Source organism: Oryzias latipes, chromosome 12 (assembly GCF_053564925.1).
Source record: "Oryzias latipes strain Hd-rR chromosome 12, Olatipes_Hd-rR_3.1".
Taxonomy (NCBI): Eukaryota; Metazoa; Chordata; class Actinopteri; order Beloniformes; family Adrianichthyidae; genus Oryzias; species Oryzias latipes.
The window spans coordinates 13,974,078-14,106,668 of NC_136248.1; the positions used below are offsets into that span (position 1 = coordinate 13,974,078).

The 132,591-nt window shown below is 40.0% G+C and overlaps 2 protein-coding genes across 7 annotated transcripts; both read left to right on the forward strand.

The window, feature by feature from the left end:
* Positions 1-24,144: 24,144 nt before the first annotated feature.
* palm2akap2 (PALM2 and AKAP2 fusion) lies at positions 24,145-111,420 on the forward strand. Of its 6 annotated transcripts, none has more exons than XM_011481944.4 (17): positions 24,145-24,407; positions 34,786-34,837; positions 49,933-50,013; positions 56,489-56,610; positions 68,517-68,631; positions 68,917-68,938; positions 71,018-71,143; positions 72,188-73,015; positions 79,685-79,770; positions 101,332-101,523; positions 101,838-102,200; positions 102,838-102,936; positions 103,012-103,113; positions 103,241-104,609; positions 104,715-104,893; positions 106,492-106,530; positions 109,502-111,420. In XM_011481944.4, exons 1-17 carry the CDS (start codon positions 24,364-24,366, stop codon positions 109,619-109,621), a joined length of 3,939 nt encoding a protein of 1,312 aa, XP_011480246.2. In that variant the 5' UTR covers positions 24,145-24,363; the 3' UTR covers positions 109,622-111,420. The 6 variants fall into 6 exon arrangements, with proteins under 6 accessions (XP_011480246.2, XP_011480247.2, XP_004075052.3 ...); XM_011481945.4 differs by having other exon boundaries at positions 106,492-106,518; XM_004075004.5 differs by lacking the exon at positions 106,492-106,530.
* A 5,744-nt stretch (positions 111,421-117,164) lies between these two features.
* On the forward strand, positions 117,165-118,765 carry LOC144996564 (uncharacterized). Its single transcript, XM_078956164.1, has 4 exons — positions 117,165-117,295; positions 117,405-117,470; positions 117,552-117,623; positions 117,745-118,765. The coding sequence occupies exons 1-4, from the start codon at positions 117,241-117,243 to the stop codon at positions 118,740-118,742; spliced, it is 1,191 nt and encodes a 396-aa protein (XP_078812290.1). The 5' UTR covers positions 117,165-117,240; the 3' UTR covers positions 118,743-118,765.
* Positions 118,766-132,591: the final 13,826 nt, after the last annotated feature.

Here is a 132,591-nt window from a genome sequence, read left to right on the forward strand (position 1 = left end):
TTCTGGTTACTTTGTGAACAAACTCTTTTGCTCAACAGGATGCCATCTGCTTTGTTGGCATTTCGAAATGCCAAACATGTTGGAGTGAGCAGAAACCAATGAATGTGTATGTGGCTGATCCAAAGACAGTTTTCAACAGCAAGTGCCAATTCTTCCACATTCTAACCCAGTTCTTTTCATGAACAAAGAAAGTGCATGAAGGTTAAAGTCTACAACAGGATGCATGAAAATGAACTGTAACCATTTAGAGACATTCGTCTGTCTACCATAACTCTTTAACTTTTTTGCAATTAATGTAATTCCAGTAGGTTCTTGCGCTGATATGCAACACTTTACAGTATTCAATCAACATAAATTAGCTGTTATTATTGCGGGAAAAAGTGCAGTTATCCAAGAATTTACGTTATGGTTTTAATATCAGTGTTTGAAAAGCCGCTTTTCTCTGCATCAGTATCAGTTGATGCACGTTGATTGCATAAACAGTGAAAGAGTTGCGGTATGTCAAAGAGCATGTGTTATTCAAGTGCTGACATCTTTTATGTTAACAGGTTAAGGCTTCCCAACACCTAGAAGTCAACTTTTCTCCTAACGGACTTCAGTCAGGACCATAAATATTTGGACAGAGACACTTTTTTTCTCATTTCGTTTCTGTACATTACCACGGTGAATTTTAAATAAATCAACTCAGATGCCATTGAAGTGCAGACTTTCAGCTTTTATCCCATGGGTTGAACAAAAAGATTGCATAAAAATGTGAAAAACTAAATAATTTTTTAACCCTTGTGCTATCTTAGATGACCCCACCCTTACATTGACATGTTCTCCCTACAATGTCAAAGGTGGATAAAAGTGGAAAGATTTCATGTAATCCATGGACACCAGTGAAGATCACAAATCATTGAAGAAAAAAGGTTCAGAGCACTGTCTAGTGGGTCTAGATGACCCAACTCCCAATGTTAAATTGCCAAGGATAGCACAAGGGTTACACACAATCCCTTCATTTCATGGGCTCGTAAGTAATTGAACAATTGACTTCCATTTGGCCCGCGGGCCTTGAGTTTGACACATGGTCTACCCGTTGACTGTATGTGAGAACTGGAGTGAAAGTGATGCCATTCTTAGAAAGTGGCTTACTTCGTGCTCCAACCAAATAAAGTCAATTCAGTCTGCATTTTTTCGCGATACAGACAATACCATGTTGGAGCCAGACGTAGTGATTGAAGTGACTCAGTCTTGATTTGGGCGAATCGGTCTGAATCATTGTTTCTATGGCAACCACTCTCATCAATCAAGAGTGAGCATGTTGGAAGCCCACACCCTTACCACTTGAAAGCCAGCTTGGGAGAATCTGTCAAATGTTTCAGATGTTCAACGTGGAACAACATACTGTTATTGAGGCACCTGGCTGATTTTATAACTGTAATAACTTGCACTATCATGTAAAAATAGGTGTTGTTTAAAAAAGATATCAGAGCTAGAATGGTTATTCTGACTAGTAGAATGACTAATTAACAGCTGTTTAATTTTCAATACCTTTGGGATTTTGGCTTCTTGGAGCCAGTGTACACTTCCTGTTTGGAACGCCAGGGGGAGGGTATTCTCAGTCCAGATCTTGTGTACATGTACAGTCTGCCCTGAAAAAAATATTTAGTTGCATTATTGGTCCTCTTGCAGTTCCACAAGTTTTTATTTTTTTTTTACTCTGTGGTTTAGACATGCACATGGAACTGTGTGTTTCCCATACAGAGCTGTTTAAGGATATGACCTTAGTCTGAAGAAAACAATGTAACAAAATAAAAAATAGAATACATAGAATTGTGTTTGATTTTGCAATTATCTTATCTCCAGAAAATTAAAGTAAAGTTTCCACCTAATTTATATTAGGAAGGATTCCGGTTGAGCTGTCGCTATAAATAACTTGGCCTAGGGTGTCGTCAAGGCAACCAACAAACTGATGCCAGGGTGGGAACACTCAGCCTCTTGAAGGGAAGAGTGCATTCAGCGGTGAAAACAAATAGCTGCACATGGGGATGTCAGTCATCCAGCGGGGAAGAAAGTTTCAAAAGAATGAAAGGTTATGAAAGATGTAAGAGAACAAAGTGGAGCAGAGATTGAGGACGGATGAAACATGAAAAAGATGCAGATGATAAGAGAGTTGGTAGCGTTCAGAGTAAAGATTGAATGCGGGGATCTTCAAGAAGAAAACAAGCGGTGATGAAATGTGAGCAAAATGAATAAAGAGATTAAGAAGCGGCGGCTGAGAGAGAAAGACGACAAGTAGAGAATCAAGGAAGGATGAAAGGATAAAGGAGCCGGAAGTAGAAGCAGCTAAAAATATGAAAGTATATCTTCAAGATGACATTTGTACACTTGACTGAGATCTTTAGAGAAAATATTTAACATAAGAATTTCTTTTGCCTTCGATTTTAACTGTTTGTTGGTTTTAAATGTTGCTTTGGTCATCTGGTTTATGATTTTTTTTTTGAATAGACGTTTAGCAAAGTTTGCTTTAACAAAATAGCAAAGGTTTTCAGTGCAAACTATATTACTTACACCCCATATCAAAGGACCTCCTTAGATGTAAAATATACCCCTTGTTGCCCTCCCCCAGTTTGCTGATTTCATGCCCTGCTTTAGTAATTTACTGCCTCTAGAAAACCCAACATGAAATGTAACACCATAAACAAATTCCTAGTTTGACCTTTACTTCATTTATGCTCATTACCCTGCAGCCTCAAACCAGATTTTTAAAAATGCAAATAGAATTCATCCATTTCTAGTGCTGAACATTTCTTAACTGTGTAAAATTAATTTAGAATAGGGGGGTAAACATATAGTATTAACTATATATCTGAACTGAAAATATAATTCCTAAAAAATGTCACCAATCCTTAGCCACTGTGATTCAAGAAGGACGATTTTAGGTCTAGATGCCATGACTCAACTTTAGAACAACGTCATCTGCATAAATGAGAATTTTCACTGACAACTCTGACAAATAAAATCTGTTTCATGACTTTTCAAACAGTCATCCAACTAAGTATAGTTTTCTTAAAACCAAAAAGTATTAAGAATTAAATATTTATAAAAATTAAATATAATGATTAAAAGGCTAAACCATGACAATAAAACCAATGATGGGCATGTGGGCACCCCTGAGGTTTCTTCGTTTTTTCCGGAATCCGGTTTTTTGGGAGTTTTTCCTTACCGCGAAGGGGGGTCTAAGGGCAGGGATGCCAGTATAGCTTAGTCAGTTTGTTAGTTCATTTTAGTATTTTTCTATTGAACTCTTTGTATTCGTGATCCTTTTGATTTCATGTTTTACTTCGAAGCCCATCGAGACGACTGTTGTTGTGATTTTGGGCTATACAAATAAAATTGAATTGAATTGAATTGAATTGAATGATAACATCATTTATCTTTTGATTTATCTACAGACTTAAATACCCACTCCAATAAGAAAGGTGTTTTTGGTGTTTTTCACATTTTCTGGTGGCATTTTTCTCGTGATGGAGGACACGTATGAAGAAATTTAAGATTAAAATTACATTTCTGAGTAATTCTTTATTCAGACTGTTGTGAATCAGAAGCAGACTCAAAAATGCCACTGGAAAAAGTTTGTAAGTGTGATGTGCAGGTTTCTACGGCAAGCCACAAGTCACTGCTCTGCTACATTCTGATGCATCCACACTGCAACAGATCCATGTAGGCCTATCTCTTTGTTTTCGTTGTCCGCGATGAGGTTTGGCTCAGATTTGTATGTAAAGAGATAGCTGGTGGGAAAGGGGGCGAGCTTACTTCACGCCAGAACCAAAAATCTAATGAACTATTGCAGCCCAACAGAAACTGTTCTAAAAAAAAACACAAGTTTTTTTATTTTGACAAAAAAGTGCATAATCATAGTTAAAATATCCCTTGGAACTCTTTTAAAATAGACAAAAAGATGATCGGAGTGGATCTTTAATGACCAGGCCAACACTCCAATCTCAATACAACAGCATTGTTCTTCACATCTCCCAAACAAATCTGGACTATTGTAAAACAAAGAATAAATGCTATGTGATAATGAAAGATAACTTTTTACTTCATGCAATGTTACAATAATCGGTACTTATATTTCATTGTATTCATTAAATGCATTTCGTTTTTCCACATTAAAGAAGTTGAAGAAACTGGACAAAACACAATTTATTGAGTATTTTCAGTCTTTTAGGGAGCTTGAATGTTTTAAACTCAATTAGAGGGCATCTTCACTGCATGTATATTGGTGAATAAGGCTGCTTCTACTTTGGGTGAGGGGCCTGCTTCACCTTCTTGACCATGGATGACTGATGCTGCTGTTGACTTACAGTCAGTCTGCAGCCCTCAGGCCTTCACTGTGACTGCCTGCTTCAATACGTGCACTGACACACTGATGCTGCCGCCAGGTTTTAACAGGATCTGAAAATGAGAAGCGGGGGTGGGTCACAGCTGGGAGGAGGCCGGTTTACCGAGGGACGGGGATTTATGTGGAAGAGGGAAGACATGGCTGCACGGTGGCGCAGTGGTTAGCGCTCTTGCCTCACAGCAAGAAGGCCCCCGGTTCAAGTCCCGGCTGGGGGACATGAAAAACACAACATCAATGGGGGACCTTTCTGTGTGGAGTTTGCATGTTCTCCCCGTGCATGCGTGGGTTTTCTCCGGGGTCTCCGGCTTCCTCCCACCGTCCAAAAACATGCTACATAGGTTGATTGGCAACTCTAAATTGTCCATAGGTGTGAGTGTGAGAGTGAATGGATGTGTGATTGAGGATATTCCACCCTGCGACAGACTGGCGACCAGTCCAGGGTATCCCTTGCCTACGCCCAAGTGGCCGGGATAGGCTCCGGCAACCCCGTGACCCCGAAAGGGAATAAACGGTTAAGAAGATGAATGAATGAGGGAAGACATGGGAGAATGAGGTGTTAAAACGAGTGGATGGGTCACAGAGGACCAAACCGCGAATAAATGAGCTGGCTGAAGGAGCAGAGGGATGTTGAAAAGAGGGGAATCATGGAAAGTCACAGGGTTAGTGTGGAAAGACAAAGCCCGCTGCAGAAGAAGGAAGAGGGCCGTTGCATTTGCACCGGGAAATGAAGTCAATTTTCATCCATTTTCTGAATTTTTTTACTTCTTCCATCCAAAGGAAAATGAAAAAAATGTACCTCCTCCCCTCTTGTGAACACGTCTTGATGTAAATCACTGCAACTAAATAGAAGCAGGTGTTATCTAGGTTGCAGAAAAAGGGGTTATGATGTCAGAGGAGTGTGAGGTTTAACAGTTCCCGCGGCAACGATTTCAAAACTGGAGATCTTTTTTCTTTTCTTTCTTCTTCTTCTTTGGGATGATGACAGATGCAAATGAGCTCAGAAATGTGAGACCTGAAAATGAATCTCAGTTTCATGCATCTGTACAGAGAAGACCAAAAACCGAAATCTGCATATCTCATTTCTACAACCAACCTCGGGCAAAATTAATTAAAATTCCAAACCCATCTGCAAAAAACAGGAGCAGCCTGACCCAAAATTATCTGCTGGATGCTGTCGGATCCTTTCAGGTTGTCCAACCATCTAAAAATATTTCATGAAGCAGATATTCAGGTGAAAAATAATTAAATTACACTATCACTCTTTAGGGCTGACTCATTCTCCGGCCTCAGGGTGGTCTCTCTTGAACTGTGAACCTTCTGGTCCAACTGAAAGTGTGCCAAAGGATTAGGCACGCTCAGTGCACTCAGATGCTGCTCATGCACACAACTTCACCCGCCTATAAAAGAAAAATAAATGTTGCCTATAACAGAGGCGACATTTAGCTATGAAAGACTGCAGAAAAACTCATGCAGGCAAACAAAGGATGCAGTCCTAGTAAGAAACAGCCCAAATCTGACATTTGGTCCGGAGATTTGATTACTAACGTCGGCACGGAGGCTGTAAAATATCCTTCCCTTGAGGATGAATTATGCAGACGTACATCTGCAGGAGATAAATAATCCAACATCGAGTTCCTTTAACCTGTTCTTCAAATTTTCTCTCATGTTTTTCACCTTTTACGCTCCCAAGAGTGAACGACGTGATGGACTTTTAGCGCTCATTCATCTGGACAGGACTGCATGTCGGACAGCCTCTTCAGCAGGGCGTCCAGTTCACCCAGCAAAGGTCACCATCTTTCCACACATAAACTAGCAAACAAATGGAACATAATATTTGACAGCAGCAGTAAAATATTTGTTTTCATTATGCATGCATGCATTAACCAGGCTGAATGCGAGCTCGCCCGAACTCCACGGTGAGACATCAGTAATCTGTTCATGCTGCTGAGCTGAGTCCATCTGCTGCAGGAAAAACAACACCATGCTGCTGGGAGATGGTTATCTCTGAAAAGGATGAAATTAGATCTTAACGAGGGCTTAAAATTATGAAGACGGTAGAAACAAAATCCAGATTATCTTTTAGGAACAGCCTGATCAGAACCTCTGTTTTCTATTTGATTCATTCCATAAACCAGAACCATGTTAGCAGAGATGACTCTGCAGAGTTTTGTTCTGACTTTAGTGGAAGTAATTCTTATTGTCACAACACTGCAAAGTTTTTTAGTCAGTCATTCCTTTTCATCAAATCCATTTTTAAACATCTGACTCTACAAATGAGCTGAATTACATCACCAGCTAATTTGAAAGAAAATAGTTGTGTTTGAAGTACCGCTGTCAAGTAATGAACATCTTTAATTAGAAATAATTGCATGACCTCAAAAGTTAACTTACAAATAATAACAAATACATGAATATTTTAGTGAAGGTAGAAGCATATTTGCATTTCTTCATTTTTATTTTTATTTATTTTTGCAGTACAGTTGAATAATCTGAATAAAAATGTGCTGAAATGTTGTGACAAACCTCCAAAGTGAAAGATGAAAAACACTCAAAACAGCAGACCTTTAACTAGTAATAATCATTTAAAGTCTTTTTACTCACACAATGTTTGAACTTACACTGGAGGCTAAAGATAGTGCTTAATTTACATTTCAAAATAAAAAAATAAAAAACAAAACAAAATGTTAACTTTTATAAAAAAGTGAAAGCTGTCTTAGAAGGCCCTCTGATATAGTAATAAAAAAGCCATCAAGATCCATTTTTGCTGCATTTCTGGGCGATTCATGGTAGACATTCACAATTGCACAGTCTTTTGTTTAAAATATCGATTTATTAAAGTGAAGGGCTCATTGGCTCTTCTGGCTCTTTCCTCTTGGTGAGATGGACCTGGTTCAAATCCTGGCTGAGATCTTTCTATGTGAAGTTTTCTCCCCGTGCAGGCGTGGTGGTCAAAAACATGCCTCAAAGGTTCATTGTGTCCCTAGGTGTTAGTGTATGTGTCATAGTCTGTGACCCTGCAACAGGATGGCAACCTGTTCTGCAAGCACCCCACCCTTGCTCAATTATAGCCAGTGTTCATGTTCCTTGTAGGCTTTAATTGTCATTTTAAATTCACAATAAAAGATATTTGCTGTTCTAGCTGTTTTATTTGGCAAAAAACTAATGTACAACAAAAACATGGTCTCCTTTATGAACTGTAAATGTAATAACCTGATAAAGTTGTCAGCATTAGTTTATTTGCTTCGAAGTTTAATAGCAGTAGTACAATTGACTTGCTGTTATTAAGCAGTTTTCATCTTTCCCCCTTTGATTGGAGTCTTACTCTGCATCTGGGTTCTTGAGCTCCAAACAGCTCCATCCTGTTATCCGGTGGCTTACCTGACTCGTGTCTCACGAGACTTGAGTCGCAACTAAGTCGTGAGCTGTGACTCACGACCTACGAGACTTGAGTCTGCGTTCTTTTACAGACATTTTCAAGCCACGTTTTTATTTTGAGTTAAAGTTCTGTTTAGATCTTTGGATTTCTGCTTGTGATTCTCCTTGTATGAGTTTCGGCTCCAGCAGCAGTTATTGTTTCACTCCAACCGCTCTGTCTATAGAAGTCTATGCTTTTTATTGACAGACTCTTAGTCTTTTCATGTTTCAGCTTTGGCTTTATGTTAAGTGATGATGTTTTGTTTTGTTTCTCTGTTCTCTGTTCTCTCTGGTCTCTTTTACAACCATTTCTTCCTCACAATAAGTCTTCAACTCCTCATATTTTGACACTGCAATACTCTGACATGGTGGCATTCAGATAAGTGCAAATGCAGTAAAGGGGAGTAAAGTAGAAACGAACCAGAATATGACGTAGCTGTAAAATGAAAAAGATGAAACAAACAATGTTAGAAGTAAATAGTTACTTCATACTTCTCAAGAATTAAGGTAAACTCTGACAGCTCAAATGTTTTAGTTTATTCGTCTTTAAATTAAAAGCTTTAAACTTAAATTATCTTAGGTTATTAATTAATTATGGTAGATTTTTTTTTTATCTGCGGTTTAATGTTTTCATTTCTTCATCTTCTTAACTGTTTTGTCCCTGTCAGGGTGACGGGGTTGCTGGTGCCTATCCCAGCCTCTCGTGGGTGAAGGCAGGGGACATGTTGGACAGCTCGCCAGTCTGTCGCAGGGCCACAAATCACAAACCCCTACACGCTCAAATTTACACCTAGGGACAATTTAGAGTAACCAATTAACCTATGAAGCATGTTTTTTGGAAAAATGAAGCATCACAGCATGTTTTTGGACAGTGGGAGGAAGCCGGAGCCTTTTGCTAACCACTGCGCCATAGTGTATGTTTTTGCATTGCATTTTATTTATAAATACTAGATTATATATTGGCTGTTTTTTTAATACTATTTTTATTACATGTATTAACGATTTTCCTATTCTTTCTATTTTATTTCCTCTTGACATGTAGACAGAAGAAAATATAATCAGAAACTGATGAATGCAACATTGAAACAAAATCCAAATATCAGAAACTTTTACAGTAACAAAGGATAAAAGTAATTCAAAATGATATACTAAATGCATTATCACATACATACTGTATATTTATTACACTTATTATATGTAATAAGATGCTGATAAGTAGCATGTAGGTAACAAAAACAGGTAAAGTTGTCACACAAACAGCCTTAAACTTCTATTGTAAAACTTGGAGTCAAAATGTTCCTCCTAAGAATGAAGTGAGAGAAAATGCTGCTGTTTCCTCTTTACAGTCAGTTTTAGTGAAAAAGGATGGTCAAAAAAAAGAAAGGACAACAAGGGCATTTTTAAACCTAGACAGGAGTATCAAAGAAGAGGGGATATGACAGTAATGAATCACGAAAACGTGATCAGCTATAATAAATTTAAAAAGTAGCAATAATCTGAGTTTCACAGCTGCTGCTAATTTTGAAGGATCTGAACTTGTAAAAAAAAAAACAGGGAAGAAGCAAACATGCAACAACAAAAAAAAGAGAAAAAATGAAGCATCACAGCTAAAGCTTATGTAACTGTCCTCTCATCCTTTTCTTGAAAGAGTTTGTTTTTAAATGAACAAGCAGGAAGGTCACTTAGGAATCCAGCAAGAACCCCTAAAGTTCCCTTTGACATTTAACGTCCTCCACAAAGGGCATGTAGACTCTGTCCCTATCAGGACTTCATGCAAACAGAAGTATTTGTCCATCAAAGACCCACTCTGATGAAAACAGTGTTTTTTAGCATGTTCATGTGGCGCTTTTCTGATGAGCGAGGACGTAGATAAAGAAATTAAGCTAAAAATAAATCTGCCACAAGCTTCCTGCTCCACTCCATTCTGATGCATCCATTTGCAGATCCATCTATGTCTTCCTTTTCCTCGTCTGAGCTGGATTCTGGCTCAAAACTGTACAGCTACATAGCACCAATATTGCTCGCCATTTTTGTTCCACCGCTAATGTTAGGTTGGGGGTGTGAGGGACTGTAAGCTAGTGGGAGAGAGGGTAAACAGATGGATGACAGGAAGAAGGGGGGGGGGGGGGGGGGGGCTTGCTCCACGCCAACAGTTTCACAACGCAGAAGTGAATTTCTGTGTCGACACAGGTTTGTTGATTTTGCTTAACAAGGGCATATTCCCAATTAAAAGACCACTGGGAACGCTTTTCTAATAGATGATCGGATTGGGACTTCAGGTTCAGTCAGGCTCCCAACCTTGAAGTTTTTTGCGTACCCGTTCAAATCTTTGCTTTACTTCCTGTAAAATGGCTCTTGTACATGATTTTTGGGAGGGTAATTTGAAAAAAATGAATAAAAGATGATGCTAAAATGACAGAAGTGACTTAATCTGCACACATTTGTACAGGGCCATGCAAGAAAATGGCTTTAATATGATTTATTTTAGCCTCTTAAGTGGTTTCTGCAGCTGAATGTTAAACATAAATAAATCAAATATGACTTCTCAGTAAAAACGTTATGCAGTAAACAGTTGGCCAGCAGTAGATTGATAAGGCAAAATAATAGTGTCTTAAATTCAAATCAGACTAATTTTAAGTAAATGTAATTTTGCAGGCATACCATAAGTGTGAAGAGAAGGATGAAACATTTCTACAAACCTCTTTCTTGGCTGCTCAGCAGAACAATGGCGGTGCTGCAATAGAACCGTTCTACAGACGCTTTTGTTTTTGGGTGCATAAGGTTCATGCCTGCTTTGTCTTTGTGAGAACCACTAACGTGTGTGTGTGTGTGTGTGTGTGTGTGTGTGTGTGTGTGTGTGTGTGTGTGTGTATCGGCATGCAGCAGTAGTTCACTGCTTTCCATTTTAATGGCAATTCCAACAGAGCCTTTCCCATCTCTCAGTCCCCATGGCAACCAAGCGGGTAAGCAGACATGTTTGTCTCGAGGGCCCTGGCCTTCTTTTGCATACCACAGTAATACACGCATGCACACACACATGCACACACACATGCAATCAACAGCCCTCTTGCTGCCCAAACAAACCTGTCAAAATGATAATTAGGACAAAACAGATTCAGTGATTCTGAAACAAATGTAACGTAGGGGTGTGTGTGTGTGTGTGTGTGTGCGTGCATCTCAGTGGTGCCCCTTCTCTTTCTCTGAGCACAGGGATTTCCTTCCAATTATTCCTCCCCCTCCTTCAAACCAGTGCCAGGGAATTCCCAGTTAAACGCTGAAAGGGCTTTTCCAGTTCTTCTCTCAAAGCCCCTTTCAAGTAGCACCCTGACCCCAACCCAGAACAAGAGCTACCAAAAGGCACTAAAAGCTCACGACATAACACGATTTCCTGTCAATATGTTTCACATTCCTCCCCAATAGTGTGCTGTGCATGCCAGTGTAGTGGATTAATTTTAAAGGATGGGAAACTATTGGACAAACCTCAAACCTCTGTTTCAGTTCCTGCCTGACACCCAACATGTCCCAGAGAGATCACACCTTTTCCTGAATCACACGTCATATTAAAGGTTTGCCTAAACACTGAAGAAGCTTTGCAGCTTTATGAACATTATTTCTTACTCTCAGCAGAAACGAGGAATTGGACTTGTTCTAGACTGAGAGGTCTGAGGTCTTTCCAGGTATCTGTTGTAGCCACTCCTCCAGCTTGGGGGTTACTGCCCCCAGTGTTCCAATTACCACAGGCACCACTGTCACTTTCACTTTCCATGCTTTCGCCAGTTCTTCTCTGAGTCCCTGGTATTTCTCCAGTTTCTCATGTTCCTTCTTCCTGATGTTCCCATCGCTTGGCACTGCCACATCCACCACAACGGCTTTCCTCTGTTCTTTATCCACCACTACAATGTCTGGTTGGTTCGCCATTACCATCCTATCAGTCTGGATCTGGAAGTCCCACAGGATCTTTGCCCTCTCATTCTCTACCACCTTCAGAGGTGTTTCCCATTTTGACCTTGGGGTTTCCAGTCCATATTCTGCACACATGTTCCTGTATATTATTCCAGCCACTTGATTGTGGCGCTCCATGTATGCTTTACCTGCCAGCATCTTACATCCTGCAGTTATGTGCTGGATTGTTTCAGGTGCCTCTTTACGCAGCCTACACCTTGGGTCTTGTCTGGTGTGGTAGATCTGAGCCTCTATTGGGCTGGTGCTCAGGGCTTGTTCCTGAGCTGCCAGGATGACTGCTTCAGTGCTGTCCTTTAGGCCAGCCCTTTGTAGCCATTGGTAGGACTTCTTGATTTCAGCCACTTCAGTTATGGTACATCCCATGCAGGGGTTTGTCCTCCCATGAGAATCTGTCCTCCAGCACTGTATCCTCTGCTCTCCATTGCCTGAGACATTCACTGAGCACACTGTCAGTTGGGGCCTTGAGCTTGATGTACTCATGCATCTTGGATGTTTCATCCTGGATAGTGGCTTCCCGCTCACTAGTCCTCGACCTCCTTCCTTGCGGCTAGCATACAGTCTCAGGGTGCTGGATTTGGGATGGAACCCTCCATGCATGGCAGGGTTCGGGAACCATTTTGGCCGAGAGAGCCATGAAAGCCACATATTTTTAAATGTAATTATGTATTATGTAATTATTATTATATTACGTGAGAGCCATACAATATGTTTAAACTAAGAAATACAAGTGAATATGTGCATTTTATGTAATTTCAACACTTTTAAAGTACAATACGTCTGTGGATTCTTTTTAATAACATTGTTATTGTAGTGGACTGAGTTGGACTGGGTGGCTGTTGGGTCACGTTCTAAGTTCCAGAGTTCATTGAACCCATCAAGCAGAAATGCTGGTTGGCCCTCAGTTCTGTCGCTCAGCCTGTTGTTGGGGAGTTTGGACCAATGTGTTTCAGCTATGGGTCAAATAAGGAAAATAGGAGGGCTGGTGCGGGAGCAGGGAAATAAAAAGTTGGGGGGAGTTCTCTCGGCGGGAGAGATTCAGGAGTTGATGAACGTGTTGCACAGCGTTGGTTATGGCCTGCAGTAACCAGAATGAAGACCCTTAAAAGAGATCGAGTCTCCGTGCCTCAGTGTGGGAAAGGGACGCTACATTATGCTGTTCCTAATCAATGATAATTATTTATTACCATGAATGTGACTTCTGGTGCTGCATGGTGGTTTTGCTGATGGTCTTGTAGTCTGGTTGATACGTGGTGAGTTTAAGCTTCATGCAGACATTGAGACTTCCATCAGTCAAACCTGATCGTAGGTTGGTCTGAATGTTCTTTAGATGTGAGAAAGACTGCTCACATGCAGACGTGGAGCTAAACATTATAAGTACAGCAATACTCACACGCTCCAGTGTGTGGTATGTGACAGGCAGGGTGTTCTAAGTTCTGACAATAAGTGGCCGTTTCACCTTGCTGCCTGTGCCCACTACCTTTTCCCTTCACACACCTTTGCAGCTCCTGTCAAAGACGGGAGCGTGAAGTTGCTGGGACGGCAATTCGCAGGTTTACGGCTGGTTCAAACTCTGTGATATAACAAATAGTAAACCGATAGTGGCGCAGATTTTTTTTCTCCAAGCACCGCTACTACTGCTGCACCCTGGCATCGCATCACGCCCGAGAAGGACTGGTCTAATGAAACTTTTTTTTTATAATTAAAGATTAGTCTGTGAGCCAGATGTGGCCATCAAAACAGCCAGATTTGGCTCGCGAGCCATTGGTTCCCGGCCCCTGATGTATGGTGAGGAGCTTTCGTGTTTTAACATCCGTGGTCTGTATCTCTTTCTTTGAGCATCTTATTATTCCTGCAGGGTATCTGATAACTGGCAGTGCGTAGCTGTTTATTGCCTGGGTCTGATAGTGAGCACTTCTCCTTTGGCAAAACAATCCATCCCACCTCACAGGTGTGCCATATCAAGATGCTGATTAGACAGCATGATTATTGCACAGGTGTGCCTTAGACTGGTCACAATAAAAGGCCACTCTGAAATCTTCAGTTTTGTTTTATTGAGGGGGTCAGGGGACTCAGACAACCAGTGAGTATCTGGTGTGACCACCATTTGCCTCATTGCCACATCTCCTTCGCATAGAGTTGATCAGGTTGTCTATTGTGGCCTGTGGAATGTTGGTCCACTCTTCTTCAATGGCAGTGCGAAGTTGCTGGACATTGGCAGGAACTGGAACACGCTGTCGTATACGCCGATCCAGAGCATCCCAAACATGCTCAATGGGTGACATGTCCGGTGAGTATGCTGGCCATGCAAGAACTGGGATGTTTTCAGCTTCCAAGAATTGTGTACAGATCCTTGCAACATGGGGTCGTGCATTATCATGCTGCAACATGAGGTGATGTTGTTGGATGTACGGCACAACAATGGGCCCCAGGATCTCGTCACTGTATCTCTGTGCATTTAAAATGCCATCAATGAAATGCACCTGTGTTCGTCGCCCATAACATATGCCTGCCCAAACCATAACCCCACCACCACCATGAGCTACTCGATCCACAACATTGACATCAGAAAACCGCTCACCCACACGACGCCACACACGCTGTCTGCCATCTGCCCTGAACAGTGTAAACCGGGATTAATCCGTGAAGAGAACACCTCTCCAACGTGCCAGACGCCATCGCATGTGAGCATTTGCCCACTCAAGTCGGTTACGACAACGAACTGGAGTGAGGTCGAGACCTCGATGAGGACGACGAGCATACAGATGAGCTTCCCTGAGACGGTTTGTGTACACATTCTGTGGTTCTGCAAACCGATTTTTACAGCAGCTGTCCGAGTGGCTGGTCTCAGGCAATCTTGGAGGTGGACATGCTGGATGTGGAGGCCTTGGGCTGGTGTGGTTACACGTGGTCTGCGGTTGTGAGGTCGGTTGGATGTGCTGCCAAATTCTCGAAAACGCCTTTGGAGACGGCTTGTGGTGGAGAAATGGACATTCAATTCCCTAGCAACAGCTCTGGTGGACATTCCTGCTTTCAGCATGCCAATTGCACGCTCCCTCAAAATTTGCGACATCTGTGGCATTGTGCTGTGTGATACAACTGAAGATCTCAGAGTGGCCTTTTCTTGTGGCCAGTCTAAGGCACACCTGTGCAATAATCATGCTGTCTAATCAGCATCTTGATGTGGCACACCTGCGAGGTGGGATGGATTGTCTTGACAAAGGAGAAGTGCTCACTATCACAGATTTAGACAGATTTGTGAACAATATTTCAGAGAACTGGTTATTTTGTGTATGTGGAAAATGTTTCACATCTTTGAGTTCATACCATAAAAAATGGGAGCAATAACAAAAGTGTTGCGTTTATAATTTTGGTCAGTGTATGAAAGCTCTTAGAGTCCTGTTGATGTTGTACAGCTCCAAGCATTCAGTGATCCACGTGTGGTATTGAGTCAATGCCACACACAGACACACACATTTATACAGTATACATATATAATATTCTCCTCTAGTCATCTAATCTAGTCTAGTCTATTCTTGTCAAGCCCACTACAGCTGAACAAAACACAACACGTTTACATGGAGACCTCACATCTCCAGTATCCATTCACTGTCCATTCACTATATTCCATATGTCAAAGTCAGAAAAGACTTAAAAAAACAAAGTGCTCACTTCTACCCCACATGTCGGAGAACCATCTCTGCAGAGAAACAACAAAGAGATTCTCACTCTTTTGTTGAATATTTCATGTCCTTTAATGAGTTTTTCCTAACAAAGAGGACGTCTGCATACTTCATCCTCTGCAAATCCTGGCCAGGAAGTGTATGAATAGTTTATCAGCACAGTGGCAAACAAACTTCTATCCGCAGTTGAATTGGGTCATGCAGTGTTATTTTTTGTTGGCCCTATTAAAGTTTGATACTTAAAGTTGCTTTGATGACGTTGAAGTGAAACGCGGGTTAGGCAGGATTTGTTATAGTTGCTTGTGTTTGTTTCTGTTTTTAAAGCTGCTTTTAACCCTATATAAACATTCATATTGATTTGATATAGCCATTTCTGAGACTCCTATCTCATTAACATGATCCAAACTTTCTGTAACCCTTGCGCTATCCTAGGCACTTTAACGTTGGGAGTTGGGTCATCTAGACCCACTAGATAGTGCTCTGAACCTTTTTTCTTCAATGATTTGTGATCTTCACTGGTGTCCATGGATTACATGAAATCTTTCCACCTTTATCCACCTTTGTCATGGTAGGAATAACACGTCAAAGTAAGGGTGGGGTCATCTAAGATAGCACAAGGGTTCAAAACCCATTGGATCGAACCTAGTCCACGTCTTCTGTCATGTAGTTCATCATCATTCCACTAGGGGCAGTAGAAGGGTTTTTCCCGCTCATTTCAAAATGGCTGCTTCCCTGAAATCTCAAAGATACTTTTGGCAGGAAAAGCTTTCTTGATTTTCAAAACTTAATGGTTTAGAATAACTCTTTTAAAGTTGATCATTCTTTCAAATGGCTACGTGCTGTATTGAAAGAATGTAAAAATTGGCATTGAATATTTCTTCATAAAACAGTTACACAATGTTAAAAATATGATATGTGCATCAAATTTGAAACGGTGGGTAAATAAGGGGATTTTTCTTGAACACTCATGTCAATGTTTTTACATCTTAAACTAACATTGTTGTGAACAAAATCTTAACAATCCATCCAACATGTCATAATTGATATTATCTATATATCATTAAAAATTATATTGCAATAGAAAATCTTAATAAAAAAAAGAAATAATTATCTTTCAATACTTTAATAAAGTGGGATTTACAGAGTTATTAAAAACAGAATCGGTCAAATTCTTTGTTTTTTTTGTGAGCTATCATATCTAACAGAGAAATGTTTTTTGCTTCCGTCATAGTTCATGGGAGCAAAAACACAAAAGTTTGAAACATGTCATTTTAAATTATCGTTAGGACAATTTGAAAGAAGAGTTGATATATTTATGTAACAAAAACAAGAGATCTGATTTTAAATTAAGACAAGACTTCAATTACAACACAATGGTGAGGTGGAAAGTTTCATGCTGCTTTCTATCAATATCAAAAAATTCCTTCTTCGGAAAATAAACATTTAAAGTTTCATTTTAAACTATTCACATTTCTGCATGGTGCAACTTTAAAAGTTTAAAAATAAAAGTTGAATGTGTCATGCCAAATTCTTTTCGTAAAGAAAAACTGAAGGAACCAATTCATACATGGTTCAAACTCTCTGATGTTCCTCTTAGGAATTGTACAAATGTTTTCAATGTTAAAGTTATATATTGTCTTTTTTTTTTTCTAAAATGTTTCTGATAATATTACAACCAATTCTAGCATGAACAAGTTTCCACAAGAAAAAAAAATTGTCTGTGCAAAATGAAAGAAAATTTCATCAATTAATGTCATGTAAAGTTAAAAATTGTGATTTATTTTAATTTTCTCAAACTTGAATTCGTGCTATTAACCACGATCACTTGTGGGGAATAGCTCATGTGTGTACTGTTTACAAGAAAACCTCCACTTTTATACCTGACCTGTATCGCCCTCTGCTGGACATTATATATAATCGCAGGTTCTGCCACATTAACTGCATTATTTAATTTAGGTGAACCCTTCAATACCAAACTTCACACATTACATAAATGCATTTACATGCATGTTTTTTTAATTTCATAATATTATTTTAAAATTCCACTTTTTATCCCCCTTTTATACCAGGTTTAATAAATTCTGGCACAGATGTCTGCCAAAGTAACAAAATGCAAGACACACCTAAGAAAAAGTTCATGTCAATGCATGACCTCCCCTATCATTTGTTTTTCTATCCACAAGATGGCAGAATTTTTCTGTTTTTTTTTTTTTTCTCAAGTGGATTTATCTAAATTTCTTCCTTTCTACATTGAAAATTTAGTAGACTACACCAACCAGGTAAATGAAGATCGTAACACACTAACATGTCATCATGCATACATTTCTGACAGCTTCAAAGCAGACACACAAATGTGTCCCAATAAAAGCCTAACAGCAGAGGCTGTACAGTCATCTGGATTCTAAAGAATCTCAGCTCAGTTTTCCGAGTGCATTAACATTTCCTTTTTACTTCTGACATTTCTGACTTTTTATGCATCCCACCATCCTCTGAGGCTTCCCAAAGAATGCTGCATGCATTCACAGATGGTTTCAAACAAACACAAGTCTCCTCACCTTCATTTTTGCTCAAACAGATAAGCAAAGCTGAGAAAAAAGCTGTATGTCTTAAACATACTGACTCTGTGATGCAGGACTCTTACTCTCAGGGACAGCTGTGGTAGAATCCAGCCCCTGAGCCCTTAAGGAGATATTTATATAGTGTACTGCAGTGTCATATGGTGAGTTCAAACTGTGGAAGGATAAATACATGAAATACCACATAGACTTCTGCATTGATGGACAAAGAAGATGTGACATTTCTACAAATCACAGTTCTAATTTTGTTTTGTTTTTCCCAGCAAAGTCTTCATAAAAAGTCACATTTATTCTGCATTGTTGCTTATTTTTCATAAAACAAAAGACATTTGCAAAATGTTAAAGGTTGAGAAAAGAAAGTTGTTTTTTTAAAACTAAAAATAAAAACTTTGTGCTAAAGCAGTGATGTGTTGAGCTGTCGTAGTTCACCTTTTCCAGCCAACCATGCTCCCTGCTGTGTGTCACCAAACTAAACGGGTAACGACACAGTGACACCAACGGAACAGGCATCATGCAGAGCAGGAATGAGGGTCGGCCCGAGTGAGAAGGAACCCGGGTGCGAGTGTGATGACCATTTAAGGTCACTACCTAAACCCGCGGAGCGCCTCTGAATAACTGACATACCAAGCAACATGATAACCGCAGGCTGGACACAGAGTGTGGTGGGGGGTGGGAGGGGGGGGGTGTCAGACGGAGATATAGAGGAACAAGTGTACACGTCTAAATATGAGACGGCAGGAATGTGAAAAATCTGGATACTTAAAGAGATGTGAGCTGAAAGGTCAGAACTACTGATAAATAAATCCGTACTTTAACCTGTTCTGCTCTAAGATGTACACACACACACGCACACGATGAATAGAGCATAAGAGGTGAAAGGAAAGAGTCCGAAAGAAGAGAAATAGAAATAAAGCTCGGCTGGACCATGACGTGTCAAAGAAGTTAAACATGAAAGTGACTGATAAGACGAAGAGGAAGGGCAAAAGAACACAGATGGACAGCATTCCCTCACCACCATGGTCCTGCTGCTGCTGCTGGGTGCTCGCTCAGCAGGTTACAGGCCTAATAAAAACTCAGCTGAGGTTAAACGTCAGCGACAAAATCCTGTAAACCAAGCAGACTTTATAATAATAAGGGAAAAGTCTACAAACAAATTCTTTTCACAAGCGTTTTTGCAATAAATTCAATAATCCATCAAGATGACAGCCCAGAGCTACAAAACGGAAAAAAAAAATCTGTGTAGGGAAGAAGGAAAATTAATTGTGTATTTATTAGTGGTTTATCAAAAGTGCCTGTGCATGTTCTCCAACATGTGCCACAATGAAAAAAAAGTTACATTTATATATTTTATTAAAATTTCTGCTTAAAAGCTCTGAAAGTTTAAAAAGATTTTTAGCAACAACCAAAACAAAAAAAGAGACTTAAGCAACTAATAAAGCTACTAAAGGATCAGTTCTAATATGAAAAGTAACCAAGAAAGACCCTAAAACAGGTAAGATACCAAAATCACTTTTTATAACCAGCTTAGGTTAAAAAAATAAGAACAAAAGAAGATATTTTTTAATCAAATACACCTGTGTTTGTGTCATTTCTTCACAGTTTTTGCTGTAGATTTGTCTGTTTGAGCGCATCCAAGAATTTCTTCATGTTTCTGTCACAGTTGTATGGAATCAAATCAGGATCAGCTTATAGTGAATGAAAAACCAGAAGTCAATTTGAAACATAGATATTGGGGGGGGGGAATAAAAATAGCAAATTTGAACTCAAAAATACACATTGTAAACAAGCTTCAGAGCAGGATGATGCAGAGGATTCTACAAAGCTCCATGAGCTCATACTAGAAATTATACTTTCACGCTGTACTTTTGAGACTGCAGCATCATGCAGTTCCAACAGCAACCTATGGGGGCACTGTTTCCCTAAACGTGTGGTGAGCAAAAAAAAAGGATAAAAGAGAAAGAAAACAGGCTCATGCATTTAGTTATTCATCATACGCAACACACCGATAAGCTACTGGACCCTGTTTACATGCTTCACAGTATATCTACTTCGGGTTCATCTCATAGGTTCCAGCCTGGTGTTTTGTGGAGAAATTTATTTAATCTGATTCTTCATTAAAGGATGTTGTCAGATAAATTACATCAGATTAAATGAATTTTAAAAATCTGACAGTTTAGGAAATCTGTTAACGCTTAGTTTTTGGTGTGGATGTTGACCTTTACCCCACATACTAATGAATACAAATGCAGTGGGACTTTTATGGGATTTTAACAACTAATCTCAAATCTGTTAAACAAATCTCAAACAAATGGTGAAATAGACTGTAAGAGGACTTTAAAAGGAAATGTCATCAACTGGTTTGTTTATGGGCTCTGGAGTCAAACTGGAATTCAGGAGGGAATCAACTGACTTCCTGTTTGAAGCAGGTTTGAAAGCAAACAAAATAAAAAAACTTGTTAGTTTAGTGAGTTACTGGGTTGCTATGAAGTTCCCAACCAGCCAGGGGGGCAACAATCACAAAGCTGAAAAAATGTCTGCTTTTAAAATTCTACTATAATCATCTTTTGATTTGTTTTAAAAGCGTTCCCATGACTTTTCAATTGTGACTATGCTGTTTTTAGTCAAAATCAAAAACATCTGTGTCATTTTGTAGGACATATTCTGCAGAGGGACAGGAGTTCATGAGAAATTCACCACTGAATTATTGGCGGGACTTCTTGGTGTGGAGCAACTCCATCCCCCTTACCTGTCATCCATCTGGTGACACGCTCTCCAGCCAGTTTACAGTCAATCACACACAGAACCTAGCATAACTAGTGCAACAAAAAGGGCGAGCAATATTGGAACAGCCATACAGTTTGAGCCACCTCGGACGAGGAAAACAAAGACGTCCATGGCTCTACTTGTCTACAAACGGACGCATCAGGATGGAGCCCAGCGGGAAGCTTGTGACCTGCCCGTCAAAAATACAATCTTTTCCCAACAGCATTTTTGTGTCTGTCCCTGATTCACGACAATTTGAATAAAGAAATACTCAGAAATACAATTTTGAGCCAAATTTTCATTTTATATTTCCTCCATCATCAGAAAAAGACCACAAGGTGTCGGCGCCTCCGGGGGTGGGGCCCCTGGGCTGGGTGGGCCTGGCCCCCTTGCTGGGGGGGGGGGGGCGGGGGACAGCTGTTTGACCACCGGGGGACAGTCTACCAGCTGTCCCCAACTTACCCCCTTCCTCATATAACCTCATAATAGGGTGAGGGGGTGGGGGGATTAGCCTGCGATGAGCCTTGGGGGGGGGGGTTTACTAGGCAGTGGCCCCCCCTCCTATGGTTGCCGTATGGAGTGGGCCCCCCCTCTTTCGGTTTTATTTGCACCTTAGACATGTAGGGCCCTTGGTAGGGGGGGTGCTTGGACATCACTGCCAGCAAGCAGCAGATGTCCTCCTAGCACCCTACCCGCCAATTTTAACCGCACCTTAGACATTTAGGGCCCCTTGGTGGGGAGGGTGAGGGGACATCACTGTGAGTAATCAGGAGATGTCCCCTTAGTGCCCTACCCGCCAATTTTAACTGCACCCCCCTTAGTACACACACCCCTCCCCCCTCAATATATACATCCCAACATAAACACACACACATGCACACACACACCCTCTTAAACACACATATACGCACACACATTTTGCAAGGAAGGTGGGACCTAGGACCATCTGTCCCCTGCCTCTTCCCTGGTGGGGGGTACGGGCCCCTTTGGAGCGGCGGCCGTGTCCCCGGGGTGCCGGCTTCCTGGGCCCGGCGGTGCTCTCTCCGCGCGGTGGGGGGGTTCACATTACATCTGAGCCAGGGGTGTTGGTGTCCCTGGGGGGTGGGTTCTGGTCCTTGCTCCTGAGCGCTGGGCCCCGCCTAACTTCCAACTGTGGCCGAGCCTGGTCGGGCCATATTTACAACACCCCTTGTGGGCCCTCTTTTTTCCCCGGGGTTCCCCCCTCCTGGGCGGGGGCGGCGGGCCCCTGCCTTGCTCCTCCCTGGACCAACCGTGGGCCGGGCGGATGGCTGCCTGGAGTGCGGGGCGGGTCTCCCTTGGGGGGTCCTGGCTCGTACCTGGGGTTGGGGCGGGGGGATGCCCGGAACTCCTGGGTGGTGGTGGGGTGCTCATCTGGGGCTGTGGGCGTCCCTCTCCGGTGGGGCCCTGCGTTGGGCTCTCCCGGCGCGGCGGGGGGGCTGTTCTCCTGGTTGGGCTGGGGCGGCCCTCTCTTTCCCTCTGTGCCTCCCTGCTCTCTGGCTCTGGGGGGCCTTGCGGCGGTCCTGCTGGCCCTGGCCTGGGTGGCGGGCTTGGTCGCCCGGGCGGCGGTTGTTCCCTGCCGGTTTCCGTGTGGCGTGGGGGGGATTCCGGCTGCCGCTGCTGCTGCGGTGGGGGTCTTGGGGTGGGGATGGCTGGGCGCTCTCCTTCCTTCTTTACACATTCCACCATCCATATTAGAAGAACATGAGCACTCACCTGAGCACGGGTGTTGGCTCACCTTTGCACTGGCGGTTTGCGTGACTGAATGACTGAAATGTTTCACACTAGTTGGTTTTAAGGCATAAGTATGCGTGTGAGCACTATCTGTTTTGTGTACATGTCGACAGATGGACATTTTTGCAACTAGCAGGTGTGTTTGACACTTGGGTGTGTGTGTGGACAGGCTCCGCCCTTTTTGTACTGCATTTGAGCCTTACCATGGTGATTAACAACCAGTAAACTTGTTGCTCTATGCTGCTTCATGGTCTTATCCCCCTTCCCCTCCTACTATCACCCTCCTTCCCCCCCTCTTTCTAACGTCCCTCTCTCTTCTTCCCCTCTTTCCTTTTCCGTCCGGTCCAACACCAAAGATCTTCAAACATGTTTGAAATTAATAAAGTTTGGCCTCAATTACAAAAGGGGTTTATTCAGACATACCTTTGGTTTGTCTGAAGATTAATAACCCCTCTTGTTAAAGTAAAATATGTCCAACACAAGAGGCCCTCAGCTCTCATCTGTTTGCCCAGCTGTTGGACAGGACAAGGTTAAAAAAAAAAAAAAAAAAAAAAAAAAAAGAAAAAGACCACAAAAACGTGTTAAAAACACCAAAAAAGCTATTTTCTTTGAAGCGGGCCTTTAAATCAGCTCACTACAAATAGGCTGGTCATGTGACCATAAGTTTTCTTCATGTTTTTATTCTTTTATTGCGTGAATTTGGAGTTTTTCAGGGCGAAATGTTGAAAGTGCTTTTTTAATTGAGCAAACAGGCAAATAAAACACAGAGTATTATTTTATACAAACATAAGATCAATACAGCAGTTCAAAGGTTGATTCTCATTTTGTTACTTTGGAAAGAACTGGACTCACTCCAAAGGGTGATGCATTTGACATTAAACTGTGGTGATGTCACACACAATAACACACACCCTTTGACCTACAATGACTCTTCGAACATTTACGCAATTAGCATGAAGCAGCTGATTCTTACATAGAAAATGTTTTCCATTTGTACTTTGTGCCAACATGCAACACTTTATGTTACTAAAGTATCATAGCGGCTGCTTTTCTCCGCATCAGAAGCTGCTGGAATTACGTTAAATGCGTCAAAGGTTAAAGACTTGGGGTAGTCGAATGTCAACACTGGAGCTAAAAGTCTGGTGTTAAACGATAATCAAATACGTCAATCTGTATGTAAGCTCAACAGTGAGACCGCCTCATTTTCTGACACTTAGTTGCAGAAGAATATTCCGGTTGACAGTAGCTGGTTTGTCACTTTCTCCAGCCTATGATCCATTTTCTTGATCCGGGTCATTTGGATCAGGGTTACTTTGTGGGATAAAGTCCATCCCAGTGTGCATTCCAATCCCAGAAGTGAAAGATGGTTTGTCAGGGAAGCAGAACGTGAGGTAGGTTGGCCACTCCTTTCATCATCCAGCAAAAGCCCGAAAGCATTTGTATGCTTTCCTCTCCATCTGCATTTTTTCTCTTCTTTTATCAGAACTTCTCTCGCTCATGACAGCCTGAACCTGCGTTAATTCACAGACATACAGCTGCCTTTTTTTCTGTTCCCTCTTCCTCACACACACACTCAAACATGCCTGCATCCATTCTCTCCTCCCTGCAGAACAGGAGGATGCAGCAGCGACAACAGCAGCCGCTCTAACACATCCTGGCGTAACAAACACACATCGGGACGGCAGGAGGAGAGGAGGAGAGGCTACGGAGGCAGGGAGGGAGGAGAAGAGGAGGAGGTGAGCTCGTCGAGAGGACACTAGGGGACACGAGTACAGGAGGAGAGAGGAGAAAGGAGGACAGAGGAGACAGGGAGACGGGTGCTGCAGCCATGTCAGATGCACCTTTGCAGAGGAACGGCACGGCCAAATCCTCGTAAGTACCAGACCTTCATCATTTTCTTCATCTCTTTTCCCACATCCCTCCACCAGCACTCCCTTCCATCTGACAGCCAGGGGTTGTCATGGGAACGGGCGCTCCGTCATGGTGCAGCTGCAGCTCAGTCATGACTGAAGAGGGGACACGAGGCACGCCATATACACTCCCCCCACCTCCCCTGTTTGTTTTTTTTATAAATTCATCATTCAGCTCCTCTCACACAAACATCTCACCTTTCCACACTTGGGTCACACTCTTCCTCGGTTTATCGCCTGCATGAAGCTCCTCCCTCAGTCTGTCCTGCTTGTACTCCAATGCAGCTCTGTGCGGCATGGCTCAGGCTGCATGTGTGTGTGTGGTGTGTTCACATGAAGTCTTTGCAAAGGCGGCTGACCCACACTTTGTCATCGCAGTCCGCCATGCTGCACCTCACTTCTTCCTGTCTGCAGCTGCATGTGCGCAGAGATCTTCAACAGCAGGACAAACACAAAAACATGTTCCTTCTATTCACTGTTCGGTACCCATTAAAAGTAACATTTATGGATTATTATTATTATTTTAGTAAATAATTCTGAAAATATGTTCAATATTGTTTGTCTCAGCTTTTAATTTAACCACCCAAATCAAAATATGTGATGTTTTCCCCACATAAACTCTTATATCCATAAAAGAAAAATGACATTATGGTTTGCAAGTTACAAACATTTAAACAATTACGTCATTTTTTTCAATAGATATTAAATAAATGAATGAAGCAATACATGGTCCTATCCTGCGATCCCTCGGCCAAAGACTTACTGCACCGTAAACCACGTCCAGACTGTGATCCAGCTGACATCATCATGGCTGTTTTATTTTTTAGTGATTTCTTTATATTTTCAAACACAAAGGGAATTTTAAATATTAACATGTACAGAAAAGGTTTTTTATGTTTAACATTTATTAATCATTTACAGACACAAAAGAATAAAAAAAAAAACATCCAGGCAAACAATGTTATGAAGTAATGATTGTCCGTCCATTGTCCTATCAGGTGTCTTGTATTCAGATCGATACATTTCACAAATTTTTAGTTTGAATCTTTTAATATTATATAACATTTTACAAATTTTGAGGATTTCCTCCAGCAGGCAGAAGTTCACATTTTTGTGTTGATGTCATATTTTTTTCTTAGTAAATATCTATGATATATACTATATTTCCCTTTCCTTAAACAGTTTTTGTATGTTTTATGGAAGTAAGTTTTTTTATGGATTAATGAATTATTAATATTGTGTCATATATTTTATATTTTACATACATTATATTTTATGTATTTTGTTGCGGTGCATGTATCATATCGTGGGACACGTATCTGGATATGTATCGTATCACCAGACTCTTGCCGATACACACCCATGGTTCCGAGCATTTCCCAATGGTAGGAGGCCCGTGGGAGACTCAGAATTTGCTAGAGGAACTAGGATTCTTGGGTGGCTTTGGGGCACCTTGGGGCTCCACCAGCAAATCTGGAGAATGTTTCTATGGAGTCAAAGGTCTGGGCATCTTTGTTTGGTTTGCTGCCCCCATGATCTGGCTCCAGATAAAGCCTCAGTCACACCAACCCTTGTAGGTGGAAAAGGTGAAAAATGGGCATGCAAGTGGCCATTTTTTGCCGCATAGAACATCAAGGTCGTTGATCAATGGATGGGCCCATAGAGCTAATGTTCATGGACATATTTTTCTATAGGCATGCTGCCGGTGACAGGTCGTAGCGAACACTTATTCAAGTCGCAAGAGTAAGGGTAAACCTGCCCACTGCATAATGAACCCATTAGTGCTGTCCAAGTAATAAGTGTTTGCTCCTGGTGCACAAACTGACTGGTACAATTGAGGAAATTAGGTATTTAGAGTGTAGTTTGTGTGAAACCCAAGTGGGCACTTATGTATCATGTGGACAGCCCATGAGTACAGCATTTGTGTGTGGTCAGTAAAGAGTTAAAGTTAAAGTCCCATTAGTCATGACACACCTAGGTGTGTGAAGTTTGTAGCTGACCCATCCTCTACAGGAGCAGTAAGCCATGCAAGAACCATTTGGTGGTTAAACCCCCTAATCCAACCCCTTAATGCTGAGTGTCAAGCAGGGAGGCAATGGGTAAAATTTTAAAATCTTTGGTATGACTCGACCATGGATTTGAAGTTATGACCTTACAGTCTCAAGATGGACACTCTACCACAAGGCCACTGAGCTGGTGGCCAATGCGCGCACCTCACTAATGTCTAGAGCAGGGGTGCCCAAATCAAGGGCCAGCCTCCTGCTAGTTTTCCAAAAAGTCTTATCTGCTGCTGATTACCTGGATCAGGTGTTCAGCAAATAAGGAGCTTCAATGGCAGAACGATTGGAAAACATGAAGGACACTAGCCCACGAGGCCTGGATTTGGGAACCAGTGGTATAGAGTATGGCGTAAGGTCACCATTTGACAGCATCATTCACACGTCTTAAGTGCGTGTAACTTACATTACCCGTTAGTGCTGAAATTATCTCATGAATACTTCCCGACATACTTACCACAATCACAACAGTGGTACATTCCATTTTCGTGATGTCCATTAAGGTGGCCGCACACGTTTCAAGGGAACTCCCTCCCTGTAACCCTTGTGCTCTCCTAGGCACTTTAACGTTGGGAGTTGGGTCATTTAGACCCACTAGACAGTGCGCTGAACCTTTTTTCTTCAATGATTTGTGATCTTCACTGGTGTCCATGGATTACATGAAATCCTCTTCACCTTTATCCACCTTTGTCATGGTAGGAATAACATGTCAATGTAAGGGCAGGGTCATCTAAGATAGCACAAGGGTTAAGATGTAGCCACTCATGTCCACAACCCTCCCTGAGCCTGCACAACCCAAAAACCTACGCCACCTGTTCGGGTCAAAGTCCCCTACAGGTGCATGCCACTAAGGCATACTCTAGAGATAATGAATAGATGGATTTATTTTAATTTACTTGTCATTCAACAGCAATAATACATCTTAAAAAATAATATTAATCACAGAAGCAACAAAACAAAACTGTATCTCAATACAAATTATATTTTCCAATATTGATATAATGGATTTATTTCTTTTTAAAACAATTTTATAATGGCATAGGTCAGTTCGATTAAGAACTTGCCTCAGGCTGATTGATCTGGTTGGATCATAGGAATATAAATCTGTCAATTGATTTAATCGGTACACCCCTATTTTATTTCTTTGGCAAAAAGGCTCATATTTGTATCAAATTTTTTCATACTGCCTTTTTTATTTGAGCTGTGTTCTCATTTTAATTTGCAAAATTATGCTTTGGCAAAATACATCTCTACTTGTTTACCATCTGTCTTGTCACTTTTAACTATTTATGGGAACAACTTTTATGTTTTAGTTTTTAAAATGAACAAATTCTAGGTTTATGCAAAAGGACAAAAAGGAGTGTAAACATTTTGATTGTGAAATCAGGTGTGAGATGGTAACCTGGGACAAAACTGCATAAGTCTAAGATCTAGAGAAAATCCAAAATAAAATAAACGCGGAAAGTCTGCAACGGTCAAATTATGTCTGTTTTAAAAGAGATTTAGAGCTTCTCCAAAAACGGACTGACCAAAATTCTGTTGGATTTACTTCATCCAGGATAAACATTCTGTAACTCCTGTCAGCAGCAGTTCACACCCACAACTATTTATGCTGCGATTCCACAGATTATATACGACAAAGCCAGAAGCTGATTCGCTTCAGCGATCAAAACTGAATCCACTGCAGGCTCCATCCCGACATGAAAGGAGACCACACCGTGGTTATTTTTTGCAGCATTTGCTCTGTCGCCATCAGACAGTTTATGAATTGGCTTTCAGAGCCGTAATTACAGTGGTACTCCAGTAAGGCTTAGAGTGGGAGTTTTCCTGCATTCTGAGGCTCCTGTTGAAGCTGCTGTCCAAACTGCTCTGCAAGTTGCTGAAGGAGCTGCGGCGGAAAACGCCAACCTAATCATCAATCACAGTGAAGTATATGTGTGGACTTCGCTCTAAGTGGACTCAGTGCTGAGGAACCTGCAAAAAACAGAAATAATTCCACTATTTGCTCAAATTAGTTGCAGAAGCTCTATGAAAAAATGAAAATGCACTTAATGTTTACCTTAAATGCCCAAATTTGTTTTGTTAGGTCCATCCACATTCTGTACAGATATCAAAAAAAGTAGAAGTGTTTTCATTTATTTCCCATCCATTGTGCATTTCTACCTCCATTTTAGACCTGAATACTTCCAGTCAGAGAAGATTAGTAGCTGATGAGCAGCTTTAACGAAATCCAATGAGGTGTGCTGAGGTTTACCACCAGCTGAGCGTCAATCAGCTGCAGACAAAGCAGCTGGAGTGACGCCTTACAGACATTTTTTTTTTTTTTTTGCAGTGTGTCAGAACCACACCCACCAGGAAGGCAGGAAAAAGAGGCGACATGTCTTCCTGCAGCATCAATAGTAATGTTTTAATATCTGCTGCTCTGGTTTACGATCAGCAGGCTCTCCGCGGTGCGTCCACTGATTCAGCGGAAAGTGCACGGGGTGTTTGTCACACACCCATGTAGAGTGCAGACACCACAACAGCAGATGGTTCATCAACTGATGCTATTTAATGCACTCAGACGACAGATGCTAACAAGGTTAGGCATACACGCTCAGTCTGACGAAATTAGCACAGTTGACCCTTTTTTTTTGTCTCAGTAAATGCTTGACAATTTTAATAATGTTATTTTAAGTTTAATAAATGTTAGCCTGACATTCATTGGGGGAAAAAATGTAGATTTCTGTTCCAAGAGAATGTGATAATTCTAGAATTCATGAGAATTTTGATCTAAAAAAAAAAGTCAATTCCACTCATTACACTAGTTTTTTTTTCTCTCTCTCTCTAACCAAAATGAACTATGTAAATTCCTAATTTTAGGCTACCTGTTTTTGCGGCGAAGCTTCTAATTTACATTTGAGTGTGAAGAACAAGACAAGCTTGAAGAATGCATCCAGCTCAGCCGAGCTAAACTCCAACAAGCCACTGTGGAATGAACTGGAAAGAAAAATGAAGCCAAGAACACATACAAGCATCAGGAATTTATGGGAAATTCCAAAACACACTTGTGGAACTTTCTAATAAATATTTGATTTCCACTGTGGAAGGAGTGTGTCCAGCTTTTATACAACATAACAGATAAGTCAGAACTTTTGAGAGAATTCTGACTTTAAAAAGAAATATAATAATATAATAATTGTCTTTTCGAATGTTTTTTGAAGACTTTGATGGTATATTAAGAAATTGAACTGAGAAAGTGAGAGAAATGTCTATTGTAGAAACACAACGTTTTTATATGTTTTAAATATGAAAAATCGTGTTACAAAAGGTAATCTAAAAATAGGAAACAAACACTAATCACAAAAAGTGTTCCATACAAGCATTCAGAAAGGGAAAAAAATTAAACAAACTAACTTAAAGAGAAATACTTCAAGTTGAATGTCATACAGCCCAAATATAAGTTTTTTTGGTGCTAGTTCTGAAAAATTGTTTGCTTTTTTTATTTTTATGCACCAAATCTTAGTTTGTTTTGATTGTCTAAGGAGAGGGAATGACTCGTTTAATAAGAAAATGTGAACAAAATTAAAATACCTTCTTCCTACAAGCTGGCCAATCTTAATAAATCTTCATAAAATCTAAAACTAGCATTCTTAGAGCATAAATCTACATTTTTTCCCCCCCAAAATATTGACAATGAATGCCAGTCTAACGTTTATTAAACTTTAAAAAACATCCTAACAGCCAAAAACAGCCAAAAATTAAAGTGCAATTTAAGTTGTTTTTTTTTTTTTTTGGGAGTAAAATAATTCTGATTCATTTCCTTGATTTTTAGATCCTAGCTCTTGATGAGATGAGACAAAAACTGTGCTGATTTTGAGAAAAGCTTGAAAAGATATTGAGCAAAGATACATTGAAACATTTTATAAAAAGCATTGGACGTCTACAAACAAGGTTTTAAATCTTTGCAAGGTTTTTAACAGGTGGTAAATTGTTTTGTAAATTCTTTTTCTTAAGCCTTTTTATTCTTCTTTAAATCTCCGAGAACAAAAAATTAGTATTAGAAAGAAATGAAAAAGAGGAAATAGCGTCATGATGGCAGATCATCCATTTTCAAAACCCGCTATATACCTTTTGGTGTGAAAGGGTTGCTGGAGCCTATCCCAGTTACTGTTGGACGAAGGCGGCGTACACTTTTGACAGGTTGCCAACTCGAAACAATTTAGAGACACCCATGAACCTATGAAGCATGACTCTGGTAGGAAGCCGGAGAGTTTAGGGGAAACACTCACATCCATGAGGAGAATATTCAAACTCCTCTCAGAAAGGTCCCATTCGGGATTCAAATCACAGCCACCATGCAGCCCACAGAGAGACATCCAAAGGTAAAAGTCTTGCAGCATAGGAAGAAATATGTCTCTAAAAGTTGTTGTTGATCAGCCTTCTTATACACAAACACAGGCTCTCCTGACTTCAGTAGCTAACGTGACCCATGCCTTAAAACATTCTGAAAATATTCATCACTGACATATCAAGACGTTATCCTCACCCAGCCCTATAGTGTGGTGTGAACCAATCTAGACTCACATAAAGATTTGTTCCTACACAACTCTTAAAACAAAAAAAAGGAAATGTGTGAGTCCAGTACACATGCTGTAGGTCATGTGTGTCTTTGTGGGAGAACTTCAGAGAGCCCAGCTCATAAAAGCCACATTAACACTCGCACACAAGAATGCATGTGCAGTTTATCTGACTAACCGTCTTTGTCCATATTTGCTCATTTGCTTTGCCTCCTACTCACACTTAGCATGTTGCTCCATTTCTATAGTTGTGTGTGTGTGAGTCTTCCTGCTTCTGGAGCCACATCTGGAGGCCATTAGCCCTGCTGTGGGATGGGGAGGCGGGGTGGAGGCGGGACTGGCTGCGTAGTGAGGTCATGGTGGCGCTGTGGCCATGCGGAGGAACAATGATGCTGTTGTCTTCAGTGACGAACAGCCAGCCTGGCTGATGCTTGAGTGGAGAGCTGGAAGCGGAGGAAACTTCAGGGGTTATGAAGGACAGAGGAGGAAGAAAACTTGAAAACAGACATTTGATGATGCAAACTTTTAGAGTCAGTCTTTTGAGGAGCCAGGATAGCAGCCTCAATCTGGGACAAATTAGGCTGTTGAAATATAAATCATATATTGTTACTTTTCCTAAACCACATGTTCTGCAGTTTTGCAGAGGAGAAGTTACAAAGAAAGTATAGACTATGTCAATGTAAGGGTTTATATTCGCAAAGGTCCTTTTATTTGGCCTTAAAATTGAGTCATTTAAGTGCAAAAAAAGTAATTATTGACTATTAACCCTTGTATTATTTTAGATGACCCCACCCTTACTTTGACGTGTTCTCCCTACCATGACAAAGGTGGATAAAGGTGGAAAGATTTCATGTAATCCATGGACACCAGTGAAGATCACAAATAATTGAAGAAAAAAGGTTCAGCGCACTGTCTAGTGGGTCTAGATGACCCAACTCCCAATGGTAAAGTGCCTAGGATAGCACAAGGGTTAAAGTACAGGCTGATAAAATGGACAGGTTAAGAGAGAAAACATTGAATAAGTCAATAACATTAAAAAATCATAGCATGTAGGCACAATGCGCATAGTCAAAATTACTCATTCTATTTGAACCCTAAATAGGACAAAAAATGTTTTGTCCAGCATTTTACCTCAAAAGCAAAAGGGAAAAAGAAAAAGAAAAACATCACCAGTTTAACAAGTTTAACGAAAACTGTGAGGAATATTTCTGCTTTTATTGGCAGCTGTAAACCACACACCACAGCAAAAAAAAAAGTATTAAAAAAAGGCTTCAGCTCTCTGTTCTTTGAGTTTATTGGGATGTGGGAGGGGCCAGGCCACAGCCCCACTGCTTGTTAAGGACCTGCTCCAATGAAAGTTGGTTTTGGTATTTTTAACATGTTAACATGTTTTTGCAATTTTCTGATGATTTGGGACAAATATTAGGTAAATTAAGTTTAATTTTGCATTTCTGTTTATTTCTATATTTAAATTCTTAATCAGGAGCAGACAAAAAAAATTTCAGTTTGAAAAAGGGCTTACCTACTTAAAAAATACACTGAATGGGCCACAAGCTCACTGCTCCATTCTGATTCATATGCGACTAGATCCATGTATGTCTTTGTTTTCTCCTGTGAGCTGAAATCTGGCGCTAAATTGGACAGATAGCTCTAATAATGGTTTCTGTTTTTGTTGCACCTGTAATGTTAGTTTGGGCAAAAGGGGGGGCTTAATCGTGTAAAAAAATGGACCAACCAAGGGCCAGCAATCCCGCCCACAGCTCATAGGCGAATTTCTAAATAACTACCGTACTGCCTTTCTGTAGAAACTATGTCCAAGAAGAAAAAAAAACATCTATGTCCTAGAAAACAACACAGGTATGTGGATTCTGGCTGAAAATTGCATGATCATAAATAAACTGGCAGCTGTGAACACTGAAGCCGAAAAAAGCTTCAACTTTCACTTTGATTTTATTGGAATGTGGGAGGGGCCAGAAATGAAAACTATTCAAAAACACATTTCACATTAGAAAAGGGGGGTTTTGTTGTGTTTTTGCAAACAATGGTCTGAGATTTTGTTAAAAAAAACAGGGAAAGGAAAGGGTCGCTTAGCTCGCAGCAATGATAAAATATGCTGAAAAACGACACAAATGTGACACAAGAAGGAGTTAAAAAAGAAATGTGGAGGTTTTGCGCAAGAGTGAGACTGAAAAAGTCAGTAAAAAAGTCAACACAAACCACGGAATCAAACATCTGTTGTGATCAAACTTGATGTACGTCCCCTTTGTAAAGGTGCTTTCCACAGAAAAGTAAAGGTTTATAGATAAAAGATGAACAAAACTATGAAACTGACAAATATCTGGCTGCTAAAAATCACAACATATGCAAAATGCACATGGCATGTTGTGAAAAACGTGATAAACAACTAAACAAAAAACATGCAAATGAGAAGACACATCCGGCCTCACTTTTATTTTTCCCTTTTTTTAAATAAAAAATAATTTTCTTTTTTTATTATGATTTTTACAACATTAGAAATTTAAACAAAAATGAAAGAAAACACAAACCTGGTTCTAGATGAGCATCAACAGTTAATAAAGGATGCCAGGATGCCAATAATTAGGACTGCATATGGGATCATCAGATCCTTCAAAAATCTCTTTTTCACACACTCTTTTTGTGTGTGTGTGTCTTTGACTACTGGAAGAGTAGTTGTGTGTTTTATGCGACTTTTGAAGTGTGTGTTACATGCTTCTGTTTTCCCATGAGTGTGCCAGGACTATTTTCCTTATAAGGATGTAGGCTTGAAGAAGGAAGGATGGAGGGAAAAAGAGATGAGTGAAGGAGTGGGGTTCAGTATGGCAATAGTTAAGAAGTAGAGCAGGTGGAAGAGAGGGGACGAGAAGATAAGGAAAAGGATGGCGAAACAAGAGAGATGGCGGAAGGGGAAACACAGTATGGCTGTAATGTCATTTTTCAGAAATCTTTCAGTTTTTGTTTTCCTACACACAACCCACATACCGGTAATTCTGGCTGGGCCCAAACTGCAATGATTAATTTCTCCTTCATGATTAATTTTCCAACAGTTGGCACTTCCGTGAATTAAAAACGAAGCCATCTATACGTCACTACCAAATCCGAGTCTCTGATTGGTGAAAGTTTGACCTGGTTTAACTAATTTCTGAGCAGTGTTAAGATTAAGAAAAAAGTTCCGCAAAGGCGCTTTTTTATTTTTAATTTCCTTGCTGCTTCTCTCAAGTGCCTCCACTTCCTTCAGCCCTTAGATATGACAAATTACCCCCCCTTGCTCCAGTTCTCCTTACTACTGCAATTTTTATTTTGCTTTTCCTCGTTCTGCCTAATTCCTCCTTCCTTCTTCTTTCTCTCTCAGCTGCTCCTCCCAGCTGTTTAAGTGCACATGGCTCATGCCTAAAGAAGGGAGGGGGGGGGGGGGACAAATGGGAGGAGAGTACAGAGGAGAGCCAAAAGAAAAAGTGGGTGACAAATAGAGAGGCAGAAATGCGGAGTGCCGGCTGTGAGCCACATGGCCACCGAGTGAGAGATCCCTGCTTCCTGCTGCTGCTCCGTTCGGATTATTGGGGAAGGACCTCCTTTGGATACTCCTTGTCCCCTCTTCCCTCTGCCTCCCTCCCTTCCAGCTTCTCTCGCTGAGGGTCTCCGTCTTCCCAAGTCTCACCTCGAATTCTCCTCTTGCCTCCCTTTCTTCTGCTTTTCCTCCCCTCAGGATGTCGTGTGAGGAGGCTCAGCTCCACAAAGAGCGGCTGAAGGCCTTGGCGGTAAGTCGGCCTGTTAGCAGTGTCAGTTTTTTTTATCCCTTTATCTGTATCTTTGGCCTTCTGTCTGTTTGTTTTGCTGTCTGTTTTCAGTCACCTTGACTTCATCCTTCACACTCAAATCTCACCTCCTGCACCTCCGAATTCCCACAATTCTCTACAAACGGTTTCTGTCTTGCTCCGATTGCCTCACTGCTCCACTAAACTATCATTTCTTTAAAAAAAAAAAGTTTTTTGTCATTGACTTTTAGGTGAATGACATAAAGTGCTAAAGGTCAAATCAATTTTTGGAGCTAAAGTCAAACAAATGTGCACAACATTTTCTGCAGTTTCAACATCAATTCTGGCTCCATTAGCAGCCAAAGGGCACAGAATCTGACATGTCAGTGTCTCACTCTCAACATACTCTCCTCTTACCCGCCTTTACCTCTGTGGTGTGAATGTAACCCTCCTGCAAACACAAGACAACTAAATATGCTGCATACAGCGGGTTCTTGATTGTCCGTCGACCTTCATTAGCCGACTTCCACATCTTCATTTCTTTGGAGAAGTGGGTGAAAAAAGATTGTTCTGAGGGTCAGGGGAAGAGTGGAAGCAGAAGGGGCAACATTTTTCCCCAGTCGGGGTGGAATCTGAGCAAGAGTTCGACTCAGCGCAGATAGGACTTCACAGCAACTGTTACACCAGGCTTTCACCGGCCGGGACTAAATTTGGCGCCAGTGACGAACCCCAGCATACCGCAAACACACACTCCTGTGGCTCGTACCACGACTCGTGTGCAGCGGGGCTGTAAGGGGGGTAACTTTAGCAGATGGTGGAAGTATTCTGGCCACGTTGAAACATGGCAGCCATGCCAGGCTCCATGTTCCTAAAACAGTTTGGGATCTGCAGGCGGAGAGCGGAAAGTTGTCGCCCTCTGAAGACAGAGAACAGAAGATTTCCTTTGGTTTGGTTTAAATGTAAATTTGCTGCAGAGCTTTACTGACCAGAATGCCGTTAACCCCTCCATTACCCACTCAGCTGCTGAGTTTGGCAGATTTGACATCTGGGTAAAATCATCTTGAAGTCTCTTTTTTTTAAATATCTGTCTTGTCTGCGTGAACTTGTTAACACTACAGTACATTAGATGCTAAAGAAACACTGATGACCTTTGGCCCCTGAACTGCTCCAAAAAAAGAGGCATTACTATCACTCTCTAATACTGAGATTCATCTAAAGAACAAAAAATGTCAGGAAACTGATAAATAGTGAGTTTTGAGAACACAAAAAAGTTTTTTTGCGTTGATGAAAATTGTGGATATTTTTCCTTGTGGCATTTTTCTTACATTGGAGGACATAAAGATATAAAGAAAATTAAGCGTAAAAATGCATTTATGAGTATTTCTTTAGTCAAATTGTTGTGAATCAGGAGCAGAAGCAAAAATATTATTTAAGAAAAAATGTTTTTGTGACTTTGTGACTTTTGTGAATATGATCAGTGGGCCACAAGCTTCCCGCTCTGCTCCACTCTGACTAGATCCCTGCATTTTCCTCCTCCACGCTGCCATCCGGCTGAAAACTCTAGCTCCAATTTTGCTTGTGATTTTTGATGCACCTGTATTGTTAGCTTGGGGGTGTGAGGGGTTGTAAACTAGAGGGAGAGAGTGTAAACAGGTGGATGATGGGAAGTGGGGGTGGACTTCCTCCGTGCCAGTGGTTTCCCACATTTCAGAGGTCCATTTCTAATGAAGTTGTATTAAAAATAATTTGACTACAAAGCTTCTAAAATATATAAAGTGTTTAAACTGTTCAAAAATGAATGAGGTGATATGTTTTTGGGGGAACTTACTCCACGAAGTCTTCTTACTTCATTAACCTTTGGTACTTTATTTGTTCCATAATTCATCTTTTGTTGAGGCTTCGTATGAAGGTTTTAGAATCCAGGCCCTGAGGGCCGGTTTCCTACATGTTTACCAACCAACCTGCCAATATAGCTTCTTATTGGCTAAACACATCTGTACACTAGGTAATCAGACCGGCCCTTGCCTTGAGTACATTTCTGTATAGGGAAAATTAGGGTTGATTAAAAAAAGACATAAAAAGTAGCGGCTAAGATATGTAGATATACTTATTTTCTCCAAATTTGTAGATCTTCATCTGTTTTTCCTGTTTTAGGCCAACTTTTATTTTCTTGATACTTTATTGTCAAATTAATTTTATTGTTCACTTTTCATCTTATCATTACTCATCTTCATCTACTGAGTTCTTCTTAACATTTCTTTACCGATTTTGTATTGTATTTTTGACACTTCCATTATCCTTTAGTGTAAATGCACAAAAACAGCCTTTCATTCTGCTCAGATCTCCATCTGACACATTAATGATCACATCAACAGCTGACAGATGGGATTTCTGTGTCATCGCCATTAATGTCTGTCCTCATGAATACTTCAGCACATCTTGAGTAGAAAATATTATAGAAAACCAGCAAAACTGTTTAAAAAAGGAGAAAAGTCTGTCTGCAAGTTTTTTTGCACACAATATCAAAACAGGACTTAGACAAGAACTTTATAGAAACAACTCTGAGATGGAGTTTCCTGCCAAAATATGACTGTCAGGTGGTGGGCAGCTGTCATTGCACTCTTCATTTTCTGCAGTGATGGACGGGTCTGTGCTGTAAGTGAGTCATGAATAATACATGATCTCTGAGGTCAAAGTCTGCTTTAAAACTGCTCCAGAAATGACAATGCATTTTTAAACGGTGTGATTCGTGTGGCATGATTGCGGCACCATTATCAAAACTTCTGGATATTTTAATTTATCTCTCAGAAATAAATATTAGAGAAGAACTTCAGCGGTTAGTAACATCCTCCTTTTTCCAATTTCCATCTACGTGTTCAAAAAAGGATGCTGAAACTTCATATTTAAAGGCTGTTCGTATAAAAGTTGTTGATACGAAGTTGGGTGTGTTTTAGCAAATTACATCACTTGTGGATTTATTAATACGAAAGAAAAGTTACCCAATCGTCTATAGACAAGATTCCAAAAGCCTGATAGCAAGTCAAACAGAGGAGCAGACAAATGTCCAGGTTTCCATGGTTACTAATTGTCTAGATTAGAAAATAGTGGTGATGTCATGTTTTTAAATCCAGACCTGCAATTGGTGCTGTATAATTACGGCAGTAACAGACCGAGCACGCTCAGGGTTCCTGTGTTCTGTGTGTTCAGATGTGTGTGTGTGTGTGTGTGTTACTCTGTAGCCTCGCATTAGTTCAAGCAGCATCCAGTGAATGCTGAGTGTCTCTTCCTGCTAAATTACTGTCATCCAGGAGGCCTCCTGACCACAAGCAGCATGGCAGAGTACACACAGCAGCGTGTGTGTGCGCTTTCACTGATTCCTCTGTCATCTCAGTGATGTTTGCATACATGACCTCAGCTCCGTGGACTCTTAGCCATCCCCCCAAAATCACACAAACCCAACTAAACCAAGATGGCGACCAGTCTGAGTTAAATAACTCCAGGAGGAACTGAGAAATTCCTTCCGTTTTTTTGATTTTTGTTTCGTCGCTCAAAGTTATGTTTAAAGGTGGAGTGAAGGGTTGAAGGGAGGCTGTATGACATTTGCAGAAGTTTGGGATTGTGGCATGCGGTGAAGGGCCCTGAGTAATAGGCTGCACTAAATACTGGGGGCTGGGCTCCCAGCAGGCATTTACCGCTTCAGTTTTTTGCAGTTTGCATGCTGAAAGTTCAGGCAAAAAAAAAAAAATGAATAGCACAAAAAGGATCAATCAAACTTTGATTCAAGTTAACAATTTCCAAGTTAAATTCAAATTTTCACCTTACATACCCTGAGATCAGCAAAATTTGTAATTGTAGAACTACTGTATTTTGCGCACTGTAAGGTACAGGCACACTGTCAATTTGAACTTGTGTCATTTAATATTAGGCGCATTGAGCTAGACAAAATAGTCAGAGATAAGTCTGTCAGTCAGATTTTGTAAACTGCATTCACAGTAACTTTATAAACAGTTTGTAAAAGCTACATGATAATCACGTTTACATCTTTACACTACCTGTGACTTCCAACCTTGTTTGCAACACGGAAAAAAAAGAAAGACTAAAGCAAATGTTACCGTCATTATGCTAACTCCCAACTGTCTTAGTAACATGTTAAAAAAAAACACAATCCGACACAGCTACATGTTTAACTTCCAACCTTGGTTACTTCACGTGAAAAAAACAAAAACAAATTCAGACACGGCTACATGTTAGCACCACAATGCAATACCTTTAACTACCAACCTTCTTATCAACACATAGAAGAAAAAAAAAACACAGTCCGACACACTACATGTTACCATATTTACAATACCCGGAACTCCCAACCTTGAATATATGGTACGCTTATTTAAAAAATATAAAATTTAAGCCTTTATTAATACAGACAAAATTTGGAAAAATACATATGGGATACATTCTTTTAATGATTATATGACTGTCTTTTATTTTTTACATTTTATGAGCATTGATTATGAACACAAATCTAAATTGAAGTTTTCCTTTTCCAACAAGAAGTTAAATGCTCATATTGTTGGGTAATTCAACCAATTCTATAGTTACTGACGTTTCATACTGATATGAATTCGGCCCAAACGTATGTTTTATTATCATATCCGTGACACTATGAAAAAATAAAGTGGGTGTCCTCAATATTCTCTCGGAAACAGCACCCTGACTTTGAATATTTGGCCCAGTTGGCCCTGTCAGCTCCAAACTGAGCAAACTGTGGGTTGCAGGAGGCTGATGGAAGGCCTCACGAAACCTTTTCTTTATGATCTTTAGTTTATGGGGGAGGATAGTTTGCTAGGGGCACATTCATTTAGAAAAGGAAGAGGGAGTGTGTCTAGCTGAGTTGTAAGAGGTCTGCTGCACAGCAGGCGTAACATGCCCTCTAAAATTAGCAGCAGCTGTCCTGAACCCACTGGACATTGTGGTATTATTGTGCGTGGGTGTGCATGCATGTGTGTGTGTTTGCCTCCCTCCGTAAATGAGTTGAGCTTCGCAGAGACGTGTGAGGCTGGAATGCAGCTCCAGTGGACACTGCTGCTATTGGAATTAGTTTTAATCACATCTGAGCTTTAATCAAATAATATCCAGTGCAGCTATGGCAGTCGGGCTTTGAGATATGAACATGCAACCATGGTTATTTTGATAGTTAGGAATCTTAGTTTTCTTGGAGTTCAGTTGCAGCCTGTGAATGGAAAAAGCATGCAGACAAATTTTGAGAAAATCTGGTATTTGTTTATATTTGTCATGTGATTTCTTTGAAAATCCGTTGCAGATGTCATAGTTTACCAAAGTCTCATATTGTTGTTTCACCAACTTTGCAAACTATTAGCTTAATAGGTGAGACTGAGGCTTCTCTTTATGTCACTTACATGGTAGTTCTGCGGTTAAATAAAGGGTTAAACTTTGGTTTCACATGACCAACATTGATGCTTGGACTCTAGAAGATTTGGGAGGAATTTGAAGAGGGACGTTTGAAGGTCCGTTTCAGGTCATGTGCTTTAAAAACTCACGTATAGCTCCCCACTTACTGGAAGATGATCTTCACTGGGAGATTGCGCTGCTGGGTGTGCTGACATGTTCAAAATGTGCACCATCTGATCTGCTGACCTCTTCTGTGTACAAAGTCAACATCAGCAGGATTTTAGTTCCCAAAAGGTTCTGTCACTGTATAATCACGCTAACATTTTCCAATCATACTCTGGAAAATGTACTTTTTTAAACGTTGTTTTGCTCCGTCTATCGGCTTCCTTCTTTTCAAACACAAGTTTATTTACATTTAATGGCGTTAAATCCATATCTGAAACAGATGATTTTATTATAAACTTCATATAGGATTTTTTGTTAAATTTTAAATGTGTTAAAGGATCGAGAAGAACAAACTTTAAATCGCATTTACCTTAATCTTTTTCATGGTTTGTCTCCAAAAATGGTTACAAATCACTTTAAAGTAAAAATAAAATCAATGCTCTTCATGTGAGTTTTTCAATCAAAACACTGCAAACAATACATTCAACAGTCATTATTGGGGGTTTCTCAAACTGCCAGAGACAAATGTTGAATCAGCCAAAACTGTCAATGTAAATTTCAGACTCTTTTCCCAATAAATTTAGAAATAAAAATTCTTCTTTTCACATCACTGTTTGTTAATATCAGTTTAGTGCCCCAAATTCCAGAAGTCCAGGTTTTCGTCTAATTGATAACACAACCACACCTCTTATCTAACCTTAACCCTGTCGTTTGACCTGCTATCTCGTCACACGTGTCCTCTAGCAGCTCCACCATGTATGAGAATGCAAAGAGTGGGAAGGAGACTTAGAAAAAGACCAATATTGTAGAACTATGACTTTTTTCACCTTCAGTGGAAGGTATGTTACTGCAACTCATGTTATGTTACTAAAAATGACTTATTCAAAAGTTTTTGGACAAATCAAATACAAATTAGTGTCAAAATAAGACAGTGATTTCAGAAACTATGTAAATATTGCTATTTCTACACACGTGACACACTTTTCACTGGACTCCTGACAGGTCAAAGCACTCCATGACTTAGCGAGACATTTTGCAATAAATCTAACTCACAAAGTTGCCCTTTGTAAAGTACAGAAATATATCTGGAAAATAACCTGCATCCACTGCTTTCTGGTATAAAAGTCTTTTGAAAAGAAAGGATCGCTTGGTAATTATTTTTTAATTAGTTAGTTCAGGGGTGTTTAATTCCAGGCCTTGAGCTGAGCGCCAGTGTCTTACATGTTTTCCAACCAACCTGCTATTAAAGATTGTTATTGGCTAAACCCACCTGATCCAGGCAATCAGCAGCAGATATGGCAGGATTTCTCGAAAACCAGCAGCAGACCGGCCCTCGGGGCCTGGAGTTGGAAAACCCTGACTTAGTTGTAGTTGGTTGGCTTGTTTTGGTCACATAAAAAGTAGGAGTTTAAAAGGTATTAAATCTAGTTCACTCAGTTATCCTATGTGAAGAATGGCAATCTATCTGAAAATAATAAGCTGCATCCACTGCTCTCTGGTGTAAAATTCCTTTGAAAATAAATCAGTAGGTAACTACTTTTTAATTAGTTAGTTTTAGTCGGTTGGCTTAGCTTAGACATATAATGAAAATAGGTGTTCTAAACATAAAGCATATTTGATTTATTGCTAATTTATATTACTTTTTTATTTTTTATTACCAAACATTCCCAATTGTTACGTAAGTTGATGATGAGTCTAATGTCTTACAGGAAACCTCCAAAAACTCAGTGGTCAGTGGTTGAGCAAAAATTGACTTTAAATCGAATTTTACGCTCTTGGTGTAAACATGACATAAATAGTTTACCTAAAAATTCAGGAATTGCAAGTCAAATGTCAATATATTTATTGCAGTCATTGCAAATATCTGAATGCCCTTCTTCACTTTAATTCCAAAATTCTGCCTCAGTGTCAATCCATTCAGCTGTGGGAAAAGTGATGTCTTTTGTTCAAGGACTGAGCAGCCAAACACTATGAGTCAGAGTGTGGGAAGTCATGAGTGTGTCACCAAATATGTCCACATTCTTTTTGGAAGGGGTGTATTCATTCTCTGAGGGGAGAAACGGAGCAAAACCGAGCTGGAGGCCATCCTGCTGCTAGTGTAACCACTGACTCAATCCATCCTGATAATGACTAATGCATGTCTGCTGAAAATGTAGTAAACACGGACTGACTGCAACACGTGAAAAGAGAACATATGAGTAGATAGCTCAAACAGAAACTTGCTGCTAAAACAAGCAGCTGTGGTGTTTTTTTCTAGACAAAGAGTATTCACCTCAATCGAGGGACATTGACATATTTGAAAGAAATAATGTGAACTATATGAAAGAAGAGTTTGTGTCAAAGCCTGTCTGTGGGTTCTATGTTTAAAATGGAATGAACAGCAAATATGATTAGTCTCTGACCAACATAATGAATCACATCTGTTAAATGTGCTTTTATACCGTGAATTATTTCCACCCTACGTCCATTCATGCCTGTTTCAGCGAGTCCATGCATCTTTTTGTGAATGCCCTTTTGCGTCTTTGTGCATGCTTGCGTGCGTGTGTTCCGCCCATTCCTAAACCACATGTCAGCAGCAGCCTCTGACATCTGGTTGCCATACCGGTGCTTGGGTTCTATCTTCTTCACCAAGCATGGGAACTGCTGCTGTGCAGGCTGCTCTGCTGTGTGTGTGTGTGTGTGTGTGTGTGTGTGTGTACAGAAGAAGTAAAAAATAGGAAAATTACCTCAGCTTTTGGTGCATATGTACAGCTGCCCAAAACCAGCTCTGCAGCTTTGAAGCTCTCCTTGGTAATTTTCTGGCAAGAAATACATTTTTTCCAATACAGGAGTAGAGGCAGCTGCATTCATGCACAGCGCTGACATATTTGAAAAGTAGCTGTACTCCACACTGGTTTTCCTCACTTTTATAGGGTTCCATTTAGAAAAGCAACTTAACATTTATATTTAGCATTTAGTGTCAATATTTAAGTATATAAATGTAATTGTAGGGTTCATAGTTACATACTTGACTGTAAACTATTAGATTTTATATTTAACTTATTTTATTTTAAAATTAAAACTGACATTGACATTTAGTTTTATTGTTTTTTTAATTACTTTTTTTCATTTACTTGTAATGCCCACGCCTGCCCATGCAATAGCATGGAAGTCAATTGTCCAATTACTTATGGGCGCATGAAATGAAGGGATGGTGTTTAAAAAAAAAAGCTTTAGTTTTTCACATTTTTATGCAGTCTTTTTGTTCAGCCCATGGATAAAAGCTGAAAGTCTGCACTTCAATGGCATCTGAGTTGTTTTATGTAACCCTTGTGCTATCCAAGGCATTTTAACATTGGGAGTTGGGTCATCTAGACCCACTAGAAAGTGCACTGAACCTTTTTTCTTCAATGAATTGTGAACCTCACTGGTGTCCATGGATTACATGAAATCTTTCACCTTTATCCACCTTTGTCATGGTAGGGAGAACACGTCAATGTAAGGGGTGGGGTCATCTAAGATAGCACAAGGGTTACAATTCACTGTGGTAATGTACAGAAACAAAATTAGAAAGAATGTGTCTCTGTCCAAATATTTATGGTCCTGACTGTAACTATAAGGTGAATGAAGTGAGACAAAAGATCAGTGATATGTATGTCAGTCAGACTTTGTTAACTGCGTTCACAGTAGTTCTAGAAGTTGTTTGAAACATGGTACACGTTATCCATATTCACTATACCTGTAATTTTTAACCTTATGTAGATTTCGTAATAAAACAGACTATAACTGCTAAAATAAAAGTTACTGTGTCTACGCCAGCTCTTGACCTTGTTAGTAGCATGTAAAAAAAAACACAGTCTGACACCGCTGCACGATAGACACGTTAGCGTATTCACAATAACACCCAACTAAACATTTTGAAAGAGCACGCTGAACCTCTCAAAATCACTTCGACATCAGTAAACACAACCACAATTAATCCATACACTACTTTTTGTTTGAGACCATCCAGTGATTTAGGTCTTGAAGAATGTTTGTACAATATCTTTATGAGTTTTTTTGTGTAACCTGTTGGTTTTTGCTGTATTCCATCTGGTTCTCATACAGATAAAGCTCCCTTTACAGACATAAAGTGAACTCTATGATTATAAATAAAAATAAAAAAACTACATACACTTAGGAAAGATCAGGTAATGTATTGGTGTGTATTGAGGTGTAATGCAAACGTCCATCCATCTTTAGAACCCACTCAATCCCTTTTGGGATTACATGTTAGCTGAAGCCAACCCAGCTACTGTTGGGTGAAGGTGGGATTCATCCTGAGTCTGTTGCAGGGCCTTTTACTCACACCTGATGTCAATGTAGAGACACCAATTAACCTATGAAGCATGTTTTTGGAATGTGAGAGGAAGCCAAAATTGCCAAAGGAAAAGCCATATATGCATAGGAAGAACAAACATACTCCACACAGAAAGGTTCCAGCTGGGATTTGAACCAGGGGCTTCTCACGGTGTGCTCTCACGGTGTCACTACACCACCATACAGCCCATAATGAAAACACATCAGGTGAAGCCAGGGAATATTTTTGTTTTCAAAGTCTAATCATGTTATATGGGGATGAATTGGTTGTGCAACTATCTCCAACTGCTTTTTTTGTTTGTTAGTTTTTTGGATCGATTCCTTTTGCTTCAGTCGATTTTATTTTAAACATGCTTTAATTGAAAGGTCAAAGGTTACAAACATATTCCAGCTTCACCAAGTTTACGTCTTGTCTGGAGTCATGATTGTGAAATTTTAAGACATCTTCACAACCACAGCCAGGCTTAGACTTTTCAGAAAATTAACTCTAGCACATCATCGCTTATGCTTTGGGTAGTTGGTGCCTTGTGTGAAGGAATTCAGGAAATTTGAACATGCATTGTTTCCATGTGAGAGTATATAAGGAGTGTGAGTTGGAAAGGGTTTGGTAACAGCTGTAATGTACCCAGACAGCAGATGTATGTGTGACCAGATGTTTAGTAAAATAATCATCAATATGTCACATAGAGTTGACTCTTTTTAGCTTTTTGGCCTAGACCAACACTTGGTTGACATCTTGGCAGTTGCTTTCTGTGACACATTGATGACTGTTTTTGTTAAATATCTGTCAAGAGATTTATGTGCTGTTTAGGTGTGTAATGCTCGTGTGTGTTTGAGTGGAGGTGGAGCTGTTGGACAAACTTACTAGCTGATCAGACACAGTACATTTGTACTTTACATCAGATGGCCCGTCATCTTCTCCCGTTTGGGCTTTTGTTTAATTGGCTCCTTTGATTTTGCTTATCTTTCCATTATTCTGACCACACTTACCATTTTTTTGTTTAATGTGTCCTTGTGCAAACAAGAAATCTGTAAGTTTTAGGTATTTCCTTTTATGCTTATCATATAGAGATCAATGCAGTTTGCAGTTTTGTTTACACAGTGGTTTATATTATAACTTGCATTTATCGTATTTTATGCCCTATAGGGCACACCAAACTACAAGATGCATTAAGTGTAATTGTTTGTAACACACTACATGTTAGCCACGTTTGAAGCGTTAGCCAAATTAGCATATGTAACATCCAACCTTGTTTGCAACTCTTAAAATAGACTAAGTGTATATTCGAATTCCTACCCTAACCGCTATATGATGTACTATATAGTGCAGTCGCTATTTCATATTGCTGTCCGAATCTACAATTCCAAAATTGAGTGCCCTAGAAATTTCCCAGAAGTCTCTGCGAATAACTAGTGTGTATCGATGCTCACTAGATCGGCCAATATAGACCACAATGCATTGCATCGGAACAATTTTTGCCAAAATATTTTTAATTTTTAAAATAAATCATCAACGTTTTTATCTTCAGAAGACAGTGGATTAATAAATAATCGTCCCAAACGCTTATATTAATTCGATTTTAAATTCACGAAATCGATGATGTCATTTCCGCTGTTTAAAAAAAAAAAAAGTAGTGAGCAAGGTGCCCGACTTGCTTTTAAAATTCAGGGCACTATATAGTGCGGCATTATATAGTTTTTTAGTAGTTAGGGGTTAAGTTGGGAATTCGGACACAACCTAATACCACTAAAACAAACATTACTGGGACTGCACTAACTTTCGACCTTATTGGTAACACGTTAAAAAAAACAAACACAGTCCAACTCTGCTGCAGGTTAGCTGCCTTAGCGTATTTACAATAACACCCAACCTTGTTTGCAACTTGTAAAAATAACAGACTGCTTTTTAGCTCCCAAAATCACTTGGATACCTGTAAGTACAACCAGAATGAATCCATATATGAGGCACTGTCAATTTTTAGAAAAACAGTAAGACTTTTATGTGTCCCACCAAAGCTTAATCAATAGAGTTGACTTTCTTTTGACTACCATAACTCTTAAACCGTTTACGCAATTGACGTCATTCAAGTGGATTCTGTGTCACTGCTGACATCTCCAGTGTTCAAGGGTTAAGTAAGCTTAAGCACAACAGGACTTGTCGACAGTTGACCCAATCAATCCTTGGTACTCAGTGATCAAACTTGCTCCATAGTGTTCTGGCCATGAGGGTCTATGTGGGTGAAAGATTTTATGTAAAAGTTGCTAAAAACTATCTGTAAAAAGTTTCCTTTGGCCTCCATTGATGCCATTTGTACATGTAGACATAGGACTATTAAAACTCACACTTTGTATCATTAAGAATAAGCAGAATACAATAAATACAACATGTGATGTGACCAAAAAATGTCTTGCAGCAGCAAATAAATCTGATCATTCAGTGAACTGAGGATATATAATGATGCGACTAGCCGATGTTTTAGTAGGCAGAACGGTTAAAGCTGATTTTGATTTCAAACTGCGGCTTTAAAAAACAGGCTACCTCTGAGAGCTCTTGTGCTTCAGATGTCCGTTTTGCTGATTGTCATGGCTTCTGCATTTATTTATTTCTGCCTGACACTTGGCTTACTTTGCTGACAACATGGCCCAGGATTTATTCAAGTTTTGGGGTTTTCCCTCAGAGCTATATTTAGCTGACAGGAAATGTCCAAGAAATCTAAGCTGGACTCCCATAGAACGGCAGTGAAACTACACAGCCTCTGTCTCCCATGAACTTGCACTGGGACCTCCTGTGTTTACATTTCCAAGCATTGCCATCCATAGATAAACTCTTGAGTCCACACTGATTCCTGGTGTGCATTAATCTTATTTTCTGCACATCAGTATAGTGTATTTCCAGGTTAATTTCATGCTTGTCAGAGGTTTCCTCTGGTCATGACTTGTGAGTCTCTCATTCTTTGATAAACTTAGACCTATAACCCATACAATACCTCACTTCCTGTCAGTACACATTCACATCATATTTTGCTCTATCCCTTAAGGCTCAAACATTCAGTCTATGAGGGTTACGATGCTGCTGTCACTTATTATTTCAGCTTTAAATAAGTTATTTTTTTCAATAAAACCCAAATAAAGCATTTTAACTTTAAAAGTACATGGAAATTGTGGGAAATTCCTAGATCTGGGGCTGTGAAGTCATGTCAGAACTGACGGTGTGGGTACCGAATCGACTCGGGCCGCCGGATGTTCTCAGGGTCCTTCGGGGGTCCTTCGACCGATGATGACTTCACCCTACGGTAACACCAGTTGGACAAACTACTTAGCGAGCGATTTTACGTTTAGCGATTTTACTACTTAGCGACGTCGTACCCATCTAAGGAATTTTTGAGGATTCGTTTTGGGTTTGAAGAGAAGGACTGCAGTTTTTGTTTGAATGACATTGAGACGGTGGATCATTTATTCTTTAACTGTGGAGTTATAAAAACATTCTGGGATGAGTTCTGCTTCTGGTATTCTTCCCAAATTGCAATGCCAGTTCATTTACACTCAAAAAATTTTCTATTCGGTGTGGTATCATATAATAGACCAGAAAATACAGTTCTTAATATCTTGATATTGCAAGGAAAGTTTTATATGCACAAAAATAAATTTTTGAAGACCAAACCACTTTTTATAACATTTCATAAAGAGCTCTGTTTTTACTTTCAATCACTTCATTTTATGAAAAAGAAGAATGGCTTGAAGTTGCTTAGTTTTGTTTAGAAATACAAACTTCACGAGTTCCCCTAACTAGTATTAGACTATTTAGATTGGTTTTATGTTCCTTTATTTTATTATACTTATGTTTTTATTTAGTTGTGTGTTATGTTCATTGTTTTTTTCCCCTCTATTCTTTATTTTCTATGTTAATATGTTATGTTTGGCAATGGTGACTGATCTTCGAGGTAATATTGATTACATTGTTATTGTTCGTTATTTAATGTATGATACCGCAATTGTCAATAAAGTTTTTTTTTTAAAAAACTTAGCGACGTTAACTCATTGGTCTTGGCAACTTACAGCCAATCAAATAGTGTGACGTCATCATTGGTCGAAGGACCCCGAAGGAACCCGAGAACATCCGGCAGCCCGAGAACATCCGGTACCCACACCGGTTGTTGTCTTTTTTTACTTTACACATCAGAGCTTCTGTTAGATGGTTAAGGGAACTGGAAATATTGCTTAAAACAAGATATATATATAGATATGTCTCTCTCTCTCTCTCTCTCTCTCTCTCCCTCTATATATATATATATATATATATATATATATATATATATATATATATATATATATATATATATATATATATATATATATATATATATATATATATATACACACATATATATTTACATATATGTATGTAAATATATATATGTAAATATATATATGTAAATATATATATGTAAATATATACAGATAGATAGATAGATAGATAGATAGATAGATAGATAGATAGATAGATAGATAGATAGATAGATAGATAGATAGATAGATAGATAGATAGATAGATAGATAGATAGATAGATAGATATGTATGTATAAAATGGCTGAACAAAGCAGACAAAAGAGTAGAAGTTTATAAACATCCAGGTATTGACGAAAATCTCTCATCATTTACAGTTTCATGCACAACATATACAGTCTCTTCTTCGTTTTTTCCTCGTCTGAGCTGGTATCTGTCTGAAATGTGGCTGGATAACTACAATACTGTTGCACTGGTAATGTTAGGTTGAGGTTGTGAGGTGTTGAAAGCTAGTGGGAGATCCTGTAAACAGATGGAGGATGGGAAGTGAGGGCAGGCTTATGGACATCCCCACAACTCCGAGGCAAATCTCTAATGAACTCCTGTGGCTCTGCAGAAACTTTGTCCTAAAAAACAACACAGGTTTTCTTGATGGTGGCTAAAAACGGCATAATCATAACTAGAAGACCTCTGTGAACACATTCAAAAATAGATCAAGAGATGTCTTTAACGTGTACTCTTACATATAACTGTGAAAAAAAATGTATTCCTAAGAGATGAATCTAATCAGTGTTTTCAAAAATCTGTTAATCAGTTAAAGTAAAGGTAAAAAATACGTCAATTTGTCAGGAACATTTATACGGATGATTTATGTTTTTTGTGTCATCTTTTTTTACCACAGGAAAAACGAAAACGACAAACAGAGATTGAAGACAAACGGAATCAGCTAGATGATCTGGTGCTGCAGCTTCAACATGTTAAGGTTAGTGTGTGCATGTGTGTAAACACTAGCTTTAAATTTACGCTGATTAACTGACAAATGACAGATTTTAAGGGAAAAAAAAACTTTTTCTGATGAGAGGAAAATAAAAAAATGCTCTGCAGTAACGCTCCTCCGACACACTAAGTCCACCACACAACCAGTCTGCACAAGGTTACACTATTATTTGTGCACTTTATGTTCACTTGTGTCCTTTTTCAGAAACACATGCTCTCCTCATGTTCAATTTTCACCAGGGTGTAAAACTTCCAGAGGATGAGAAGCACAGAAATTCTGATGAAACTTCAGTGGCTTCTTTTAAATATTTCTATCCAGGTTGTTAGGACGTCACCCTCAAACCCTTACTCCTCTGAATAACAAACATTAAGGTAAAAGGGGATTTTAGGAAACAAATCTGCTGGTTTGGGTGAGTAAAAACCCCATCTGCACATGTGCAAAGCCAAAGTCATCATCTGTTAGACACTTGGTGTCAATATTTCTGTGCTTCATAAATACTTTAAGGCAGATAACAGATGTAGCCCAATCATTATTTGGACAGATGAGATTACTAAGAGTTAGAGTGCATGCAACTGGACAGGAACCAATCTGCAAAGTGCTACAAGATGGCCTTTGCTATGATTTAGCAAATTAGATTAAAGTAAATTTAGGAGCTCTGCAGATTGAAAATTAAACAGGTTGTCCTCACTCTTTTCTGTTTTTTGGGCGTAGTAATGTTTGTTTTTGTTTAGGATATAGCTTAATCTGATATATTGTCCCATTTAAAGAACAAAAATAAGAACAATAATTGAAGGCAAAGCATCTTTTTTTTTTAAAGAAGAGGTGAAAAGAAGTGAGATGAATAGTTCAGATAGGGGTTATATATTTGCAGATTAATTTATAATCTGGTTCTGATAAATAAATGCATGCCTGCTTTAAAAACCTGTTTAATTACCCCTCAGCCGCATACCCATGCTCTGTGGCTTTTGGCTGAGAGGTCGTACGTAGCTCCGTCCAAATATCCACATATTAAGTGTTTTTTTCCTGTGCTTGTCAGCCAAACCAGTTTCCTTTTTAGGAAAAAAAAATGTAGATCTAAACACAAATGTAAAAATATAACCTTTATTAAGTTGTTGCTGGCTTTCAACAGTAAACCAAGATTTTCGTTTTGGCAAATACAGCAAAGTATATGAAATTATGGTGACACAGGTCCTGATGGATTATAAGATTTGAAGAAAAATCCCAGCTATTAACTAATGTTCTTGATTTTGCTGAACTAAAATGATAAGTGACCACTCTTAAGCTTGTTTTTGTCCACAGTTGAAAGGTCTGAGAAAGCTCAGAGAGTGGAAAAGTGAAAAAATAGACATTTTTCTTCCATCTTTTTACATAAATATACTCATAAAATGTACAAAAGAAAATGTGTGCTTCTGTGGAGCAAATTACTACTATTTTTCCTTCAAAAGAATTTGTAGGAGCTTTAAAACCAGACCCTGGGTGGGCAAGGGATGAGGATGCCTGTTGTGTTAGCAACAGCTGGTAGCCAATATTTATATTAAAAATACATTCCATACACTAATTAGAGCTATTAAGCCTTCCATGGCATGAATGGGCCGCTTTGTTATAAAAATTGGAGTCCACATATTAGGGGTTTACTACCATTTTTGGAAAACCAACAGACGGGAAAACAGTCATTTCATCCATGTGGATTTAGTAATTTATTTGAACAAAACGTACTGTAGTGTTTATTACTTAACAATATGTTGTTGTTGTTTGCTTTTTGTAATAGATGTTGAGTCTGACGTGAAGGACTGACTTATTTTGGTCCCACTCACGACATGTTTTGAAGAAAAATAAGATGATGGGTTAACCCTAATAAGATGATGCTAATCATGATTATAATGGGAAGCAATTGCTAAAAAACATACGATTAATTTATAAAAAATGTTTTTAACTCTTTTTGCTTCCATCTGTTTCTACTGTATCTCTTAACATGATAGATGTGATTTGAAGGGAAAAAGGAAAATTCTAAGCGAACCTAAAGCTTCAAGATAATTGAATTCAAACATCCCAGTTGTGCTGATTTGTCGGAACAGATCATCTAAATCCAAACTGCTTTGGTCTGTTTGTGAAATCGAGCTTGTTTTTTTGTTTTTTTTGGTCTTCAAAGTCCTCTGCGTGCTGCTCTGTTTAGCTTTCCCGCATTCAGCTCCAACAGGCTTGAACTCCAGATGTAATCAACATCTGGTAACACATCCCATTTAATGGTAATTACTTCTGAATGCCACACAGCCGGGCAGCATGAAGACAGCTTTGTTGTGACTTTTCCAGAGGCACGGCGGCTTGGGAGAGGAAATGGAAACCCCAGAGGTTTGATAAGGACCTTTAGGCTGCTTGATCCCAGCCTTTCCAGAATGGGGGCGTTCGTCTGAGACTGGGAACGTGTAAACATTGTGACTCCAGAGCACAGCTTGACCTGAACAAGCTCTTTCTGTTTAGCAGTATGTGCTGGCTTTCTCTGCTGGCATATAAGCATCCTTGCCAGTTTTGTTCTAGCTGATACTTTTAGGCTCTGATGAGTATTCTTCAGATGACTTCAAACTTTTTCTTTAAGATTCCAGCATATGGTTTTAGTGCTAAACAGGAAATGGAAAGTCTGTTTAAACGCCGTGAGAGAGATCAAAGATCAGGCTGGTTCTCAAAGGATCCACTGGTAACACTTTATACATCAAGCTCACCAGTGCTTTGTGGGTAAAGTGGTAGAAAACTGCCAGCAGTGCTGTAGGATAGTCAGACTTGATAATCTCCTCTTTTTAGTTCATTATGTCATGAGAATTAAGCTACAACAACATTGCACCAAAGTTATTACATTCAAATGTAATATTTTAGCTCAATGTAGCCACTATGATCATTTGCTGCATGTTTTTTTAGCAGCTATGTGGCTTTTTATACTGCTTACTTTATGTAGAGCAAAGAAAATGTAAGATTCATCACTGTAGCTTATTTTGAAAGAGCTTTTGGAACAGTTTGTGGCAAAAACTTAACGGCATCAGTCATTTATTATTTTTTTTTTTTTTAGTTTTGTTACTTTGGAACTGGATTTGGAATAGATTTATTTCAAGCTATCAAACAAAAAACTAATAAGGAAGAAAAACAGACTAAAGATGATTTGATTGGAAAATAAAAAATTAAAAGGAAAAAAACATACCTATCCATATATATCCATCCACATATGCATGTAAATGTTGCCATTGTAATAGCTCTTAATCAAAATCAGACATATTTGTGCTTATATATACAATTGAACCCGTTGAATGTAACGTTTAGCAAAAAGATTTTAGTTAATTTCTTGAAAAGGAAGCGCATTTATGTAATCCCTCGCCTTATGGTCGTGTTATTGATTAATTGCTTCCTTTCTGTTACTTTTTAAACACATAAACAAATAAATAAATCTTCTTTTTATATTTTATAATATTCTTTTTGCAAACTGCAATGCTGATATGCAATAGGATGTAAATTGAGTAAAATCTCCAAAATGTTTGGTTATAATTACCGGTAGTCAATATCCAGTGTATATCAGTACAATCTGTTTGTACCTTAAATAGAAAATATAGAACATAATTATATAGGTGCTTTTATTACACTTTTATTTTGTTCCACATATATATATGTATTTTCTTTTGCTGTTTTTCTCCTTTTCTGGTTCCAACCTGTTTTACTGTATAGAAGCAGATTGTCATTTTTGGGTTATTGTCACATCTTTGACAACTACATGGAAATGTCCAGTTTTTTTTAAGCATATTGAGGTGTTTACTGCATATTGAAGAACAAAATAGGCAGGTTTCAGAAGTCTGAGTACACAAATCTTTGTGATACTTGGCGCCAGAGAGCTGTGTGAAAGCAAACATTGGCTCTTGCAAACCTCATGAGTTTGAAAGTGTGATGTTCAGGTTCAGCCTGACTGTGTGGGAGTGCAGCGCTTCAATGGGCACACAAACTAATTCAATGTGTGGTGGTGGCGTTTTTCTTGTGCCTCTCTGTCTTCAGAGGAACTGGTGTGAGCGCTGCAGCCAACAGCCACAGTGTGACGGTAAACAGCCAAAGGTTAGGCAAAGTGATGCCACTTCACAGTGTGTTGGCGACAAAGTCAGACTTTGATTACATCAACACAAATTTGGCACTTGTCTATTCAAGAAGCTAGAAATCCAATGTGGGCGAGAAGATTGCCATGTTTCCAAAACTTGTAACTTTAAATGCGTTTTATGACTGACTAAAGCTTTAGTTACATACACCCACTGATTTTTTGATTACTTTTTTAACCAAGGCCAAACACAGAGGATGAGCCTATGAGAGACAGGAAATAGAGATACAAATACTGTGTAGTATCTCTGCTGTTTGTCTGATATCTCTATAGTCAATCCCCCAGGAGGAAACACCCTGTTTTTTTCCCCCTTGCTCTTATTCTGAGACAGCTCCACCTCTGAGAGGAATAACTGCAAACCAGAACAACATCTGTCTCTTAATAATGCAGAAAAATGGTCAAACCTTCACCACGTTCTGAAGTCAAATCTGAGAAATCTGCGGGGAAAACCAAATACATCCTTTGGGTGAATCACAAAAAAACATTCGTCTTTAATTATTTAAAAAAAAAAAAACTAAGGAAAACCCTTTTTTTTCTTGTGAATATACTTCTTTGGAGGTTGTGTTTCTGCAAAATATTTTATCAACAACAGACCGATTTACTGCAGTGATTGCTTCAACACTAAGGGACCTTCTGGGACAGACAATAAGAGCTGTTTCCAGTTAATAGCCGTTGAGTTCTCTTTGTGTTTTTAAACCGCTTGTGTGTGAAAGAACTTCCACTTGTTTGTTCTGGCGGTGCAAGGCAAACACACACATACACACACACACAGCAAAACAGAAATTTGTTATGCTCCACTGCCAGTTAATAACTTCTAGAAACAGAGAAACCCAAAGGGGAGCGTTTGGAGGAGTGCAGCGGTGCTGCTGTGTGTTTGCACAAAGCGAGCATGCTCACTCAGGGCTCCTCAATTATTGCCTGCTGAGACGGCAGATAATACTGATGATAAAACAAAGCGGAAGCTGACTGAGTTTGATCAATCGGGTCAAGACGGACAGCCTGGAAACATCAACGCTCCCTTCATACAAAATAAAAGTTTGAAGTTAGACCAACATCACCAAGCTGGGAGTCGTTCTGAAGATCACAGGAAAACATCAGCAGCCATTTAAAATAAAAATAATCTGATAGATTATGACTCATTCATTAACCCTTCATTAAAGAGGAGAAAACCTATTAAGTCTGTTTAAATAATGCTAGGTGATACAAAAAGGATCAAGAAAAAAGTCTTTTCAGCTTGTTTTGGTTTCAGCTGGATTTCTTTTGTTGAAGGGAAAAACAATAATGACGCATTTAAATTAAAGTCCCAATAGTTTGTAGTTGACCCATCCCCTGGGGGAGCAGTAAACTCTAGACACAGCCACACCTGGGAACCATATGGTGCTTTAACCCGTCAATTCAACCTGCTGAGTGTCAAGATAGGAGGCATGGGGTCCCATTTTTAGAGTCTTTGGTATTCGTCAACCATGGATTTAAGCCCACAACCTGCCAGTTTCAGGGTGGGAGTGAACCCTGGCATGGTTCAGTGGCTGTGTGAATGTAAACAGACTGTCAAGTGGACTCTCAAGTATTGCGATAAGAGGAAGCAAATTAGCCCACGACATTCATCCAAAGAGGTGCAAAACAAGAAAGAATCCTCTCTTCAAAATGACCTAGATTTGTAGAATGATTTTAAATCCGTAACCCTTGTGCTATCCCAGGCACTTTAACATTGGGAGTTGGGTCATCTAGACCCACTAGACAGTGCGCTGAACCTTTTTTCTTCAAAGATTTGTGAACTTCACTGGTGTCCATGGATTACATGAAATCTTTCCACCTTTATCCACCTTTGTCATGGTAGGGAGAACACGTCAATGCAAGGGTGGGGTCTTCTAAGATAGCACAAGGGTTAAAGGGAAAATACTTAAATAATCTACAAGTTTTCCTTTTTGGCTCCATGTTGGAAAGCTTTAAAACATTATTGTAAAGTAAAGTAAAGTAGATTGTTGAATGACTTACACTGGAGTATCGTGTTGGACATTTAGCTAGCTCCATTGTTAGAAAGTATTGTGCCTCAAACAATTGCTGGTGTATCATAGGTTTTTCCTTTGTGATAAAGTGCTGCACACCTCACAGAGATCCGATTCCCTGCAGGAACACCTGTGGTGTTCTTGCAATGCAGGTGATTTCACAGAAGTATTTACACATTTTTTAGAAATATTTTCCACCTTCTTATAAATACCATTTCTTAATATCAAATTTAACTTTTTCTCTTAACATGTGATGTAGCTTCATTCCTGAGTATATACTTTAGAATAAAAATCCACCTACAAGCACTTCACAAGTTTCTGTTCTCGCCCTCAGTCCAAAGCCATGCGCGATCGATGGCTCCTCCAGGGAATGGGACCAGAAGAAGAGGAGTCTCGACGGAAACAGCTGGAGCTGGATGAAGAGCAAGGAAGGAGACTGGAACACATGATACACAGGTACTACACTTTGCACTACGATTTCAGTTTAAACTTGGACAGTTTTTGCTGATGTTTATGCACCACTGATAAACCAGTTGGTCAAAGGATACAGAAAAGCACATTAACATTTTAGTCTGTCAGACTGAAGGATTTGATTCTACGCCAACCTGAGAACAAGTGATTCAAGATATTAGTTTCTGTCTATACCGAAGCGCTGACTGAAAGGTGATGAGGGTAAAAAAAATGCCTTGCTATATGTTCCAGTCTAATGGGGCCTGAGCAACTAAGATCATATAGAAAAGGGTACAAAACTGTGTGCACATGCAAATGCTTTGAAAGTGATTTTTAATTAGGATTTGTGGGTGATTCACAAAAACAGACAGGAGGTGCAAACCACAGGATTTAAAGAAAGAGTTAGTGTGTACTGTGGCTTGCTCTTGTTAAATCAGTGTAACGGAGAATGAGTGTAGCGAATGAAGCAATGATGGAACAAGCGAAACGGCCATGTTTTCATCTTTAATTAAGGCTCAGAACAGGGCTTTAATTTTCTGAGGCTAAACTGTGGGGTTTTTTTGCAGCTCTGAACATTTTAGCTTTGAAACACCAAAGGATTTAGCGTAACTGAGAGACAGATATAACAAAGAGAAAAAAAGATGAGCGGGATAAAAGGGAACATGAGGGCTGGAGACAAAAGATATAAAGTGGAAGATGAGAGTGAAGTATGGGTAAAGAAGAGTGTAAGTGTCAGAGGAAGTGAGGAAGATAAAGAGAGGGATCCAAAAGGGAGAGTGATGTGTTTGTGCGCGCGCTTTCCTTGTTTTTGTCTCCAGGAGGAGCTTCCGGATTCAAAGATAGCTGTGAGACAGTCACTGCTCTGTGAGGCTGATGCATGAGATCATGCTATGAATAAAGTACAACTAGCTCACCAGCTATTGTTATGCAGGGTGGGACATTCGGGACTGAGCTGCTCTGTCTTCTGCGGGAAAAAAGAGACAAGCAGATTTACAGGAGTACCCTGAAGGCATCAGAGAGTTCTAAAAGAAAAACATTGCCCAAACATCTTTTTTTTTTGCCAAAATGACTCAAAACTGTCAGGAATTTTAGAACTTTTGTTTCATAAGACGAGAACAAAGACAGGGGTCTCAAAAGTACCCGGCACCCGGTGAAAATTCACCACCTCTGAGTGAAGTATTCCATGGCTACTTTTCCATGACGAACAAAAGTTTCATTTAGTACTTTGCAGCAAATAATCCATTTATCGAGCAGATCAGGCATGTGATGTGCCTTCAAGAAACATGCTAAACAGGCATTCTTATTGTGCTTTTAGCATACAGTGTTGACACTGGACTGTCACTATCCGATACTAGTGCACGCTTGGTGTGAAGTGTCAAAGCCTTCAATGGCCGTAATTTTGTATGTAGGCCCAAAAACGGACTTGAAAACTTGCATCGTGACGCATAAACCGGAGAGTTTTATATGTGGAACCCCGAAACGTGCATTTACAGGTGTTTCCATGGGCTTTTATTGGAAGGGGTCACTTGAACGTGCGTTTCCAAGCCCGGAGTGGACGTAGCATCATTGAAAGCGTTCGCTTAAACACATATTTCACGGGCCCGGTCTGAACGTAGCATCGGTAAAAGCGGTTGCTTGAACGCACATTCCTGAGCCTTTGCGAATGTAGCATCATTAAACGTGGACACTGGAACACACCTTTCAGAGCCCGGTGTGAACATACTTAGCATGTTTAGTTCTGGTCACTAAAAAAATAGAAGCTCAATGTGAACGTAACATCGTGATTGGTCGCTTGAATGCACGTGTAGACGTAGCATCGTTAAAAACCTTCTCCTCAGTAGCCTCCAATTCTGAAAACTTTTGAGACCCGTGCAAAAGTGGAATGCCCATAACATATGAAATATCCACAAAAACATTTAAAGCGCTAACAGGAAGAATGCTGACAAATGCATCGTTTCATAGTTTATGAGTGATGAAGATGAGAGCATGCTCAGATGGGGTTTACATCGGTCAGCCAGGCTCTGGCTCCACATCCTCATCCTTCATGCTGCATGAAAGGGAGGCTGTTAGCTGCTGCAGGTTATGAAGGGACGCTGGGATAACATTTACTTTGCTCCAAAACAGAACAGCAGTGAATGCTCAAACGACAGCATTGTGGGAGGGAGTACAGTCATGATTGTGTGGCTGTTCTGTGTGAATTACTTCATTCAGCTGCTGCTCAAAATAGCCAATACAGCCTTTCAAATGAAAAACATATGGCAGTTTGGGGTTTTAATTACTAGATAAGCAATTAAAGTGTTAACAGCGCTCCACTTTAGTGTGTCTTTGCTTGTGTTTTTGCTTTTTTATTAAAGCATTAGGGTTGGGTTCATGTGCTGTGTGGGCGGACAAAGCTGGCAGCAGAGGGCCAAAAGAGTTAAAGATTGCAGTCAGGATTCTGCAAAAAGAGGGACTACAAGTTTACAGCAAATTCTTTTAAGATGGAGAAACAAACCCAAAAAAGTTGACGTCAAAGAAGGTTTTGGCCAAAACGTTTGTGCACTTACTTTATGTTTTTCATCTGTTGAATTTTGGCAAAGACTTAAAAAACATACAATTTCTCCAGTGCAGTTTCAACAGTAAATGGATGAAACAAAAATATGAAGTTCAGGACGAAAACAAACAGATTCCCCTCCATGTTAGCTTTGGACTCCATCCGCTGATCACGTCATCAACGTGTCACGAGCCAAAGCTGAGGTCCTGATTGGTTGACATGATATTTGAACTCACATGGCACAGCCAAATATTTACTGCGTGTCAGAATTTTCACCACGCTGTATTGTTGTGTCACTCAAAACGTGCTGTCACCAGACCGCCATTCCGGATGCTTAAATTGCGCTTCAGCACCTTTGATGTCTGTGGATTCATTTAGCATTGAAACTGGACGCCCCTGACATGCAAAGTGTTCAGTTTAAAGGCAGTTTTGACCCACGCTGCTAGTAAAGGAGTGTTTGCCTCTGCAAAGATTGGAAATTTGATACAATCATCTCCCTGGACAACAGAAAACATGAGTAACTTCATGTGTTTGTATGTGCATTTCAGTTAAAAGAAGGCCAATATTTACACTCTGTGGAACACTATCCCAGAATATCTTGGGGTCAGGGCAACTGGAGTCTTTCCACTATTGATAGGAACAGGGGGGAACAGTTTAGCAGTTTAAGTACCCTTAGATAAATGTGCTTTTCACAGTGAAAAAGTACAAAGAGAAGGGATTAAATCATATATAATACCTACATTTTCACGTATTCACCTCAATGATTTAAGAAAAAGACCCCACGTTCTTGTAACTAAAAGAACAGAAGCTCAAAATGCCTCATTTGACCTCAGTGCCCCGCTTTAACGACAGAGAGTGACAAAGACAAAGCAGATGTTCAGCTGTGGAGCCTCTTGTAACCTCGTAACAGAGGAAAGAGAAAAAACATCTGGAAAGTCATCGGAGAACAAACCTTCATCTACGGAGCTTTAAAGAGACTCCAGAAGAAAGACAGAACAAGGATCCCCCTTCAGAATATCACAAACCTAATAAAAGCACATCGGAAAACAAAATGATAGAAACAAAAAACATAACACAAAGGCATCCAGACAACAGCAGTAGCCTTGTATGGGGTTGTAGGCCCTGCCTGCTGATACCCATAAGCAAAAAAATCCCATAAAAAGACAGAGCTATCTTTGTGCTGCCTGTTTCCCACCAATACCTGCAGTCAGTGAGACTGAAGGGAAGAAACAGAGACAGTTTGTGCAGAACCCCCTCCTGCACGGAATAAAGTTGAAAAAACCAATGTGGTTGAACGACAGAGAAAAACTTTACAGGGTGAGAGAACATAAAAAGTGTAGACATAATGGGTGGTTTTTACAGATGTCTCCATCATTACGGAAAAAGACTCCCTGACCCCCACATATGCTCTCTTTTGGACCCATGCTCGGTTCCAGATGCACATGGCTTTTGGGTTTCTACATCTGCATTCCTTTTTATACATGGATCGGTACTTTACTTGTATGCAGGTCTGAATATTTCATAAATCTACTGAGAATTTTATCGGTTAGTTATAAATCAGTGTTTACATAACTTTTTCTTGTTGAATTCATTCTGGGTTTACCACCATTCCTCTATTATATTGAATCTTATCTTGGTCGGTGATGAATAAATGACCTATTTGTTAAAGCACGATGCATTCTGGATCGCCGTCCTCCTTCTGCTGAATGAATCACTGATTGTATTGTTCTGGTTGTTTAGAAATAGGATTCTTGAAGTGAAGCTTACCCCATCCAGACCACAAGAATGGGGAGTAGGGGGGCAAATAACTTTGGAATGGTGGCAAATGAGAACAGCAGAGTGGAAGGCATTTACAAATCAAAGGATCAGAAATAGGTTTTATTCATTAAAATTTCAGTAATAACCCAGTACTATTAAAAAACACAGCAGCTCTTTTAGCTGATGTGCTATTACTAATGATCACAATATTGAAGCGAAAATTGAGAGGTGCAAGTGGGGGGGTAAAGCTTTTTGCTGAGGGGGCAGCAGCCCTCCTTGTTCACCCCCTAGCTCCACCCCTGACTTACAGTTCAGCATCAGAAGTGACACAATTTATTTCAGATGTAAATATAGCCAAAGTTAGACTCAACAAAAATGTCTCTGAATAGATCAAAAATAAGCATGATGGATGGATTCATCACCTCTACATGTTTTTGTCCGAGTTTGTGTTGTTACCAGAAACTTTCTGAAATGAACATATAATATCAGCCCTTCAATGCATCTTAACCTTCATATTTGAGCTAACTCTCCACATATGTAGTCACAGCTGAATTAACTACTGTGGTAATATGACCCAAAGTGTGATGTCCACGCATGTGGATGCCAGGTCTTAAGACATTAAATATGAAGGACATCATAAGAAAACATAAAATAAATTAAGCTATGACCCATGTTTAAGAACATTTAAAAAAATCCTCTTTATTTAGATTAATCAGAAAGTATTTCCAGTTTCTTCTCATAATATTTGCATAGACAGAAAAAGATATTGGCTTAAACTTGAACTTTTTTAGTACATTTAATTGCAGACAAAGAAAGAACATAAAAAACTGTTTAATCTAAAAGCCTGAACTGAAGATCCTAAAAAAAAGAATGTCAAACGTGATGCTGTGTTTGTGATCTGCTGACCTCCAGAGCCTGTTTGGGATCTGGAAGACAGATTAAAACTCAAACTCATGACAGAAACTGGAAAAATCTGTGAGCCAACATTTTTTGCTTTTGCCCATTTGCCATACTTCAGCACTTCTGTTAAAAGATGGCCTCTACAGTTCACATGGGTACTCCACTCTCATCTTTGTTGTATGTTTTGACTTGGACAGTTTAATGTCAGAGGAACAATAAAATCTTGAACAAAATCTTGTTTTTTCAGTCCATTGTTACGTCACGTTTTCCCTTTTTATTTTGGAAACATGTAAAGGGTTGATAAACTGGGAAAAAGTGTATGTCTCAATAACAAGTAAAAAATGTGGAATATAAGATGTTTTTTCTTCTTCTTGTTTTCAGGGAAAAATAATCTGCCAATAGAACCACAAGAATTTGTCTTGGTGTTATTTTCTTAGAATAAGTTGTGTAATTTACTCTGATAATTGGAAATATTGTGTCTGAAAATAACTGTATTTAACTCAAACAATTAGTACCTGTGTGCACCTTTCCTCAAATATATATCCTATTTTAACAGCTAGAGCAATCCTCCTTTCTGCACCTTAATTATCTTGAAGGAGGAAATGAAAAACACATTTTAATATCAATTTCTCTTAGAAATTCAGTGTAAATAAGTCAAACAAAACTTTCCTTCATATATCAAGTTAATCTGTTTCTTGAAACAAAAATTTTTTGTAAACAGATTTTAAAATTTTAAAGCGTAAAAATACTATTAAGTCAAAAATTTCAAACATCTTCTGTTTGTGTCTATATGAGTATTTTTTACCATAAGTTGGCATTTAAAACAAACAACGTCAGTAGTTTCAGCTGAGCTGTTTGCATCAACAAAGCGTAATTTAGACCACAGATGAAGTCTGCATGATGAGCAAGTAGAAAAAAACTCACACACACAAACATGCTCCATGTCTGACCCCGTCTGACCCCCCCCCCCCCCCATTTGAAGCTGCAGGTCCATTTCGTCTGACCTCTCAGTCTGCTGTTGCGCTGCTTGAGAGCACACAAGTACAAACATGCACCTATCTATAAATCCGATGTTGTACCTGTGGATGTGGAAAACAGTTGCTTCCCACCCAGGTGACACAATGAAAACTGCTCCATGATTGGTTAACCCTTGTGCTATCCAAGGCTATTTAACAGTGGGAGTTGGGTCATCTAGACCCACTAGACAGTGCCCTGAACCTTTTTTCTTCAATGATTTGTGAACCTCACTGGTGTCCATGGATTACATGAAATCTTTCCACCTTTATCCACCTTTGTCATGGTAGGGAGAACACATCAATACAAGGGTGGGGTCATCTAAGATAGCACAAGGGTTAACTGGAGTCATTTCAGAATAAGGCTTGAATAAATGAGAACAAAAAGAGAATGGGGGCCTATAGCCTTTTATGTTTCTAATGCAAACATTAAAATAAAAAAATATATTTTCCGATCAAAATAATTAAAATGTTTTGTTTTGTAAGATATATGGACACATGTTGAAGCCTGATTAAAGGATCCCAAATTTTAAAAAACAAACAAACAATCAAACATGTTGTAAACAGACAAAAAAGGAAAGGCAGTGGTTAGGAATAACACAGCTTGATGCTTAAGTCAGGCTGGATCACTAGAGGGTGCCAGACACACGTTTATTTCGGTAAAGGCAGCTTCAAAACCTGTAGGTACAAACCTTTTAACCTGAAAACCCTGCAGTTCAAACTGAACTTCTGAGAGTTCTTTAAAATATTATTTTAATTGACTTAAAAACAATTACACTATGCTGCTATATTTTAATTTTCTACGTAAGGCTGAGATGATGTCCACTTTATTTATCTTGACACATGCATTTAAAATTTGCTGCCATAAAACATAATATATTTTATAAAGTTTTAACAAATATAAATAGAGAAGTGAGTAAAGTACATCTTCTTCCTCATCCCAGTTGCTTGGCTCTCCTGCAGCTAAGAGGAAGTCCCATTTCCTACCAGAAATGGGGGTGGGGTGAGGGAAATAGGGCTGGAAGAAGCAGTGAAGAATAGTCAGAGCAGTATCAGTGTTTCTGCTGTCGTAAGATAACAGCAGCAGCAGGGAAAGGTAAAAAAGAGGTGATGAAGGTCCTGCCATTCGTGACAAAAAACTGTCCAGTTTGTTTGTCAGAAGCCCAAAACATTGTTTGTGTGATTTCATGAATCAGAGCCAGAAAACAGGATAAAATAGAGCAGGGTCTTTGAGGATTTTATTGCTCACTTTTACTACCTTTTTTCAGCAGTGAGCTTTCAGACAGTTCACATCAAAAATATTACTAATATTAAGAAGACTTGTTTTTTTTATTTTTAACAACAATTATCATTTCATGACATTTTCACTTCTGTTCATTTGGGTGGAAGTTTTATTTACAAAGGGGCCAAAAAGCATTTTTTACGTCACCAATTCTGCAAGTTGTCCCATTTAACACTTGTGCTATCCTAGGCACTTTACCATTGGGAGTTGGGTCATCTAGACCCACTAGACAGTGCTCTGAACCTTTTTTCTTCAATGATTTGTGAACCTCACTGGTGTCCATGGATTACATGAAATCTTTCCACCTTTATCCACCTTTGTCATGGTAGGGAGAACACGTCAATGTGAGGGTGGGGTCATCTAAGATAGCACCAGGGTTACAAAGATGAGAGAGATCTGTAATGTTCATCATAGATACACTTCAACCTTGAGAGACAGAATTAAAAAAGAATTCATGAAATCACATTGTGTGACTTTTCTAAATTGCATAATGGATAAAAAAAATATTTATCTCCTACAAAATAGCTAGAATTCTGTCCCTCACAGACCTGTTTCTTCTTTAAGATTTTCTTCCATCTTCCACTGGTTCCCTGTGTTTTCAAATGTTTGAACTAGTTACCTTCATAAAAGACACCTGTCAACACCCTTAACCCTTGTGATATCCTAGGCACTTTAACATTTGGGAGTTGGGTCATCTAGACCCACTAGACAGTGCGCTGAACCTTTTTTCTTCAATGATTTGTGAACCTCACTGGTGTCCATGGATTACATGAAATCTTTCCACCTTTATCCACCTTTGTCATGGTAGGGAGAACATGTCAATGTAAGGGTGGGGTCATCTAAGATAGCACAAGGGTTAAACTCTCTCTCCACCATAGCCAAGGCAAAAGAAAGGTCCAAAGACACCAGGGACATGATTGTGGACCTGAGCTAGACTGGGATGAACCCATCAACGGCAAAACAAGCAACGTGATGAGCATAGATCAACTGTTGAGGCAACTATTAGAAAATGGGAAAATAAATGCAAGATCTCCACCTGGAGCTTCATGCAAGATCTCCCCTGAGTTCAAATGATCTTTAGAACAGCCCAGAACTACATGGAGGAACTTGTCAATGACCTCTAGAGAGCTGGGACCACTGCGACCAACCTTTGATACTATAGTTAGAGATTTTACTATTGTAACACACTATGTTGCCATGGATTCCAAACCTGCAGCAAAAATCCCCCTGCTTAAGTCAGCACGCCCCAGACCCAGTTACAGATTTCAAGAGACCATCTGGACGATCCAGAGGAGGATTGCCATCCCAAGAACACCAACTGTGAAGCATGAGGGTGGAAAAAACATGCATTATGGATGTTTTTCATCAGGACGACTAATCGATCAAGGAAACAGTGAAAACCTTCCATCAGTGAGAACTTTGAGAATGAAACATAGCTGGATCTTCTAGCATGATGATGAACACAAACACACCACCTGGGCAACAAAGGAGTGTTAACATAAAAAGAATTTCAAGGTTCTGGAGTGACCTAGCCAGTATTTAAACCACAGTTCAACAGGAAACAGCATCAAAATGGACGTTTACGTAGATGATTTTGCTGTACTAGACTGAATTAAAGTGCAAATCTTTTAAAATGTTTAGACCGTTTAAAAAAATTAGATTTGGCTTGATTATATATTTGCATTGTATTTCCTAATGTTTTGTAAATACAATAAACTGAAAGTAATGTCCTAGAGAATCTTAATCACAACTTGAGACCATGTTTTCTGTGCAGCAAGATTTTGGATTCACTGTTGTGTGCTACTGCATCTATTATCAAAGCTAATCTAAATTAAGAACATTGCTATTTTTATAAATAACTGAGTGAGCACTACCTCCAAACCACATCCTAAGATATGAAAATTTAGCAAACACCTTTAAAGGCAAGGTCACTGTCACATGTTTATTTTCTCCTCCTCAAAAGTGCATGTTTTTCAAGCACATTAAAGAATGCAAAAAAAATCATCATTCATGATCTATCCAATAATAGACAATAGGATTGATAACAATCTTCAGAATGGGCAGTGAGTGAACAATTGTTCTCCTTCAAATGACGATATTTGCTGGAGTTAACAATAGCAAGGACGAAGAGTTGCTTATAAATGCAAAAAGTTTTTAATAGAAAACAAAACCGAACCTCGATAGTAAAGACCCACTCCAATCATTTTTTGAGCTATTTTAAAAGCGTTCCCAGTGGTCCTTCAATTATAATTTTATGCCATTTTTAGCCAAAAATCTGTGTCGTTTTTTTAGGACAAAGTTTCTGCAGAGTGGCAGTAGTTCGTCAGTAATTTGGCACAAGGCAACCCCCCACCCCCCATTGCTGAGAACTCCATGTTTTCCATACGCTCCGCTAGCTTACAAATTTTAGGTAAAAAAAGAAAATAACGCTAACATCTACATGTCTCTTCTTGGAATTGCAACCTGCTTTAAGACATAGGTGTTGATTCTTCATCGTCTTTCTACTCCTCACACAAAGCTGAGCGGGTGCGGGGCGGGGGTGTAGCATAACACATAGCTTGTGCCCCCCCCCCCCCCTTTTGTTTTTCCTACATCACAAATACAGTCTTTCTAAACAGTATGTCTTTGTGTCCTGATTCACAATGGTTTGAATAAAGGAATACTCAGAAATGCAATTTAAAGCTTAATTCTTTTTTTCACGTGGCCTGCATCATTAGAAAATGCCACAACAACATGTTAAAAACACAGTTTTCACCTGTGTGGGTCTTTTAAGGTGACATTTTGAGCAACTGTGATTAAAGGCCCGTACACACTGGGACGAATATTCGCCAGGCGTTATTCGCCAGCGTTTTTAAACACGTTTTTTGTGTTCACACCCAGGCGATTTTCGCTGACGATGAGCCGAGTGAACATGCAATTTCATTCCCTGACATTAGATGGCGCTTAATGTAAACAGAAATACTCCTGTACACAAGGTGGCGCTGCGCAACTTTATGCTTCTTAAAGTCGCTTTTCAATCAGAAGAAGATAGCAAGTATTTACGCGCTTGTCAGAATCATACAAAGAAAACATGAATATTTCAAGCACCAGTTGCTCCAACTGGTATTTGGTTCGGGGATATTTTAGAATGTCCGTCATTATTTTTTCGCGGCAGTGTAGACGCTACTTGACGTCTATCTTCTTCGCTGGTATGTGTGCTCAGAATGGCAGTTTTGTGTTTGAGCGCCCCCAAGTTGTGTTTTACTGCAACTTCAGAAGCTCCAGACACGTGTGCAAAAGCGCCATTCTCATTGGTCGAATAGATTTCGACGCGACGCGTCAAAAAAAAAACGAACCCGAGGCGTTTTTTTGCGTCGGTGTGCACACTCTCATTGGTGCCCTTTGTTTAGTCACGAGGCGTTAAATGTCGGCGAAAATCGCGCGCGAAATTCGTCCCGGTGTGTACGGGCCTTAAATGTGATCCCTAATATTTTCACTACAATGATGTCAGGTGTGCATTATGTAGAAAGTGGTAATGTGCTTTTATTTTGTAGGATTTGTGTCATAACATTTTCGCTTTTTAATTGCTGAAATTAAGATGCCAACCTGTGAAATGGGACTGTTGCAGCAGCAATACAGGCTTTCGTTTGTAAAACAATCAGTGGACATTTACAAATCTACAATTAAACACAAACTAAAACATGTAAATAACGGGAAGCCAGCAAATATTTAAAAAAGCTAATTTGTCAAAGCACTGCATGTGCTCAACCCCGACAAAGATGTGTCTTTAGTCCTTACAGCTATCAGAGTTGGAAAAATAATAACGTCTGAGTCCACCACACCCACCCATGGCGGACAATACACCCTTAAACAATACAGACGTTTTGGTATCAGTGGAAGGACCACCTGTTGACTGCACGCGGCTACAAAATTAAAGAGCCCTTTTACCTCGACATGCTCACATGTCGTGGTGCACAAATTCCGAATGTCCCTAAAGACCCTTCCGAGGCAAGGAAACAAGCCCATGTCCTCCTCCCAGACTGCTTCCTGGTATTGTTGCTACATCCATCTCTTAAATGTCCACAATTACGGAGTGTTTGTTTGTGAGTTGAGCCTATTTCAGATGCAATTTGAGTTGAGGTGATGATGTTTTAGGATTGCCAGAGCTGCACGATCACAGCACGGTGATGGCAATGCAAAGCTGCTCTACATTCCTCTGCTTGGTGTTGAAAGCATGCTGAGATTTCACCAAAACATAAACCTTCAACTGCATTTTCTTCCCACTTTGATAAAACACATTTTTGACTTTTCCTCCATAATCAGGTTACACTAAAATCACAATTTGAGTGAAAGTTTGGTTTAATAGTCTATAAGAATAGTCCTGTGAAATATGCAAAGGAGAGTATTTTTCAACATTCCCTCGTTAAAGCTGTTTGCGTGTTTGCAGGCTGGAGTCAGAAATCGGTGCACTTGAGAGCGAAGAGTCTCAGATTTCAGCCAAAGAGCAAATTCTTCGGGAACGCTTAAAAGAGACAGAACGCTCCATAGAGGATCTGCAAAAGGTAATTTCAGACTCTACATTATTGCTTCATGATGTAGTCATTGTCCTGCAACACAAATGAAGTGATAATTGTATTAGTATTTGATTTAACTGGTTTGCAACATAAATAGCTTTATGTATTTTTTTAACTGCATCTGTTGGTCTAAATAAACCTAAAATGGTATAATCATTGACTGAATTCATAATTAAATGTAAGACGCACACATTAAAATTGATTTGTGCACAAATTGTTGATGCTTTACAATCATCAATCACTCTAAGACTATTTCCCATGTCGCTCTTTCAGAGTTTGCTGAGCAAGGATGACGGTATGTGCACAAGTATATGAACTCACATGTCAACACACCCCAACATGTCACATACTGTTAGTTTGCTGTATGTTCTTGGAGTCAGACTCTGACTCATAGTTTTTTCTGCATGCAAAACTGAGTGAGTATTGGAGTCATCCTAGTTCATGTTTTTCTTTTTTTCCTCAACCAATTGAGATTAGATTCAAACAGAACCAGACAGCAAAAAATGAAAACATCTAAAACAAAACCACTATATACAGTAGCTCTTTGTTATCATATAGTCCATCACAGGTAAACTCTACTACAACCAATTTTCACACATCAATGTGTTTTTTTTGTTTTGTTTTTTCATTTTTTTTTTTTTTTTTTTTCAAATACTTTGGAATGATGCTTACACTGTAAGATTTATTTACAGTGAAATGCTGCCCAAGAAAACCACACTGACATTTGCTCTTAAAGCTGTTTTTAAAGACCCACTATGATGAAAATCATCTTCCTGGCATTTTTTTTACATGTCCTTGTGGCCTTTTCTCATGATGGATGACTTATATAAAGAAAATTAATCTCAAATTTTAATTTCCTATTTTTCTTTTATTCTAATCGTTGTGAATCAACACAGATGCAAAACTGCCATTGGAGAACGTTTGTAAGTGTGTCGTATAAATCACTACGACAAGCCACAAGCTCCTTGTTTCTGCAGAAACTATGTCCTAGAAAATTACACAGGTTTTTTTATATTTTGGTAGAAAAAAAAATCGCTTAATTTGAATTAAAAGACACTTGGAACACTTTCAAAATAGATCAAAAGATAATCGCAGTGGGACTTTAATGGAGCGTTACACACAAAACTTTCACTTTTTTAGTTTTGTCTGCAAATAATAAACTGCATCCACTGCCATCATGTATAAAAATACAATCTGCCAGAAACAAATTTCTATGGTTGTTGTGATATATTTAAGAAGTCTTTAAGTTGATCCCTTTAAACAGCACAGTATTTTTTTTTTCCAGATGTATGCCCCAGCTCATTTTTAGGGAGTCAGGGAAAACAGATGTTGCAAAATCATCCTCAGAAATTCGGAAAACTCTAAGTTTAGTCTTTGTCCATTATTTCTATAAATGTGTAACATTACATCAATATGTGAATAGTAAGAAACATGAAATTGTTGTCAGGTCTTCACTGATATTTAGTTGGAGCCGATGGGTTTTTATTTCAAACTCCAGAACAAACAGATCAACACCTTTTTTAGCGTCACTGCTTACTCCAGTCTTAAATATTGTCAGAGAGGCACCAGAAGAAATCCTATGAGTGTTGCAGAAACATTACTAGCTTTAGCAATTACTAAAGAACATTTGATCACTTGGGAAAAGTCTCCAAACCCACCCCTAAAATATGAGTGTGCATGCATGTCAGTAGACATGTGTCTGAGTCTGAATAATAGTCTCGCTGAGGCAGGAGAGACACACGCCAGAGTCCCCCCTTGAACCCCGAAACGCACAAGCAGACACTCTTGCACAGACACAGCTCAACTATATGTGTATGTGAATCCACAGTAACTCTCAGTGGGACAAAAATGCACCCACACACACACACACACAGCTCAGCAAGACTATTGAAGCTCACACACACAAGGCCATGACTCTGCAGCCTGCAGTCTCTGGCTTTATCCCCCGCTATTCACCACCAAGCCCTGTAAGCCCCCAATGCTTTGTTCTTGCCCTTACAGGCGTGCACACACACCTACACACTTACTGTCAAACACATGGAGCAAAGCAAACACACAAACATTTACAAACTATGCTGTCTAAGCACTGAACCTCAGGGGCACTAGTGTTGCCGTGGATACAGAAAATGGAGGAGAGTTAGAGGTGTGTGTGTTTGTGGACGAGGCTGGACAGGGTCATTTAGGGGTGTGGTTAGTTTCCTCGTTGGGAGGACAGGCTGCATGCGTGTACTTTTTTTGTGTTGCATCACATCACTAGGGTGTGTCTGTGTGTGCATGGAGCGTTGATGAGTGTGTGTATAGGTACGTGGATAAAGTTGGAGTCTGTATGTGTGGGTCCATGTGTCATTTCCCCTCCTGTGCTCTTGTCCACTAGATGCGACCGGCCGCATGTCCGCACTCCTTTCGGACTGCATGGAGCCCGATCCGAACCACCTAATCCTAGCTGCACAGCCCTGTGGTGGCCCTCCTGCCTCCGTAGATCACGCTGCACCAAGACCAGGTAAGACTGGATAATAGGATATATAAGGACATTTCATCCTTTTTAAGGGATAAAGACGTTCAAAACAGACATCCTTCTAGCAACCCAAGTTTGCAGGGTTTTGGTTCGAAGCATCCTGCATACTTAAGCTTTCCTTAGGTCATGGGTGTTTTCATAAGATTTGTGATACAGAATTACATGACATTTTCAGACCTTATATCCGTTTTAACATCTTCTAGACATACAGGGGGCTTTTTTGTTAAGGCTTTTAATGGCAGTTGGTGTACTACGCAGAGACTACGATTTATTTCATGTTTAAAATGTTATTTTGCCTTTAGAAGACACTTCCAACTTCTATATGTAATGGAATGAAGTTGGTGTGCAGCAAGTTGGAACAATGATAATGAGCGATCAAGATGGCGCTTCTCCATTGTTGTTTGTAAATGAGTTTTTCTGCACAGCTTGGGTTGTGTTTAATCAAATGTCAAGTGTAAAGAAAATAATAAGGATGGATTATAACGTTTAATCTCTTCTAATCAGTTGTACTAAACATTTACTGCTATCAGATGAATCATTTAACACTGGCGTTGTCGCCAGCGACACCCAACTAACAAACACTTTTTGATGTAACCATTCGACTGTTTATGAACGTATCAACATAAATCATCTGATTCTGACTGAGAGGAAAAACAACTCTTCATATCGGCTTTGCGACTTTACGAACGTGTAGTTTGCATTATGATGCAAAGCTGATGTTCTCAACAACGGAATCAGCTGATTTATGTTGATTGCATAAGCACATCTCTGCTGTGAAGGCTGTTTTTCTCCGCTTCAGAATCTTCTAGAATTACATTGCTTCAACAGTTGAAGAGTTACAGTAGTCGCAAGAATGTAAACACTGGAGCTAAAGTTCTGGTGTTAAAGGGTTAGGTATCACTTTTAACATACCACTATGTTCTCGTCCTCACGCTTCGCTTTCACCTTTTCCTCCCATCACCTCCCTCCCACCCCAACCCTTCACTCTTCCCTAAAACCTCACCCCCTTCCCCCATCTTCCCTTAACAGCGATGTTCGCCATGGAGATCAACGTGCAGCATGACCCTCGGACCGGCGAGCAGCGCATCCTGTCGGCCAACCGTGTGAACCCGTTGGATGCAGCTCAGCGTGGAGTCAAAGTCTACGACGACGGACGAAAAGTGGTTTATGAGGTCATGTCATCTGGCGGAGTGTCCACCACTACAGTGGAGAATGGATGGAGCTCCGCACAAGTTGATGAGCTGGTCCAACAAGCTGTCCGGCCCGTGGTACAAGGAGGGGATTTTGGGAAAGGTCATGTGAGAGTGACCCCAGCTGCACCAGAGGCTTATGTTTCCCCAGCCGATGTTGACGATCTGTCCCCACCCTCCTGCGCTCCACCCTCTATTCCTTCTAGCCCACCGGCACAGGTAACGCTGCAGAGGGAAACCCGGCTGGGCATGATTCCCCCTTCTGCTCCCATCATAACCCAACCAGGTCGTTCAGCCCAGTCGGGCAATGAAGCCAACTGTCCGCCCCAAGCCAGCATGGAGCACCCAGTCACTATGGTGTTTCTGGGCTACCATGACGTTGAGGACATGAGTGAGAGCAGACGCCTGCTCGGCTTCGACGGCACTGTGAAGGCTGAGGTCGTCCTCATAGATGAAGACGACGAGAAATCCCTGAGGGAGAAGACGGTCACCGACATCTCTGTCATCGACGGCACCGCCGCTGACCTAGTGTCCGGGCGGCCCGCCACGTCGGAAGCCATCAGTACGGAACTGTCATCTGACGGCCGTGAGCAGGACAGCGGGTCCTCACCCCCTGCAAACCCTGACGCCCACACGGCTCCTCCACCTGGCCTCACCCCCGCCACAGGTACAGACAAGAGGAAACGCTGCCAGTGCTGCATCCTTATGTGACTGAATCTTCTTCCTCTTGCACTCTTTAATTTTACCCTCTTCTCCTCTGTCTTTGGATGATTACTAACAGAAGCCTTCCTACCCTGGACTCTATAAACAGCCAGCACACACACAAACATCCACTCTTGTCTGACGTATTCCTCAATCACGTCATTACCTCTGTGCTCTTGTAACTGTTGTTGTCAACATGGAGGCTCTGCTGTTGATCCCAACAGTGTTTTTACTGTTTCTCCATCACTGAAACATTTTCCTACAACTACTATTTTAAGTTGACAAACAGCTTAAACTACGAAGTTCCAGAGGTTTTACGGACAATCACTTTCCCTGCCGTGCTCTCGTGTATTGCTCTGTCAGATGTTCTCCTTCGATTAGCCAATTTTTGAGAATATCCAGTCTTTTTTGTTTTCAAATCATCGCCTTGGGGTCCTGCTGTCACCACATGTGCACACTAAACCAACCACAAATGCAATGTATGAACTCAACCAACCCATTCCGCGCCTTCTACAGACTCTCTCTGATGAAGGCGACGGGGTGGTGACTTGTTGCCTTGGTTTCTTTATATGTGCCTGTTCATTTTATCCCACTAATAGACCTAACAAATTCTGGAGATAATAAGAGCTTTCCACTAGACTTTTATTTCAGTTTGCTGTTGTTATTGGGGATTATCCTTTGTTGGAAAACTCACATGACCACTGACTTGTTGGGATGGTTGTTTCCTTGGGGAACTGAGTTTGAACGTTATGTAAGCATTCTCCCACTCTCTTGTGTGTCTCTCTTCCTTTAAATCCAGCTATTCCACAGCTGAGGTAATTTCCTCCTATTCCAGTACTTCCTATCTCAGCAGCCAATAGTGAGCCATGGATCAATCCTTGGCAGCCGCTACCATTTACAAAGCCAACTTTCCAGTGTGTCTACTACTTTAGAGTGCAGGATGCAAATGGCAGCTTAACAAAGATACTTTGCCAGCAAGGGAACAGATATTTCCACCATCCTAAACAATATTGTTGTTACTCAAAGCCTGGGCACAAGGGTGGATGTTTTATTCTGAAAAAAACTGCTCCTAACTTGCTAAAATACAGTTTAAAAATCCGCTTTTAGTCCTTTAGGTTTGCTTTTTTGACTACTAAAAAAACATATAACACTGCCAGCTGATGCTAGGGTTTAGGCTTGACATCACAAGGGTGCTAGAAATAATCTAAAGTCTGGATATTGTATATATTTCACAAAACCTGGCTGGTTTTTAGGGAATCTGTAGTGTTCCCACACAGACTTTGCCTCCTTTTACAACTCATTTTTGAATGAAGGCCATTGAGATCCAATAAAATATAGATTTTGTGGCAACACAAATGCATGCATTGTTTTGATACAGTTAAATAAAGTTCTGAATAAAGTCCTTGCACACAAAAGGAAAAGTCTCCTCAGGTCATGCAGTCTTTTAGCACTTCTAGCACCAGGAGAAAAATGACCCTCCTACATCAGGAATACAATTAACTACAAGAGGACACTCCGGACCTAAATGGTAGAAATAGGGGGAGATAGACACCCTATAAAAGCCTGTAAAGGATTTTCTACTTTTCTGTGTTATCCAGTTTTTAATTCACTATAGAAATTAGCTGCACTACTTTACTTATCCAGTGTGTCAACTAATGAGCACAACACACAAGGTTGTACAACCCTGGTCCTCGACATCTACCACCCTGTCATCCCTACCATAGTTCCTGGTGATTATGAAGATCAAGGGATTGCAGGTTTCCACTGCTCAACATCGGACTTGAAATAAATCAGCAAAAGGTAGAAAAAAAAAGAGAATAGATCTCAAAAACCATGGTTGAACAGCCCTGTTATCTATACTTGGTGCAGGCTAAGATGGTGATGGACAAACAACCATCTATCCATTTACTAAATCCGCTTGATCCTCTTTTGAGTTGCTTTAAACTATCCCATCCACTGTGTGTTGGACAGTTCACCAGTTTGTCACAGGGCATGGACAAACATAATGACAGAAAATAAGCAACCATTTATTAGTTTAAAAACCATTCTGTCACTGCGGAGTTGGTCTTTAAACCGGCCTTGAAAATGCAAGTTCAAGCAACCACTTTCAATGAAAAGTTTACATAAATGCACGCATATGGGTGTTAGGAGCTTCCGCGTTTGAAACTCTTGAAACATATTGCTACTCAAGTTTTTATGAATTATGTGACACCAAGTCTTTCATATATCAGAATAGAGCTGTGGAAGAAAAAGCCTGGAGCAAGATGCACCGCTTTGACATTTCGCACCAAGCCTCTTCAAACTAGTGTCGGGTAGTGACAGTTCTAATCGCGCGTCAAATGCCTGGTGTGATTGTAGCATTAGAATGAGTGCCATCACTGCTGTCAGTTAATTAAGCTCAGGCTGTTTCATCGCTCATCAAACAGAAACAGCAGGATCTGGCTTCCTGTGTAGATAAAAACATGTAAATATAATCTATATTCTGAACAACCATAATTTTATTTTCCACACTTGTATAGAGATATAGAGTAAAATCACATCCTTAATGTTATATAAATGATCTACTATGCCAGTTAGTGACTTACTGAGAACAGAAATAAGAGCTTTGTACACTTTCATTCTCACTGCTTTGCTGAATGACTTCACTTTTAGCCTCACTGAGCTTTACTCTCTTTTCTCCCTCCTTGATGCCAGAGGTGCAACACAGAACTACTCTCTTGTATCTGCAGCCAAAAGACTGTGAGACCAACAATGACTTTTTTCTGATTGAGTGTTCCAGGCTGGAGAAATCACATATTCACCGAATAGTTGTATGTTTCTGAAGACTTTGCAGACGGGCATACTTTAGGAAGTGCCATTCTAACTAACATACAGTCTATGATGCAAACACAACAGGCAACAAAGCAAGAAAACACAGAGTGACATCTCAAACAAAGAAATGATTGCAGGTTTAAAAACAGAACAATTATAAGAAGGGAACCTGAACAACCTAGTTTAGGAGTGTCCTTTATGTGTGTTATGCAAAGAATTGACCTACAGCCATGTTGGGTTTTGCCAGCCCCACTGCCAAGCCTGCAGTACTCCTCTGACCCTGCAGGGGTCTCTGTTTTCTTGTTTGCCTGCACTCATGTTTGGATGGACTGTTGAAACAAAAAAGGAGCAATTTCTATTGTTTACACCTCTTCCTGTACTTCATTCTCACTATCACGTGTGCCCCCCCTCTTTCTCTTTGCTTGGACATCTGTTACCTCCCTCTATCTTTGGTCAATAAAACTGAGTTTCTCCAGTGACCGCCTGCTGTCTCCTGCTTGTTGAATTTTTTTTTCCATCTGTCTCTAACATCCACTTTTTCACTGGCTGCTGACAACAAGATCACAGGCTGTCCCTACTGAACCCAGCTGACGTAAAAGCACTGCCACTAACAAAGCACGCTCTTTTCAGCAGTCAAATATGACGGCACTTCTGTGGGCAGAACCTCATTCATAAAAATCTGAGAAAAATCTGAAAGAAATGATGAATTCAAGAGAGATTTTAATTGCTTTTTTTTAACCGTTTATGTCAAAAATATTTATGAATTTGTAAAGAAAAAGGGTTACAATAATATCAAGTCTGCCTAAGAACATAAAAAAACAGTTGGATTTCCTGAAATCTCTTTTAGTAGTCTCCTTCCAAACTATTCAAACAAACCACAGTCAGCATTAAACATTAAAGACCAGGAGAACATATAAATATATTTTTTATTCTTTTATAGAATAAATAAATGAAAACAGTTTCTTTATAATATTTTGTTGTTATTGATTTAAAGTTTTTATTTAAAGTTTTCCTTGACAATATTAAAACATTACAATATAATAGCTGTGCTCCAAAGTTATCCAAGAGGAGAGATCCCTCTTTTTTTTTAAATAATTCTCTTTATGATAAAATTGGTGCAAGTAATGTTTTCCTTAAATTGGATTTAATTTTATAGTACAAACCATAACTGCAGTCTTATTTCTCTTTGGTATTTATTCAGCTCAAGGTTTTTTTCAACCCCATTGATGCCTATTGATGCAAATATGCATCAAAACACTTCCAAATGAATCCAGATTACCTTAATTTTACTTGAAAGCAAAGACACAATAGTTTTTTTTTCATAGCTGGAAATAATTTCAGGCGTCACTTGCGTTGACTGTATAAGAAAACTGGAATGAGCGAGTGTGACGTTGCCTATATAAAATAACTCAATTCAGTCGCCATTTTTCCACGATAAGGAAGCCCCCATTTGGAGCCAGACAACATTAGTAAGCAGTGATTGGTTCAAGTTGGTCTGAATCAATGTTTCTATGGCAGCTTCTGTCTCCAGTCAGGAGTGAGCTTGTTGGAACTCCACACCCCTACCACTGAAAACAGACGGGACAATCTGTCAAATGTTTCAACCGTTCAAGGTGGGGGACAGCAGGGACCACAGGCTTTCATTTACTGAATGGCCAGTTTACAACTGGAATAACTTGCAGTAAAAAAATATAAAAGAATTAGGATTAGCAAGAACATGTTTAAAAAAATAGCAAAGCAAGAATGGTTATTGTGACAAATATGACTGAGTAATAGCTGTTTATTTTTCAATAGAAGTCAATGGGATTTTTTTAATCTTGGAACCAGTAGGTACCTGTTTGGAATGTGCGGGGGGGGGGGGGGGGGGGTCACTCAGTCCAGTTCTCTTATCGTCAGTGTTCAAGGGGGTGACTTATTGATAAGTGTGGTTTATGTAAAATGTTAACAAAACAGGAGAACTTGGAAATTCCTGCAACTTGTAGCATCTTTTTTTTCTAATAGTCCTCCTTCAATGCAGAAGTTCATTTTACGTTACAGACCTTACCGAAATATATAATGAATTTATGTTGCGCACATCTAGTATCTGGAAACAGTATTTAGACTACATGCACAAGCAGGAAGTATGTATGTGTGTGTGTGCGCTCCACAATAATAAAGACTAATCCAGTTATCCTCTGCTTGGAGGCTCAAACACAACCGTGACTGTGGATAATTACTGGACACTCCAGTTCAGTTACGCACAAAACAAGTTAATGACATTTGACCGTGAACATCCACTGGGAAAATGTATTTCTCATCTGCATTGATAATGGGCACATCTGAAAACTATCACTGCAAGGATGTCATCTCATGCATGTCACAAGTCACATCTCAAATCTGTAATGCGTAGCCACCACTATTGTTTCAAATGGGATTAGTCCACAATTTACACAACTGACAGTTTAATTTCACTTAAAAACCCTACAATTTCAGATTATTTTAAGAGTTTTAATAAAAAAAATAATACGTATTTACATAATATTTTAAATATATAAATTAATTATTTTTGGACATTTAAAAGCAAATCATAGTTGTATTTAAACTTTGATCTCTATTATTTCACCATTAAGGGCAGGGCATACTTTAGTGGTGGTGGATTATGGGTAGCTGTGGAATCAGTTGGAGAACTCTTTTCTTTTTGTAGTGTGGATGTTGCAGATTAGAAGAAGTTAAACCAGATTAACTCCTTGAGGTAAAAGTACATTACAAAGCATTCCAAAGTAGGACTAAGAAGACGGCGTCCTCTTAAGTCAAAGGATGTGTGGAGAGCGTTGTACTCACGCAGATTTGAATTCTGGGACGCACAAAGATAGACAGAGTTGAGATCCTTCACACTGACACTTACCTTCTGATGGTTTTTAAGCCTTTTAAAAGGTCAAGTGTGCATTGCATTAAACAAGAGAAGCTCATTTATCTATATATTTTTATTTAAATGTGATCAATAAAATGTTTTGGTTTAAACCTAAATCAAATACATATAGCCTGGTGTCAACTTCTTTTTGGTTTTATTGCCCAACTGTTTTGGGATTTATTTCTTTAATTGGCTGGTTTGGTTTTATATCGAGGTCATATTTATCCAAAATTGGAGAGTGTTTCTTTGATTTGTTAGTGGACTGAAAAAATATTCACTTCACTCATTTGAGACATCAAGAATCTTAAGGATGTCTTTAGAGATTACCTGTTTTCTGATGTATATCTATGGGTGACAACATAACATTAGTTTCATTGTAGTTTCACTGTATATGAGAACTGAACTGTGCTATCCCTCCCTCCTCGAGTTCCAAATAGAAAGTACCCAAGAAGCCAAAATCCTGTTGACTTCTATTGCAAAATAAACAGCTATTACTCAGTCATTCTAATTGTAGAACAGCCATTCTTGCTCTGATAACCTTTTTTTCTGCTACTCTGTAATGCCGTGTTTCAAATTATAAAATAACCAATCAGATCCCTTAATCAAAATATCTGGTCTCACATCAAACATTCACAGTGTTTGATAGTTCTAGGGTTTCAAGTTATAGGGGTGTGGACTTCCATCCAGCTCACTCCCGACTGGCAGGAGTGACTCAGACAGACTCGGACCAATCACAGCTTACTGACAATTTCTGGTACCAACGTGGCAGCGTCCATTTTACATAAAGATAGCGACTGAAAGCAAGTAATTTTCTATCTGGCGTCACACTCTTTGGTCCAGTCCTCAGATGAGTACAGCAGTGTCTGCACAGGTGCATTGACTTATGATATGATAAAACAAAGATTAAAGTTTCATTTACTTCTTTTATTGCAGGTGACAGCCAAACACGCAATGTCATGGTGTCAACATCAAATTGTTACCAAGCTCCTGATGCCTGCAGAGATCTTCTAACAACCATGGTAAGTTAAAAACCATGCAGAGTTAATGAGGGCGCCACTGTGATCGTATTATTTACAAGATTGTCGGAAAATACTAGCCGAATATCATTTTCAATATTCCATGCAAAAAGACCTGTTTTGAAGCAAACCACTAACTTTGTTCCAGGCATATAAGGGTCCCAGATTGATCTATTTTACAATAGAAGATATTTTTTTCTGGGCTTTAATTTAGATTCAGAAAAGAAAAGTAAATCAATTTAGACAAAATATCAAAGCTAACATTGTAAGACCTGACACTCAGGTGCCTGGACATCATATGTTGGGTTATATTACCACAGTTGATTATGCTTAACTGTGACTAATTGTGTAGAGGGTTAACTCAAAACAAGCTTGGATTTTAAGAAGTGACTGAGACAAAAATGCAAACCAATTCTATTAATTTTGATATATGCAACTGTATTACGTGTGAGAATACTTACGCTTATGATCAGTGCTCTGTTTTGGTTCATACATGGTGTCAAGAAAAAAGTGGTGGAGGATTCTCATGCAAGAGACAGACTTGTGGAAGACACAACGTAGTTGAAAATAAGTAAGGTTAAAACCTGAACTGTCAAAAAGACTGATTTACTTAATGGATATTGGGTGGGAAGCTCTGAAAAAACAACACAAACGAACATAATGTTAGGTGAACTCAATTTGTCTTAAAAACAGAGAGTACATAAAAAGGTAAGATAACGGAAGGGGGTAATCTGGACTAAAAGGAGTTAAAATTCTGGATTCTGCACGTTCATTGAAATTAAAAACAACAACAAAAAATGATTGAATGGTATTGTGCTCCAGTTGCCCTGGAGTGCTCCATCTTTGGTTTTGTTTCGGGTGGAGGCAGGGCTGGAGGCTCTGAAACGGGACAGGGGGCCGGCCTGTGCTTCAGGGAGATTGTTTAGCAGCTGAATAAATGAATGAATGAAGAGCAGGACGGCGGTAACCTGAGCCGCGCGGGTCAGCCTCTTTGTACTCTGCTGCAGCTCGTGCAGGCGGCTCGCGCTCTGGAGCGGGACAGAAAAAACCCTCGCGCCTTGCATTATTCAGCGCGCGTGCCTCGCAGGGGCCAGAGAGAGAGAGAAAAGGAGAAAAATCCCGAGTAGGACAGAGAAAGGGGAGGAAAAGAAGAAAGAGGAGGAGGAACTGATGGTTGGAAAAGCAGGCGCGTAAAAAGAGCTCGATGTCACCACAGTAGAGTAGGACTGGAGGCGGACGGAACCGTTATTTCCACTGCTGGGAGCGTGCGGAGGAAGGAGGCTCCGTCCTTCACCTACCGGCTCACCGACGGCTGCGGGCGGCTTTGTCCAGGTGTGCTTCACGGAAAGAGGACGAAAAACGGAAAAGACGTACTAGGTCAGAAGGTCAGCTACGCATTTAGCTAGCTAGCTTTTAACACTAATCCCCGTCATGATCCTGTAATTAGTCGTATTTAGGGGCGTTGAGTATTAAAACACCGAAACCAAATTCAGGCACAAGAAGTTAAGACCACACAGAAATGGTTTAGCTTTGTGTAGTTTTAGGCTGAAGAATTAGCCAGCACACATTTTCAGAGACTGTGGCTGATTTTCTTAAACCTCCTCTGAGTTTTAAAAGTGTTTTTACGTTTTAAAACGATCTTATTTCCCAGATAAGTGATTAGAAATAGCAGACACAGCCAAAGCAGGTCAGTGGAACTGACTGCATGCTGCAGCATGAGCAGCCTCCATGTCTCCTCCTCTGCATCACTTAGTTTGACCCACTTGCTGAAATGACCTTAACCTGCTTTTCATCCCCCTTCCTGATTGATGAAGTGGAGGGAAGGTTTTCTGTCTCTTTTGTGACACTCAGAAAAATACATATTCCTCTCGATTTCCTTTACTTTTGCCTTACAAATGACCCAAGAGCAGCTAAATGTTGCCATATTAAACCAGTGATCTGCAACTGAAGCATCTTCGATCATGTATAACATCTGCAGACCCACTCTGATCATAATTTGAGCTATTTTAAAAGCGTTCCCTGTGGTCTTTTGATTATGATTATGTCGTTTTTAGCTAAAAATCAAAAAACCTCCACATTGTTTCTGCAGAGCGGAAGCAGTTCATTAGAAATTTGTTTCTAAGTTGTTGGTATGGAGCAACCCCGCCCCCTTCCCCTCCCTGTTGTGTTTAAGCATGTGGCACATCCAGTGTATTTTCTGCATCACAAATAAGCCCTTGTTTAAACGGCATTCCTGATTTTCAGTGATATGGAAAAGTAAATACTCAGAAATGCCATTTTAAGCGTACTTTTCATTGTATATGTCCTCCATCATCAGAAAAATGCCACAAAAACATGTTAACAATACCAAAAACACAATTTTCATCACAGTGGGTTGTTAAAAAGAGCATGGGAATAGCAATTTGCAAAATATTTTTCCATGTTTGTTTTAAAATGTGAGCCATGTCTGACTCAGTGGATATAAAACATGTGATGGGGAGAAAATACTTTCTGTCTGCTACAGTTTAGAGTAGAGTATCCCTTTTTATTATTATTTTTTTTGCTCTGATTGCCTGGAGCTGTTGCCAAGCAACTTGCAACTGACTTTAACAATGTATGTTATTCATCTGGGATATTATTGTGCGACTGAATTTTCTTTAGAAGTGGATTTGATGAAATCTGTGCAGAGCTTGGACGCGCTCAGCACTATTTACTGCTGCTGCAGCTTCAAGCACAGACATCTTTAGCCTGTCCTATCGCCATCATTCTCGATGATTGATTTCCTTTTGCGTGGCTGTGGCATTTTCACTGAGGGCAGCTGAACTGTCCAGTGCCTCTTAGACACAAGGTTTTGGAGGAGTGCCTCCTACAAATCATCTAGGAGGCATTTGACGGATTTTAGTTTTAGCTGTTGACAGCTTTTGTTTGGTTTTTACGGTGCAGTTTATGCTGTAGATCCTGCCGTCTGGAAGGAGAGCGTCTAAAAACCTGTGAGGCAGTTTGATTTTGGAGTCACGGAGAACCACTAAGTTAAGACAGAAATGGTTGTTTGGGTGTTTTTGCCCTTCAATTTATTTGAGAACTGGATTGAGTGACCCTCACCCCCCCACGTTCCAAACAGGAAGTACCCTCTGCTTCAAGAAGCCAAAATCCCAAATTCTTCTATAGAGAAATGAAATGCTATTACTTAGTCATTATATTTGTTAGAATAAATATTCTTGTTCTGCTTGATTTTTCTAACATGTTCTTTCTAATCCTGTTTTTTTCTGTAGTGCAAGTTTTTAAAGGTATAAACCGACCAATCAAATGCCTCAATAAAAGTATGTGGCCTCACTCCGGGTGTTCAAAGCATTTGACCGATTCTCCCGAGCCCTTTTTTAAGTGGTAGAAATGTGGACTTCCAACAAGCTCAACCCTGATTGGTAGGAGTGGTTGCCGTTGTACTTTGACTTAGACCAACTCGGACCAATCCCTGCTTACCAATGTCATCTGGCTCCAACACAGTGGCGTCGATATTGTGACCAAATGGCGTCAATTCATTGGAATTGGAGCTTATGAGTTATACTTACGATGTACGATTACAGTGATCAATATTTTCATGACGATATGATTTGCAATACGTGAACAAATAGCAAAAGAACAACAACTAATACATAATTTCCATTTTACTGCAACTGTTTTATTTAAAAAAAAAAGTCAACACAGCTTAAGTTATGCTCCAAATGAGCATTGTCTACACATATCTAACCAAGAGGAGTCCATCCGATTGGTCAAATGCGTAAAATGTACTTCAAGCTGCCATGAGATTGTTATGGTGTGGTTACATTTAAGGTAACAATTTAATGCAGTTTACATAGTCTTTTGCGATACACGCATCGTGATAACGATGAATTTGTGATCTATTGTGCAGACCTTCTTGAGCCGGGATTAAGCCATTTTTCATGAGTGATGTCACACTAACTCGGTCCATTTCTCTTGTACGGTCAACAGTCAGATCCCAATTTTGCCTGGTCGTCATTGTAAATCAGTTGCTGTTTCTAGAAGTAACTAGACAAAGAATCCGACCGTCAGCTCAGACAGACAATTTGCCGAAAATTCTTCTGTCAGCTTTCTATTTCAACAGAATTCTCAATGACAGGACAACCTTAGCACCTTCTCATTGATTCGGTTGCTGCCTGCTTGGGTGGCATCCAGCTCTTTTTTGTGTGTTTGCGTGCATCAGAGGGAGCCACATGTTCCAGCCCAACCCTCCTGAGCCCTGCAAAGAGTGAGATCACAGTCGGGAACAAAGTTATCACTGATGTCTTCTCCTATCAGACCTCTCCCTCTTCCTAGAATACAAACATGCACACATAGACACAATGCACATGTATACACCATGAGTGATGACATAACAGGTCAGTGGCCCACCATTCTAAAGCTTGTTAAATGAAAGCCTCAGAAAGTAGAATTAGGATTGTGGTGCTGCAGAAAGAAGGGCTGACAGTGAAAAGGGATATTAGGAGGAGGTGAAGGCCAGCGCAGGTGTATGTGACGGGGTCATCTGGGGGCAAGAACCTCAGCAAAAGGATGCTGGCAGATTTATATGCTGTAAGACTCCACATATGTTTGTGTAAATACAGGATCATCTCCTCGTTCTCAAGTTTAATGTTTGCACCGTCAGCTGACAGTGAGTGGAGCGACAGCATGTGGCTGTCCTCTTTGTCATTGCAGACAAATCATGTGATCGACCCTGAGGCCAGTTATTTCAATGAACAAAGATTTTTTTCCCAGCATTCAGACAAAGCCTCTCCATGTTTGTTCATGTGGAAAGCAGCTGGAATTCTAAGTACTTTTGTTAAGAGCTGTCGACACTTGCTCTCTATTTTGGTTTAGCCTTTGGCTGTGGACAACAGCAAAAAGTGATAAAGGGAAGAAGACTAGGGGCGTCCATTGTTAAGATATGATAAAATCCAAAAATAGTCTTATAATAGGAAAACAAAGTATTGCAGTATGTCCCACCTCACAATAAAAATCAAAGTACTATTTTAAAGTTTCTCTTGATTTATGATAAAAATGACAAGATTTGATAGATCTTTGGGGTCAGTTGGAGAACTTTATAAAAACTAGGTGTCTTATCAGAGCCATGGTGGCGCAGTGGTTTGTGCTCTCGCCTCACAGTGAGAAGGCTCTGGTTCCAATCTTAGCTAATTCCTTTCTGTGTCAACTTTGGATGTTTTCCCTGTGCATAGGAGATTCTTCTCTGGGCACTCTGGTTTTATGAATAATTCCAAAAAGGTCCCTTAGGTGAATGTGTTTGTGGCTCTTTGACAGACATGGTGACCTCTCCATTGTGACCAGATCCAATAACTGGGATATGCTCCAATAACCCTGTGACCCCAAGAGAGAGATTAAGCAGGTTCAGAGGATGGATAGATCAATAGATGGATGGATGGATGGCATCCTTTCAAAATAAACTATTCTTTTGGTTTTTCTATTGTGATGCTGTGAGATGCAAAGCTCGAAAACATTAACTACTTCTCTTTTATTTTAGTTAGTTGACTAGAGTTTCAAATATATACCTTATTGTTACTTTTATTATTATTATTTGTGGTTCTGGTTGGTATTTTTTAAGTGGATTACCCTCATGAGTGTTGCTTAGGGACTGGTTTCATTTTATGAGTCTCACAGACTAAAACATTTTCACATTTTCGTTTGGCTTTGTTTTACACACGCCAAGCTCAGAAGTGGACCAAACTGCCTGGAAAAGTCACGCACTTCCAAATGCCGCTTGCTTTGAGGGAGGTTTTGAATGACCAACAATAGGGAAGGAAAAACAGAGAAGGAAACAGGCCTTTGTTTATCACAGAATAAATAAGGTCCTGTACACTCTAACTCAGTGTTTTTCAACCTTTTTGATTCTTTCCTAGAAAACAATCCTGTGGCACACCAGCAACCAAAAATAACAAAAACAGAAACTCTGTAGTCTGTATTGATGGACAGTCTCTCCATGATCTCTTGTTCATTTCTTGAAACATTTGAGGCACAAAAAATTTCATAAAAGTTGCCACAGGTTTAAATAATAATTTTCAAATAATTTAGTTGAAAGTTTGTCCAGGTAGTTGTTTTTTCCCCTCCAGTTTATGAAAATGCAGTTTCATGTAAACCTCACATAACCAAATAAAATGACACTCTTTCTAAATGCTCATTTCGTTTTTAAATATTTCTTTAATGTTTGTCCAAGACCAACTGTAATTTTTAATAAAATAACCTATAAAAAACGGCATGTTTGATGAATTTTAGACAAAAAAGACCAATATTATATTCATGTTTATAAGTTCAGTTGAACTACACAGAAAGGGAACACGCTGAAGTTTTCCTTTGTCTAAATCAAAAATGTAACTTTAACAAAATGTTTTATTTCATATTAGTTGATTACATTTTTTCATTTTAGTTAAATGTGTCTATTAGCCCAAATGCTGCTTCTTATATTTTTTTGATACTTGTATTTAAACTTCACTTCTAGTTTTTCAAAAGTGACTGAAGTCTGAATTAGAATTTATCCTTCCATCCAGACATTATTAGAAATCAGCTGTTTCTTTTATAAAGATGACTTGGACCAAACGCTGGAATCTCTCACTGTAATTCATTTGTTCTCCAACACAAACCTTAAAGGAGAAATAAACTGTTGCCCTGTTTTTATCATTAGCAAACTGTTAGAACAGATGTTAGCATTTGTTGTGCTTCATGACAGTTAACAGCAGCACAGTAAGAGACGCTGTCACATTAACTTAATGCATCATGGGAGATGGAGTGAAAAGCAGTGACGCTGATGCCGGACAGACTAACGTCTCTGAGCTCCATTCCCGCGGGAAGCTACTTGGAGTGCACGGATGATCCGTGATCCATCCAGATCACCAGCCCCGGTTCTGCACAGACGTGTGCCGCCGATTTCCTCCCCCTTCTCTTCTCTCCCCCAGCGCGCATCATTTGTCTTCTCACATCTACTGTGCATCGCGCATCACATTCGCCTCCTCCGCTTTTGTTTTAACTTGGCCAAAGTCGCTGCTTGTACAGAGGTGTGTTTATAAACCTGACGCTCCCGCTGCGTGTGGGATAAGCTACTTTTAAAAGTTTTTCTCGCCCTACTTATGAAAGACATGGAAGTTACTGAGAGTTTCCGTGCATTTATTTTGAAGAGCTCCACAAAGCTGTCGGCAAATTACTTAGTGTGAAAACTTAGCCTATTTTGATGAACATAGAGCTGATATTCTGGTGATGATAAATGTTTTTAGATCAGTGAAAATTAGTTATTTCCCGCGGCACACCTGACCATTTCTCACGGAACACTAGTGCGCTGCTGCACAGTGGTTGAAAAACACTGCTCTAACTGCAATATTCTTACCCTGTTGGAAACTAGTTTCTGCTTCCTTCTCATTTTTCGCCTTTTTTGATATTTGTTTTGCCCATGCTTACATTATTTATTTCTTGTTGTTGACTTCCACAATTTCGTTGGATTCCAGTAAACCAAGATCTTCTTTCTTAAGTAGACTTTAGTTTTCTTCATTGGTTTTCTCCAGAGTTTAGGTGAACAGAAGTGGACACAACTGAGATTTAAATATGGGAGGTTTGTTTTTCAACAGCACTGTTTGCCAGAAGTCTGTTGCAGAATTGCATAATCTCAGACAGTCTATTTTTCTTGCTTGTGGACCACTAAAAGGATTAAGCCAACATTGCTGAGAAAGCTGAGATGACCTTTGAAGCCAAAGATAAGCACATCCTTAACTCATTCAGAGATCCTTTACCATCAGGGCGTTTTTGTCAGATTTAGTGTTTTGGATCACTAGCATCTCTAAAAGAGTCAAAAAAGCCAAAATCACTGGTCAAAATTAAGCTTTGTTCTATGTTGTCCAAATGTTCGGTTCTCTCTATGTTCCAGAGAACGAGAGAACTGAAGGGGTGCAGGAAATGCAACAATATAACCCAACTATGTGATGACTGCAGTTAGCTACACTCTATTATTCACAACATTTACCGACAATTGTTTTACTTTGCAGTGGAAGCCATTCATGAAACACAAAGCAAAAGCACAAATCACGCACTTTCACAAATGCCACATTAACAACAATCACACACAGACAGCAAAAGAGCCACACAAAAAGGAGTCAACACACCATGAGTTATTTGAGAAAACTGCTACCAGACACAAAGTTTCACCAGTTTACCATTACCTGTTTTTTGTACAAATGAGAGATGCACACCTCAATCTGGATTGTGACCATTTTCCTGTGATCGTCTCTGATCAACAACTGAACAAACAACAAACAACACCCCAATATTTAAACCCATTCCTTATACTTCCTGATACATTTACCACACGCACAACAGTGGTATGCTCCATTTTCATGACGTCCCTTGAGGTGACCTCACAAGCCTCAAGGGAACTGCAAGACACACGTGCACTCCTCTGTACAACCCTCCACTAGCCCAGACAACCCAAAAACCTGCAGCATCATCCATAAGGATCAACCTTTCATATGTCTGCGCATGTGACTAAGGCTTTAAGCTCTAGAAATGCACGCAACACATGCACCAGAAAGAAAGAATTTGAAATTATTTATTTTGTTGTGATTTTATCTATGATATGTGAGGTACTGAATATTTTTACTGTAATTAATAATACAATGCCCTTAAAAAATTACCTCAAAGAACTACCCTGGTGAAAAACAAGTCATTTAGATCAATGGCTAACACCTAAAAACCAAAGTGCAGACATGTGTGCTGTTCCGGCTGCGTTTGTTCTTTGTGAAGCTTCGTTTCTTCTGGCTAATTAGCTAGTTTCTGCAAATAGACTCATGATGATTACACTGCTTTACTCGGGGTGAGGCAGGGCGGGATAGTTAATGCTGTTAGCTGTCAGTGGGAAACAGGACAACAGTGTTATTATTATGCTGTGTCTCAGAGTCAGGACTGAACAACACTGAGGCTGCTACAACAATGCCTCTGCAGTGAGAAAATAAACACAGATGAGACTTTTAACTAGAAAGCACACTCCGAATGGCACTTGTTATTCTCAAAATGACTGTCTGCACTCCTCATTAACTGCAGAAATAAAGCGGAATTATAAAACATTTTACTTCACTTTAATTGGAAAAAACTGCAGCTTTTTTGGAGACTTCATCAGACATAGTCATTATTTTCTTTGTGTCTGTGGTGGACCGAGCAGTAAAAGACAAGGACAGCAAAATAGTTTTATCAAAAATTTTCTAATTTATTTTACAAAGGTGTAGATGGGCAAAAATGGGCCCTTAAAAGAGGTCCAAGTAACAAAATTAACTCAAGCTTTTAAATGTAACAGAGGACAACTGAACAAACAAACTTAATCAAACTGACCTCTAATTGGAAACACAAGGGAACATATATAGTGGCTGATCAAACCAACTAGACACACAAGGGGGAACTTAAAGAGACTAAGACAAAATACATCAAACAAACTAAACTAAAGTCCAACCTATAGTAAATTAACATACACAAATGAATGAAAATAAAGAACATCAAAATAGAAACTAAAGTAAAGAGACACAAAGAGTTCCTTGTCCACTGGGTGATGGTTCAGTCCAATTAGCTGCCTGCTGAATATAAGGCCTCTGCTGACTGGCATGCATTCTTGTGTCAGGCCTGACTTGATTGTTCCAGCAGCAGATGGCAGCAGCAGCAGCAGCAATGGTTCCCTTTAGCACTGGTGACTCAAAGCATAACATCAAATTAATAAAGCAAATTATAATAAAGTAAACTGAAACATGTTGATAAACTTTATGATCAAATGTGTGTTATTTTTGAAAAAGATATCTAAAAGTATATGCAAACAAATAAAGTGAACAGATATATGTAGGGTGTGGTGCAGGAGGTTACTGCCCTGATGGTGTGGCAGCGTAGGCAGCCATCACAGTGTTATAAAAAAAATATGTTCTTTGCCTCCTTAAGATTTTATAACATGCGAACATCACCTGACAAAGGAAGCTACAGCAATCATCCTATTTTGAAATCATGTCTAATTCCACAACTAGTCCAGGAGTCGGTGTAACTTTTTGTACTTCTCATTATTTACCCAAAATTTGTATGAAAAAAAAAAGGTTTTGTTCAACATAGAATTGACAAAATGTCTATATATTCCTTGCTGACATAGCTGGGAAAGGATTATAGTTATATGCTCCCAGACTCAGCTAGTTTTAAGGAAACTATGGGATGTGACCCAAACGGAATAAAAGAATAGTTTGCAGCAATGGAGCACTGTTACATAATGCAGGTAAAGGAAAGGATCAGAGGACATCAGTACAGATAGGATGTACACACACACACTTTGACATTCCTGAGTCTAGTTTGAAACCACATACTCCCAAGATCAACTGAAGACTCAAGAATTGATCAGTAATAGGATTTTGAGCTCAAACATCAAAGGATAAAAATTAGGCATAAACCGTGAACAAAGACAGAACTTAAGACATGACATAAATAAATATTTCAAATTCCACTCTGATCATTTTTTAATCTTTTTTAAAGCGTTCCCAGTGGTCTTTTAAATATGATTACAACATTTTTAGGCAAAATCATATAAAATGACATTTTCTAGGACACGTGTCAAACTCAAGGCCCAGGGGCCAAATGTGGCCCACCATGTCATTGTATGTGGCCCGCGAGAGCATAAAAGTTTTTAATTCCTCAGAAAACGAAATAAAAATTGGCGTGTATTTATTCATATTTTGGGGGAATCCAACTTGAGATATCGGATTGGGCAACTATACATTAGGACTTAAACACTGTCCATATAACCTCATCTAACAGAATCAAAAGGATTTATGTTAGAGTAACAAGCAAACATATGTTGTTGTTTCTCACTAGCATGACAGTGCAAAAAAGCAGCAATAATAAAAAATAACAACAAAATAATCCAAGAATAAAAAATAAGATGAATTGAAAAAATTAAGTGAAATAAATAAGATAAAAAATATATATAAAATAAAATAGAATAGAGACCAGCATTCAGTGGGAAAGTGACTATGTCCGTTTAACAGCAGTCTTAAGGGGGGGTTGCTAGAGTCTGTGTCCATGTATTGTGTCTTCGGGTTGTGTGGGGGGTTGGGGGTAATCCTTGGATCTTATTGCAGAGTGGAGTTTGTGAGAGCATGAATGCATGAGGAGGACAGTCCGTTCTGCAGCCTCACAGTCTGTGGGAAGAAGCTTTTTAGCATCCTGCTAGATCTGCAGCTGATGCTCCTGAACCTCCTCCCAGATGGCATGAGGAAGAACAGTTATACCTGGCCCTTTGAAGACAGCCGCTATGCTGATGTGGTGGCCCTCGGTGAAAATGAGTTTGACAAACCCTGTTCTAGCACATAGTTTCTGTGGAGCAGCAACAATTCATTAGAAATCCACCTATGAGTGGTGGGCGGAACGTTTGTGCAGAGTAAGCCTGCCCTCATTTCCCAAGATCCCTTTCTTAACATTCTTTCCCACTAGCTTGCAGCCCCTCACAACCCATACCTAACATAACCGGTGAAACAAAAAAGGCAAGTAATATTGGAACTTACCTTTTGAGGCAGATTGCAGCTCAGATGAGGAAAATAAAGACGTACATGGATCATTGTGTCTGCAAACGATGCTTCAGAATGGAGCGGAGGAGGGAGCCCTGCACCTATGTGCTACAGTTGGCAGGGCTACAGGCTTTTTCCAACCACTTTTTTTTTCCGTCTATTCCTGGTTCAGGGGTAAAGAATTATTGAGAGGCACAATTTTAAGCGAAAAAAACACAACTTTTTATTGGAGTGGGTCTTTGATAAATATCAGCGACAAATCCTGTTTGGTGCAAACTGAAACACACAAGTCATTTGCATATGTTCCCCAATTACAATTTTCTGATGAGCAACCTAAAGTATTTCAGTGCTTGTGAGGTCATTTGGCTAATGGCTGAGTAATACGTAGTCCCGCAGGAAAGATTATTTTTTGTAATCAAAGTATGTATAATTTGATTCCTGCAGGTGTTCCTCCCCTTATATGGGGTTATTTAAAGAAAATGCATTGGCAAATGCGGAGAATAAACGTACCGGCTAGACAGAGTAGTGAGTGTATTGCTGAAAAAGAACTACGCTAGCAGAAAAGTAGATAAATGGTAAATGGTAAATGGCGTATACTTGTATAGCGCCTTTCTTCCTACAAGGACAAAGCGCTTTACAGTCACAGACCCATTCACCCAGTCACACACACATTCACTCACACATTCACACACTGATGGCGGCTCATAATGTTTTTTATAAACATAAAGATAATGTTTTTTCTCACATTTTCCTTAAATTACAAATACTCTGCTGAGATTTCCTTAAAGTGTTTTCCTTAACAATAAGGTGGCACATTTCTATTTTCCTGGGTTGTTTTTACAACACTAAGCCTCCAATGTATTAGTTGTAACAAAAACAGCAGTTTAGAAGCAGACCTCCCTTTTCATTGTACCATGTGAGATGAGGATGTGAAGGATGCTCAACAAGTGTTTGTTTTGTCTACAATTTAGGAGATCAGAAGTATTTGTTCCTTTACATCATGGTTTTAGACGATCATTTGATCTGCCACTGACTATATGCAGAGTGTTACGCATCATAGACTTGGTGTTTATAGAACAGCAAACCCAAAACTATCATTATACCTCTGGAAGGAATGCAGGACAGTTATTACCTTCGGTCAAACAATAAGAATGGATGGAAGGTTTACTCCCACTTTGTCCTTTAGATCTGTTAAGGAGTTTGCATGTGTGTGTGAGCTTGTGTGTGTATGTTAGCGCTGTGTAGCATTAGTATTCTACAGGGAGTATCTTAGTGAAATCCCTGTGGCGCTCTTTGTTGCTGTGAAGGGATCTGAGAAGTGGGGGTGTTGGGGGGGAGTTCTGTTGTGAGAAGTTCTGAAAGGGACACTGATAGTTTGCCATGAGTCCAGACGTGTCCTTGGTTCTCAGGCGTCAAAAGGGTTCTTATCATGGTTTCGTTCTGGTTGTTGTTTCAAGCGCTCATGCCAGGGGTAGGTGAAAAAGACTTTCGGTTTTTTTTCTATTAGTCTTTGTCTTCATATGCCGTCCTCTATCAACTGTCATCAGCATTCTGTTTTGAAGCAGGTGGTCTCTAAATTTTCAATTTATTTCCTGTGTTGAAGGCCATTTCCACCCATTCAAGTGAACCCAGCTTCCTGGTTTCCTGTTTAGACAACCTGTGAGATGAGGCGGGCTTATAACGTCCTGCATCTAAGCAGTGTGTTATGACTTGATGTTTTGTATAGGTCGTCTTTAAAAGTAGTAATCGTCATTGTCTTTGCCTGAAGCACTAAAGCACTAAGAATATACATTTTATAGCCCGTAAAGTGTCACTAACTGTAGACGTTAACTGATACATTTGCTCAACACTTGTGCCTGCCATTTTTGTTGCACCGGTTATGTTAGGTTAGGGGTGGGAGGGGCTGTAAGCTAGTGGGAAAGAATGTGAGCTAAGGGATCTTGGGAAATGAGGACGGGCTAACTTTGCTCAATACATTTGTTCTGATCCTTAAGATTTTCTTTATGTCAATGATAAAGGTCTTTTCGATCCTGTTCTTATGCGTTTTTGTAATTCAATTCTTATCATTGTTTAAGCTTTGCAGCTTTTTTACTTCCTTTTTGTTTTTTATTTAAATTATTGACATGTATTAGAGAGCTGATCAAATAATATTTAATGAAATGAAGATCTATATCTATTCTACTGTAAATCAACGTAGATGCAGCAGCAAAGAGAAGCTAAGGCGTCATCACGTTTACGTGTGTGTTGATAAAATGATCAGTGCATTGAGTCTGGTTTGAGAGATACTATTGATAATATAGATTATATTGCGAAATTCTCATATCTGAAAGATCTCTTTGTGTTTTGAACAGATTTAATTGATATATGATTTTCTTGTAAACTGTTTTTTCTGACCTCAGATTCCATCAAAACTTTAGGAACCAGGGCTACCAAGTCTGTTTGACCGTGTTTAAAGGCCTCGAACCAATAAAACAAACAGAATAAAGTTAGAAATATTTGGAAAAAAATCCGATTCATCTGTGCTAAACTCCTAATGTTTATTATGGCATTAAATGAATGGACTCTTACTGACCCACCCCGTTTTAGCTAATGTTTGTGTTAACCTCAGAGCACAAGATACTCAAAATATAACAAAACCCCAGCTAAAAGTATCTGGAGAGTGTGTGCTCTAGTGGAAGAATATCTGTGTCGATCTGTTATGCTGGATTAGTTAACTGTGTCATCTGTGCAGTTCCTGATCAATCTTGATTATCTTGTGTGACATTCTGCTGTGGGCGCAGCTCTTTATTGTTCTGACAAAGGTCACCCACATGCATTTATCCACAGACACACTGATGACTCCTCTGGTTCTCCCACCTATGAACATCTCTCCTCATCTTTCATCTTTGCATTTCTTCATTTCCAGACATAGCTGGAGATAATCAGCCTGCCCCACACAGGGATGACCATCCCCTGGTCTTCAGTTGCTCAGTTCATGTGCAATGTCCGGGGTACTCTTCCAGTTTTTCTGTGGTCTTTTACCTAATTTGTTCTGTTTTGGGAACTCACAGAGAGTTAGTTATGTTTGAAACACTGGAAAATATCTATTTTTTTTTCAGATGCACATCTCTTCTGTTGTTCCAGTTTACTTGTTACTGTAGTCCACGAAGAGAATGCACAGCTGGTATCATACTTTCTGAATGCGGGGAGTCTTTATTGTAATGATTTCATTCATGTTTAGATACGCTTTCAGAGTGTTTTTGGTTCTTTAGTGGATATCTCTTTGGTCTTCTCCTAAAATAAATGCACACAAATATAATATAAATAAAGTTATAATAAAGGTTTTTTTTTAAATATATGCCTGGCGTGTCCAAAGCTGCCTAACCCAAATTGTAGCTGTAAAATCTGTCCATCACAAGAGGCCATCAGCTCTTATCTGCTTGCTTAGCTTCTGGACAGGAAAACAATTCTGGATGGATGGGTCCATTTCTACTTTTCCAAAAAAATGTCACGTAAGTCTGTCATTTAAAAACACTAACATTATAGTCGAATCTTTATTCACAAAACATTAAATAAAAAACTACTCATAGCAAATAAATGTATGTACATTTAATTTTTTACAATAAGATTTTGGATTATTTCTTCACCTCGTTAAATGAACCAGAAAGGGATCAGACTGTATGAACATCAGAAGCTCAGTCTGGTCACACCTGTCCTTAGGCTTCTTTAACATCCTACCACATTCTCTCATTTGTCTTTCCCCTCCACAAAGCGGACATTTTCCATCTATCCAAACAAAACTGAAACTCACAAACTGCTGGATAACATCCTCATACTCTCACTTTGCACAAGGGTGTTGGCCTCACTTCAGCAGGATTCCTCATGGTCAAATCAGGAAAATCCATCTCACTTCTGAATTTCCCTGCATATTAGCTTTTAATTAAGTCAGGAATAACACACTTGTTAAGCTAAATGCTAAAAGGCGTGTGGTTTGTGGCCCGATGTGTGCTTTTGCTTTAAACTAAGTTTAGTTGAAAACCTTTCACTGTATTATATCTTTTTTCAATTTTGCATTCAAATTGAGAAAGAGAGGAATATATCATTTTGTCATATACCAGTGATTCCTTTGATCTTTCACTTTCATCACTTAGTGAACACCCAGACAATTTAGCTAATGGCTGTTGGGTAAGATCTCAAGGAAAGTGTTCCCAGTGCCTTTGTGTGTCATTGGTGTTGGTGAGCGGGGAAAGTGAACATGAAGGTCTCAGCTTTGGTTACCAGCACCCTGATCCTATGACTCAACACACCGCCACTCACAAACCACAAAGATACAAAGACACTTTGTAGGATTCCATCTGTCTGGATTTATTTTTGCCATAAACTTGTAGTGTTTAAAATATTAGTAATGGAACACCTTTGGGATTTGACGCTTTTAAGTCCCACTCCGATCATCTTTAAGTTATTTTAAAAGCGTTCCCAGTTGTCTTTTAATTATGATTATACCGTTTTTAGCCAATTTCTTTTTTTAAACTGTCATTTTCTAGGACATAGTGTCTGCAGAGCAACAGTAGTTCATCAGAAATTTACCTCTGACTTGTGGCTGGGACGGTTAGTTTGGAGGAAGCCCACCCTCGCTTCCTGTCATCCATCTGTTTACATGGTCTGCTGCTAGCTTACAGCCCGTCGCAACCACAACCTAACATAACTGGTGCAACAAAAATGGAGAGCAATATTGGAGCAATATTGGAGCAATCCAGCCGTCCAATTAGCCAGAGGCCAGCAGAAACAGTATTTTTTGTCTGCTACTGATTCACAATATATTGAATGAATAAATACTCAGAAATGCAGTTTTGAGCTAAATCTTCTGTCTATCTGTCCTCCATCATCAGAAAAATGCAACAAGAACACTAAAAACACCAAAAATGCCTTTTTCATCAAAGTGAGTCTTTAAAGTAGGACAATGCAGCAGATTTTTTTTCTTTATTACTTTTTGCTAAAAGGTGAACACCCTCCATTAAAGACGAGTGATGACTGAAGAAAATACCATTGCTATCACATCACTCCTCTCTCATTTCAGAAGGTTTCTTTTTGTTCCATCATGATCAGATCGCTACCTGCCTTTGTTCTCTGCCCTCTGACTCCTGACAGAAGCTGCAGGGTGAGGGGAAAGGGAGTGAGTGACATGGAGGAGGGGAGGGCACAGCCAGGGTGGAGGCTTTTACTCCTGTATATTTGCGTGAGGCTTCCTACAGAGGGGGGTCTTTGTGCACAAGGGCATCTGCAGAAATATGCATGCGCTGGGCCGTGACATCACAGCGCACCGTCCAGTCGGCAGGAATGTCGCTCGGAGAGGAGAGGCTTTGTGGAGGAGAGGAAAGAGACGGGAGGGGAGGAAAAGGAGGAGAAGGGGAAAAAGGAAAAAGGCAGGGAAACGTTCAGCACTCCCACTAGGAGGAACAGGAGGGTCTCGAGTGGACACAAGTCAGTAGAAAAGCCGATGAAGTATGTGAAAAAGAATATGTTGGGATGTTAAGAAACGATCTTTTTGGATATTTCACGGATGTCAGTACCCAGCAGGTTCTTGTAAGATCAACAGGTGAGTAGACCATCTGCTTTTGAATCTGGATGTTTACTTTAATAGTCGGATAAATTACAGTTTAAAGGCTTAAAGCCCAACAAAAATGACTGTTATGGGTGTCATTTTAATTTACCCAGCAAATCCCAACAGAGAAAGGAGGTTGGCGGGAACTTGATCCAAACTAGTTTACTGTGGATGGAGTACTGATCTCATTGGCTTCAGTATTTAAACAGATGTTACGGAGCTGTTTAAACCTTAGTAAGCCTGACACTAATTCCGTCTGCCATGTGAATTCACCATATTTCAGTCAAACCTGTTATTTTTAACCATTTTTATGAGTGAGGGAGGCCTGACTCAAATAATGGACAGCTCTGCTCTCCCCGTCCTTAACACCAAAGCTGTTAGAACATGAGAAGTCCGGGAGAACCTGCAGGTGCCTGCAGGTAAATGCGATCCCTCACTGTACCGTTCTGCTGGAAAGGCCCAGTGTACCACCCTGCAGTTGTACGCTGGTCCTGTACAGCATTCATAACTTAAAATACAATTTGTTTAAAACTTGTTTTTTTCTGGAGTGTACAAATTTGTATAACCTCTTAAGACCTAAGCTAATATTTTAGCTAACCCACTAAACATTTAGGGCCCCAGTTGTGCAGAATAAACTACTGTGGTAATGTAACCCGAAATGGAATGTCCACACATTCGGACAACAGGTCTTAAGAGGTTAAATGAAAGGTATGTGAATGTAGTTTGAGTTGTACAGTATAACCCCTCGTCTGAGGCATGCAGCTGAGTGTGAATGTTTGGACATCATGTTTATGAATGTTATTTTATTCAAAACAGTCAGAGCCTAAGCGCTTCCAGATGTGATGGATGGAGACAAGCGTTTCCACAGAGCGCCAGACTCAGATACCGTCCACTAATCGTACTTTCTTCTGATTTCCTTTGTAATTTCCTTCCTTTTTTATTACCAAACATTTGTCTCCCTGTCTGTCTTTGTATGCCTCATTTTGTGCTTTATCAATCAGAGAGACTCTCTTAAAAACTCACATTTACACATCTTGGCTTGGGTAGAACAAGCAGGCTTTACAGTCTCCTTCATCACTGGTATCACAGTCTGAGTCTTGAGGACAGCTCGCTATGCCTGGAATGTCAGTTCACCTAAGTCAAAAACTTGCATGTCCGTGCACACTTGCAGAACAAGCACACACTTAAAAGAACACACTTTGGCATGCATGCCCTGTTGCACACAAACACACACATTTTAAGCATGTGTGTGTGGACCAGAATAATGTTGCATATGAGAAATTCTTGTTCTTTAGTTCTGTTTTCCTGAGGCAGTAACCGGATATCCTCCCACTCTGTACTGTCCATCGCACACACTCCCACCCAAACGCACAAACATTCCTGCGCATGAAGCACAACAGTGAATCAGACGCCTCATCCGTGTGAGTGAAAACACAAATGACATCTTTTCCTTTTGTGGTGACCGTCATGATTACCTGTAGATAATCTAGGGACAGAAGGAGAGAGGGGGTGAAGCTTTAAACTTTAACCAAGAGTTTCTTTGGTTTTAACCAGTGGCCCTCTGGCTTTTGAGACTCTCAACCCCCCACTTTAATAAGGTTACAGGGCTCGACCCCCACATCCCCCAGTCAGACCCATGCTCGCACACTTTAGACACTCATGAGCTCACCTAATATGTTTTTACAGGTAATGCTACCTTTATCTAAGTTGGAGGCCAGAAATTTAGTGATTTTGTGACCCCCACCCTAAGAAGAAACACTGGTCTAGACTTTTCATTTCCAGCACCTTAGCGAATATGATTTTTTAAGGCTTGTGTTCTCTGTAGGGGACATTAACCTGCCTTTATGGTGTGACCACCCTCGAAAGACAAAAAAAACGCAACATTAAATGTTACAGGAATCGCAAAGTGTGATCATCTGCTACATATTTTACGGTTCTGTGGGTGAGGACTAGAAACTATACTGATTTATTTGAAATATAAATTGGGATATTTCTTACAAATGTACAATAATGTTTTGTGTTTTTAAAGCTTAAGGATTTATATTGTCTGTTGGAAAAGCTTTGACTTGCTTTCAAAGTGTAAATGTGTTTTTATGCATCTGCTTTAATCCCCTTTTGATAAAGTAAATACATAAAAAGTACTTAAATAAAAATTGAAGATTTAACATGTACTTTAATTGTTCAACAGAATTATAAAGCATTAGATTGTTCTCTGCAAAGTTGATGGTACCTCTAACTAATATGTTTTCAAGGCTGCAGTCAAACGACTTCTGTTACTGTCAGTTACTGTTACTTCAGCTCTTGTCTGCAAGTATTTTTGGTCAATCTTTCTTTGGAAACAATTGAATGTCCTGATTTCCTTCAGTCATTCTTGTTTTGTTTTTTATTGGTTTTTGGATCATAACCTACTTGCTAAAGTCAAGACCTGGAACTGAGGTCCAGTTTTCTGACACAAGGCACCTCATTTAAAAAAGCCTTGATAATCTGTAGATTTAATTAGAGCTGCACATATGCCAGCCCCTCTATGGAAGAGGCAGCAAAGCAGCCTCAGACCCAGACCATAACCAGGCCTCCTCCATGTTTCTCAGTAGGTATAGTCGTCTTTTCTTCGTATGTCTCATTTTTGTCTTTGAACATAAAGCTGATGCATTTTTTCCAAAAAGTCTCATCTGTCCAAAGACGTTCTTTAAGGCGCTTTGAGGTTTGTTAGTATGCAATGTTGACATTTCTTAACAATAAACTTCCTCTTTTAATCTTTGGTCTTCCATAAGGTCCAGCAAGAGATGGCTTGATCTGACGCTGATGAACTTTGACCTTGCAGTTGACCTGTAATGCTTTTGGAAGTTGTTGTGAACATACTTACTCCTGATTGGTGAGAGTGGTTGCCATAGAAACGTTGACTCTCACACTGACTGGAACCAATCACTGCTCACTGACGTCGTCTGGCCCCAACATGGCTGCGTCCTCATTGTGAAAAAACTGGCAACTGAATTGACTTGATTTTGTTGGAGCTGGATGTAGCCATTTTCTATGGGTGACATCCCACTCACTCAGTCCAGCTCTCATGTACAGTCAATTACCCCCAACAGCAGGGTACCAAAGGTTTTGCAGTGCATACTCATAAAAAAACATATTCATACAGGTCTGGCAGGTCAGATAAATAGAAAAATGACAAAAACTGCATAGAATACTCTTAAACTTTAATTAAGTTTACTGCTTTAGGAAAGATTATGTCTGAAAAGGCAGTTTGAGTAGATTTTGAGTCAAGTGAATAACATATATTTGCTAGGCCTTTGTTTCATTTCTGTAAAATAAAAAGTTTGTTCATGGTGGCCAAGTATCTCCTCAAAAAGCTTTGGAAACGTTTTTTCAGTTTCAGATGAGACAGCATTCATTTAGTGAAGATAAAATGATTTATTTATAGGGGAGATGAAAAGACTTTTAGAGGGCAGGCAGTTATAATCCTCCATGTGACTCTGCTGACCACTGTGTCCAGTTCTTTTAAGTTCCTGTCAGCAGAGTTTTCAGTGTGTGGCGTTTTAGCTGAAGTGTTGCATTAAAGGCAAAATCTTCCTCTAAATGACTTTATATGATTTCATTGCCCAGTAAATCAGTTTACCAGTATGTTCCCTGTGAAATCTCCCAACATGCACTCACAGCGTTCTAGGTCAGGGGTCAACAGTCTCTCTTGGAAACAAACACATCCTTTTCGGTGGGGGTAGAATACAGACAGAAGCTTTTGGAGAATTTGCTATGGATCCACAAAGGGACAAAAAGACAGGTCATAAATGCACGGGGTGTGTAAATTGCTCAAAGTGTGTGAGGAATGTGAGGAATGGACGGAGGGTCACAGGTCTGACCCCTCTAACTGGGAAGTGCTGATCACAGCAGCTCAGTGAGGTTCGGTTTGTTAGTCCTGTTGCAATCTAAAGATGCCTGTGTTTGCATCTTCCATAATCTGATCACCTGATCCTGAACCTCAAATCCAAACCACTCGAGTCAAGGTGCTGCTTGATGAACATGAGACAGAAAGTATGTTCTGATCCCATCATTAAAAAAATGTTTATTGTTGTCTGTCTGTTGGCTGTCACCAGTGAACAGATTATGAACACAGAGGAGATGTAAGTTATATTTTTTCATGTCAGATTTCATCTCAAGGATCAAATGATAGAAAGCCTCTGGACAAAGCTTCAGAGGTTTCAGTTCTAGAACTACAACATGTGATATAGTGCCACCTAGTGGAGATCCTCAGCACTACAATGCTGCAGAATATAATGCTGCAGTGCAGGGTGACTACAATGTTTGATGTTTTTATGTAAAGAAAATGAGTCGGCAGATGGTGTAATCATCACATTCATAATATATTTATTAACGTGATCATCAGACGACCTTTCGCTGCAGAATCTCTGAAATGTCGCTTATTTGTCTGTTCAGAAACCACACTGGGCGTCCGAGGATGTAAGTGAGAGCACACCGAGAGAGCGAGTTCTGAAGACCGTCAGCTTCCAGGAATCCGTCAGTTTCATCACAGACGCGGCAGCAGACATGGAGCTGGAGAGCCAGCAGATCCAACATGGCTGCCTCAGCGGACCTCCAGTCCAGAGAGTCGACTCTGAAGTGGTGCAGGTATACCAGCTGTGTCCTACCATCGCTTCTAAAGCCAGATGTACAGCTCTGACTGGGTAACCATGACAACGGGACAGGTTCTTTTTTCATGTTTGTTGTGCATCAAAACAAAGTTTTACTTTTTTTTTTAAATGAAAAAAATATATTTTATTGACCATTGTGCTTTGTGAAAGACTAAAATGATTTGTTTCAAAAATGTAATTAAAATGAGATTTTATCATTTAAAAACTGTAATGTAATCTGAAGCAATAGCTCAGCTTTTAGTCAGTAAAACCTGTCAAAAGCCTGGAATTCAAATTTTTCTGTTTGAACAGGAAATCTGTTACCTGGACCAGGTGTTGGACGAAGCTTCAAATGTTGCCACCAACGGAAACGCCTCCCCCTCAGAGCACACCAGGCCTATCAGCATCAGCGGAAACTCCCCCCACGTCAGCATGTCCGCCCCCACCCCTTCAAACCACCAGCAGATCATTGTAGAAGGACAGCAACAAAGGACGCTGGTCCACCAGGAGGCGTCGGCTGTGAAAGCCAATGGGCACGTGCTGCTGGACGAGGCGGTCCGCAGCAAACCCAAGTTTGAGCTGCGGCCGTTTCAGGAGGAGAAACGTCCGGCGAAACTCTTCTCCCCTGGGGAGGAGCAGCAAGTGAGAGTGACGAGGACACGCCCCTCAGAGGAGGTAAAATGCTGTTTGACAGAAAACTGATCTGACAGGGTAAACTGTGGCTGTCGGCTCTGGGGGTTTTATACAGCTGTTGTGGAAGAAAGTCTCACTCATAGTCAGCCATCTTTGGAGCCAACTTCAGGGTCCAGCAGCTTTCTGAGTTCTGTTGTTCTTCTTAGGTCTGGCTTCTGAAGTTTTACTACAGGCAGAAGCTGTTTTTCTGTCTGTAACTCCCTCAAGAGATGGGACTGAGGCACAAAAAAGGGGTTTAAAGACCCACTCCCCTCCCCACTCCATTGCAGAGCAGGGAACTAGTGGCCCGCCCAGTGTATTTTCGACATCACCAAAAAAACATCTTCAAACAACATATTTTTATCTGCTACTAAATCACAAAGTTTTGAATAAAGAAAAACTCATAAATGTCATTTTGACCTTAATTTTCTTTGTCCTCCATCATCACAGAAATGCAATAAGAACATGATAAAAAACACCAAAGGCATGATTTTCATTACAGTGGGTTTTAAAGAAGTACTTTTTGGTAAGAAAAAAAAAAGAAACAGCAACTAAAAAAACAAGCCCAACCCTAAATGAAATAAACGTTTGTTGTCTATTCTTATGCCTAAACTGTGTCTTTGTTTGTTTCTGCTCTCAGGTCCAGGAGCTGGAGCGAGAGCGGCAGGAGCTGATCAAGGGTCAGGCCGTGAAAAAGAACCCTGGGATTGCACAGCGCTGGTGGAACCCTCCTCAGGAGGTAGACCCCGACTCTGTCTTCCCTTTTTTTTTATCCCTTACTGACACTCTTGAATGATGAGCTTGTTGCTTTCAGGTTCCTCTGGAACAACAACTGGAAGCTGAGAAGCTGGAGTCTCTGAAGAAATACCAGGAAAGGAAACAACAGAAACAAAGCCCTTCTTATCTCTACACACAGGTGCCTTTACACTCCGTTATGGAGGACACTTATGTTAGGAAGTGAAGTCTGTTTAGCTTTTGTCTTTCCTTGGAGAGTGAAATTTTTCTCGTCTCACTGATGACCTTCCTTTGTTTTATCTTTGCAGCCGCAGCTCTCAGGTCCTCCAACAATGGTAACCTTTGATCAGGGCCTAACCAGGAAGGAGGACATCGTGGAGGAGCAGATCGATTTCTTCTCTGCTAGACAACAGTTTCTGCAGGCGGGAGGGGCTAAGAAGGATGAAGCACTCCCTGCTAATCCCTTTAAACCCTTGACGAGTAGCTCTGAAATGGCTGCAGAGACAGGAGAAACTCATGTGACCTGGTCTGATGAAGGACCTACAGGAGCGTTCACGTGTGCCCGAGCTGTTATGACCATCCTGCCAGAGGAGGAGCAAGGCCCAAGTCCTTTCCCCCCATCCTCTCATCCGGAAGAGTCCGACTCGGGACTGGACGAGCTGTCTGTTCGCTCTCAGGACACAACCCTCTTTAGCTTGGATAACGTCTCAGATAGCGGGGCGTCCTTACCCCCAACCCCACTGCCACTCACCCCAGTGTCTCCACCGACTCCCCAGCCCACCACCCCAGTCAATGGTCAGAGCAACGGCGGTCCAACAGAAGCTGAATTGGAGTACCACTCAGGGGTCGTGGTCCAAAACGCCATCCAGAATGCCCTCCAAGCTCACAATGGAGGCCAGTGGCAGCCGTCTGCCTGGGACTGCTCACAGCTGAGCGCCCCACTGTCCCCTTCCTCCCCTGCCACCAGCAGCCCGGTGCCAGTCTCCTCCTCGCCTTCCTCCTCTGGGGGAGCTTCCAGTCTCCAGTCACCTGTGTCTTCTAGTCCCACCCCTCCTACCCCGTCCCCCCAGCCACCAAAGGCAGAGAATTCGTCCGAGTCCTCCGGTCCGGCTCCACAGGCGCGGCTCCTGACACCGTCTCCTCCACATTCTCAGCCCGTTTCTCCACAGCAAAGACCCAGAAACGGAGGCCCCAGGATCAAAATCCAGTCCTCTTACACCCGAGCACTAGCCTCCTCCAACACGGCTCCAGCGTCAGCTCCAGCTCCTGCAGAAGCGGCTCCAGTCCCCAGACCTGCCGCGGTCTGCCGCCCCCCGTCCCCACCGACCCCCGACAAGCCCGAGTTCAGCTACTTCAGTAAATACTCGGAGGCCGCTGAGCTGCGGAGCACCGCAACAGCAACGCGAGGCCCAGAGGTTGAGGCAGCCAGCGGACCCTTCCGTCTGCGCTCCAAGAAGCAGAAAACGCTGTCCATGATTGAGGAGGAGATCCGGGCGGCCCAGCAAAGAGAGGAGGAGCTGAAGAAGCAGAGGGAGGCGCAGCCTGCCGTTGTCACTGGGCGTAACAGTAGTGGGCCTGTGAGGACCGGAGCGAGGCAGACCACCATCTCCCCAGCAGATAAGATGAAGAGCAACAGCCTGCCAGCACGTCTCACTCTGACCACTAAGACAGCTCCAGGTTAGCTGACTGCAGATGCCAGTGTCCAATCAGAACCTTTCATTTACAGACTGCAACTGCCCAAAAAAAAAAACGTTTTTGAATGAAACTGTTTTTTCTTTGCAGGGAAGATCGAGAAAGTGCGCCCCGCCCCACCGGTCTCTCCCTCCCCTTCGGAAGGAGCGCTGTCCGACGCCGGCAGTGAGGACTCGGCAGGGTCACGGCCCAAGAACTTCATGCAGACACTTATGGAAGACTATGAAACACACAAGGTGAAGAGGAGGGAGAAAATGGAGGACAACAGTGTAAGTATTTTAGCCAGACATGACAAATGAGAAGAGACACAACAACTTCTGTTTAACTTGATTGTTTCTTTTCATAGCACCAACTACAGTATGTGCACTCTTGAAACTACAAGAAACTATCTATTGAAAAGAAACATAATTATACTGTTTTAACCTTTAAGCATCGGAGCTTCAGCTCGATGTTTACATTATTTCAACCAGTGAAACTCTTCAACCGTTTACCCAGTTAAAGCACTTCCAACAGAGTCTGAAGCGGAAAAAAACAGCCTTGCACTGATATGCAACACTTTACAGTAGTGAAGTTCTTATAACATAAAGCAGCCGATTTTGTTGCAGAGAAAAGCAGAGATTACTAAGGTAAAGTGTTGCATATTGGTGCAAAGCTCGATTCCAACATGTGAAAGACTTGATGTCATATCATTCTAGCTGAGCACAAACTACAATTATTAATTTCTCCTCCCTGAATGATTGGTACTTCTTCAAACGGTTGGTACTTCTGTGAATTGAAAAGAACGCCACCCATTCGTCACCACCAAGTCCGAGTCCCTGATTGGTCAAAGTGGAACCGGTTTAACTTTCAATGCCCGTTTAATGGACGTGCATTTTGTACGTTTAGTCTAAAAAGTGTCTTAAAGTCTTAAGCAGCAAACTTAAGAGTTTTGTTTGCAGAAACCCGAAATGTGCGTTTACGAGCTTACATGGACTTCTCATTGGAAGTGGTCACTTGAACCCGCATGTCCGAGGCGGGTGTGAAGGCAGCATTACAGTTCATTATTACAGCTAATAATGCATCCATGCTGTGCTGATGTGAGCTCATCATGTTCAACACACATCAAACAGAAAAGGAGGCACTACAGCTTGGCTTTCTGTCACAACTAGGTATTGGTACTAAAGGTAGTACCCGTACCGACAAATACTGTACTACCAGTGCGTATAAAAACACAGATTTGGTTGTGTTTCGGATGTGTCAATCACTTGTTTTCTATTCTGTTTTGCTGCAAAATTCTAGCCAATCATTTTTACCTTTCCAGCGATTGTGGGCGGGCTCATATAAGCATAGGTGATGGAGCTCTGGTCAAAACTCTGCAGTTGAAGCAAGCAAAAGTTTGTCCATACTTCAAATCCAAATATTCCAATTCAACAGCCTGATGGATAAACGTGACGGGTTTTTTTTAATGCTCAGCAGAAAGACAGGCGTCAAATACATTTTTACCTCAGTGTGTGTGAAAAGGGAGATGCAGCACAGAAAAGAATCCAACAAAGCATCTTAGCCACAGAAGGGCTCTCCTCTACCCTAAAGCGCTGCTTCCTCACACCTAAATGTTCTTTGTTTGTTTGTTTTTTTTCATTTCTGATGCGCCGATTTAACCGCAAATTAAGGCACCAGAACCTTTTGTTAATATATGTCCTCCATCATCAGAAAAATGCCATAAGAAAATGCTAAAAACAGCACAAATGCTATTTTCATCTGAGTGAGTTGATTAATGAAGTAGTTGTGATTAGTTTGATTACGTTTCTTCTTGCATTGGTGTGTTTTTGTTCATGGATGATCATGTTTTGATTGGTGTACTGTTGCTTCTCTTCTCCGGGTCGGCCAGTATGCCCATTTGTTGCTGGCTAATGAGGTAACCACAGAGGTACCTGCTGCACCCCGAACCCCCACCCCCTGATCTCCACTCACAGACCTGGGTCAGATTAAACCAAGAGAGAGACCCCTGAGAGAAGCCCACAGGGTTCAAGGAAAAACGTTAGCACCACCTTAAGGGTTTTACCCACTTTAAAGAAATAGTTTCTAAAATGAATAGTTTGGATTTGTCTATATATTGATGAGTGAAAGTCATTCAATCAGTATTTGGACATTTTTCATGTCATCAAATCCCAAAAATGATGAAAAGGTTACAAAATTAAGATATAATGTTAAAACTGTTTTAAAAAAAACATAAAAACACTGATACAGATTTCAAATATGTGTCAAATTAAAAGATATAAGTATTTTTTTTAATTTAGCTAGATGCTATTATTAACAGAAATTTTTTTAGAATATAAAACAAAAAACAAATCACAGATCAGCAGAAATGAAGACAGAATGATTATCGTAGCCTTTGACAAAATTCAAGTTAAAAATAAAGTGAAATAAATAATTCATTTCCTTGGTTAAAAGGTTAAGTCTCATCAGTGGGACATATTGTGTCCAAACAGCTGCTTGCTCTCTATAGGGTTAGCCTGGAGATGTGGGAGGGGCCAACTTGATGGCCATGACCTCTACATTTACATTTAAAACAATAAAAAGTAGAAAAATAGGAAAACCTAACTACCTACCTATTACCATAGAAAAATGAATAAATAATATGAAATGTATACAATGAAAAAAAGCACAAAATAAAGACCTGTGGAGATATGTTAGTAAGTAATTTTTTTATATTTGGACATGTATTGAACAAAGTATTTCTTTTGATGTAAAAACAGACTAATGTGACTAAACTCAAAACTTGTTGTAGTGACCCGTTGGGTTTTGGTCATAGTGTAAATCAAAAGGAAGCTAAAAAAGCTTCCATGATGACATATTGTAATTTTTGAGACCTTTCAGGGCTTTTGGGGCTGCAGCTGTGCGTCTCAATGGGGAGTCCTTTTCAGAGTTCCACATGCTTTACCCAGAACCTCCTCTGGTTCTGTCAGCATCTCAGCAGGGAGGATGGATTCATGTGATCTACATGAGCAACACACTTTTGATACAATGGGTTGAAACAACCCACAGGATAGTTCCTTCAGAGGAAGTCTGAAATGTTCTGTATCTGATCCCAGGTCTGCTTGTTGTGTTTTGTTCTCTTTGGTTGTGCATGATATAAGCCTGAGCCTACATTTTGGTGTGACACCCCCTCCCTCGTCATCTTACAGTCACTCACTATACCTTAGTTTGGGTCACTCACAGGTATTTAGGGGTTTAGAGATTAAAAGAGCTTGTCAGGTTGTCAGGCTGAAGAAATTCCCTCTTCTGGTGACTCTCCCCTCCCCCCGTAAAACCTTTAACTTTACTTCCTTCTGATTAAGTATTTATTTACCGTTTCAAAATATGAAGCATACAAAGAAAACAGTTATGTTTACTTGTTTACATGTACCGTATTTTCCGGACTATAAGTCGCACCGGAGTATAAGTCGCACCAGCCCAAAAATGCATTATAAAGTAGAAAAAAACACAGATAAGTTGCACTGGACTATAAGTCGCATTTTAACTTTCACAACCTTATATGACACAATAATAGCAGACTGTTTATCTAATAATTTCACAGTAATTTTTTCTCAAACTTATTTATTTATTCTTTTCATGAAGCATCATTGGCTAACTAATACTCTGTTTTCATCCTGTATTTGTAGAAACAGTTGTCATTTTTATTTCATTTCTGAATCTATGAAATCATTGGAAAATAGAATATTATGTTGTTAGCCTTCAAGATCTTACTGTAAAAAAAGTTTGCTGATTCTCTGAGTCACTTAACATCCTCTTAACACTTAACATACCTCATAAATCAAATTTAGCCAGGAACATCATCTCTGTTCCTCACAAATGAACATAACAGGAGGGTTAACAATGTATTTATTTCAATTTAGTTCTAATATAAGTCGCTGCGGAGTATAAGTTGCACCCCTTGCCAAACTATGAAAAAAAGGGCGACTTATAGTCCGGAAAATACGGTAGTCATATTTCGACACAAAATGACCTGCTGGGGGTAAAGGGAACTTAGTGAACACATCACGTGTCAAGACCAGGAAGTGAACCACAAACCATCAGCTATCAGACACCTTTGTTCTCCACGTTTGACCCGTCCTCTGGTGCAGCAGTGATGCTGCCGCCACAACTGGGCTTGAAAATCCTTTAGCTCCAACATTAGGAACTAAACTGACTTCATTTGGCTGGAGCCATGAGTTAGTCAGATGTTCTGGGCGTGACATCACACTCACTCGGTCCAGTTTTCATATACAGTCAAAGACTTGAACCCACGACCTTCCGGTCTCAGGGTAGTCACTCCACCACTAGGCCAGTATCTGCTACACTTTTTGGACTAACAACTAAGTTTAAAAAAAGGTGGAAATCCTTTTCTATATGCTAGGATTTACTTTACAACATAATAGTAACAAAAATAAATTAAATTTATATAGAAAGCCAGTTTGTTTACAAATCAAAAAGAATTGAAATCAAAAAGATTCTAATCAATGTCTAACTCCTTCACACATTTGCCTGTTTGTTCAATGTTGAATGAGCAAAAAAAAAAAAGCACAAAAAAGGTCATATTTCTGACACATTCACCCATAATCCTTTGTTCCATCTCCCTTCTCTCAAGACATCGTCCTCTGTTGAATGTGTGTTAGTGTTTTTTCATGGCATGAGTGTGTGAGAAGCAAAAGTCCTCAAGCATGAAGCTTTTCAGAAGACTTTTCGTTCAGGAGCCGTGTTCGAACGGAACACGTGCAGAACACGTGCAGAACACGTGCAGAACACATGCAGGAGGTGCTCCATCCGTGTTTATCGCTGCATGTACCGTGACTGAGCTGCTGCACACGCCTGCTTCAACTGTCCTTCCATCTAAATGAATATTCCTGGGTTTTTTTAAGGTTCTGGAGGCCACCAGAGTGACCCGGAGGAAAAGCAACATGGCTCTGAAGTGGGAGGCTGGTATCTATGCCAACGAGAAAGAAGACGAAGAGGAGGAGGAGGAAGAGGAGGAGGAGTGAGCAGCTTTCATTGGAAGCAAAGGCTGAGAAGACAGGAGTACAGAGAACTGAATAATATTTATTTCCTCTAAAACAGCATCTTGTTGGTCACATGACCCCCTCTGGTGTCAGCCAGTGGGGAGGGGGGTCATCAGTGACATGTCATCAGAGTTTGATGAGTGAAGTGACTCGGAGCGAGATTTAAAGGCATTTGGACTCAAACTCAAAGAACAGCATCCAGATTTGAGTATGTGGCAGTTTCCACAGCTGATAGTCTCCAGGGATTTCATAGGAATTTTTGTTCTCTGTAAGTTTTCACATGAGAACCGTTTTGGGTCTAATGAAAGCAGGAAAACAGCATGAAAGTTCAAACAAAAGGCTTTGGATGGAAGCTCGACGACTGCTAATGTTCCAGAGGAGCAACACCAAAGGGCAGCATTTTTGTGGAGTGGATGTTTGGTCCCATGTTGTGCCACAGCCCCCCCCCCCCCCCCCCCCTCCCCCCCTTCATAGTGCAGTTCCAACATAAAGCCTCTTTTCCTTGTCTGGAAGGAAACCTGCAACCTTTTGCCTTAGACTAGCGGCAGTTATTGGTAACAACAAACCTTTATTACTGCGGCATTAGTAGATCAATCAAACAACCACATTAGATAAAAAGTTTCTCTTTGATATTTAGTGACTTTTTTTCCATAAACCGTAACTAGAAGGACAATATTTGGGAAAAAGGGTGAACTAAAGGGCTGGCCGGGCTTTTATACTCCCTTCTATGATTTTGTTGTGGCTTTCTTGACATCCTTTTCTGATGTAAGCAATGATAGATGTACTGAGGTAGGGCTGTATTTGATGTGTATCAGCGCTATACTTTGCAAACTGAGAACAAGATGGGATGAAATAATCTTGAAAAAGCTTTTTATGAGGTTTTTTTTTAATCACCAAACCAGAATGTTGTTCAGTGAAAGGGAGCAGCTTGTGCTCTGGAACAAGAACACCAGACTTTAGCTCCGTTATTAGAATCCATACTGTAACAAGGGGCTTGAGAGTTTTTTTTTCCTTCATTACATTACTTATTGTTATATAGTTGTTTAAAAAATGATGCTGAGAGATGGAAAGCCTCCTGAATGTTTTCCTTCCTTCATTTTTTTTGCTCTACTTTTTTGCTCATCAAGTGGAAAGAAAAAGGAGAGCAAAAGCGACACTTTCCATCACGTTTCTGTGGCTTTTCCCGTCCAAGTGTCCTTCAGCAAGTCTCAAACCTCCGGTTAAACGCCAAAAAAAAAAGTAAAACCCACAGAGGTAAGCCTTTGAGAGTTGGATTTTGTTTTTTAAAGAGCAAACCACTTGGTAGTTGCTGCACAGCAATTTTCTTTAGCATAGATTTACATTTCAGTAGAAATCAAACTCCAAAACACACTTTTGAGTTGTAAAACAGGAAAAAGCTGCTCAGCTGTAGTAGTACAGTTATAGTACAACACTATAGTGAATCCTTCTTTAAAGGAAATAGGTCTTTCTCACCATTCCAGATGCTAACAGATGTTACAGACGGAGCTTTTGCTGCACTCTGAGTTATACTTATGAACACGAGGCTTTTGGTGTTTGGAATCAGTATTTATCATTCTAAGATCTCGTTTCTCCTGCTGCAGACTCAGCAGTGAGAGTTTCACACTCTATTTGTGTGTTGAACTTATTATATATGATATTTAACCTCTTCCTATGTTAACCACTTGTACGCTCATATTCATTTTCTGTTTTCCAGATCATGTAAGGCTGACATTTGACCACAAATGCGATCAACATTTTTCTCATTAAAAGGAAAAGCTGGACGTGTCTGACTGATTTCTTTGTGTTTGCTGTGTGCTGTTAGTCCAACATGAGGAATGAGGGGATTTTTTTCTTGTAACCCTTGTGCTATCCTAGGCACTTTACCATTGGGAGTTGGGTCATCACACTAGACAGTGCACTGAACCTTTTTTCTTCAATGATTTGTGATCTTCACTGGTGTCCATGGATTACATGAAATCTTTCCACCTTTATCCACCTTTGTCATGGTAGGGAGAACACGTCAATGGAAGGGTGGGGTCATCTAAGGTAGCACAAGGGTTAAGTGGAATATCTTCTGCTCTGCAGACATATAACGCAGGAATATTCGAGTGTTTTGCTAAAAACAATCCAAAAGGAAATATGAGTTACAGCCACTAGTGGCGTTGTATGGTCAGCAGGCGCTCACATCGGACCCAGTCTCCTCCCCCTTTCCTTTTGCTCCTTTGCTCAGAAATGCATTTGCCAAATTCATTTTAAAAAATATTTTTTTGCTTTTATGATGGTTTCATCTCCATAGCAACAATTATATTTTTTCGTCGTGTGGGGATAGTTGTCAGAACTCAAAGCTTTGTCTCCCCCTCTGGTCACCGGCAGGCGCTGTCTCCAGAGCACTGAATGAATGCACTTCATTTCCCAGCAACCCCAGCGTGCACTTCCTGGATGCCTGACTCTCATTCACTCAACCAGTCTACTTAGGAGGCACTGCACTCAGTGTAAAGTATTGTTTGTGTCACTCAGCCTTCTTTACCGAAACGTTCTATCCAGACCTGATCTTCTGATATCCTAACCAAGATTCTGAGTCTGCCTGCCCCGAATCTCGTCTGGATCCTGACTACTCCTGTTTCTCCTTTGATGCTTTCATGCTTGTTATTGACCCTGCCTGTCCTACCCTGATTTAGCCTTGTGGAATTTTATCTGAGCTAATAAACCTGCTGCAATTGGAACCAGCCAACATTTGAGTACTAGAAAACTCAGACACTACTGTTGTCGTGACAGTAGTGAACACATTTATGTCATTTTTAGAAGAATCTGCACAAGTACATTTTTGGATTCTACTACTGAAAATATTAAGCTTTTTTTATTGTTTTGTGTGTTGTTGTTTTTTTGTAATCCATGAATGAAATATCATAAGATGAGTAACATTGTCATAATTTAGCAGGTTAATGTTTATTTTATACGTGTTATGACATTTGAGAACTAGAATACTCAAACTACAGTAAAATGCCTTCATATTTTGTGTGGCGGTATTCTATGAAGTACTAAATAGTACTATGAAAGAACTTCTAACTACCAGTTAGATGAATGGGTTTTATTCAAAGTCAAAATCTGGAAGAAAATATCTAACTTAATTTATATTACATTTCAGAATTTGATTACTCAAAATAGACTGTATACAGTCAACTCTAACTAACTTCTACTCATTACACAAATGTCATAAGACGAGTGGAGCGCTGAACATCCAAACTGAGGAACTCATTGTGGACACAGAGCCTCCCTTTCTCTCCTGTTCGCCTTTGATGTACAGGTGGGGCGAGGGGTCCACATCTCTGCAGACCTTTCCTGGTCAGCCTACACCTCTACCCCCAGTCAAAAAGGTTCAGCAGCGGCTACACTTCCCAAAGATGCTCAGGAAGCAGCAACTTCATCCAAACCAGCCGGAGACCTTTTTCCAGGAACCTGAATATTTTTTTATTTTATTTTTTAGTATTAGGAGCTTTGTGAAAAGTGGCTACAATACAAAATGGTTTGATTTGTGATAAAGAAAGGAAACAAAGATTTAAGAGCACAAGCAGCCACTACCAGCTATGAAAAGACCAAGTCTTCCCAAGGGAGTGGCTATTTATAGCATAAAAAACAAATAAATGCTAAACTGTGCAGCACTGACAGATCTAAGCAATCCTGCTGCCCAACACACAGCTCTGTTCCTAGAATTTAGGAATTTAGTTTTTAGGTTTAAGTTTCCTCCTTCTTCTCTTGTTTTGTTAGGAACGCAGTTTCACAGGTACATGTTCGGATAACACATACGTGAAAAGAGTATGCAGACACTCAGACTTTTGGGAAGTCGCGCTGAAGCTTTCAGCACCATGGAGAGCGGCCTTCAGCTGACAGAAAGGACTTGAAGACACAGAAGAAACTCTTAAACAGATATCAGATTCTGCAAAGTTGTACTCTTTTAGGGGATTTATATCTAAACTATTCTTTTCAAATTGTTTGCATTTTCTTAATATTTTAGCCACAGTTTTAGATTTACAATCAATCATGTGTGAATAGATTTTGCAAATTCGTACAGATCTGTTTTAATGACTTTATATCATAAAATGTGAAATATCTGCCACGATGTGTAACTACTTTAAATCTACACTAGAGGGCGGTCTCACATAAATTTTAATCATAGTTAACTTCATAACTTTGATTCGTTAAGAAAATGAACTTTTAACACACAGCTTTGAGGAATATCTTTATTCTTTTTGTTGACTTAGTGTGACTTTATCAAGCTTTTATCTTAACCTAATAAAATTATGAACTAACAAGGTAATCCCTAAATTCTGAGGTTTCATCTCAGGTGTGTCAATCAAAATGTGAGTCCAGCTGATCTGAGGAGAAAGACAATCAGCTGTAATGAACAGCAGCTGTGTTTCCTGCAGGAGGAACTTTTTTAAGCTCCTCTTGTTTGCTGGTTTCTCTTTTTTGTGTATTTGCACAAAGTCATTTTTGTTTATTTAGTTATGAACAGTTTAGGACTCCATACTTTTTAACTGCAGTTAACATTTTATCTACGTTTAATTAAAGAATGTGCCCATTCTTCCAGAAACATCCAGTGTTTATCTTTATACTCTGAATTAAGCCATTTTGACCATGAGGGTAACAATCTGCACGCACATCAAATGTTTAGTAATTTTTTCCGGCATTGGGCGAAAACCGCGCAAATGATTGGCGGTCACTTATGTGTCGGCAGCAGAATCAAAACACTCACACAGCCCAGCGGTCTTTTTATTATTTATTTTTAATACTCTCTGATGGGTAATGCGCTGTGATACTAATTCTGAGGGGTCAGAAATTCAAGAAAAATGGGTATGGAAAATAAAAATTGCAGAAGCATGTTTAAAAAAAGTTTTTCAGAGGAATTTTTAAACTAGGTTTAATTAAAACATTATTTGAATATACACTTAACCATACGACGGAGTTCTAGGTGAGAACAAAATCCTGGAGGATACTTTTTAAAAAAAAGTATAGTTTCTAAACTAAATTAAGTCTGGAGACTGCTCCCGCCGGTGACCAGAGGGGCAGACAGAGTTCCGACTTCTGACTAAAGCACACGGATTGGCACTTAAGAGGAACCTTCAGGAATACCAAACAAAAAAATTGGGTTAGGTCTATTTTTGAAGAGTTTGTTTGATGTAGATTTTGAAGATTCTCATTGATCCAGGTGATGTCTTAAAGTTCATGAGAAGTCATGGAATCTGGACTTAAAGTCTTCTTTCTTGAAACGTTGCCCCACTCATCCAAATGGCTTCAACAGTCTAAAAACTAAAAAAACATTTGTTTAATTAAGTGTAGATAAATGTTGACTGCACTTAAAAAGAAGTTCAAAGTTTTTAAAAACCAGAAACAGTAAATTTATAATAAGAGTAGGAAATAGATAACATCCTTAGTCTGATCTGAGTGGAATCAAATTACAAGCATTTTGCTGATAATACATCAACAATTCATGGGCATGAACTCGTGTAAAAGTAACAAGAACAATATGGATTCCTGTGAATCCCTACAAAGTTTTCCCTCCACTTTCTCTTGTCGACAGCTTGTTTGTGATGATTTAAAATTTATTTTACATTGTGGAGTTTCTCTTTTCAGCTCCACTATTGTTTTGTTTGTCTTCGTTGTCTTTTCCCATCAGTTTACAGTTCCCCATTCACTGATCTTTGTGCAAAAGTAGGTTGACACCCCCAATGAGGAAACTGTTTGTAAAATCTGAGATGATGGCACAGCCATCTGAGGAACCTGTCTCTCCATGCAGCCTTGAAACAAAGTAAACTGCAGTTGTGCGTGTGTTACTGAGTGTGTACTCACTGTGTCTCTTAATACTAATTGTATGAAGCAGCTTCCGGTGTCAGGCTTATTTTCAGTTTAAAGTAAACACGCTACATAGAGTGTTTGTGACTGAGTGAAATGTAAAATTGGAGGTTGAATAAATGTTTGACCGGAGAACCTTTATGTAACCCTTGTGCTATCCTAGGCACTTTACCATTGGGAGTTGGGTCATCTAGACCCACTAGACAGTGCACTGAACCTTTTTTCTTCAATGATTTGTGATCTTTACTGGTGAAATCTTTCCACCTTTATCCACCTTTGTCATGGTAGGAAGAACACGTCAATGTAAGGGCGGGGTCATCTAAGATAGCACAAGAGTTAAAATGAGGTCAAGTGCTATCTCACTTCCTGTGCTCCTGTTTCCACTCTTTGGCAGCGTGCATCTCCTCCAGCATCTGCACACGAACGTATGTTTGCACATACCAGCGGCGGAGTGATGAGTCTCATCCCAATAAAGCGGTTCCCAGGATTCAGGCTTTTATACTCCCTTCTATGATTTTGTTGTGGCTTTCTTGACATCCTTTTCTGATGTAAGCAATGATAGATGTACTGAGGTAGGGCTGTATTTGATGTGGATCAGCGCTATACTTTGCAAACTGAGAAGAAGATGGGATGAAATAACATTGAAAAAGCTTTTTATGAGGTTTTTTGTTTTTTTTTAATCACCAAACCAGAATGTTGTTCAGTGAAAGGGAGCAGCTTGTGCTCTGGAACAAGAACACCAGACTTTAGCTCCGTTATTAGAATCAATACTGTAACAAGTAACAAGTCTCAAACCTCTGTCAGAAATGCATGTGACAAATTCATTAAAAAAATTATTTTGGCTTTTCTGTTGGTTTTTTCTCCAAAGTAACCATTAAAAATATTTCTTCATCTGGGGGTAGGGATCATGTTTATGTCATTTTTAGAAGAATCTATATAAGTAATTTTTCTATTTCTTGGCAATTGAGATTTTTTTAAACCACACCCACATTCCTGATACGTTTGAATGTCACTTCTCCTGTTATGTTAGGAATGCAGTTTCACAGGTACATGTTCGGAACATAGGTACCACATTCGTAAAAAGAGTCTTCAGACACTCGGACTTTTGGGACTTTTGCGCTGAAGCTTTCAGCACCATGGAGAGCGGCCTTCAGCTGACAGAAAGGACTTAAAGACAGAAGAAACTCTTAAACAGATATCAGATTCTGCAAAGTTGTACTCTTTTAGGGGATTTATATCTAAACTATTCTTTTCAAATTGTTTGCATTTTCTTGATATTTTAGCCACATTTTTAGATTTACAATCAATCATGTGTGAATAGATTTTGCAAATTCGTACAGATCTGTTTTAATGACTTTATATCATAAAATGTGAAAAATCTGCCACGATGTGTAACTACTTTAAATCTACACTAGAGGGCGCTCACACGTAAATTGTAATCATTGTTAACTTCATAACTTTGATTCGTTAAGAAAATGAACTTTTAACACACAGCTTTGAGGAATATATTTATTCTTTTTGTTGACTTAGTGTGACTTTATCAAGCTTTTATCTTAACCTAATAAAATTATGAACTAACCAGGTAATCCCTAAATTCTGAGGATTCATCTCAGGTGTGTCAATCAAAATGTGAGTCCAGCTGATCTGAGGAGAAAGACAATCAGCTGTAATGAACAGCAGCTGTGTTTCCTGCAGGAGGAACTTTTTTAAGCTCCTCTTGTTTGTTGGCTTCTCATTCAGAGTCTGGAAAGATGGGAGCTGAGTCGTTTGTGGCCCTTTGTGTTTTGGCTGTTTTCCTTAGCAAAGGTTTGTAGGTTTATTTGAAGGATTTGTGTTAAACTGCAGATTGAAATTTGTCTTTCATAAGCCATTAGAGCAAACATTTAACCGTCTTTTAAACTGTCATTCTCTATAGGTTTAAGTTTACCTTTTGCTAGAGAAACCCAGGATGCAGACCATAAAAAGATGGGAAGAAAAGCTGGTGAGAATTAATGCTAAGAAATATGTACTGAAAATTATTAGTGGATGTTTACTACTTCCTCTCTGTTTCTTCCCCCAAAAGATTTGGCTTTAGTTTGTGGCCTTGATCTTCAACAGTCATTGGATTCCAGGTTGGAAAATCTTGTTAAAGAAGGTGAGTTGGAGAATAAACACGTGGCTTGGTTTCTCTATTAAATATACAAGAGCAAAAAAATATTAATACTATAATAAAAAAAACTGTAAAAAATTCTAAAGTAAAATATCATTTTTGTCAGTACAACTGGAAACCAATGAGGTGGAAGCCGTGGCTCACTTTGCCAAAAAAGCGGCTGTAGTATTTAGAGTGGGCAACCAGACTGTGTCCGACGCCGCCAGCAACCAGACTGTGTCCGACGCCGCCAGCAACCAGACTGTGTCCGACGCCGCCAGCAACCAGACTGTGTCCGACGCCGCCAGCAACCAGACTGTGTCCGACGCCGCCAGCAACCAGACTGTGTCCGACGCCGCCAGCAACCAGACTGTGTCCGACGCCGCCAGCAACCAGACTGTGTCCGACGCCGCCAGCAACCAGACTGTGTCCGACGCCGCCAGCAACCAGACTGTGTCCGACGCCGCCAGCAACCAGACTGTGTCCGACGCCGCCAGCAACCAGACTGTGTCCGACGCCGCCAGCAACCAGACTGTGTCCGACGCCGCCAGCAACCAGACTGTGTCCGACGCCGCCAGCAACCAGACTGTGTCCGACGCCGCCAGCAACCAGACTGTGTCCGACGCCGCCAGCAACCAGACTGTGTCCGACGCCGCCAGCAACCAGACTGTGTCCGACGCCGCCAGCAACCAGACTGTGTCCGACGCCGCCAGCAACCAGACTGTGTCCGACGCCGCCAGCAACCAGACTGTGTCCGACGCCGCCAGCAACCAGACTGTGTCCGACGCCGCCAGCAACCAGACTGTGTCCGACGCCGCCAGCAACCAGACTGTGTCCGACGCCGCCAGCAACCAGACTGTGTCCGACGCCGCCAGCAACCAGACTGTGTCCGACGCCGCCAGCAACCAGACTGTGTCCGACGCCGCCAGCAACCAGACTGTGTCCGACGCCGCCAGCAACCAGACTGTGTCCGACGCCGCCAGCAACCAGACTGTGTCCGACGCCGCCAGCAACCAGACTGTGTCCGACGCCGCCAGCAACCAGACTGTGTCCGACGCCGCCAGCAACCAGACTGTGTCCGACGCCGCCAGCAACCAGACTGTGTCCTTCAGCCTTCTTCAATAAATCTGATTCTTATTGCTTTAGAATTTTGTCTCTTCCTGTAGTTCTTGGGGAAGACCTTCCCCAGATGTACTAAAAACCTGCGCAAACAAAAGGCTACCGCTTAACATTAACATTAATGTGTTGTGAACAAAAGGAGGAACCAGTATTTGAGGCTGAAACGGAAGATTATGAACATGACGTGTAACTTGACGTCAACTGGTGTGGTTTTAATGTGGAAGCTAGATGTTGGAAGTGGATATTTTGCAGTTGAGAACCAATGCTAAAGGCAAAATGGAATAAAAATGTTAATCCTATTGGCACACGCGGAGTAAACTAAAGGCATGCAGTCAACACAATATAGGACTGTGCAATCTGCATTGAGGTGGATCAAGTCATGAAATCTGCAATTATAGAACAAATGTTGATCTCTAACTTGGTTGCTCACAAAGGAGAGGCCGCTCACAGTAAAGGGAAAGGTTTACCTTATCTGATCGCTCTTCCCTGCTGAGACTTACTTCAATAAGGAACCATAGACTAACCACAAAGCTGCCCAAATTGTCCCCCCCCACCCAAAGCAATTTTTGCCCAGAAGTTGACAAAACTGTCCAGATGAACGAGACACTGCCTAACCTGGAAATACAAGTGTTTGGCAAGGCAGCTGACACACTGCATTTTGGGATCTGTAGTTAAAGATCAATTTATCTCACTTTGAAATTTTTTAATGGTATAGGTTAATCTGATTAAAAATTGTCTTAGATCTGGTTGGATTGTAGGAATAAATATTGATTTATCGATTGTTACACCCCTAAAAAGCTGACATCCATTGGATTTTGAAGGTGAAAATGGAGTCTGAAATGGGAGGGGAATGTTCACAGAGTTTACTCCACCCACTCTGGGAAAATCTGTTTTGTCTTGCAGTTTTCCTGAACGTGTTCAAGCATCGAGGAAAGATGACCAGGATTTAGAACAGTAAAGATTAACAAAGTTTTATTCCCTGACAGACTTTTCTAAAACAAAGTTTAACAGATATCTGTAAAGCTCCGGAGTCTGCAATGCACACAGCTTACATGTGGCAAACAGTTTTTAGGAGAGGAGACAAAAGACGGCTTCTCAAAGAAAGATTTTTATCCCTGTGCTCCGCTGGACAAAACTGTCCAGATGAACGAGACACCGCCTAACCTGGAAATACAGGTGTTTTGCAAGGCAGCTGACATGCTGCATTTTGGGATCTATAAGATCAATAATCAATTTATCTCTTTTTGAAATTATTTTTTAATGGTATAGGTTAATCTGATTAAAACTTGCCTTACTCAGATCGATCTGGTTGGATAGTAGGAATAGATATTGATTATTGTTACACCCCTAAAAAACTGACATCCATTGGATTTTGAAGGTGAAAATGGAGTCTGAAATGGGAGGGGCATGTTCACAGAGTTTACTCCACCCACTGTAGGAAAATCTGTTTGTCTTGCAGTTTTCCTAAACGTGTTCAAGCATCGAGGAAAGATGCCCAGGATTCAGAACAGTAAAGATTAACAAAGTTTTATTCCCTGACAGACTTTTCTAATACAAAGTTTAACAGATATCTGTAAAGCTCCGGAGTCTGCAATGCACACAGCTTACATGTGACTAACTTGCAAACAGTTTTTAGGAGAGGAGACAAAAGACGGCTTCTCAAAGAAAGATTTTTATCCCTGTGCTCCGCTGGACGCCTCTCCCCGGGCGCTTGGAGTGGTCGACAGCTGGACCGCCCACTACCTTCGGTCCATATTTGGAGCCGACCACACTGTCGGTTCTTCTTCACAGGTAAAATGCTTTCCCATCTGTCCATGACAAATATGTTGTGGACAGCAGAACCCCATTGCAATTGCTGGAGCAAAGGTTAGCCTCTTCCTGCGCATGGGAATGTTTGCACGACTCTGCTCCCATGGATTGAGTCTCAGGTAAGGTCAAAGCCGTGAACTTTTGTCAGAGGTCACGAGTAAATGGAAAAACCATGTAAGCCTGTACCTTAACACTTCAATGTAATAAAAATTAAAACAGCAAGCATACATATCTTCACCACCTAAAGAATGCCGAAAAAGGTGGGATTAAAAAAGTGAGTGCATTTGTTTCTACACACATAGATTCACATAAAAATGGATCTAAATATGCAACAAATGTATTAATAAAAAGCTTTAATAAAATAAATAACCCCTCCCCCCTACCCAGAGTTAAAAACGGCTAGAAGGGCATAATTATAAGTAAAAGACCACTGTGGGAACACTTTTAAATTAGATCAAAAGATGATCAGAGTGGGACTTTAATCAACGGATGCAAGTGCAGTGGGAAATGTTTAGTTATGCAACAAGGAAGCTTCAACAACACGTCAGGTCCCGTAGCTACACACCATATAGACAGCCTGCTATAGTACAGGAGCTTAGAGACTGAATCTGAAGAACCAGCTTCAAACAGCTGCTACGTCAAGATTGATCTAATTTTTCTAGATCTCCTGCTCTGTTCAGAAAGGTCCTGAGTGATTCCATTTTTTAGTCGACATACTCAAGTCTACAACTGTGGACTGACTTTTTACTTGGACTTATTGAATGACTTTAAAGTCCTGTTACAATCATCTTTTCAATTGCAAAAGCGTTCATAGTCGTCTTTATTATGATTATGTTGTCTTTTACCAAAATCAAAAAACCCGTGTCGTTTTCAGAGTTTCTGTAGAGCGGCAGGAGTTCAATAGAAATTCATTTGTGGAAGTCGGTGTGGAAGTACGCCCGCCACCCCTCCTGTCATCCATTTGTTTACACTCTGCAACTAGTTTACAGCTCCTCACAACTCCAAGCTAACATTAACGGTAAAACAAAACGGCGAGCAGATACCAGCTCAGAGAAGGAAATTCAAGACATTAGTGGATCTATTTGTCTGCAAGTGCATGCATCAGAATTGGAGCAGAGCAGACAAACTTTGGCCCGTCCATGGCAGCTCCAGTGATACAACTGTACGCTTTTTTAAACGGCGAGTTTCTTCTGCTCCTGATCAATCATGATTATAATAACGACATACTCAAAAAAACAGTTTTAATCTTACATTATTTTGCTTATGTATATATTTTTGTAAATGTCCTTAATCATGAGTAAAATGTTTGTTGGTAAAAACACCAAAAACGTGATTTCCTTTGGAGCGGGTCTTTAACTTTGTTGATAATACCACGATGAATGAATGTGGTCAGTCAAATCACCCATAATTGTTTAGACCAGGGGTCTGCAACCTGAGACTCCGGAGCCACATGAGACTCCTTGACTCATTTGTGGCTCTCTGACAGAAATTTCTTTTTAAAAAGTATGTAATTCTAAAACTGTACCTATTTTTTGGAGTAGACGGTGCAGCAAGCAAAACAAGACGGACAAGTCAAACTTTACTCAACTTATTCACAAACAGTTGAAGCAAAGTTCATCTTGCTATGCCAGGCACCTGACTACAGTACCTATAATGTTTCAATAATGTTTCAATAATGCATCAAGCGGTGTAGCTTGGTATTTTACCAAATTCCAGCATTTTGGACAAATTATTAAACACTGCCAATGTACCACATAAAAAATCAATTTGAGGTCAATACGCACATTTTAGATGGTCATATATTATGCTTCTCTTAAGCCTTTCTTTTATAAATTCCGCGCTGTTTAGTGTATTCTGTTCAGGCATGTCTGTGGTCCTACGGAAACAGAGGGAGGGAGGGGGGCAGACATGCTACATGTTGCAAAGCTGTGAGCTCTGTAAAACTGAAGAAAACACCAGATAAAAAGCTTAAACCGCTTATCTTGTCTTGTGCTCTCTGGTCCGAGTCCTGACGCAGATGTAGTGGTCCCAGTCTGAGTAATATAGTGCCTTCTTTATTTAACCCTTGGGCTATCCTAGGCACTTTGATATTGGGAGTTGGGTGATCTAGACCCCACAAGACAGTGCTCTGAACCTTTTTTCTTCAATGATTTGTGATCTTCACTGGTGTCCATGGATTCCATGAAATCCTCTCCATCTTTATCCACCTTTGTCATGGTAGGCATAACATGTCAATTTAAGGGTGGGGTCATAGGATAGCACAAGGGTTAACACTTTCAGAGTAAACTATGTTCATATATTCATTCATTCATTTTCTACCGTTTTATCCCTTTCGGGATCACGGGGCTGCCAGAGCCTATCCTGGCCACTTGTGGGCGAACTCTGGACTTTTCGCCAGTCGTTGCAGGGCCACAATCACACACCCATTCACTCTCACACTCACACCGGAATTGACCTATGAAACATAGGTCAATTAATTTATATATTCAATTTTAATGCAACTCAATTTTATTTATATCGCCCAATATTACAACAATAGTCATCTCAATGGGCTTCACACCGGTAATAGTATAACAAACATTTAATCTTAAAGAACGTGAAGTCATAGATTTCAGTAGATAATGGCTAAACTCAGCTGAACAGACTAGGCTAAACTGGGCATCCCTGCCCTTAGACCAGTGCTTCTTAATTAGTGGGGCGATGCGATGCCAGGGGGGGCGCGCAGTAGTAGCAGTTTTAGGCACAGGTAATACGGGCAATTGCTCTGGGCGCAAAAGGGAGCCTGTGGGGCTCAGTGCTTGGAAAAAGAATCTGCGCCACTGCTATTATCTGTTATATCACAGAGTTTGTAACAGCCTGAAACAGTGAACTGCCGTCCCTGCAGCTGCTCTTGTCTACTGTCACACGTTTTTGACATAAAGACAGCAGGTAATGCAGGAAAACAGCTGACCCGTATGAGATCATAAAGTGATGAGATAAGTAGGGGTGGGATTATGTAAACTTGCTCCTTCCCACTCCTTTTCAAGCAATAAATCAAGCTCTACTTATACTTTAGTTAATGATCACTATATTTAATTAAGCAAATGTGATTTAAGTGACGTTTTTCTTTTGTTTTATTTTCTGTCTTTTTAATCCATGCATTTCATCATTTCTGTAATGAGTTTGATAAATATGTGTAAATTCTTTATTGCTTTGACTACAATGCTTGAAATAAATCAATAAATCAAATCAAATAAAAAATCCGTCATTTAGAAAAGAAATCAGCTCAATGTTTTTTAGCTATTTCTTCAGACTAAAAACGTTAAATAAATTGGTGCTGCTGTGTTAATGTTTCAGATCAATTTACATTTAAGATTTTTTATTGATTGAATTATTTTTCTCAGCATCAAATGGTTCAGTTGGTCAAAATGTTTCTAGTTTAAATAAGGAATGACAGATTTTTTATTTCAGGCACTTTAAGCTTCTTTTCTGTTTTAGACCATAACAGGGTTACTGTGGCAAAATAAAGCTATTGTTTGTTGAAAGTGGATTTATATTGCTGTTTTCTTTTGTTAATGTTAAATGATACAATTTTAGGTATACTTACACAATTTTTATAGATACTAACCTAATATATTGTCACCTTTTTCCTAGGGGGGGCTTTGCAAAAAATTATTGAGAAGCACTGCCTTGGACCCTCCTTCTCAGTAAGGAAAAACTCCAAAAAAAAAACAGATTCTGGAAAAAAAATAAGAAACCTTAGGGGTGTCCACATGAAGGAGGGATCCTCCCCAGGATGGAGAGCGATGCACCACAGACCTTTTAGAGAAGATTTGGTGTATATAACACTACAAATGCATGCTTAAATAATCCAGCAGATGGGCTTCACCCAGATGAGTTGGGGTATGGCAGGGGGTGCGAGACGAGCCAGAGGTGGGGCAAGGTTATAATAGTTTCGGAATTTTTATTAGTTTTAGTTTTTATTTCGTTTTGAATTTTTGTTTTTAAATTAATTTAGTTTTAATTAGTTTTTAGAGGCTGCTTTACTAGTTTTTATTAGTTTTTATTTTTTGAAATTGCTTCGTTTTAGTTTAGTTTTTATTAGTTTTAGTGTTAGTTTTAGTTTCTTCTTTTTTTTTTTTTTTGTAAATTAGGATATTTGTCAGGTGCATGATTCAAAATCACCAGAATAAGTATTGTATGATAAAAACGCAATCGAAGATACATTTTGAAACTGTTATTATTCAGAGGACACAGGGACAATCGTCCTTAAATTAAAATACAACAGCCGATAACAGCATTACGTTACCTGCTCTCGCTTCTTTTTCGGGGGAGGGCGGGCGACAGGATAGCTTGTCTAGGTACTGTTGATTTACGTTTTTGTGTGCGCCTTTTAAATGTACTTTTAGATTTGTAGGGTTTTTCCCTTTGAGGAGCCTTCCACAAATTTTGTCTCCTGCTTCGACTACAAGGCACTTACTTTTGTTTTCGACGCTGTTATATTCAAAAAAGTCCCAAATAGGACTCTCCCGCTTTCTCCCAACTTTTAATGCAGCCATCACGCTGATGTAAATGTCTATGAACCCGCTAGCCGGCAGTGTCTGACAGACATCATGTGACGTCACAGACAACGTGATGCCGTAGGGGTCAAATACACAGTAAAACTAGCAGCGTGAAGTAAATAGATTTTATTTCAACCCAAAAGACTTATGTATTAACAAAGACGAAAACGAAGGATTTTTTGGGGTTAATATTATTTAGTTTCAGTTCGTTTTATTCACACAACAAACAGTTTTAGTTAGTTTTCGTTTTTTTAAAAACTCTCGTTTTTATTTTTATTTCAGTTAACGAAAATGTTTTTTCAGTTCAAGTTTTAGTTTTTTCGTTCGTTTTCGTTAACTATAATAACCTTGAGGTGGGGTCCACAACCAAGCGTAGGAGCAGGGATGAGCCAAAGACGAGGTACACTGTCAGGTACAGGAGCAGTGACGAGCCAACTGGAATCTGGAATCACAAAGAGGGACAATGCATGAATCGCACTGCACCAAACAGAGGCATGGAGAACTGAATGATAAATAATTTATCAAGAACAGACGAGAGGAGCAGAGAAGAAGTAGATGAGAATAGAGGACAGAACCCTGATGTACCATACTTTCCCCAGCTTCAAACTTCTAGTAGCCTACAAATCAACTTAGTGTTATTAGGTTTAATTCAAACGTTAATAGTAAGTTAAATGTTCTCTGATTACTAGCTAGCCTGGAAACAAGTCTGTCCAAAGACCCAGTTTGCCAAATAAAATTAGTGACCATTTTTATTATGGTCTCCATACAATTAAAATATCATAGTGTTCAAGAGAACCATAAACGGCAAGAATCAGCAGACACAGATAATATCAACACGCACATACCAAAGCTTTAGTTCCTGATCGGATGACTCAATGCAAAGCTACACCAAAGTTCATATATTTCAACTCTGGAAACAATGTGCTGTAAAGCAAACTTTTTGTCACTGAGCTGACTAAAACACTTTGCCATTAGAGAATCGCTCCGCGACGCTCAGATTACACCCCAGGACCTCTAATCAGGTCCAAATATTGTCCTAATACTGAAAAGCAATCTACAGTGCAAATCCCATTCGGTATGATAATAGCAAGATGCCAAAACAAATACACCCTCCTGCCTCCACCACCCCATATCATGGGGACAACAACATTTCCATTCATCAATTCACTTTCCAAACCCACTTATTTCCTTCCAGGGTCACTGAGTTGCTGGAGCCTATCCCAGCCATGTTGGGTAAGGACAAGGAAGACTGTTCAACCGTACACCTTGCCTGTAAAAAACCTAAACTGTAAACAAATACAAAATTGTACCTACCTGTGCACAACAGTTGCTGGGATAGGCTCCAGCAACCCTGTGATTTTAAAAGAATAATATGGGTATTGTGGCGGCTTGGTCATTTTTTCACACAGACGAGAGGCATTTGAGTTCCTTGTACTGCTGTTTAATGTGGTGTTCCTTTCTTTAAACTTTACACCGCATCAACATCCGCAGAACTAGTAAACAAAAGTAATAATTAACAATAACATATGAATTGCACACCTTCATACTAATAATGCAGAAAATAATATACATACATACCATTTTGGCCTGCTAATGAACCAACCGGTGAACTAAAACACAAAAAATCTTCTTAATTGTTCTCTTATTGCCGTCTGTCGTGCCGAGTTCGCATGTGCTGCACTTATAGGAAACAGGAAGTGCCTCTTACAACCTGTAGCTGAACTCAGGTAATCTAAACATTAAAAACTCTTCAAAATCAAATCTTACTGCTCCTAAAGCTTCATAGGTGTGATAAAAAATCTAGAAAATACAAATATTTAAATCTACAAATTACAGAAAAATAATTAAAAACGTTTTAAGTAGCACTGCGGCAGAGCGCCCTCTGCTGTCCAAATAAATAACTACTAACACATCAAATGCTATACTCCCACCATCACACTACTAACAGTATGTGATTCTGAATAGAAGCTAATAATATAAACAAACATTAAGAAATACGACTCTGCTTCAAGTAAGAGAACATTCTTGTGGACTGGTCTTTCCAGAGCAGTCTTGTTGGTACGTGTTCCTCCTTTATCTTCAGTAGAGTCACCAAGAAGAAGTTTAACCCTTCTGACCTTGCTGTCGGCTCCTGGAATCACTTCTATGACTCTGGTGAGCTTCCACTGTCTTGGAACACATTCATCTTGTAGCAAAAACGATGTCATTCACCTTTGTGTTTCTCCTGGTCTTGTTCCACTTACTTCTCTGTTGCAGATTTAACAAATATTCCTTTCTCCATCTAGTCCAGAGCACATTTGTCAAATACTGCACTCTTTTCCATCTTCTCTGCAAGTAGAGATCCTCTTTAACGAATTCTCCAGGTGGTGGTGAGACTACTGTTGATTTCATCGTCAAGATGTGATTCAGGGTCAGCGCCTCAGGATCGTTGAGGAACTCCACAGTTAGTGGTCGGCTATTCACCACAGACATAGTCTCATACATGAATGTTCTCAGTGATGGAGTATCTAATCTTGAGGCAGACTCATCAAGAATAGAACTCAAAACATTTCTTATTGTCCGAATTTGCCTCTCCCAGACACCCCCCATGTGGCTGGAAGCAGGTGGGTTAAAGATGAAACTTATACCCAACTCTTTCGCCTTCTCTTTAGAAGCTTGCGTTAAGCTCAGGAACTCATTCTTGGCACCAACGAAGTTAGTTCCTTAATCACAATGGAGTTGATTGACATTGCCCCTTATCGAAATGAAACAACGTAGTGCATTGAGGAAACAGTCTGTGCTGAGATCGTCCAGGACTTCAATATGAATAACTCTGGAGCACATGCATGTAAACAAAAGTCTATACCCCTTCATCTCCTTCCTTCCTTCCCTCCTTCCTTCCCTCCTTCCTTCCTTCCTTCCTTCCTTCCTTCCTTCCTTCCTTCCTTCCTTCCTTCCTTCCTTCCTTCCTTCCTTCCTTCCTTCACATAAAATGGTCCAAAGCAATCCATTCCACTGTATGTGAATGGAGACATAGCTTCCATTCTTTCTGATGGCAGGTCGGACATCTTCTGCTCCTGAGTGTTTTGTCAATATTTTCTGCACTTGACACACTTGCGTATAAATAATGCAACTTCACTACTGCAGCTAATGATCCAAATGCCATTAGCACGTATTTCATTGACCGTCATACCTCTTGCCTGATGATGAATCTTTTCATGGAAGTGCTTTATAAGTAGACGTGACACATGATGTGCCTTTGGAAGTATGGCTGGGTGTTTGACGTGTGGATGGAGTGAGGCTTGCGAGAGTCTTCCTCCCACCCTCAAGACATTGTGCTCGTCGAGGAATGGGCTTAATTGACGAAGCTTGAAGTTAGAACCCTCCACTTCTTTATTTTGCTTTAAAGACTTGATTGCCTCGTCAAATGCTTCCTTCTGAACAGAGCGTATTACGAACTCCTCTGCTTCTTTCCTTTCTTCCAGCGTGCTACTTTCATTGGACATTGCCTTGGGGTTTGTTGCATATTTGGCTCCTCGCTTCAATCTGGCTATTGCTTTCACAAGTCTTTTCCAGTCAGAAATTCTTTGTAGTCTGTCAAGAACTGACTCCTCTTCTCTTGCTTCAACTGTGAAGACTTGCGTGACCTTGAATTTCGGTTGCTTCAATTAGACTCCGCTAATTGTTTTGTCATTTCTCCTCGAGATGCCCTATCAGCAGGGTTTTGTTCAGAGGCAACATATCGCCATTGACTTGGTTCTGTAGTTGACCTGATTCTCTGTTGGAAACAAATACATGGAATCATCTGGCGTCATTGTTACTGTAACCAAGGGCAACCTTGGAATCGGTCCAGTAGTATTCTTTTAGATCTTGAATGTCCAACTCCCTTTTTAGGAAGCTTGCAGTTCTGACAGCCACTACTGCAGCTGTGAGCTCCAATCTTGGGATGGTTGTCACCTTTGTAGGAGCTACTCTGGCCTTTCCCATTATGAATGTGCCGTGTACTTCTCCTGTCTTAGTCACAGTCCTGAGGTATGAGCACACGCTGTAACCGGATGCACTAGCATCAGAAAAACTGTGTAGCTGTCACTGCTGAACTTGTTTGAATGTTGAGGAGATGTAACACAGGGGTATGTTTATGGTTGGCAAGTTCTGGAGGTCTTTGAGCCAGGCTTCCCATTGTGGTTTGAGGTCTAGAGGGAGTGGCTCATCCCAAACCAGCTTTTCTTGACACATCCTTTGTAAAATTCTTTTGCCGACAATGAATGGGGCGACAAATCCAAGTGGATCAAATATAGATGCCACTGTGGAGAGCACTCCTCTTCTAGTGAAGGGATTGTTCTTTACATCAACTTTAAAGCTAAATGTGTCAGACTTTACGCACCACTGGACTCCTAAGGCCCGTTCTATCTTTGGTTCTCCCAAAGCCAGGTCCAGATCAGTATCTCCTGCTGCACATTCGTCTTTGGGGATTGTGGCGATCACTTCTTTGCTGTTACTGATGATGAACTTGTGCAGGTGCAACTTTCCTGTGTCACAAGTTCTCTGGCTTCTTTCACAAGCTGAATCGCTTCTTGCTCTGAGTCTACAGCAGCCAAACCGTCATCTACATAGAAGTTACTTTGTATGAACTTCACAACAGCTTGACTAAACTTGCTTGCTCCCTGTGTGGCTAGATGCTTGAGCCCGAAGTTTGCGCATCCAGGTGAGGAGGCTGGACCAAACAAGTGGACTTTCATGCGAAACACAGATGGTGGATGTTCCATGTTGCCGTTTTCCCACCATAAGAAACGAAGGTAATCTTGGTCTTGTGGAGCAACATGAAATTGGTGGAACATGCGTTCGACGTCACACATGATGGCCACCCGTCCTTTCCTAAAACGACACAAAACTCCCACTAAAGTATTTGTTAGATCTGGTTCTGTCAAGAGCTGCTCATTCAGTGATGTGGTTTGGTACTTGGCTGATGCGTCAAAAACAACTCTGATCTTATTCAGCTTCTGAGGATGATAGATGCCATGGTGAAGGATATACCAAGCTGGTAGGTTGTTTATTTCATCTTCCAGAACTTTCTCAGCATCTCCTCTTACTATTATGTCTTGCATAAACGCCACTTAGTCGTTGTAATAATGTTGATCCTTTCTCAAACGTCGTTCTAAGCACTTCAGTCTGTGTTCTGCACAAGCCTTGTTGTTGGGTAGGTCAGGTCTTTCTTCTTTAAAGGGTAACGGCATTTCAAAATGGCCGTCGGCCTTTTGCCTTATGCATTCCTTTAATTTAGACAAGAACATCATGTCTTCTTGTGACATTGATTCTTCTTCAGCCATGTTTTCAACAAAGTCCGGTAACACATTATATTAAGATTCCTTAACAAGCTTTGTTAACACATTAACAAGCATTATACATGAATTTATAGGGTGTTAGTAAGACATTTATTAGTACAATAAGTCTAATAAGGTTTATTAAATTACTTGGTTAACACATTTACAAGCATTATTATTAGGATGTTTTTAAGATGCTTATGATGCATTTACTGATATTATAGGTGCCTAACAAATGTGTCAGTGTTAATAAGCTTAATAAGATTTATTAACAACCTTTGTTAACAAATTAAGATGTATTATTATTGTTTGGGGTTCTAGTAAGATATTTATTAGCATTATAGATGTCTCACACAAGCCTTAGTGTTCATAAGCTTAATAAGTTTTATTAACTAACTTAACAAATTAATAGGCTTTATTAATGTGTCAAATGCTAGTAAGATATTTATTAGCATTATAGATGTCTTGCAAATACCTGAAAGTGTTAATAAGATTTATTAACATCTAAAGTCAGACCATTGTCTTCTAAATCAATATAAATAAACTGCTTATAAGCTTTACAAATGTATTAATTAACTTTGTTAATAGTATATTAATTGTTTTGCAGCACCTCATCTAAAGTGTGGACGTATTTTACCACAAACAACCACAAAGCATAAAGATTGTAAAAAGAACTTTATGACATTAAAACAGACTAAACATACACAAATCGTTCTGTAAAAGATATAATAATTTAATTCAGACAAATGAATTTTTTTTTTTTAAAAAAACATATATATACTGCTGTTGGATGACTAGCATCATAGCTAATAGGATAAAGTATTAGCATCTATCCTGAGTGAAACATTCATTGCAAATCCCATCACCAGGAGACAGTTCTCTGCATTCAATGCCAACTGCATTCAACCACTGTTGCCTTGCTTCAAAGTCCACAAGAAAGTTGCACAAGCCAGTCATTTTTGAAGAACGAAGACAATAAACCTACAGGAGCCATGCTAAAGCTAACACGCTAACGACCGACCGGTAAAGAATCAAAGATGGGCGGGGCTTTTTTCGTCACCCGTGTGAAAGCAAAGTCCAAGAGGCCATTCAATAGACCTTTTTCACACTTCCGCATTTTTCGACCGGAAATACGTCAATGACGTGTAAAACAACTTCCTGTTAGCGTAGCAGCAGATATGAAGAATGGCAGAGTCGAAGAGTTGCAGTCTCTGTTGCGTTCCAGGCTGTTCGTCTTCCAACCAAAAACAGCCTTACCTTTCATTTCATTATTTTCCTGTGGATCTAAACCTGAAACCCAAATGGATATAGGCGATCCGAAGAGATGAAGGGCATAGTTTTAATGTAAACACAGGTAGCACCCTCTGCTGCCGGCACTTACTAACTTCGCTCCGGGATTGTGGTGCGGCTGCGTCGTTCGTCGCCTGAAGAGTGGTGTTGCCCCGAGTATTTTCCCTTGGAACAACTTTACTGATCCTTTGAGAAGGGAGTCAGAATATGACAGAACCTCAAACGTCAGGCTATGCAGCTAAGCTGTGAAGATACTAGCGACATGGTGGCTAAGCTAAGACAGTAAAGATGGATCACGACTACGTGACACACCCACCTGCAGGTAAGGTTGTTCATAATGTGTTTGGTTAACGTTAGTCAACTATGTGTACCGTTATTGGATACATGCATTTCTACCTGAACAAATTAATATTTATAATAAAAGATGTTCATGCTCTCACCTATTTTAATTACATGTATTTAATCACTTTTGAGCATTTTGTCATTTTGTAATTTCCTTAACAAAAATAAATGAAATGTATTTGTAATTAAATACTTAACATACTTTTCAAAACATGATTACTGTGTTGTGTTGAAAGGTAGCATTAATATATTAAGACTGATTTTTAATTTCTTTATCTTCACAGGTGCTCTGGATGAGGCTTTGGATTACATCCATGACTTAGAAGCCAAGTTCCTTTGCTGGAGCCAGGAGACGATGTCATGGCGGACAAAAGTTCCTCGTTCAAGACCTCCTAACTGACATTGGATCTAAGATCATTATTCCACCTTTTAAGCTTTCAGCTCAATTCAGCAAGGAGGAAACAGAACAAACCGCAGCCATCACCCGCCTCAGAATTATGGTGGAAAGAGTGATCAGTAGGATAAAGTCCTTTCACATCAGGAACTCTCTGTGCCGCTCACACTGATGGGCAG

Excerpts from the sequence above, each read along its gene's own strand:
- LOC144996564 (XM_078956164.1), top strand. The coding sequence starts at position 117,241 with ATGGGAGCTGAGTCGTTTGTGGCCCTTTGTGTTTTGGCTGTTTTCCTT. Across the intron at positions 117,471-117,551 it reads AAAGATGGGAAGAAAAGCTG|ATTTGGCTTTAGTTTGTGGC; the intron begins GTGAGAATTAAT and ends TTCCCCCAAAAG. Across the intron at positions 117,624-117,744 it reads GGAAAATCTTGTTAAAGAAG|TACAACTGGAAACCAATGAG; the intron begins GTGAGTTGGAGA and ends CATTTTTGTCAG.
- palm2akap2 (XM_011481944.4), top strand. The coding sequence starts at position 24,364 with ATGTCAGATGCACCTTTGCAGAGGAACGGCACGGCCAAATCCTC. Across the intron at positions 73,016-79,684 it reads TGGCCTCACCCCCGCCACAG|GTGACAGCCAAACACGCAAT; the intron begins GTACAGACAAGA and ends CTTTTATTGCAG. Across the intron at positions 102,937-103,011 it reads GGTGGAACCCTCCTCAGGAG|GTTCCTCTGGAACAACAACT; the intron begins GTAGACCCCGAC and ends TGTTGCTTTCAG.